At 40.0% G+C, this 144,179-nt stretch overlaps 1 protein-coding gene across 2 annotated transcripts; it reads right to left on the reverse strand.

The window, feature by feature from the left end:
- Positions 1-6,101: 6,101 nt before the first annotated feature.
- LOC124800482 (DNA replication licensing factor mcm5) lies at positions 6,102-89,472 on the reverse strand. 2 transcript variants are annotated; one of them, XM_047262998.1, is made up of 17 exons: positions 89,241-89,472; positions 75,408-75,534; positions 75,199-75,327; positions 45,714-45,886; positions 44,073-44,228; positions 42,685-42,766; positions 35,778-36,021; positions 22,071-22,264; positions 17,896-18,036; positions 17,623-17,799; positions 17,409-17,524; positions 10,417-10,545; positions 9,775-9,917; positions 9,571-9,698; positions 9,351-9,456; positions 6,393-6,446; positions 6,102-6,301 (listed from the first exon to the last, which is right to left on the reverse strand). In XM_047262998.1, exons 1-15 carry the CDS (start codon positions 89,393-89,395, stop codon positions 9,355-9,357), a joined length of 2,196 nt encoding a protein of 731 aa, XP_047118954.1. In that variant the 5' UTR covers positions 89,396-89,472; the 3' UTR covers positions 6,102-6,301; positions 6,393-6,446; positions 9,351-9,354. The 2 variants fall into 2 exon arrangements, with proteins under 2 accessions (XP_047118954.1, XP_047118955.1); XM_047262999.1 differs by lacking the exon at positions 89,241-89,472 and adding an exon at positions 88,826-88,993.
- Positions 89,473-144,179: the final 54,707 nt, after the last annotated feature.

The raw sequence follows: 144,179 nt of genomic DNA on the forward strand, positions 1-144,179 counted from the left end.
ACATTGGACTACCACAGATTGCTGCCTACCCTACTTTACAAATGTGGGCAAGCTTCTCCAAGCACTTTTTCTGTGCAGTGTATGGCCATCCCTACACCTTGTTGCCTACTCAAGATTTCAGTATCCAACCATTTGCATAACTGCTGATATTCTTCACAGGTTTGCAGTCGGATCATGTTGTCGTCCAGACACACTATTTTGGCAGACCAGCACGAGCATTAACTCACCTGAAGATGGTGGCCAGCTGGTCTGCTGAAATATTGTGTCTGGTCGATGCCATGATCCGGCTGCAAACCCGTGAAGAATATCAGCAGTTACTACGCCAGGAAAAGTCTTCGAAATCACATTTGCATAGCTGCTTACAGCAATAATGTGCAAACCATCAACCAGCATTGTTGGTTCCAAGATGCTCGTTCACAGTTGCCAGGCCTTCACAAGCTGTTCTTTGTCTGTCACTTATGTTAGTGGACTTCCCATCTGCAGACCATATCACCACTAGAATGATTCTCCATTGACCTCTGCTACACTTATACTCTGTCCTTAACGCATCACCATCTCATTTATTAAAACGCATACAGATCAAATACTAATTTGTTAATATTGATGCCAAATTAAATAAATGCTAAGTAGTGTAATTTGTCATACATGACACCCCATGACTACCAAATAGAAACCTCGCAAACTAACATTCGAGTCATTCCACCTTGTGCTACAAAATGCTAGCATGTTTTCTCGGGTTAATGTTTTTCCCCGACCTCCCCCCCCCCCCAATATGTCCTTATCAGTGCCAATAACTGTAGTATTTAATTGCTCACTGATGCACTTTCAAACATGTCTGCCATAGAAAACATATTGTGAAAAGGCTGCAATTCTCAGTGGCCGTATTTTGTGTTCACATTACGTTCAGATCTCATTTTCATTTGATAGTCACAGCATAATGAAAAAACCTGTTGAAAAGGTATGAAATGGAAGCCAAAGTATGAAGCACAACACCTACCATGCAAAACAAATTTTTACAACCTTCAAATGTAGCCTCATAGTGTAACAGGTTTACTAAATATCTATCAACTTAGTGACAGTAGTCGAGTCACGATGATCTGTCATTTCTTTTGGATCTTGGTACTACTTTTATTTACTTAGAGTTCTTACAGCATCCAGTTGCCAGTTGCCATTTGCCATGTGTCTGCCCTTATGTTTGGCATTTTTACATGCAATTACAGTACCAATGTTTCAATAACCACAGTACAGCTGAAATTTGAGGGTCAGTAATTAATCGTGAGCACTCGTTCTACGGAAATGTGAACACTTCAACACAATGTATTACTTTGCATTTACAACATTGCCACAGTTTTCAATACAGATACTGGTTTAAGATAACATTCTACAAAAGTAATTTTGTGCAATCTCTACACAGTTACAGCAACCTACCTGACTACTCTTTTGAAGCCATCACCTCTCTCTAGAAGTTTTATCCCTATCCGTCCCCCTACTTACGTGCCTTAACCTTCAACAACACCACATATCAAAAGCTCGGATTCTATTCTTGTAAGCATGTTGGTCAGAAGTAGTTGCTCCAAGGTGTGGGAAGCTGACAACTCCAGGAGAGCTTGCAATAACCCCACAACCCTCCCTACCACATCCGAATGATGCCACTGGCAGAGGATGAAATGGCAGCCAGTCGGTACTGAATGTTCTCTCAGGTCCAGTCCACATGGATACTACTGTTTATCGTTACGTTTCACTTCCGTATAAGACTCAACTTCAAATATTTTCAGAAATGTATTCCTAATACTTAGATTTATATTTGACATTAATATGTTTCTCTTTATATGAAAGGCTTCTACCACTATTCTCAGTCTGCATTTTTCATTTTCTCTCTCCTTTATGTTTGTCATCAGCTGTACTGAGCCCATCACTCTTTCCTGTTCACTTGTTAATGGTCTGCAGGAAATACCAGTACTAGTTATCCTCCTTGAGAGCCTGAATCCCAATAATTTTACCTGCATGGTCCTTTTGTGAGATATATGTGAGAGCATGTTATATATTGGTTGAATCTTTAGTCACCATTATTATACTGGTGAAATCAAACAATGGAAAATCCAGGATGGAATGTAACAATATTATGGAAAGGAAAGTTGCCACTCGCCATATAGCGGAGATGCTAAGTTGCAGATAGGCCAACAAAAAGAGTCACTAATACAGATTTTGTTGTGTCTACCTGCAACTCAGTATCTCCATTATATGGTGAGTGGCAACTTTCCTTTTGATAATATTGTTATTATACTGGTGAGTTTTTTAAGAATCTACAATTATGGATACATCTTTCTTCAACATATCTTCTAAGATAATCTTGTAGTCAAGTGCTGCCTCATGCTTTCATTCATCTCTGGAACAAAAACTGATCTTCCTTAGATAATACATGTATTTTGCAACTATAACTTAATACAAGAAATGTATTCGCAACGGTGAATACGATCAGACTCCAGCTGCACAATGTATTGGTGACGAAAATTAGTGCCACGCCAAGACTCAAACCTGGATTTCCTGCTTTACACAAGCGGTCATCTTAACTGCCTCAGCCATCTGAGCATGCCTCCAGGACAAACTCCTATGTGTCACCGTGTTTTGTGTCTCGTACTCACACAATTGCTATTCGTACAGGGAGAGAGGACAGTGCAGAGTACATTATAAAAACACAGGCACTGCAATATAGTATTTCATGCCATGACAAACGTGTCTTCCTATGCAGGAATCACAGCAATTTTGCAAAGTGGAGAACATAGACACAGGGGGACCTAGGGAAGTTTGGGTTGGCCATAAAGGTGTGCTCTTATGGTCGAGGCAGTTAAGATTATCACTCGCATAAAGTGAGAAACACATCACTGTCACCAATACATTGTGTTGCTGGTCTTATAATGTTCACAATTGTGAATGCGTTTCTTGTATTTCATGCAACGGTTGATCACAACAGCATCACGTCTGAATTATATTGCGGTCATTTTCCTGTTTTGTGTCATTCATCGTAATACGGTTTCCCTCCTACTTTTTTCTTTTTATCCTCTCCATTCGTGAAGTACTTTAAGTTACAAATTTATATCATAATACACTATTGTAAATAATCTTTTAACTATATCTGAACATTATTTTATCATTACAGGAGCACACAGTTTCATTTTCCAGGTTCTTGTTACGGATTTTTCACAGTACTCTCACAAAACAGTAAGCTTTGTTACTACACTATTTCAATAATAATAGTTCTGATTAAAAGGTCCACATACAAAAGTGTAAAAAAATCAGCTGATTCTGTGACAATGATTTCAAGATATAAGGCTCATTTATATAATGTACTCTTTGCATAGTTACTGGACATTCATTTAATTTACTCTCCTTCGACCTTGCCATAAAATGTCATCAGATTTTTTGTCATTTCCACCTCTTTCAGTTGTGGAAAAAGAGAATATGATCACAGGTTACTAATGTTGCACTCTGTTTTTATAAAAGCATCAAACAGAGCCGCCATATAGCCAAGTGCGTTAATTCGTTGCTCCCAGGAGGCAAGCAAGCCTATCGAAGATCAAATCTGCCTCAAGGACAACAATGAGCACTGGTGAGCCAGCCAGATTGGAGGTGGTTTTTAGGATTTTCTCACATCCAACTAGTTAAATACCAGTGACACCCACATCCCACCCATACACACCCCTCACAAACTGATCTACCACTTGCACATGATGTTTCCTATTGATGAACACAAATTCAGTCCTGGGGGAACTGGTGGAATCACGAGGGGCATCTGTTCACAAACCATCACTAACACTTCTCAGAACCCATATAACAATGGCAACCCCATTAAAGCAAGAACTCAATATCCACTTCACTATAAAGGCCTCTTCTACACCATTCCTTGGATTATGCACTTCACAATAAAGGCCTCTTCTACACCATTCCTTGGATTATGATCTTGGACTACATACATTAATGTTGTTTCTGCATATTTTCTAATGTCATCAAGTTATTACCATCCATTCACAGACTACAAGTCCCATCTACCTCCATTTCCTTGTGAAAACTGCATATTCCACTCCTGTTTGGTCCCGGATCCATTTGTTAATTTCACTGTCCATCCTGCATCTAGCCAATACCCATTGAGCAAACTTCAGTTTGTGAATAATTAGCACAAATCTATCATGTTCCTATTATTGTTTGCTCTAAAATCATCTTTTCTGTTCTTTCTTAAATAATTGCCCTTTTTGACTGTCTTGTGTGTGCACGCGAGTGTATACCTGTCCTTTTTCCCCCCCCTAAGGTAAGTCTTTATGCTCCCGGGATTTGAATGACTCCTTACCCTCTCCCTTAAAACCCACATCCTTTCGCTTTTCCCTCTCCTTCCCTATTTCCTGATGAAGCAACCATTGATTGCGAAAGCTTGAATTTTGTGTGTATGTCAACCTGCCAGCGCTTTCATTTGGTGAGAGAGAGAGAGAGAGAGAGAGAGAGAGAGAGAGAGAGAGAGAGAGAGAGAGAGAGAGAGAATTAGTCTGTGATTTTGGCATTATTACACATTTCAGAATGGCTGAACTTTTTTCATAGTAAGTGGTTAAAGTGCACAATTTGACTGAGAATTAGGCTACCAATAAGACTGTACTGATTCTGCTACAAAAATCAGAGATTTTCATGCTAGGCCCTTCTTATGGATGTTCACCACAACCACATTATCAGAACTGATAAAATTAAACCCAATCCTCCCAGCTTAAACAACCAGAGCTGCTACAGTGATTCATGCCGGCAGATTATCAGCAACCTTTTTTATCAGCAACCTTTTCTTAAAACTTCACTCCCTGTTTTTCATTTTTTTTTTCATCGGATAGAGGTAGTTAGGTGAGTCCCACTTGATTTTGGTTGCTACGGAACAAAAGGGCTTTACTCATATTACTCAAATTTACAATCCCCCCACCCCCAAAGAATTTCATGATCGCACAATCTATAATACTAATATTTTTAACCATCTGCAGCATTTGTGTCCTTCACTTCTTGATTAACAAAGATTTATTTCACAGTCTTAACAATGTGATATGAAAAAATGTTACATTTCTACCTGTGAATTTACTTAGAAAAAGGACGTACTGTGAATTGAAACCATGTCAGTCATTTAAAGACTTCACTTTGGTCCACTTGACTGATAAGTTGGACAGGTTATTCTCCGAGGATGGTTCATGTTGAACCAAAACCTGCCTGTTTTGAAAATTAAAACAATCTAAATAGGTTATAAAAAATTGCTTTACAACAACTGATTGCAATCTTCTCCCAGGACATTATGTAAATTTTTAAAAATAATGTTCTCTGCATTCTACAATGAAGAATCATTCTTTGATTCTTTTGCCCCATTTTTGCATTAAAATATCCACTGTCAACATATAGTGTGATCAACTGTTGTCTTAATTTCTGCATCTCTTTGTGGAGCTCTTTTACCTCTTCATCAGTACATTGGTGCATGGATTTTATTATTTCAGTGGGTTATCATCGATTTATTTTTGTTACAAGTAATAATATTTCGTATTCTTTTAATCAACATGTGATTTATACTGGATTATTAATGTACTTTGTATGTGGCTAACAATACATAAAACTGATTCATGGCAGTCTAGTGCTTTGCTGCAATCAGAATCAACCCCACACGAAACTTTTACTCTTGAACAATGGAATTTCACTAGCCGATGACAGACATTGTAACCCGCTATTTGTAATTTATTTTAAGCTTTCAGACTCTGCTTAATCTATGGCCTGTGTCGATAAGATTCAACCAATGTTATTTTGTTCAACTGGAATTCTGAATTTCAGAGTGAAAGCGTAATATGAGCACTATGTTTGACTTGTTCACATAGGCACAAAGGACAATATTGTTATTGCAACAATCTACATGAAAGGAGATTGACATTTGCATACAGGTAACCAAAAAGTGCAAAGTAAGTAAATGGTTAGATATTACCATGGATGTCAAACCTGAGCATGTGACTGTGGCAACAATGAAATAACACTTGTAGAGGCATTTTACAGATATGTTACATCAGGCAAGTGCATTTTCATGCCATAAAATATTTAAAGACTTATTAAAACAGCGTAATTTATTTATTTAATAAAAACACATCTTTATTTAAAAACATATTTGCCGTTATTTGCAACAATTAATATTTATGTGCAGGGCCAAAAGTGACCTTTTTCCCAGAATTTTTAAAATTGTGTTTCTTGTGACGGAGGAGTTTAATATGTTGCAACATTACTCTTGGATCTACAAAGTCTTTCACACCTGCAACAGAAGAAAAAACAGAATGAGTATTGGGAACCTGGTAGCTACTGCAATTTGATGCTGCCCATTTCTGTTTTACATGTGTTCTTACCTCCAGAGGCATACACCATTAAACAGGATTAGTCGCAGATGTTAAAACTCGCATCTGTAAAACAGAATATATGTGAAATATTCAATATAATAAAATACATTTAACATGTTGAATCCACTTGCATGGGAGGGAAAACAAGTCAAATGGCATGAAATGAAGGGAGTAAAGCAGGGATAAAGCCTATCCCCGATGTAAACAACTTCTGCACTGAGCTCATGATAAAGAAAACCAAAGAGAAACTTGGAAAAGGAATTAAAAGTTCATGAAGAAGTGTTTGCCAATGACACTAATTCTATAAGAGACAGTAAAGGGTGTGAAAGATCAGTTTATAAGAATGTAGTCAAATAAAAAATCATAAAATAAAACAAGTTGTAGATGATAGGTTGCCATATAACTGAGGGGGCTGAAAGAATATTGGATATAAAATGCAGACTGGTTAAGCAATTCTCCAAAGGACAAATTTATTGATGTTGAATGTAAGTTTAAGTGGTAGGAACTCCTTTCTGAAAGTATTTGTAAGGAGTGTAGCATTCTAAAACATGGACAATAAAATTTTGGACAAGAAGAAAATAAAAGTTTTAGAAATAAGGTATTATAGAAGAATGACAGGTAATATAGGTATATCTAACAACTAATGAAAAGGTACTTTATGAAACTACGGAGTTCAGAAATTTGTAACACAACTGTGCTAAAGAAGGGGCCCATTCTGAGGCATCAAGGAATCATCAACAATGTAATTGACGAAAGTTTGGCAAGTAAAAATTTTAGAGGGAGACCAATATTTTTTTACAGTAAACAGGCTTGACTGAAGTACACAGTTTCAAATGCCTGTACATTGCAGTAGCTATGCAGACATTAACTGATAGACTAGTTTGAAGAGATGCATTGAACTAGTCTTGAGACTAACGAGTATACCAGCACCAATGTGTTATGTGTACCCAGAGCTTGATTTGTAAAAAAGACAAGTCTAGTACTCTGACTTTCCAGGAAGTGTTTGTTTCAATTTAGATGTCTTGAAACATTATTTTAACTTGTTTCGTCAGAAGTACTGGCACGGTGTACAGTCACAAATTAAGCACTAAAAGTCTTTGACAATAGAACCTTTGGGTAACAAAACTATGTGCCAGGGCAATTGCCACACTTTGTAGGCAACCTGGAAAGCTATTATCAAAAAATCTTATTTTATTTCAGCACAAAACTATGTTCTGTAAGCACCCCAATGTGTTATTGTGGTCATACTGTCCACGAAATTACTTACAGCCTTTACCTAATTTTGGACGTACACACACACACACACACACACACACACACACACACACACACACACACACACCTCGTTCTGATACACAATCAGTTAACTATTTGGGTACTGCCTGCCACTGAGAATAACACACAATGGGAACATGGCACCAAGTCTTGTGTGCATTGTGACTTGCTATAGAATAGAACAGCATGTACTGCTTTAAAAATATTTTTCTGTATTCCAACTATGACTGACTTAGTGAGCTTGAGAGAAGCAAATATATTTAATCATCTGAACTCCTCAGTGTACTAGTACTTCTGGAATATTATTGGTCAAATTCTACATATATGTGTACATGCTATCAGTAACTTTTGAACAATAATGTTGGAAGAAGAAACAGCATTGGTCGTATTTTTGTTTGTTTTATTATCCGCAAAATCGATTTTCAGTCATTTAGTGACCATCCTCAGTGCTGTAATATACAATTAAAATTGATAGGCACTGGTATCAACAAGCTTAGAGCGAGGCATCATAGAACTTCCAATTTCACATATGTGATCGCTCTAAGCTTGTTGATACCAGTGCCTATCAATTTTAATTGTATATTACAGCACTGAGGATGGTCATTAAGTGACTGAAAATCGATTTTGCGGATAATAAAACAAAAATACGACCAATGCTGTTTCTTCTTCCAATTATATCCATTATCTGGTCGTGGTGCACAGAACACTCCATGGAGTCGCCAATCAGTAAGTAATATTGCTACCGTGTATTACACATTTCATTTTATTTGGTTGAAACTGCACCAATGACATTCTTTTTGTCAGTTTCTTGCCTATAATGGAGATGTGACGCCTGCATGCATTTCCGACAATTTTTTACTTTGGCACCCGTGCTGTTTGTAAAAAATAAAATAAGTCTTCATAAATAGCGAATACTGGAACAGAAGGCTGACAAACCTAGTAGCAAGGCAATACTTACTGGACTGCCAGTAACCTAGACCATTGGCAGTCATGGGGCAGAAGGATGCGAGGGGAAAGAGAGACCCGACCCCCCCCCCCCCCCCCGCCTCCTCCACCACTTACAGGGATTCTTCTGGGGTGTCTACTATACCCAACTAGGCATATATTTTCTTCAGCTGCAGATCCTTGGGAACTTTAGTGCAAACTGGCCTTCACCATATCCACTGCCTATCATCCCAACACATCATCAAAAGTAACTTTTTTTCAAAATTACACATGTATTGATGTACTTAATTGCCCTCCATTTTGCTCAGTGGTGGGTGTCCTGAATGAGTTTGAATATCTTAAGGCACCATAGAACTTCCAATTTCGAAGAAAGGCACTTATCTCCCAAGGCCTGCTGCAACATAGGATCTGACTCAATTGTTGATCAGCATAGTGAACAAAATTTGGAGACAGCATTTTCATGAACATGCTACCTTCCAAACTTTTACCACACACTATGAAAGGGGTCTAGTTTGTCACTGACCTTTTGCAAATGGGAGCTTAGAAACAATTCCCCATGGGTGCATTTTGCAGCTGCAATCCTTCAACAATCCAATGTAAAGCAAGCACACTGTGGCCACCAGTAGTGAAGAGAGGTTTCATTACTTTCCATTCAGATCTTTACGATGACTAGGTCATTCTGCAAATTAAAAGTCTCATGGTTCTATCTTCAGAGGGATAATCAGTAATTCTGTCAGAAATTAATACCTTTTCACATTAATCTGTAAAGCATTTTCCTTTGCATCCTGTGCTGCAGTTCTCCTCTGCGAATCATAGTGTGAATGACCTTGAACACTGCTCTCTCTGGGTATTTCTGTAAATTGAGAACAAAAAAATGCGTAATGGAATTGGAACTGCTGAAGCGGAGAAAGAAACACGCCGTTTTAAATCATTTAGAAAAAAAATTTGTCCGAAGCCTTTAACATACCTGCCTGAGAAAATCCTGAACAATTGTGTGTTCTGAAACTTGTGAACCAATGGCAAATCTCTTCTTCAGTTGCTTCTCAATTCGCCCCAACATCTCATAATCCTCTTCAGTGGTGAAACCTTCAGCACCTGCAAAAAACAACTCTCTTTCTGATGTTGGCATTCAGTCCACACAAATGTGAAATTGAATTCAGGTTATACAAACCTGCCAAACTTCCTGACATTGCTGCATCCAGTGTTGATACTTGAAAAAGCCTTAATGCTTCATCAACATGTGCTTCTGTTGCAAATGGCTGTAACTGCATTTTTGCTAGAGACTCCGAAATTCGTATAACTGCCTCAAGCTGCCTGCAACATTATATTACAAACTTATTCTAATATCTGTGGGCTCAATTCAAATCATTCTCAGTCTGAGGACATACAACACAAACTGTACAGGGTCCCTTAAAATGTAAGTGATAAATTTAACAAATTACATTTTTAAACCACATTTCAAGAACACACATAGCTAAGCACAATATAAACTGTTTCGTAAATAATCACGTAGGAAAAGGTAGGCAGAGAGAGAGAGAGAGAGAGAGAGAGAGAGAGAGAGAGAGAGAGAGAGAGAGAGAGAGACCCAGATTATTAATGACAGTGTCTTTTCCAGATTCTAAAGCTGACATCTCAATACCACCCATGTGACTCATGTTGCAGACTATCTTTAGTACATAAATACACTTACATTGACATGTAGACCACTTGGCAAATTAATATTTACCAAGACTGTCAATTTAGTGAATGATTTCCTGATGATCAAAAGTGAAGCAAGGTTTCTATATTAAATTACAGTACTGATTTATTTTACCTTACAGTAATAGGAATGGACAATCTCTTCTCAGTTTCAATCTCATGTTCACGAGTTCCACTTCGCATCAGTACATAACGATTTCTTAATTTCTCACCAGCAGCTTCTGAAAGACGAGGTCCACAGTGCCTGCCAACAGAAAAGCAGGCAGATTTTACACAGAACTCTGCAGGTTTGGACAATATCTTTAGAAATTTGAGTTTTTCAGTACTTCTGCCAAATGAAATTTTTCATTTGTCTTGATGTAACCAGCTAAAAGATAAACTATTTCGACCCAGGCACACACGACCATCAACTCCAGCATCTTAGCCCAAGATGCTAGAGATGGTGGTTCGTTGTACCTGTGTGTGTGTGTGTGTGTGTGTGTGTGTGTGTGTGTGTGTGTGTGTTGTGTGACTGATGAAGGTTGTGGCCACAAGCTATATATGAGGGCCTTTTAATCATGCCTGTCAGCAACTTGATGCATCTTTCTTACGGTAAGTAGCGATTATCTTTGCCTACATTGTTTATATTCCTACCTGGAGTTGCCATTGTTTGAAACTGTTTCGACCCCTTTTTCAATTTCATAATTACAAACAATTCTGTTTTTAAAACATAATGCAAAGGGAGAATAGCAGTGCATTGAAAATTTCAAACAAATATACACAACGAAGTAGTAATACAGTTATTTTAGAACCAACGAACTAATCTCATGTGCTGCTTCATTCTGTAATATGTACATCTATAAACACAAAAGAGGGAGGTTTTACATTTTTTGTACAAAGACATTACTCAATAGCCAAAGTACGACACCATTCAGATCCTATGTGCCATGTTTGTCCATTGCTTTCTAAATGGTTTTGTTTTTACAAGTACATACAGAAAGGTTCAATGATTTTGTATCTGAGAAAAACGAATCTGTAACATAGTAAAGGGAAGATAAGCTGCCACTAATGTAAAAGTTATCACAGATCCGAGTCTCTGGTTTATATGTTTCATAACTTGAAAGCCAGTTTTCTAGGCTCAGCTTTACAAACATTTTCATAGACTGTATCATTAAAACACCATGAACATAGCCAGTTGTCTCCAATTTCTGTATCACTGACCAAAAGGATTGAAACACTATCTTTGAGAACTGACAAGCTTTGGATATTCTGGTGTAAGCCATGATCTGTAACTCTTTGCACCCTGTAACCCCAATTGCAGCTTACATGTTGTCTTTTAACATAATATGAATTCTTGAAACTTAACACTGAGTGCACTTTGCAGCCGTTCTTCATCCATTTTCTTCATTTACCGAATGGATGTGTACTTCACAATATGGTTGAACTTCCACTGATGAATACACTTGCCTATTCTGTACCTGCTTTCATCTGATAAAAGGTGCCGAAGCAAAAAATGTGTCACACTTTAAAATTTCAAATCTAGTTTTAGACAGCATTTTGTATCTATACATAAAGTGTTTGTTTTCCAACAGCCATGGACCTCAATAGCCATGGACCTTCCACTAATGTTCAATTTACAGTCACACGAGCAGTCTGCTCATATTAGTTTGTATTTCAGTATTCCATTAAAGTAAAAAAATTGATTAATGCAACTGTTCTGAAATATGCTGAACAATTTCAACCAAATTTTGTACATATATGACTCAGTATCTGGAGAGAGAGAGAGAGAGAGAGAGAGAGAGAGAGAGAGAGAGAGAGAGAGAGAGAGAGAGAAGAGGGGGGTGGGGGGTGTAATCTAGAACTAGCTATTCAATGTGTGAAAATTGTAATGGTGTGTAAAAATATTGGAAAACAATCACCATTCGTGATGAATTCATAGTTTCTAGGCATCTAAGCTGAATGTTGGCAGTCCCTACTATCACAGCCAAGGTAGACATGAAGCCGACACCCATCACAATACTGCCAGTTTATATGCTCACTAACCCTGCAGATAAAGGGACTGAAAGAACATATGATGGATTAAAAAGAAATTATTCAGATCGTTAAAAAAGACTGGAAATTGATGGAACAGGGAGAGAAGGAAAAGCATTAGAACATGTGCTGGGTGAAGGAATCAAAGGGAATGTCACCTGTTGGATTTTGTACAGAGCATGATTTAATCATTGGAACACTTGATTTAAGAATCATGAAAAAAGAGAATACATGCGGAACAGGCCTGAAGACAACGGGAGGTTTCAGAGAGATTATATAACAGCAAGATAGATTTTGAAACCATAGTTTAAACTGCAGAACATTGTAAGACAGATGTGGTCTCCAACTATAATTTATTGGTAGTGAACTGCAGGTTAAAAGAGAAGAAATTGACAGAACCAGAGTTTGGTGAGAGTTTAAAGGCTTAAAATGAAGCATCAGGCAACAACTGGTGGAGAAAGGAGAAAGAAACAATAGAAAACAAATGGCATGCTTTGAAATGAAACAGTGAAGGCACCACAGGATCAAAAAGACAAGGCTTAGTAGAAATCCTTGGATAACCTGAGATAATGAATTGAGAAGAGGAGAAAATTATAAAGATGCAGCAAGTTAAGTAGGCAAAAGTAAGGCAGACATCGAAGAAGGTACATCCAGAGGAAAAATACGGATGCTGCCTACGAGGTGTGATCGAAAAGTAATGGGAATTCTCTAATTTTGTGAGATTTATACATCTAATTTTCAAATTTTTTTGTCTTGTTGGTACACATGTTGCTGAAGTGTTTTAGCATTGCCAGCTGTTTTGAATATTTAATTTATTGTTGACAGTCAAAATAGTTAAATATGGTTTTGAGTGCTCGGGGAATTTTTACTTCTGGAAAAGATGGTTCAAAGAATTTGCATTAAATTTTGCTTGAAATGTTGACTGTGGTTTTGGTGAATCTACTATGACTAAGCCAAGATTTTATGAGTGGCTTAAATGTTTCAAAGAGAGTCAAGAAGATGCTGAAGATGACGACCAACATGGATGCCTTAGCACATCAATTACCGACGACAATGTGGAAGAAGTAAGGAAAATGGTTCTGGAAAATAACCAGATCATCATCAGAGGGGTTGCTGATGATGTCGACATAACCTTTGGTTCACGCCTAGCCAAGCAATTTTTTTCAGATGGTTTGGACATGTAACGAGTAGCAGAAAAGCTTGTTCCAAAATTGTCTAATTTCGACCAAAAACAATGTTGCACAGACATCGCTCAGAAATTGGTGGAATGAAGTCAACAACAATACAGAACTTCTGAAGAAGGTTATAACAGCTGATGAAACATGGGTACACCAGCATAACATCGAAACCAAGGCCCAACTGTCCCAATGGCTAACTGCCTGAAAAGCCAAGACTGAAAAAAATTTGACACTTTCGATCATATATGAAGGTTGTTCTCAATGTTTTCTTTGATTACAATAGAACAGTGCATCATGAGTTCCTGCCTTATGGTCGTACACTCAATAAGGAATACTACCCTGCAAGTTATGTGCTACTTGCGTGAAGCAATCCGAAGAAAAGACCAGAATTGCGGCAAAACCACTCATTGGAAATTGGATCACCAGGATAATGCTCCTCTCACACCTCAATGCTTCTAGGTTAGGTTAACATCTTTCTATTCCCAAGGTTGGAGAGAGCCAGGTGTCATTTAGCCACTACTGATGAGATAGAAACAGAATCAATGACGGAATTGTACACCATAAGAGAAGCGATTTCCTGAAGTGCTTCCGAGAATGGAAAGGGCACAGCTAAAAGTGTACTATATCTGAGGGTGATTGCCTTTTAGGGGACAAAGTCGATGTTAATGAATGAAGATTCTTTAAGAAAAACAAAAATTCCCATATCTTTTTGACCACACCTCGTATAGCAAAATTAGAGAAATCTTTGGAGAAGAGAAAAGCATTAGTGTGAATACCATAACTCGTACTCTGTGCCAGTATTAAGCAAATAAGCCGTAGCTGAGAGATGGGAGGAATAAACAGAATGGCTACACAAGGGAAATGAACTTTCAAAACAGTTCAGTACAAGCTGATTAAGTAAATGAAGCACGGATGGGATAAATGACACTGCAAGAAGAATATGACAGAGAACTGACAGACCCAAGCCAAAACATGACCCCTGGAGTTGGTGACATTCCCTCGGAATTGAGTTTCTTGGGTGAGCCAAAAATGAAAAGTATTTCACTTTAAGTGCAAGATACATGCCACAGGGGAGATACCCTCAGACTTCAAGAAGACTGTAATAATTCCTACTTTAAAAAAAAAAAAAAGAAAAAATGTGTATAATTGCTATTTGATTTTCTTTAAAATGTATACTTGGTGTAGGCACAAATCAATCCAATTATTGTTCAAACCCAACTAAATTCGATTTTGTTGCTGCAGTTACAGTCTCAGATCAGCTGACTGCAAATATTTAAATAGTTTTGTTTAAAACCATGTGTACATAAGTCATGCCTAATTGAAAATTCTACTGTAGTATGTAATGAGAAAACATTTAGAGCTAATAGATTTGATAACGATGGCACCACTCACCTGAAAGACAAACTTCTAAACATTATAGTAACATATTTTGATTTCAATTAAATTAGGTTAACGTAATTACTGCCGAAGTTCAAACATACCCAAATTTTCCAATTCAAATTCAGCCACTGTGCTTGTTATATTAAAACTTTAATCACCATACTTTTATTGTTATACGTGGGCTAAATGCACCCTACACTAAGAAATTAAACTAATAATTAAGAATTTGCTAATATCTGCACTGTGATTGTAAATAAGTGTGTAACATGTATGTTAAAGTATACAGTAACCTATAATTGTGCCCACAGTTCCGTGACAGTCTGGTATCAGATTTCAACCATGTAACACATGTTTGAAATAGTCCGTGTTGTAACACTGTATGAAACTAGAGTACCACTATTGTTAACTCAAGTTATATGTGTAAATCAACATGTTAACTTCAATAAAGTAGATGATTTTGTACAGACTTCTTTTAATGATTCTATTTGGGGCTCTGAACGAGTATTATAACTTTTACTACGGAGATACTTATTCATTTCCGTGCCTTTACCAAAAACTAGAGCATCTGCACCATTTCTATACTGCATTGCCGCAGAGTTCAAAAAGGGCCGACATCACGGTGAGAGTACCATGTTAATGGAACATCCATGTACAGTAAAGTGGTGGTACCTTCTTGCATAAAATGTTTGATGTTAAACTTTATCTGATCACTGTAATGTTCTTAGTGATAATAAACGTGGAAGGAACCCACATTACTTGAAAACTTGTGTAGTGTATTTCATTAACCCAATTCATGGAATTCAATTTGCAGCTGTTCTGACTTCAATTCAGGGGGCTTAATGTACATTGGTGGTAAGCACTGTTAGAAGCTGACATGTGTGAATGTTACCAAACTACCAGTTTTACTGGACATGGCTGCAAAATACCTTATTCTTCACAGCAGAATGGAAGCATTGGTAGAGGCCTACCTCAGGGAAAAATCATCTGTGTTCAGGAGATAACTTATCTTAGAACATAGGTTGGAGAAACTTAAATCTATGTTTATAGCATTAATAGATTTAGGAAAGACTTCTGGCAATACCAACTGACTAGACTCTTAAAAATTCTGAAGATAGCAGGGGCAAAATATAGGTGCAAATGTTTATTTACAACTTATATACAAAACAAACTGCAGTTTTATGAGTATAAGAACATGTAAGAGACGCAGTAGTTGAGCTGACAAGTGATGGATAGGTTTGTATTCATTCCAAAATTTTATCAATCTGATGACACTGCAATTCTCTCATAGGCAGTAAAGCACTTGGAAGCTTGGTCAGTTTAAATCTCAAGTGATGCAGGCCTCAGTTTGGGGCACCAAGCTGATAAGGGCACCAGAGATGTCACAATGGTAAGATTTTTATAGAAGACATATCACACTTACGAGGGGCACTTGGAGCACCAAATTCAGGAGTTGTCGGGGGCACCCAAATGAACAATTGGTTTATAGTGAGTATCACTATCAGTAGTGAAAACTGACACAGGGAAAAGTGAAAAAGGAGCAGAGAGCCAAATAAAAAGTCTTTCCTGGGGAAAAACATTATCAGGCCAGCCTTACTCGAAAGATGAATGGATTGGACAGTGTCTTAATAATAAAAATATCAACAAAGCGAAACAAGAATAATGGAATTAAATCAAATGAGATCAGGCGATGCTGTGCGAATTAGAGTAAGAAATGACATGCAAAAAGTGTAGATGAGCTATTCTATTTGGGCAGCAAACTAATTGACACTGACAAATAGAAATGACACAAAATGCACATAAACAGGAATAAGTTGTCCCGAGTTTCTCAACAACATACTCGTGTCTGTAATGCCACTATAGAAAGCTAATTATTTTCTAAGGATGATGTACATCACTCAATGACCAAATTTATGCTGACATGAGGTTAACAATTGGCAACAGAGGGCAGTAAGCAGATTAGAGGATTTAGCAGTGGTAATTGTGGATAGGGTGGGAGTGAGTGGGAAACCCTTATCCACAGCCACAATTTACATTTTTCTAGGACACAATTTTATTAGTATAGTCTACAGGTACGTGAAGCTTCCCCCCCCCCCCCCCCCCCCCCCCCAGATTTTAGGGTGAAGAGTACAACATGGTAATAATGGCAAATGACAGATAGGTGAGTCCACATTTTGTTTTTGTATAATCTGTACAGGTGCATGATCAGTTAGTGAATGGTGAAACTGAAGTATTTTTGCCCAGTTCTCAGTAACATAGCTGTTAAAAGTACTAATTTCTCTGTATTCACATTTTTAAGAATATTTTCACACTCCTGCTCTACAATGAGAAAAAATCTTCTTCATTAACTTATCTGTGAAGCCATTGCCATAATTTATGTCAGTAAGCAGATATTTCAGTTATCTTTGAAAAGGCATTACTTTCGTAACTGGAAAAAATTTTACACTATCACTGTTGCCAAAATTAAGTTTTGCCAACCAGTAGCATGGATAAAAATATAACATTCTGCACTACTTTGTGAATAGTGAACATCAATACTTACAGGCGACAGTAATTGATAAATTTCTTCATAAGTGCCAAAGGTATTTCTCCATCTGTGTTGTCCTCAGACGTTTGACCTGCGTTCATGTGCACATTCATTATGTGCTTAGCAACAGTCTGCAAATAAAATGTGTTATAAGCACTAATATTAGAGAACTATTCCTAAAAAATTGTTTTAGTCTGTAATAAAAATATACAGCCCTCTAACTACAGACCTTATCTCTTGCTTCATTGTGCTCATCTTTCACAATGAAGATCATATCAAATCTTGACAGAATAGTAGGCATGAAATCAATATTTTCTTCACCTTTGGTTTCATCCCATCTCCCAAAAATGGAGTTCGCAGCTGCAAGTACTGAACACCTAGAATTTAATGTGGTGGTAATTCCAGCCTGAAACAATTCCATTAAACCTTTCAAATGAAATAAACTTCTAATGTGTATGAAAATTACACATGTTCTCAATTGTAAATACCCATCAGCAGCTACCTTTGCAATAGAGATGGTTTGCTGTTCCATGGCCTCGTGAATTGCCACACGATCATCTTCTCTCATTTTGTCAAATTCGTCGATACAAACAACACCACCATCAGCGAGGACCATAGCACCTCCTTCCATGACAAAGTTTCTCTAGAAATTGTAAAGAAAATACAAATACTGAATAGCAACAAGATCACACCAACCTACAATTTAAGTTTTTCTAGTCACCTATTCAATACGATTTATGTTTTAAGAACAGAAACAGGATAAATAGATTATAGACAAATTCTAGACAGCATTAGTTCATTGCTTAGTTGGGTTCAGAGACCACTCAATTGCATGAACATCCCAAGAGATTGAAAGGTATTTGATTGGGGGAAAGGAAGGGGGGGTGACAGAGAGGAAGCAGAAGTATCTACATGTATACTCTGAAATACACTTAATAGCCTGTGGTGGAGGGTGCTTCTTGCTCCACCGTTTCCACCCTTTCCTGTTCACAAATGATGCACAGGAAAAACAGTTGTCATTAAACCTCTAAATGAGCTCTCATATCTTTGATTTTTCCTGTTGTTGTAACATTGTGAGATGTACGCGTGAGAAAGTACAGTAAAAACCCTGTATTAAAGAACCTGCTTTTTAAGAAATTTCTGCCTGAAATGCATTTCCATCGGCCACGGTGAAATTGCCAGTGTTACTGGAATTTCGTTTTAAAGAACCTCACTTTAAGAAAAAGTCAGCTTTTAAGAAAGAAATGTTAAACAGTTTGTAGACTAATGTAGGTTATAGTTGTTAGTCAATAATTTCAAATACAGATTTTTGCATGTAGAACACATCACAGAAAACGTCACTATTAGGTCCTATCAAACAAATTGACTGCAACATGTTGTTTATCGAAGTGCTGAATTCTACACTGTGGAAGTTGTCTAGTAGCAAAAGAAGATGTCTTAAGATTTGACAGAAGCTCAAAATTATCAATGTGATGTCTAAGACAATTTGAACTTTCACCTCTTGAACATGGGGGTGGGAAGGTGAGGATTATAAAATTTGGTGCTATTTTGTTTGTATATATGCACACTGAAAAATAAGTGGACATTCCTGAATCCTGAAACACATGGCCATCTGTATTAAGAAGACAAATTGCTTCTGAAGGTGAGCAAGTTCTTTCACATAATCTATAAAGAATAGTACAGGTATTTCATTAGCTCCAAATGCCTTCCCTCTGTTGCCCAATTACAGTTGATTTTCTACTGTGTGATCAATTATTTCACTATCTGCTATTTCAACATCTGTCTGAAGTGTCACATCCTATTTCTTTCTACCTGTACTCTGTGGTAGCTGGAACACACCACTAAAATCAAATGTGTGTGTGGTCTTACAAGGGAATGGTCCAATAAGACATATCAAAACCTAAGCTAAAATTTTTTACATAGGAAGAAGACAACGAACGAAATGCACTGTCAAAATTTGAGCTGCTAAGAGGCACTTAAAGTTTTTTAAAAAAGACTGAAAACTGCCAAATTCATAGCGTGCCAGGCAGTCATACAAATTACACCCTTACTGGCACTGTAGCAACTGCACATGCATAACTAGGCTCACATACAGCCACGGTCGGTGGTACATTTTTTAAATAGGAAACACGACACAACTGGATTGTAATTTGTAAAGGACGTTTCAGGTTACTGTTCATTGATAGTTTCTCTGACACTACAGTACACAGTTACTATTATCTCGAATTAGCCATTCAAGTAACATCTATTTCAAATTATCAGTTGCTTTTTACAGTATTGGTAAGTACTGACATTACAGATAAGGTTGAATTAATATTGATTGTGCTTTCGTAAGGAATGCCTGCTAATAGTACCTTTTTCCTTCTTCTAGTTTCACAGTAATGTGGAATCCAATTAACGTTCTCAATCTAGCAATGATGAAATATGAAGAATGTGGTTTCCAGTCGAAATCACCTACTTCTCCTGCAGATGTACAAATGTGTCATTTCTTAGTTGATTTTCTTGACACTCATTCGAATGATATCAACATCTCATGTGAAATTGTTGATACGTTAGAAGAAATAGGAAATAACTGTGATGATTCGAAGAATTGTGGTTTGGATGATGTCATTTCTGAAGAAGAATACCTACCAAACTTTATTAAAAAAAAAAAAAACACCACCACCAACCACACCACATACTGCCACAGCTTTCAGCGACAAAGAAAAGGCAGTGAAATATTCGTTAAACGTTGCAGGGAAAACACTTTTAAGTTACAGTGTGCAAAGGAGTTTTCGTTTCGTAAAATCGGAGCGTGGACTGTACAAATGGAAAATGAATTACATGAAGAAAGGAACATGCGCCAAACGGAAAACCAAAACCATCTGAACGAAAAACTGTTCGCAAGATTTAGAACCGCTCATGAGAGGGAGAACTACAAGACTGGGCCCTCCGAATTTTATCTGACACGAACACTGCTAATTTCCAGGCTTCGTTGATCTGGCTAAGCAGGTTCAAGAAATTGTACAGAATAGGAAGTCACAAATTACCAAGTTTATGTCGCATAAACGTGTGGAGCAACTGCCAGTGATAGATAATGCTATAGAGAAATTCATAACTCATGTAAAGATGAAACTTGCTGTTATCTCCGCAACTGCTCTTTATAACACTGATCAGTCCGGTTTCATGACAGAACTGTGTACACACCGCACGAAGTCAGCTCCCCATCAGTGAATGCAATAAAATATCCACGTATGAAAATGCCAGTGAAAAGTATGATTGGTTTACTGTTTCCACAACTGTATCTAAGAACCACAAGGCAAATTAGAACCAAAATTAACTTACAGAGTGCGTCCAAAAACCAACAGGGATGAGCATCAAAATCATGAGTAATCGATAGACCAACGTGCGCTGGATGCTAGGCGCTTTGTGAAACAAGGTTTTTTCACCTCAAGAATATGAATTTGGCGCCCCCCACCCCCTTCCTCATAGATACGGGCCCCCTGCGAATGCGTGAATCTGGCAGCTTGGGCGCGGCAGTAAAATTTTTCCCAGTTGCTCTAGCTGCTTGCTGCAACCGCTTACACAGCCGACAGCCACATTTCTGTAGCCAGAAATGGGAAAAGGTATCACTCATATGCCACTCAACTGCGCATGCACATGAGCCCGCTCGTAAATGCTAAAACGAATCTAATGTAAACAGTTGTGACGTCACGCTCATCGGAGGCAATTTGTTGTTATGAAGCATCTTCCTAAAGCCTTTGACACATTTTGCTGTTGGCAAACGCTTGTATGAGCACTGTGTTTTGTTGTAGCATATGGCACATTTCCTTGCAATTTATGTTTTTTTTTCTTCTCATTCACGTTTTATTGTTGCAGTATTATTCTGCAGTAGAGGGGTACAGTAATATCTTTTGTTAGAGTATCGATTCTTACCAGTCAAAATTACAAAAATTTAACTGAAAACTAAAACAACGAAAAATTCCTCGGAATTCTAAAAAATTTCCAGGTTTTTCCCGATCTCCTGGTTGTCCTGGGTCGTATACACCCTGCCTGCTCAAAGTCGACATTAATTTGCACTTGCTCTGTGCAGGCGCATATGGTGTCAAATAGGAGACTGTACCTCAGCCAGTAAAATAGGAGACTGTGCCTCAGCCAGTAAAATAAGAGACTGTGCCTCAGCCAGTAAAATAAGAGACTGTGCCTCAGCCAGTAAAATAAGAGACTGTGCCTCAGCCACTAAAATAAGGGACTGTGCCTCAGCCACTAAAATAAGGGACTGTGCCTCAGCCACTAAAATAAGAGACTGTGCCTCAGCCGCTAAAATAAGAGACTGTGCCTCAGCCACTAAAATAAGAGACTGTGCCTCAGCCACTAAAATAAGAGACTGTGCCTCAGCCACTAAAATAAGAGACTGTGCCTCAGCCACTAAAATAAGAGACTGTGCCTCAGCCACTAAAATAAGAGACTGTACCTCAGCCACTAAAATAAGAGACTGTACCTCAGCCAGTATTGCTTCAATGAACATTACCCTTTATCAATGTTCACCGGAGAATGTGCAAACGTTCACATCAAATTTCATCGAAATCCATGATTGTCAAGCAGGAAAATGTTCCGAAATTATGCAATTTGATATGGTATCTCCAGTGTTCAATATCTTACTATCAGAACTGAAACAAAATATGTGACTGCACTCACTGAGGAAGGGTCCCTGATTACAGATGCTGTGAGCCCAGCAGCAGAGGACCCTTTTCCTGATGTGTAAACAGCAATAGGGGAGACACGTTCCACAAACTTCAGCAACTGAGATTTAGCAGTACCAGGATCACCCAGCAATAGTATATTGATATCTCCACGCCGGGTCAAACCATCAGGCATCCGCTTTCTTGAACCTGTTGAGAAGAAAGGCAAATTTTTGATGAAACAATGTGAACAAGAATATGAAACATCAGTTGAAACTATATATCCAAAAAACAAAGAGGAAGAGAAGTTAGATAAATAGGCCAACTTGAGACACATGAAATGTTATTTAATCCTTCACTGCTAACCACTAAACATTTACTAACAAGCTCCAACAAAATTTTTGTCTGTATCTATCACGTGAAGCTTCTGAACACCCTTCACTAACTGGATTGAAGCTTCTGACTATAGTTATTTCTTACTTTCCAAATTATTTTTGGAACTATCACATATAGGAAACAGGATCCGATGAAAAATTTCTCAGTCACTGTCTATGACACTTTTCACACAAACAAAGTACCGCTGTATAATCTGAAACGAATGTTTCCAACAATTTATAATTATCTTCATCCATCAAAATATTATACACCAGAACTGTAACTTTCTTTGAAACTTTGCACAGAGTGCACAGATTTTGCTGTTATTTATCCTCATCAGCATACTTTAAAATGCACACACACACACACACACACACACACACACACACACACACACACACACACACGTATTGCCCATCGCTGGCCACTACGTTCTCCCATCTTTCGGATAGCATACGAATCCCGTGGCGGAAGAACTGGGAGTCTTTTGTGGGGATCCATGAATCGATTCAATTTTGCACTTGTTCATATGATCGGAAGTGCTGGCCAGCCAGACTGTATGCCACTCATCGAAATAGGTGGTATTCAGAGAGAGCAATGTATGGAGAATATGGCGCAGGGGGAGGGGGAGGGGGAGATAAGACTTCTCATTTCAACGTTTCCATGTAAATTTTGACGGGTTTTGCGACATGGAGTCGAGCACTGACCTGCTGCAAAATTACCTTTATGTGTGTATCGCTGTATTGATGCCGTTTGTGTTTCAGTGCTGGGCTTGAACGCATCAACTCCTTTTGATAACGATGTCCTGTGAGTGTCTTCGTCTGTTCTCCAGTAGCTACAAAAATGTTCTGTCTTCCACTGCCATGCCGGTCTTTGACATCAAAATCACCGTTCTTAAGGCATTGAAAACATTCTCTGCACGTTCTTCCACTAATAGTTCCCTCACCAATGGTCTTACCCAGCATTTTAAGAGCCACAGCCGCAGATTTCTTAATGTTAAAGCAGAAAATTAAAACTACCAGCAAATGGTGAGAAATGGGTACGTAAGTTGACGTACTTAATTGAGAATAACCTTATGATGCAATCACAAATCGACCAATATTTTTATGGCATTATGTTTACAGATGCCTAAGCTTGTATTACACCTATGACCAACCACCCGATCCCCACTTGCCACTACTGCCGTCTATTACTGAAACCTAATATATAATTCACCAAAATGTAAAGATACTGAGGGTATAAAGAATGTATGAACAATCTGATATAAATGATGCACTTCTTTTCCGGGTTTCCCCACAGTCCAGACCCAATTTCTTGGAAATTTCATTCTCAAATTAAGACCCATTTTGAGACTAGGCACCTACTTTTGGTGAGGAAATGCTCTCTTTGCTTGTGCTAGTCTGCACCTTGTATTTTCCCTTTGTCTGTCATATTATTTTGTTTCCCTGTAGCAGAATTCCTTCACTTAGCCTACAAATGTGAAACCAGTTTTCATGGCAAGTTTGTTGCTAATCACATTTCTACTTCTTCTCTATATTTTTGGGATTCTTTGGTTCATTCTTAATATGTATTCTGCACTCAGTAGACTGTTCACTTCATTCAACAGGACCTGCAGTCCATTCTCACTTTCAGGATCACAATATCACCAGCAAGTATTATTGTTGATACCCTTTCACTGAAAATTTTTATATCACTTCTGAACCTTTCTTTCATTTTCTTCACTGCTTCTTCAGTATAAGGAGAATGGCTGCATACCTACCTTACACCCTTTGTTGTTGTTGTTGTCTTCAGTCCTGAAACTGGTTTGATACTCTATACAGTACAGCTGCATGCCCTCGGGAAAAATTACGGCTGTAGTTTCCCCTTGCTTTCAGCTGTTCGCAATACCAGCACAGCAAGGCCATTTTGGTTAGTGTTACAAGGCCACATCAGTCAATCATCCAGACTGTTGCCCCTGCAACTACTGAAAAGGCTGCTGCCCCTCTTCAGGAACCACACATTTGTCTGGCCTCTCAACAGATACCCCTCCGTTGCGGTTGCACCTACTGTACGGCTATCTGTATTGCTGAGGCACGCAAGCCTCCCCACCAACAGCAAGATCCATGGTTCATGGGGGGACACCCTTTGTAATCCAAGCAAGTTCTTTGTCTTCCATTTGTATTGTTCCTTCCTGGTTTTTGTGTGTATTGTATATTTCGTTTCTTTCTCTATGGTGTTTAATTAATTTACTGAGAATTTCAAATCTCTTGCCCATTTAAGATGCTGAAAGCTTGTTGTGGTTGCCAAGGTGTCTTCACAAGTCGTGCACAACTGTCTTTGTGGTGCTTTACTTTCCCTAAAGCCAAACTGATCACCACCACCACCACCACCACCACCACCACCACGTGTTCTGCCCTAGAGCAAGTCTTCACATGTAGCTCTCCAAGCAGTCTTGTCATTTGCTACCCTCTGTTTTCTTATCATTGTTTTCTATCCTTACGCTATCCACCATCTAGTATCATCATCATCATCATCATCATCATCATCATCATCTTCTTCTTCTTCTTCTTCTTCTTCTTCCTCCTCCTCCTCCTCCTCCATTCACCATTCCTTCCATAGCATCTATCAGTAAACAATCTATTATCAAATGTGCAAGCCAATCCTATTTCCTCCTCACAATTACCTTTAAGATTTCTCTCTCTTCCTGACACCTCATTTATCACTTTGTCTTATCATTTTATCCCTTCCATCCTCCTCCAAATCACATCTCACTGCTTCCATTCTCCTTTCTTTCTTTTTCTTCAGTGTGCAAGCCTCAGATCCATATAATACCATGCTCCGCACTTTGCCAGTCTCTTCCTCAAGTCCCTGTTCTTGTACCCACATAGAAGCCACCTCTCCTCATATTAAATGCCTCCTTGACAATTTCTGTACATGTTTTCACCTCCTTATTGCATCTTACGCCTTCCATAATTATGCTTCCCAGATATTTGAAAGCATTAATTTTTTTCTATATCTTTTTAGTTGTTCTTACTTTTATTGCACTTTTTCCCGCATTTTATTGAACTAAGAGAGAGGTCTTACCTCACACCCCCCTCTCATCTGTGCTTTCCTCTACCATCTCATCTAATTTGTGCTCTTATGTTCTGTTGTAGGTATAGACTCTTAATCAGCCTTTTATCTCCATAGTCGACTGCATTCTTCCTTAGAAAGTCCATTAATTTACTCCACTGTTCTGTATCAAAGACTTACGTTCCCCAGAGCATAATGGAGCAGCCAACCGTACTGGTGTCAAGGAGCTGTTTTCCTGGAAGATGACAGATTCGCACCCTCCCATTGGCATGATGAAAAAGGTATCGTGATTTGTCAGATAATGCAAAACACTGCCACTGCACCGAAATGTCCAGAGCCATTGATCACTTGCCCATTTCAGACCTAGTTGCCAATGTCACGGTACTAACATTGGAACACGCATGTGTCATCAGTTGCGGAGGCCCATTGTCAGGAGTGTGGTACACTGTGTGTTCAGACACACTTTTACTCTGCCCAACACTACAGTCTGATGTTAGTTCCGCCACACTTCGCTGCCTGTTTTCCGTATGTCTAGCTTACGACACCAGACATCTGCAATGAGGGGTGGTCGCACAACCCCATGATGTCTGGATGTGGTTTCAGTTTCGCCAAGTGTTAAGAGGCTCTCCACAGCACTGTTGAAACACCCTACAAGTCACCCAATTTCCGAACCTCTAGGCCATCACAATCTGGGTCTACCTCTTCACCTTCACCTGTCAGGTTTTCCATGAAAGCTTTCTTGACACTCCAAGTTTCTGGCATTCTCTGTACATGTCCTGCCCATCTTACTTCTTCCTTGCTTAATTTTAACAACAATATCCATCTGTCCAAAAAGTGTTTGTAGTTCTGCATTTGTCCTTACTCTCCAGCCATCTTCCCCTCTCACTTCTCAAAAAATCCTTCTTGGTATCTTTCTTTCTCATCTCAATAACCAGTTCTCCTCCTTTAGCGTCAATACCCAGCCTTCTGATCCATATATTACTATAGGTCTTAATATGGTTGTGTATATTTTGATTTTTGTATTCCTACTAACATTATTGGAATTAAATACATTCTGCAAGGCAAAATAGCAACGATTTCCACTCACTATCCTTTCTTGAATTTCTACTGCTACTTTATTGTCCTCCGTTATTACAGAATCTAAATACTTAAATGTTTTCACTCTTTCATATTCTTTCCCATTCATTACTACTGAATTCTTTTGTCCATTTATATTGGGCTCCCCCATCACCATATACTTTGTTTTGTTTATGTTTACGTCTAAACCTACTTCTCTTGCTGCTTCCTCTAACTTATCGTAGTTCTCCTTTAGCGCCATAACATTCCTTGCCATTAAAGCTACATCATGCTCATATGCTACCACTTGAACTTGTCGATTAAGTATTGTTCCTCCTGGGTTTATCAGCATTTGCCGCATCACCTTTTCAAAAACTAAATTAAATAGCATTGCAAAGATCACATCTCCCTGTTGTAGCCCCCTCTGTACTTGGAATTCACCAGACAGTTCCTGCTCTATTCTTACTTTACACACTGTTGCTTTCATTGTCATTTCTCTTAAATTGACCGGTTTTAATGGTATTATAAATTCTTTCAGGGTCTGTATACTTTTCTTCCTGTGTAGGCTGTCGTACATTGATTTTAAGCAAGTGTACAACTGACATAGTTGCTTGTCATACTCATAAAACTTCTCTAGAACTTGTCTTAATAAAAATATCTTATCCATCATGGATCTGTTCCTCCTAAATTCAGCCTGATAGTCCCCCAATATCCCTTCAAGACTGGAGGCTAAAATTTTACTAAATATCTTATATGTTACTTCCAAGAGAGATTCTACAATAATTGCTACATTCTGATTTGTCGCCTTTTTTATGTAACGGGCAGATAATTACCATGTTCCAATCCTTGGGCATTACCTACTTTATCCGTATTTCCCTTATCAATTCATGGAGTGCCGCCTCCATTTTCTTTCCCCGATATTTTAATAATTTGGCCTCTATGTCTTCTTCTCCTGCTGCTTTATTATTTTTCAGGCTCTTGATAGCATTCTTCACTTCCTCTAGCTCTGGTACTACTTCCTCTTCCCGATCCTCTACATCTAACTCTGATTCCCATTCTGAGTCCTGTTCCCTTTCATTCTCAATCACAGTTCCTTCTTCTTTATCCCCTTCTTTAAAATCAAGCAGTTTGGTAAAATACTTTCGCCACCTTTCAAGGACTTTGCTTTTATCTCCAATTAGATTTCCGTCCTTATCCTTATAGAAAACTACTAGAGGTTGGAAACCTTTCTTCAAATATCTTTTTCTTTCATAGAACCTTCTGATCTCTTTATTGTCTCCCATTTCATCCACCTGCTCTATCCTTCTCCTTTCATGCTGCATTTTCTGTACCCTACTAAGCTTATCCGCTCTTTTCCTCTTTCTCTGTATTCTTCTGCCGCTAACCTCGTGTTCCTTTGCAACATTCTCCGACTCACTTCATTTCTCTTGTGTATTACCATTAAGCATTCCTCATCAAACCACTTAACAACCCTTTTGCATTGTTCTCTCCCCAGTATCTTTTCTGCAGCTACGCTAATGGCATTTTTCAACGACTCCCATTTAGTTTCCACATTATCTTCATTCCTAGAGTTTCCCCTGCTTCCAATATCTCTTCTGGTTTCTACCTATATTCTTCCTGTGTTTCTTTCGTTTGGAGCCTTTGTATATTATGTTTCATTCTTATCTTATTCCTTTGGTTTCTTACCAAATTATCTTCTGCCTATATCCAATTCATACTAAGTAGTGGTCTGTGTCTCCATCTACCCCTCTGCAGCTGCTAACTTCCGTAATATTTGATGCATGCCTTTTGTCTGAGTACATGATCTATTTGGTTTCTTGTGTTTCCATCTGGTGATACCCATGTACATTTCTTAATATCTTTCCTTGGGTGATAGGTGCTTTTTATTATTATGTTCTTCCCACTGGTGAAGTCTATCAGTCAGATCGATTACTGTCATTGTGTTGGCCTTCCTTTCCTATTATGCTTCTATATACCTCTTCTTTCCCTATTTTTGCATTTAGGTCTCCAAGTATTATTTTCACATCATGTCTTTGAATTTTACCTATTTCTTCTTCCAACTTGGCATAAAATATATCCTTTGCATCTTCATCTGCCTCCTTCGTAGGGGCATAGACATTCACTATTGTAACGTTAAAAAATTTTGCCCTTAGAGAACACATTCTGTCACTTATTGCCATAAAACTAATTACATTAGCCTTCATAGACCTACGTAGAAGGAAACCAGTGCCATAAAGGCCTGTATCTCCACCTCTATACATCATTAAATGTTCCCCCGACACTATCATTCCTTTCCATCTAGTTTCTTGTGTTGCTGCTATTTTCACTTTATACTTATCTAGTTCATTCCCAATTTCTTGTAGTTTGCCAGGCCTCTTGAGTGTCCTCACATTCCAGTTGGCTATCCGAATAACCGTGTTCCTTCTCTTAAACCGCTTTTCTCGCCAATGTTGTCAACAGGCAATCCTTGCTGTTCCGAGGCACGTGTATAGTATCCGCAACAGCACTTTTTCCCGGAATGGGGTTGTTAGCCTCACGCCCAACCCCCGACTTGGAGGACCTGGATTTTTTTAGGGTTTACTCCCCAGGACAGTTGGCTTCCCTACGCCTAAAGAACCCCCCAGCCCTACGTTGTGGGACACACTTGGTCTGACTCCTCCATCGATACCAATCCGGCTTACCTGTTCCCCATTGTGTTCAATAGTAGAATCCCTTCTGCATTTACAATGATGACAACTTTGCTTTTAAATTCTTGGAAAGTTAATTTGAATTTTCAGGGTGCTGAATCCTGCCTTTCGATGATCATTTCCTTTTTTATTTTTTCATATTACACCTGCACAAATTTTTACTTCAACTCCTTTGCATTTTCTAAGTTACTTACATTGCTGTGTTTCCTCCTTTCCTTGTACAGTTTCATATTTCCTTCTTTCACCATTCACCTGAAGTGTTTCTTCTGTCACATGTAATTTCTTCACAATTACTTTTCTTATAAATATAGGTCCACCCAGTATCTATGACTAGTGCTTTTAAACACGTCTGTTCATTAACGTAGTACCTAAAGCCTTCAAACGTGCACCACAATTGCTCAATAATTCACTATGCCACTTCCTTGTACCTTGGTTCTTTCTGAGGAGTTTTTTAAACTTCTATTCTTGCTCAACACTAAATTACAATCAGTATCATCATATCTGCTCCTCGTTATGTCAACCAATCCAACAACAGATTTCAGAATTTCCGTCTCACCATGATGTAATCCAGTTGGTATTTTCCTATGTGCCCTAGACTTTTTGAAGTATACCATCTCCTCTTCTGATTTTTTGAACCGTGTATTTGTTATTGACTGAAGTTTTTGTAGAACTCTAAGGTCTCTCCCCTCTCATTTCTACTGTCAAGATCTGTATTCTCTGTAACTGCGTCCTCTATTCCTTCTACCACTATACTGCTCCCCTCCACCCCCCACCCCCCATATTAATTGTTGGTCATCTTCCTTTAAAATCTGAGTTATCTACTCAGGTGTCTCATATAATAAATCTCATCATGTGTATACCTGAACTATAGTCTCTGGCACTGGTTTGGTGTTGATTGTGATAAGAATAATCTTATCACTGAAATGTTCACAGTAAACTCACTCTTTGCTCTACTTTCCCATTCATAACCATTTTCTGCTGCTGTTGGTTATCACCGTACATTTGCCTTAACATAAATCTTTATCTTCTTGCCATTTTCCCTAACTGATTCCTACTACATCCAGATTGAGCCTTTGATTTACCTTTACAGATTTTCTAGCTTTCTTAATACATTTAGATTTCTGACAATCCAGGTTCAGACTCCTACAGTGTTATCCTTTAATTCATTTCTCCATATTTTGCTCAAGGTCACCTCTCCACTAGCAGTTCCCTTCCAGAGGTCACTATGAAGGTAATCTGGAATCTTTCATCGATGCAGAGATAATAATGACATTAATCAGATGAGAACAAATCTACAAGCTCTGAAATATTAGGGGTGTCCAGTTAAAAGGTGGCCTGTCAAGGGAAGGAATTGTGATTCAAGATACAATAGAGCCGACAACATTTAATTTCACCAGTAATGTCACGCAAGTCATTTATGACAGTAAAATACTGTGAATTTGGATATAAAAATACTTCAGGTCATTCCTTTTGAGCAGAATGGAAATGTGACATTTCCGAAGCTTATAACAAAATCAGTCAGAAGACTGAACTGCGAGTCCAGAAAGAATAAACTTAAAAATTCAGCAAAAAAGCTAACATTTGTGTTTCTTTTTAAGGTAAAGACACCAATAAAATTTCAAATTTAGCGTGTGAATGAAAGGCATTAACAAAGCTTAAAGAATTCTTCTATATATTACACAAATAAAAAGGCCAAAGGGAAAAACCATACACAAGTAGTCATTATGGTCTGAGGTGGGTCAATATGCAGAAAAAAAGTCAAAAGATAGTAAAACATGGTGGACATTTGCAGGGCATGATGTGTCACTTTGGTTATAGTTTCATAATGAACAACTGCCATGGCACATTACGCAAATCCAATAAAAAAACAAAATTAGGTTTTGGAGAAAAAGACTTTAGTTCATTAATAATTAAAAGGGGCTGATTATGATTACGGAAGACAGGAGGTGTAAGGCAACCCACCCCTCCCGCACTGACACACATTTTCAATCTCTTACACATGTTAACTTCTGGTTGGTTGGTTTAAAAGAGGTCATCAGTCCCTCATTTCAATTAAAATAATTCCGTAAGGGTGGGAGTAAAATAATCGAGACATACAAAACACAGCTGGAAGAAAGGAGAAAACCACAACAATGACAGAAGGGCAACAAACACTAAAAATGGACAAAATCAGACAACAAAACCACAGAGAGACACAAGAAACATGGAGAAGAGATCAAAACAAGAGAGAACATTACCATGGCTGACTGACCATGAGAATAAAATGGAGAAGCCAGCCACTCTGCAACACATTAAAACCTCCACCCTCAAAGCACTATGGTGGAGGCCACAGAGGGACAAAGGACATGCACTAAAACTTACATCAAATGATAAAACCCACCCTCATGAATAAAACGTAAAACTACAGCTGCTGTTGAGGCACTGTCACCAAACATCGAAGGTAGGGTGCTGGGAAAGTTAAAATTCTACTGCAGAGCGGTTAAAAGTGGGTAGTCCAGCAAAGAGGTGGACAAACGTCATTTGTGAGCCACAGCAACACTAAGGTGGGTCCTTGTGACAAAGAAAGTAATCTTGCATTAGCCACATATGGCTAATGCGGAGCCAGCAGAGGACAACTGATTCCCTGAAAGAGGACCGCAAGGAAGACTTCTACATAATCGTACTCTTCTTAATGGCACGCAGTTTGTTGTGCGTGCTGTTACGTCATTCCGTCTCCCAAAGCCGAAAACCCTGCAGCGTAAGACAGAATGTAGGTCAGTTTCAGAAACGCCCCTCCAGAAGCAGTTTCTGGGTAGCCTGTCTGGCCAGCCTGTTGGTGAGTTCGTTGCCTAGTATTCCGATGTGTCCTGGGGTCCACACAAACGCCATTGAACGACGGGACCATCCCAGGTCATAGATGGACTCGTGAATAGACGCTACCAAAGGATGGCAAGGGTAGCACTGGTCAATAACTTGTAGGCTGCTCAAGGAGTCAGTACACAGGAGAAATGACTTGCCAGGGCATGAGCAGATGTGCTCAAGAGCAAAGGATATGGCCGCCAGCTCTGCAGTGAAAACACTGCAGCCATCTGGCAAGGAATGCTGTTCAATATGTCCTCCACGAACATATGCAAAGCCTATGTGATCATCAGCCATCGACCAGTCGGTGTAAACCACTTCCTGGCTCCGGTACATGTCAAGAATTGGGAGGAGGTGATAGAGGGCTGCAGCATTAACAGAGTCCTGAAGGCAATGCGAAAGGTCCAGAAGAATCTGCGGCCTAGGTGTACTCCATTGAAGTATATGTGAATGGATCTCGAGGAGAGGTGGTAACGGAAAGGACTCCAGTTCAGACAGAAGGGACCAGACGTTTACCGCAATTGTAAACCCTGACCTGGGCCACCAATGCAGTTGACTTCTGCACATTGATTCTGGTAAGCTGAAATATGTCATATGAACCATCCTTAGGGAAGTTTCAAAGGTTATCATTATGAATGAAGCCCTACCCATCTATTTGGTTTACAACAGTCAGTTGATCAAGCAGCACTTGTATTTTGTCTTATACAATTCTGGGCAATAAGATCATAGACACTTGGCGGAATTTCAGAGGGAAAAATTAAAATATCTTATCTGTCAACTCAAGTTGGGATTACCGGTCACACTTTCAAAACAGATGTTAACACAAGTTTGATAAGATCAAATACACTGCCTTTCAGAAAATTCTTATATTATTTGGAATGTCTTGTATTTTGAGTTTCACAATATTTGTAAACATTTATGACACTTTGATAAATGTATGCTATTTGGATCTGCTAACTATACAGGGCTATTACAAATGATTGAAGCGATTTCATAAATTCACTGTAGTTCCATTCATTGACATATGGTCACGACACACTACAGATACGCAGAAAAACTCAAAGTTTTGTTCGGCTGAAGCCGCACTTCAGGTTTCTGCCGCCAGAACGCTTGAGAGCGCAATGAGACAAAATGGCGACAGGAGCCGAGAAAGCGTATGTTGTGCTCGAAATGCACTCACATCAGTCAGTCATAACAGTGCAACGACACTTCAGGACGAAGTTCAACAAAGATCCACCAACTGCTAACTCCATTCGGCGATGGTATGCGCAGTTTAAAGCTTCTGGATGCCTCATGGTTTAAAGTTTACGGCCCCTTTTTCTTCTGCGAAAAAAACGTTACAGGACACGTGTATCTGGACATGCTGGAAAATTGGCGCACGCCACAACTGGAGACCGACAGCGCCGACTTCATCTTTCAACAGGATGGTGCTCCACCGCACTTCCATCATGATGTTCGGCATTTCTTAAACAGGAGATTGGAAAACTGATGGATCGGTCGTGGTGGAGATCATGATCAGCAATTCATGTCATGGCGTCCACGCTCTCCCGACTTAAACCCATGCGATTTCTTTTTGTGGGGTTATGTGAAAGATTCAGTGTTTAAACCACCTCTACCAAGAGACGTGCCAGAACTGCGAGCTCGCATCAATGATGCTTTCGAACTCATTGATGGGAACATGCTGCGCTGAGTGTGGGAGGAACTTGATTATCGGCTTGATGTCTGCCGAATCACTAAAGGGGCACATATCGAACATTTGTGAATGCCTAAAAAAACTTTTTGAGTTTTTGTATGTGTGTGCAAAGCATTGTGAAAATATCTCTAATAATAAAGTTATTGTAGAGCTGTGAAATCGCTTCAATCATTTGTAATAACCCTGTATTTCATTTCTTCACACTTACTTGAAACTTAAGATCATCATCACACGACTACCACGTTAACGCTAACTATACTGTGCTTATAACCTGAATTACAAGATCTTAATAATATTTGGCATTCCACAAGCTGATGTTTACTACATACCACCACCTAAAACCTGCAGGAAGTCACAGTACTAGGTTCTTGAAAATGTTAGTTTAAGCATAGTATTAGCATATACTCATATTCTGAATGATTATCTGAAATTGTTCAAAATGTGCAGTAACTAATTGAACATTACAATAAAAAAGCAAACAGTGTATATTTAAACCTTGCTTCACAGTTGGTACCAGCAATATAAAAGAAACGTTTTCTATTATACCACTATGGACACTCAATTGACAGGCTAACACATTTATTTATGAATAACTAGAAGTAATGTAGGTTGATTCTTACAAAGGAGACAGCAACCAGCCACTATTAATAATGCTATTTAAGTAAATAGCATTGTAACTGTTTTCGAACTTACAAGTTGATCATCAAACGGCTGCCACAAGATTCACAAGATGCACTTTACATAATCGTCAAGTTTTCTATTTCTATTCTCCCACTGTAGCAAAATATTCTTGGTGTGCTGGTGCCCTACAGTAGAAAACAATGTTAGAAGCGCCATATGTGAACATAACCAACCTCCACACGATGTAATACAGAGTAAACAAATAAGTGAGGTTAAGTGGTTATAGTACTTACATCGAAAATTCCATGAAACTTTGTTGCAGAGTTGCAGGATTGTATTTTTGAAATATTGCCAAGTATATGCAGCACTTATATGATTTGCATATCACCATATTGTGCAAAGCACCGCCCGCCCGCCCGCCCCGCCCGCTCGCGCGCGCACGCACCAAAAAGTATTTGCCAAATGTGAAGTTGACACAAAGATGGCAGTTTCATAATATTGTGCTATATCCAGGCACAGTGTTTACATAATACCTTGTAAGTAGCATTAACACAAACTGATTACTGCATCTGTCAACTTTTTCTGCAATGTTATATGCTCATAATGTAAGGTTTATCTGTGTGTTGCAATTGTTCATGATGTTACATTTACTCTTTATAAACATTCATACTGTGAAATCAAAGTAATCTATATATTGTAATATCTGAGAGAGAACATCTCTGGCACTGTTGTATTTGTGAAACTGCCGTCTTTGTGTCAACTTCACATGTGGCAAATACTTTTTAGTGTGTGTGTGTGTGTGTGTGTGTGTGTGTGTGTGTGTGTGTGTGTGTGGTGATATGCAAATCATGTAAGTGCTGCATATACTTTGCAATATTTCAATAATACAATCCTGCAACTCTGTAACAAAATTTTGCAGAATTTTTGATGTAAGTACTATAACCACTTAACCCCACACACTTGTTTACCCTGTATTACATCATTTGGAGGTTAGTTATGTTCACATAGGGTGCTTCTAACATTGTTTTCTACAGAAGGGCACCAACACACCAAGAATATTTTGCTGCAGTGGGAGGAAAAAAAAAAACTGATGACTATGTACAGTGCATCTTGTGAATAGCCGTCTGATGATAAATTTGTCAATTCGAAACCTGTTATGGTGCTATTTACTTGAATAAATAGCATTATTAATAGTGGCCATTTGCTGTCTTCTTCTTTGTAAGAATCATCTACATTAATTGTACACAACCATGGTCTCATCGTGTCAGTTTAGACAAAATAGCAACTAGAAGCTTCTTAATACAGGAAATTCAACTACTATGGAACTAAAAGCAAGCACAAATATGCAGTAAACATGAAAATATCTTGAAGTTTTACAACATTACATAGTTTTTACACACACCTCCAAACAGTAAACAAGCTATTGCCTTCTTGATGTCTGCAAACCCAAAGATACTGGGAGCAACACTTCTGGCAATACGCTCATATATATTTGGACTAGCTGCTAAACGGCGGAAGGAGTCTTCTTCCTCTGCTGTCACTGGTTGTGGACTGCTAAAACCAGAACCAGCAGCATCAATCCTGATGCCTACAACACGCAAGTATGGTGCTCTAACACCAACAAGCGCACGTTCCCTTCCACGACTCTGTCAAAATAAACATACCTACATTTGTACATCATTCATTATCACTTCATTATTGACATACATCATTGGAAGAGTCAATTATTCTGTATCAGCAAAAATCAAAATACTGTTGTCAATGAAGGATATTCAATAAATAGTTTTACTACTAATAAATCTCTCTCTCTCTCTCTCTCTCTCTCTCTCTCTCTCTCTCTCTTGTGCGTGCACGCACGAGAGAGAGAGAGAGAGAGAGAGAGAGAGAGAGAGAGAGAGAGAGAGAGAGAACCTAAATTAAACTATAAACAAACGTCTGTTATGAGACAGAAACAAACTGATGTACCAACTTCATCAACACAAAGTTGCCTTAATTAAGAGGAGAAAGAAAGGAACTTTACATGAACCAGGGCAGTGAACATAGAATTAAGAACACACAAAGCAGATTTGCATTGTTTTACTCCTCATCCTGCACATACTGCACAACCATGTCTCATTAACACCATCAATTATTAAAAATGAGAAACAAGTATCAACTAAGTGGCTACAACAACCTGAGAAAAACTGATAATAATGGATACTCCAGGTAGCAATATCAACAATGTAAGAAAAGACAGATTGCAATTTAACGTGTCTTCTTTGCGGTAAGTAGCAGACAGGCATAACTAAAAAACTTTTGACCACAGCCTTCATCAGTAAAAGAGACACCGAGGCTGTGACTGTTGGCAGTCTAGTTCCTCCACATTCCACCAGACAGCATTCATGTCTCTCCTTACCCATACACTACTATCCCTTTCCCTTCCTCACCTCCTCCAGACTGCTGCTTGCATCACAAGTGATACTTGCATTCTAGCTTGAGATGCTGGAGTTCGCAGTCGTATGTGCATGAGGTGTGCTTGCTTTTGTGTGTGTGTGTGTGTGTGTGTGTGTGTGTGTGTGTGTGTGTGTGTGTGTGTGTCCCTTTTATTGATGAAGGCTGTGGCCGAAAGCTTTACACAAGTCTCTTAATTGTGCCTGTCTGCAACTTGACGTGTCTTCTTTATAGTAAGTAGACATCTGTCTTTTCCTAGATTGTTAAAAATAAATAATATTGATTTTCGTCAGTCTTCCAGTCACTAAAGCACACATCAAACCTATTAAGACAATGGTGTGTTGTAGAACAAAAAGAAAGTGTCATCATTAACTGCAAATTAAGAATTATGAAACTGATACAGTTCAGTACAAACAATGCAAGCTCAGAAGTCGCCTTCAACATATTATTTCTTTGAGTACAACAATCCAAGAGTATTTTCCCAAATACATTACTGTTTGTCATAAGTAAAACCCTCAAGCAGTAGTCTGCAGCATGCCACAGTGGAACAAATATAAGTGATTAAAATGGCATGCACCCGACAGCATCCTCTTGGGTGACTGGACAGGTAAGAGTTACACAATGCTCAGGCAGAGCAGCCATATGAACTGGAAATGTATAACAAAATGCCACACTACATTGCTGACATCACAGGATGGAATATTGGTGTAGAACTCTTTGAAGTTGTCGAAGTTTTAAAACGGATCTTGTACAACTACTCCATTTTAAATGAAAAAAAATCCAAGCAGAGTAAAGAGATAGCTATGGTCTGTAGCTTGATGCTAAGAACTAACATTCTTCTTTATTATTTTGAAAAAAGTTCCTTCCAGAAAATAAAGTTCTGACTAGTCATGAAGTAAAGTATCACACTTTACAGATGACTACTTTGATGCTATGTATTCAGTATCCAACTTGATGGAGTTGAGTCATGGGCACTTACAACAGTATTGCACAAGAAATGTGAAGTATTTCAAAATGTGGCCACACTGAAGGATATTAAGGATATCACAGGCAGCTAAAGTGATAAATGTGGCAGTGTTTCACTGTATGAACAAAGACTTACAAATTCTCAAAACCAATGCGAGAAGAAAACTCTACTTTGGGCATATAACACACAACAAAAACCACTTATCATAATCATTACTTGAAATACTACTGGGAAACATGGTCCAGGACATAGAAGATCATCCTGACTAAAAGACTCACACTGGTGGTATGGACAGAGTGCAGAAGTGCTGTCCAGAGAAGGCATGGAAAAAGAGCAGATCACGGTACTTATCACCAGTGCTCTTGGAGGACCAAGTACTTCAAGAAAAATATGGAAAATAAGCTTTTTATACAGCAATCAATTCTTGTTGACAAGATTACTGGTGTTATGTAGATGACATGATTATTTTGTTCAATGTAACCAAAGAGATGTATGCCCTACATGGGAAATTCATTGAGCAGCATAAAAACATGTAATTCACTACTGAATATGAAAAAAAGTGCGAACTTTATCTGAAATGACAATATGACTCATTCATTTAACGTTTTCCAAAAACGACCGCGGTCGATTTTGAGCTTGTTTTGCGTGTCTACCACACGCATTCTCCGGCAGGCAATGAGCATTCAGAAGTGTTCTGAGCACTCTGCTGTGAAATCCATAGATAATGCGAGCATTAAACATGATCGTAGCAAGTTGTTTAGTGAATTTCTCTTCCATTTGTTGTGAGTTGTCATTACTGATTGTGGTGGTAAGTGATAAATTCTGCATAAGCAAGCGAGGAACACAATTTGCAGGATACACATTTTCTTCAAGCGGAAAGAACACACATGCACATACTGCAAATGTCGCTTGGAATTGCCAACAATGCCATCCCTGTCTGTGCCACGACATGTGTGAACCGCCATCATTCACAGATTGGACTACAGTCTTGTGTTCACAGGCTTTGGGGGGACTCCACCAGATATGACGTGTTAATGGTCTAAGACCACTGTACTCCGCTGCAAAGTGAAAATCTCATTCTACGCAGAGAATAGTTGAGCGGTCGAAAGACACTACCAGGATGGACAATGTTAAACCTTCAGATGAGCTTGTTAACTTTAGTCACTTTCCACAAAGGATTTTCCATTTCCACACCAACAGCCATTAGCATTTTTACCCCATTTATTTTTAAAATTGCTCCAAAAGGATATTAGAATATGAAGAAAACTTATCATTTCCCAGTTATCTTACTCAGCTAGAGTTAAAGACTTACTACATACTTCACGTTCATGAAAATGCATTTACAAAAGCCAAACAACTGTCCTTTGTAGTGTAACATTGGATACTTTGGCATAACACGTACCACTCTTACTCTCTTAGGCTGATTAAAGGTGCTTGTTTACGTAGTTTGTCAGGATAAAATGTCCCACCCTGGATGTTCTCGTTTTACCTCTGTGCAGATAAAATGTAAGTCACATAAGCTCTGGAAATCAACAAGGCATGACAGCGAATAAGCCTCTCCACCTGCTGTATCAGAGTGCTTGTTCTTTGGATGCCAAAGCTTGATGGTGCCTTTGAGGTCGCAGAACAATGAGAGGTACTCAAGAATGTACACCAGCAGAAACAATGAATCATCTTTTTCAGAACTGTCACTCATTTTGATCACTAATGTCATGGTAAGACAAGTGTCTGTCCTCAGCTACAAGATCTGTTCATCCATTATTGTAACTGAAGCTGTGTATGAAAACCAGTGGGCGCAAAATACAGAAGAATTACCACTAAGCTGTTTACATCATTTAGTAGAGCTCTCTTCCAGCACCAATACATCACAAGAGAGAGAAGACATCCAAGTAAACTGTCATGTGGCAGTGCACAACACAACCACACAGGTAATTAACTTTGAGAATGGTGACCAGAAATTACTTACTAAACTGACATACACATATGTTGGGCAACAGATCGTGCTTGAAGAGTACGACAACATGAGATAACACCACGAAACACCTCACCAAGTACCATAAGTGTGAATTTTTGCTCTACTAACAATATTTCCTAACGCACCAACAAGCAACCATAAAATTCAGATAAAATAAGTTACAAATTAATCACACAAATTTTCTTGGGTTTTTCAAATCATGTCTCATGATGCAGATGGACATTTAAATTGAAACATAAAACTATTCTGTGAATACTAAAATGAAACGTGTTTATATTAGCAGTAAAATTACAACTAACCCCACTTTTACATTCCCAGAATTAATGTTTTCCCAATATTTACAACATTTTTCATGGCTTGCATCAAATTTCCTGTGTTCACATTGATAATTTGGTCCTGATTTTGCGTTAACGTATTGATAATTTTCCTGTCCTTTACACTTTATGAAACAATTTTTGTCAGAAAAAACTGATTTATTAAACAAGAATACTGCTGGCTTGGTTTTAGCCTTCAATAGTGTTTACAAATGTTATGCAGTTAACTTTCTTGACACAATGGCAGTCCACTCAACAGATCTGAATGGTAAAAACTGGAACAACTAGGTTGATTCAAATAACGAGGGATCACAAGTTTTGAAACTGTCCCTACTGCCATTGTACAACTTCGTGATTGTCACGGCACCCTGAACGCGTATTTCGTTGTTTGCCCACTTTTACACAGAGAATGCACATGCACATATGAAAACCACCACTCATGTAGTACGTGTAGGAAACTTCATAAAAAATGTTTAACGTAAATATTTGCACTTGACAACAAGATAAATTCTCAAAACACTTTTTGCTAAGCATTGAGTTTTTGCATTGCTAAAATGCTTCTGGTTTAAGTAATGAAACACAGCACAAGTTATATATTTTGTTTAAATAATAAAACACAGCACCAGTTACGTATTTTTTCACACGTACAAAAACGCGTTTCGAGAATTTAACTTCTTGTCAAGTGCAAATATTTACATTAAGTATTTTTTGAGAAATTTCCTTCACAAACTATATGAATGATGGTTTGCGCATGTGTGCATATACATGTTTGTTTTAGGCATAATGGAGGTGGTGACATACCTTATAACCCCAAAAACACTATTACAGAGTGAGAGAGACAGAACAGCACATATGCACACATCACACAAAATACGTGAATATTTGCACTTGACGATGAGAATAAATTCTCAAAAAGCATTGAGCATGAAAAAAATAAGTAACTGGTGCAGCGTTTCGTTCTTAAATAATGAATAACAACTGCATGCTTCCCAAAAACATCGATGACGACGAATGAAATTAGATCAAACATTTCTACTTCCCACACAATTACCAGTTCCAGTTCTGTTAGCAGCAAAGGATGGTGTACAAAATTCAGATACCCTATATTGCCTAATAAACAAGTCCCTAGTGGGTATTTTGATATCTATTATCTACTTATACTACACATACACTACGAAAATGCAAGGCAGGACCATAAATAATTTTTACCACTTAAAAAGTTATTTCTCATATTTTACACCATTTTGAAGTATCTTGAAAAATGTAAAAGTGGTGTTTCCAAGTACTTTTAAAATAATATCCAAAGATTATTTTTGTCTATGTTAGATATTATCACACTCAACTTCTTATCAGTAACTTACACCTGAATTTTACATTCCAATTTCTTCCATAACTCAGCAAAGAAGCAAGGAATTTAGTACAGACAAAACAAAACATCAACTTTACATAAAATAAGGGAAAGACAACCATTCACCTCTATACCAGACAAACATGATGCACAAACACATGTAACAAACAATATTCACACTAGCTTTCAAGGTCTCCTCTTCTATCAAAAGTGAACACATCTAGGCAGACACCAAAATGCAAACTCCTGCGGTGACAGGAGTGTGTGTTTGGGTGTCTGCATCATTGAGTATATGAATATGTGTACTTTTGCTAGAAAAAGAGTAAGAGCTAAAAAGCTAAAGTATCATTTACTTTTACACCTATCAATGGCGCCAAACATCAGTCTGCTGTAGGCGAGCGGCTGTTTTTCCCAAGAATTTACATTATTTTAAAACATCAACTTTCAAACTTAAACTTACACCAGCTTTTGTACATGTACTTGCAACTGTGCAGACACAAATGCAAATATTGCAGCTTTCTAATTTAGATAATTTCAATTTTTTTAATGTTAATGTACAGATTTTCAATGCGAAGAAAGCATGTGGAGTTCAAAGCTGGATGTGATCTTCCACAAATCAAATAATAAGTGTGTGTCCTTTTTGTGACATGATAATTGATAGCCCATTATGTGTATTTCCGAACAACAGTTTTGAAAGGCAAGCATTAATAAACTTATTAGTTAAACAATAACAAAAGGTTTTTCACGGCAGCCTCAAATCGCACTCAGTAGGTTTTATTGACCAACTTTGCTCTATAATATTGAAAAGCATCACCAGAAACTCTCAAATTTATAGTCTGAACTACAGAGGTTGGCTGATTACATTGCCAACAATGCAATCAGCCAACCACTGCACTTGAAACTGTAAACCCCAAAGATTCTGATGATGCTCTTGTAATATTATAAAGCGAAACCAGTCAATAAAACCTACTGAGTAAGACTTTAAGCTGTCCTGAAAAACTTATTTCAACTGTTGCTGTTTCCCGTGCATGCAATGCCTGCTCTCAATAAATAATAATGAACATCATCTGTTTTCTCAACGGCAGAGCTAAGAAATACAGCAGATGCACTTTGTTATCGATATTATACTGATACATTTAAAAAGCTTGTGGATGTTCCACTACCACAACAGTGATTTGTGCCCTATCAACAAAGCATTTGACAACATTATTTTGTTAAACAGCAATTTAATTTTCTTCTATGGTATTGTAATGATTATACTTAAAGCAATTTTACCTTGGGTTTTGAAACTTTTTTGATGGAGAAGATTCCCAGTACTACGACTCTATTGCCGGGCACAACTCGCTCACAGAGGTACCTGTATGTGAATTTAGGGTAGATTCATTAGTTACAAATACTAACATTGTGTATATTCTATCATTTTAAATTCCCTACACTGCAACATGAGGGAAATTCGCATTAAATTGTAAAAGCAAACACAACCTTCCTCTGCAAACAACTGTGAAGTGCATGGCAGGGGGTACTTGCCACTGTATCAAATGGAGGCATTTAATATGTATCCTGTTTTCTATTATTTCCTCCACCCTTCTGCCACTCAGCAAGGCTGTGTCACTAATGTGCACAATATTATTTGGATAGCAAAGTTTTGTTCTGTTCTCTCATAATAAAATGAGAAGCAAAAACTTCAAAATAAAAATCTATTCACTCGCGAGTTGCACATGAAGAGGGAGTGTTTATGCAACATAAATTTGTAAATTCATGCTTTGTTTACATTCTCGTGGTAAGCATGAACAAAAGGTAAGTGGCTGAAAACACATACCACAATAGAATCTACAATCTGAAGTACATGTTCACGTCTCATGGTACTTGTCATTGTAAAACTTTTGAAAACTATAAAGAGACATTGCATGCATCACTTTGTATATGAATGGTGTGTGTATGCATTGTATCAATCTGCTTCCTATCCCGGACCCAATAACAGACATTACCATGAAGTTCTTAAATCAAAATTCCAATAATTTCCAGGACTATTACGCTGGTCCTCACTTTGGCTTTCACTTCTACCACGATATCCACATGAAGTATGTGTTAATGGCATTATGATTCCAAACTTATATAAAAATGAGTCATCACATTCACACTATGCTTACTTCTAGTTAACTATTATGATATTCAAAACAAGCTCAAAGTTGATGGCTAATCTGCTGTGTGTTCCATACCGAGGTAAGCAAAAGTTGATAGATTCAGCTTCCTAACTTAGTTAAACATGTGCATGTCAAAAAATAAGAAACAATGTGTGGGATAAACAAAATTGACATTTTTTCCAATTTTTCTTTACATACATGTGCAACTGTTTAGCTTATTCTTTTCCACAGCAAGAACTAATGTGCTACAGAATGCAAATACTCATCTCTGTAGTACACACTAACTCCAGGAATGCAAACAAAGTTAATAAATGGAAGCAGCTATGTCCTCCTTGTGGTCAATCAGATGGCCCCTCGCTCAATTGTCATCAAGATGACAGAATAACAATGGCGATCATCATTTGACCAGGGCAATAATGATATTTGTTTATTGTGGTCAATGCTGTCTTCATGAATTAACTCATCAGCATGAGAGAAAAGACTGCTATACATTTAAACTAACATAGCTGCAATGCATACCTGTCACAGTAAAGTTCAAGGTGACGTGGCATCTCTCCTTGAGGAATATAATCAGGCAACTCTTGTAATTTCAGAACTTGAAAGTCTACACAGGTGCACTTGTCAGGGACAATGAAGAAAGGATCCAAAGGACACTTTGGACGACCTGCCTGCTCCCTGAAAAAATAATTAGCAACGGATAAGACATATGGCTTAACCCCATAAATGTACAACTTCGGTAGTATTCAACATAAAAGCCTGTCAAGTATATGAACAAACCCACAACAGGACATAGCCATGAAACAATCCTAACAGTACATGTTTAATCAACTATCACTCACATGAGACATCTGTGATAGCAACAGACAATTAGATATCACAACACAAAAAAACATAATTAAGGTAAATTCACAAAGCACTACATGGCATTTATAGACTTTCTGCAGTGAATGAAAGAAAAGTTAAAACAGCAGGAATTTAAAAGGTGTATGAATGAATGCAATGAGTAGAGCACTGAAAAGCTTAACATCAGGGTAAAAAATCATGTTGAACAAGCAAATGACATTTAGAAAACCACACATTAACAGCTAACTTGGTCCCAATATCCCCAGTTCCACAGAGTAAAATTGCAGCAAATTAATTGAAAAAGCTAATTTATAAAAAATTTGAAAGATACCCTCCAGAAGGGTTGACATATATTCACAGAATACGGGCAGTGACATATCAACATTCTTGGACCGAAACTGAATGGATGCAATCGGATTTTCTCACCTCATCTTCCGGCCAATTACAACATATATCTTACATCAATGCACAATGCAAATAGTCAGTCTATGACCACTGGTGTCACTCAGATCTACTGAAACTATTCCACACAAACAAATTTTGCAAAAAAAAAAAAAAAATTGTGGTATCTGTGCTTAAAAAATACATGAAAAATGTCTACTTCACATGTGTAAATTTCTATCCACATTGTTCAGTAAGTTGGAACTGCATTCTATGCAGAGAATTCTAAAAATGCTAGTCCATGGTACATAGGTAATTGGTTGGACGATAATGGCGAGAATGTAGAAAAACTGGCAAAACATACATGTGTATATCTACTGATAATGTTCTGATATGCATCCAATGTAATCTTTTCTAGCTAATTTGCCTTTACATGTGACACAATGTCTCCAGTACCACACACAATACAAATGCTTCATGATTTGCAAAGGGCAACTAAGAATAATAATGAATTATAGTGCCAACAGCAAAATTTTAAGACATTCGTAAGCTTTTACCCCACCTATGGTCAGAAGTTTTTAAGCAGTCACTGTCAAGAGTTTTAGAAAGTTCAAATCTGGGGAGAAAATCACCAGGGGCCTGACTGACCTGCCCGTCCTTCCCAAGGCTATCAATCTTCCATCTTCCAAACCCCTGCCCCTTCCAACTACCATGAAGAACTAAAACTTTTAATGTGTCTACATAACATCAAAGTTTCACCTCCTGAAGCTAAGTACTGGCCAGTCGTTCTGGTTGTTTGCAATTTTACAGGTATATACAAATCAGCAAGTCAGGCAAACAACTACATATGTACAAACATATGAAACTTCAAGACCTAAATATTATCACATAGATAAAAATGTCATTTGTGAAAATAAAATAGTTGCATAAACTCACGTATTGCACCGCCGAGGCAATGCATAACCCTCAAGACCTGGCTTAACAGCCAAATGAGTTGTAATACTCTTGCAGGAACGGCACTGTATAGCTATTTGTGTTGCTTTTGCACGAACACCAGATGCCGACACAACAATTCCTGGAATTTTCACCAGCCGTGACACTGTTTCAGACTACAGGAAACAGAAAACATAACATAAAAAGTTATTCACAGCATAACACAAGATCAAAGTTTTCTTCTCAATCACAACAATCAAAAAGTGCTGGAAAAGGAAACTGTAGATTACAGCACATAATAAGGATAACATGTGTACCGCGTATCGAGCATTTTTTTATGGCAGAACCCATGGACTACAATGTTTATTGATTTTATCTTGGAAGTGATAGATGTTGTAAGTATCAAATAACTCAATACTTTAGTTATTTACGTATTTATTTATTTGTAATGATAATGGGTACTATAAGCACTCATACACAGTGATAAATATTCAGTGCGGTATTCAAACAACAACAGGCATAAATATACAAAGAACAAAGTCCTACACTATAATCCGTAAGACGTGATTGGTACTGACGGTTCACGGAGGCAGACTGCAATGTTGCTGAATGTGGCTTACAGCACTCGCACCCAGTTAATTACAACTTACACACTTTCTCTAGCACAAGAAACGAAAGCGCTGACAACATGCAGGTCATATTTGTACACACGAATGTATTCACAATTGCTATCTGTAATATATGATCTCAAAAAATTGAGAACTACTTATGCTGAAATATCAAGTTATTTTTAAATTTATCCCTGTTATATGGGTGTTCTTTGAGGTCTGAGACTGCATTTATAAGAGTATATGAAATAATTTGAACATAACCTATCAGCTGATGTATAATGCACCTGATGATGGCAGCATGCTGCCAAAATACATTGGACTAATCAAATAAGCGTAAAAAGTTACTGCAGCAGTATAAATTATTCCACAGTTATTTGTCAAACTATACAATTGAAATGAAAACCAATTTTGCAAATCATTGAATATTTGCAGTTGTTTCTGTTGTTAAATATTAGCCATATTAATCAGATCTACAAACCTGACAGAATAATTTATCAGTATATTAACAGTTATAATCTTAAGATGGTACTCACAATATGATAATAGGTCGATGGCATGCTCCCTCCTAAAATTCTTGTGTGGTGTTGTTATGCTAATAGGAAAACACAATCCTCATTACTGTCAGAATAGCATTCAAAATTGTCTTCTTCAGTACAGCTCACACTATCACTGCTCCCTCCCATATGTATGATTCAATTTTCTACGCATTCTTCCACTATGCCTTCATTTTTGGCTGCCTCTCTGAGAATACTTGCAGTACTGTTTACAATTTTTGTCCAGGTCTCGCTTACTTGACTGACTGCTGCTAAAAGATTTTCAACTTTGGAGACCATGAATTTTTTATTGTTTGCACCAATGTAATTTTTTATTTGCATCCGTAACCCTTTAATGGCACTTAAGTGACAACAGTATGGAGGAAGCCCAACAACTTCATGCCTGTGCCTTTTAACAATTTCACCAATTACGTACATTGGAAATTATGGTTTCTTTTGTGCCACAATTTCAAGAAATTCTGCCTCCTTCAAACCTATGAAATCCACTTTTCATCGTTTTAGCCACTGAATTCTATCACCTTTTTTCATTGCCAAAGTTGGTGCCATCATGAACAATGGAATGATATGGGAAACTGTACATGATGATCACTGATGGACTTGTCAGATTCATCATAAGCGGCATCTCAATCTGCTTCTGAAAACCACACTGTTCATCTCTGTCGTAATCACCTGAATTTTTTTAGAATGAAACATTAATAGGCACTTCGGCACAAAATTGTCCACTATATCTGCATGTAAAACAATTATTTGGCTCTCTTTTCCAACAGGCACTGTCATGGTCTCCTCAGGCGTTTCATCACTCCAGCCTCTAAGTAATGAATGCCAAGGGTTTATCTATCCACAGTATATTTTTGAATCTCATATCATGATACTGCACAGAAATCTGCACCACACAACTAAATCTATCCTTTCCATCAATATTTCACGTCTGTTAAACACAGAATAGCTAAAGATTATGTCTTTCGGCAATGTAAATAATAAAAATTTGTTTCCTTTAGAAAGACCATCTTTCTGAAGTGACACAAGTAATTTAGACAGAGTAGGATGTTCCCTGTTCTTACAATAGTTATGTATATGACAATGAATAGTGTCATTCTCAAAATTGGCCAAAGCTGCCAGTTGCTTCTTTCTCGGCCGCTTCTTTCCTGGCATGCTGAACCTGTTGTACCACTCTCACTGCCATCTATGATGTATTGTTCTTTCCCTATTTTTACGAAATGGCTTTTTTCTTATTTTCAATGCCACTGCAATCATCTTAACAACTCGAGCAACAAGAAATAAGGGCTAACCTTTTTCCCTTTTCTTTTTGAAAGTAGTCCCTTACTGAATACATGAATTCAGGGGCCTAGTTGTGTAGCAAACTTTTCTTCCTCATTTCATTTCACATGTTGGACTGGTACTACTCATTGCACTGGAAATCGTTTAAAATGAAACAGAAGCATATTAACACTTAAGAAAATGAAACACACTACAAACTGAACGATTAACACAAACTACAGCACCAGTTTCGTGTGAGACACTCACTGGTATGTTTCAGAATGCGTGTATCAGGGTTGCAGAACATGTGGCTCCTGCTACCCGCTTGAGTGCAGTCCGTCGTTGGCCTATTACCTGCGACAACGGAATGACACTAATGAGCTGTAAGTACCAATAACTCATCTCCCAGACCATAGCAACACAGGGGAAATCAAAATTTTTGGGCTAGTACTTCTGAACTGTCAGCAAAAGCTGTTTAAAAAAAAAGAGAGCAAGTAAAAGATACAAGGAAAGTTCACTGAAAAAGAACTTTAAATCCAATATTATCACTGCTACCAGTATAGTTATCATCATTCAACCACTATCACTACTTTTCATGTCTATTTCTACTATTACTGCTGCTGCTGCTATTGCCACCCTTTATGTATCAGCCTATTAATGATCCTATGAGCCTGTCAAAAACTATGTTAACTAATTTGAACTGAAGTTGTGCAGAGCCAAGGATAGGATCAATTTTAAATGTTTCATGTCCTTCCTTTATAATTTGTTACACTTTCTTAGAATATTTCATATTTGTAAATCATACCTGTTCCTTGTCCATGTTATGGCCCGCCATCACAATGTGTTTCAAGAAATGCATACACATACCCATTGTTCAGCAACATTTTCAAATGAATAAGACAGTTTACATAAACCTTGTGCTTTGTGAACTTCAATTCATAAAATAATGGAACGGTAACCACTCCCCTATAGCAAATCAATACACAGAAACACAACAGAAAACAGCATTAACACTAGCTATCGAGCACTACTACTACTCCTCTCACTCACTCACTCACTCACTCACTCACTCACACACACACACACAAATGCACAGTATGACGAAGAGAGAGAGAGAGAGAGAGAGAGAGAGAGAGAGAGAGAGAGAGAGAGAGACGGGGGAGTTGAGGGGAAGACGGAATGAGGAGAAAATGATGAGAGAAGGGAGAGACATTGAAACATATGGGGTGGCAGAAGGGGGCAGTGGGAAGGGAGGGGGAGAGAAGGGGTCAAGAAGGGAGGGGGGAGAGGGGGTCAAGAAGCAAAGGGGAGAGAGGGGAGGAGTGGGAGGAGGCTGGAGAGAGGGGAGAAGGCTGGAGAGAGGGGAGGCATGGGAGGTGGGAGGAGGGGAGCGGCGGGAGAGAGGGGAGCGGCGGGGGAGAGGGGGTGGAAAAGAGAGGGGAGCGGCGGGAGGAGGGGGTGGAAAAGAGAGGGGAGCGGCGGGAGGAGGGGGTGGAAAAGAGAGGGGAGCGGCGGGAGGAGGGGGTGGAAAAGAGAGGGGGGCGGTGGGAGGGGGTGGAAAAGAGAGGGGGCGCTGGGAGGGGGTGGAAAAGAGAGGGGGCGGTGGGAGGGGGTTGGAAAAGAGGGGGGGCGGTGGGAGGGGGTGGAAAAGAGGGGGGGCGGTGGGAGGGGGTGGAAAAGAGGGGGGGCGGTGGGAGGGGGTGGAAAAGAGGGGGGGCGGTGGGAGGGGGTGGAAAAGAGGGGGGCGGTGGGAGGGGGTGGAAAAGAGGGGGGCGGTGGGAGGGGGTGGAAAAGAGGGGGGCGGTGGGAGGGGGTGGAAAAGAGGGGGGCGGTGGGAGGGGGTGGAAAAGAGGGGGGCGGTGGGAGGGGGTGGAAAAGAGGGGGGCGGTGGGAGGGGGTGGAAAAGAGGGGGGCGGTGGGAGGGGGTGGAAAAGAGGGGGGCGGTGGGAGGGGGTGGAAAAGAGGGGGGCGGTGGGAGGGGGTGGAAAAGAGGGGGGCGGTGGGAGGGGGTGGAAAAGAGAGGGGCGGTGGGAGGGGGTGGAAAAGAGAGGGGCGGTGGGAGGGGGTGAAAAAGAGAGGGGCTGTGGGAGGGGGTGGAAAAGAGAGGGGCGGTGGGAGGGGGTGGAAAAGAGAGGGGCGGTGGGAGGGGGTGGAAAAGAGAGGGGCGGTGGGAGGGGGTGGAAAAGAGAGGGGCGGTGGGAGGGGGTGGAAAAGAGAGGGGCGGTGGGAGGGGGTGGAAAAGAGAGGGGCGGTGGGAGGGGGTGGAAAAGAGAGGGGCGGTGGGAGGGGGTGGAAAAGAGAGGGGCGGTGGGAGGGGGTGGAAAAGAGAGGGGCGGTGGGAGGGGGTGGAAAAGAGAGGGGCGGTGGGAGGGGGTGGAAAAGAGAGGGGCGGTGGGAGGGGGTGGAAAAGAGAGGGGCGGTGGGAGGGGGTGGAAAAGAGAGGGGCGGTGGGAGGGGGTGGAAAAGAGAGGGGCGGTGGGAGGGGGTGGAAAAGAGAGGGGCGGTGGGAGGGGGTGGAAAAGAGAGGGGCGGTGGGAGGGGGTGGAAAAGAGAGGGGCGGTGGGAGGGGGTGGAAAAGAGAGGGGCGGTGGGAGGGGGTGGAAAAGAGAGGGGCGGTGGGAGGGGGTGGAAAAGAGAGGGGCGGTGGGAGGGGGTGGAAAAGAGAGGGGCGGTGGGAGGGCGAAAAGAGAGGGGCGGTGGGAGGGCGAAAAGAGAGGGGCGGTGGGAGGGCGAAAAGAGAGGGGCGGTGGGAGGGCGAAAAGAGAGGGGCGGTGGGAGGGCGAAAAGAGAGGGGCGGTGGGAGGGCGAAAAGAGAGGGGCGGTGGGAGTGGGGGGGAGAAGGCCATGCATGATGTGGACGGGGGAGGAGTGGTGTGGACGAAAGAGGGGAGATGGGAAAATGCAAGGTGATTCAGTGGGAAAAGATTAGTGTAAGTTCAGGCAGGGGGATTGTGAGAGCACAGGATGTGTTGATGAGAGAATTTCCACCTGTGTAGTTCTGAAGTTCAAAGAAACTTGTGCTGGGAGGTAGTATCCAAATGGCTCACATAGTGAAGCACTTGTTGAACTCATTTGTGTTATGGTGTGAATCATGTCTGGCAAATGGATGTCAAATTTTAGTTTACCACAGTTTGGCGGTGGCCACTCATGCAGACGGTACATTAGATGTCTTGCCCAATAGAATGGTGTACATTATTAAATTCAGTGTAGTTGGCATTTAACAAGGTTGCTTTCACACTTGGTCCTGCCTGTGACTGAACTGCAGAAGGTGGTGGCTATGGGTGTATGGGTTTTCCACCTGGGATGACAACAAGGATACGACCTATTAGGTGCAGGATTGGGAGTAGGATTGGGATACGGATGGCCAAAGGCAATGGAACTCTACTTTGGGGGATGTGGATAGGATATCCCTCATCTTCTCAGGGCACAAGAGGTAATCGAAGCCCTGGTGAACAACGTAGTTGAGCTTTTAGTGCAGAAGCATTTTACTGCACGAGCTACAGAGCCTCCAGATTATTACAAAGTAAGTCTACTTTCCATTAAATTTGTTGTTGGCTTTTACGACTTGTTTAAAAGGAACAACAGCATCCAGTTAACACAAGACAGAGAAATTGACTCTGACCTGCACGCCATTTCATAAAGGAAGTGCATTCCTTAGCAATATATAGAGCACATGACAGTTCTACAGTGGATTGTTTGTCCATGCCACTGAGCCAATCAGATTTAATTCAACTCAGCGTAACATGTTTGAAAAACAAGCACTCTGGAGCTCCACCAACCTTCGGTTTCATGACGACTTTACCTTTCCAAATAACATGTTATATTCATAAATACCTGAAGTCCATTTAACTCCAATTGTGAGACATGTCAAACTGAAAGGAATGCAGGATAGAATGTTCTTGAGTTTGGAGTCAGCATTATTTCCTGAGTCAGCCGATTCACAGGTTTTCTATAGTTTCGCTGTTCCTACATAGTATTTTGTTTAGAGTTTTCTTCTCACATGCTTCTGCTAAGAAGTGAGTAGTATATGTGTATAACTGTGTGACAAGAGCCTATTAAGTCACTGAAAGTGCGTGTGTTATTTATGGAGCATTAGTGGCAATGTGGGAAACAGATAGGTTAAAGTTAGATAGAGTGGGAATTAGTGAAGTTCGGTGGCAGGAGGAACAAGACTTTTGGTCAGGTGAATACAGAGTTATAAATACACAATCAAATAGGGGTAATGCAGGAGTAGGTTTAATAATGAATAAAAAAATAGGAACTCGGGTCAGCTACTACAAACAGCATAGTGAACACATTACTGTAGCCAAGATAGATACGAAGCCCATGCCGACTACAGTACACATTACTGTAGCCAAGATAGATACGAAGCCCATGCCGACTACAGTAGTACAAGTTTATATGCCAACTAGCTCAGCAGATGATGAACAAATTGAAGAAATGTATGATGAGATAAAAGAAATTATTCAGATAGTGATGAGAGATGAAAATTTAATAGTCATGGGTGACTGGAATTCGATAGTAGGAAAAGGAAGAGAAGGAAACGTAGTAGGTGAATATGGATTCGGGGTAAGAAATTAAAGAGGAAGCCGCCTGGTAGAATTTTGCACAGAGCATAAATTAATCATAGCTAACACTTGGTTCAAGAATCATGAAAGGAGGTTGTATACATGGAAGAACCCTGGAGATACTGACAGGTTTCAGATAGATTAGATAATGGTAAGACAGAGATTTAGGAACCAGGTTTTAAATTGTAAGGCATTTCCAGGGACAGATGTGGACTCAGACCACAATCTATTGGTTACGAACTGCGGATTAAAACTGAAAAAACTGCAAAAAGGTGGGAATTTAAGAAGATAGGACGTTGATAATCTCACTAAACCAGAGGTTGTGCAGAGTTTCAGGAAGAGTATAAGGGAACAATTGACAGGAATTGGGGAAAGAAATACAGTAGAAGAAGAATGGGTAGCTTTGAGGGATGAAGTAGTGAAGGCAGCAGAGGATCGAGTAGTTAAAAACATGAGGGCTAGTTGAAATCCTTGGGTAACAGAAAAAATATTTAATTTAAATGATGAAAGGAGAAAATATAAAAATGCAGTAAATGAAGCAGGCAAAAAGGAATACAAACGTCTCAAAAATGAGATCAACAGGAAGTGCAAAATGGCTAAGCAGGGATGGCTAGAGGACAAATGTAAGGATGTAGAGGTGCATATCACTATGGGTAAGATAGATACTGCCTACAGGAAAATTAAAGAGACCTTTGGAGAAAAGAGTACCGCTTGTATGAATATCAAGAGCTCAGATGCAAACCCAGTTCTAACCAAAGAAGGGAAAGCAGAAAGGTGGAAGGAGTATATAGAGGGTTTATACAAGGGCGATGTACTTGAAGACAATATTACGGAAATGGAAGAGGATGTAGATGAAAACGAAATGGGAAATACGATGCTGCGTGAAGAGTTTGACAGAGCACGGAAAGACCTGAGTCGAAACAAGACCCCGGGAGTAGACAACATTCCATTAGAACTACTGAAGGCCTTGGGAGAGCCAGTCATGTCAAAACTCTACCATCTGGTGAGCAAGATGTATGAGACAGGCGAAATTCCCTCAGACTTCAAGAAGAATATAATAATTCTAACCCCAAAGAAAGCAGGTTTTGACAGATGTAAAAATTACCGAACTATCAGTTTAATAAGTCACAGCTGCAAAATACTAACGCGAATTCTTTACAGCCGAATGGAAAAACTGGTAGAAGCCGACCTCGGGCAAGTTCAGTTTGGATTCCGTAGAAATGTTGGAACACATAAGGCAATACTGACCTTACGCCTTATCTTGGAAGAAAGATTAAGGAAAGGCAAACCTATGTTTCTAGCATTTGTAGACTTAGAGAAAGCTTTTGACAATGTTGACTGGAATACTCTCTTTCAAATTCTGAAGGTGGCAGGGGTAAAATACAGGGAGTGAAGGGCTATTTACAATTTGTACAGAAACCAGATGGCAGTTATTAGAGTCAAGGGACATGAAAGGGAAGCAGTGGTTGGGAAGGGAGTGAGACAGGGTTGTAGCCTCGCCCCAATGTTATTCAATCTGTATATTGAGCAAGCAGTAAAGAAAACAAAAAAATTCGGAGTAGGTATTAAAATCCATGGAGAAGAAAAAACTTTGAGGTTCGCCGATGACATTGTAATTCTGTCAGAGACAGCAAAGGACTTGGAAGAGCAGTTGAATGCAATGGACAGTGTCTTCAGAGGAGGATGTAAGATGAATATCAACAAAAGCAAAACGAGGATCATGGAAGGTAGTCAAATTAAATCGGGTGATGCTGAGGGAATTAGATTAGGAAATGAGACACTTAAAGTAGTAAAGGAGTTTTGCTATTTGGGGAGCAAAATAACTGATAATGGTCGAAGTAGAGAGGATATAAAATGTAGACTGGCAATGGCAAGGAAAGTGTTTCTGAAGAAGAGAAATTTGTTGACATCGAGTATAGATTTAAGTGTCAGGAAGTCGTTTCTGAAAGTGTTTGTATGGAGCGTAGCCATGTATGGAAGTGAAACGTGGACGATAAATAGTTTGGACAAGAAGAGAATAGAAACTTTTGAAATATGGTACTACAGAAGAATGCTGAAGATTAGATGGGTAGATCACATAACTAATGGGGAGGCATTGAATAGAATTGGGGAGAAGAGGAGTTTGTGGCACAACTTGACTAGAAGATAAGACATGTTCTGAGGCATCAAGGGATCACAAATTTAGTATTGGAGGGCAGCATGGAGGGTAAAAATCGTAGAGAGAGACCAAGAGATGAATATACAGGGTTATTACAAATGATTGAAGCGATTTCACAGCTCTACAATAACTTTATTATTAGAGATATTTTCACAATGCTTTGCACACACATACAAAAACTCAAAAAGTTTTTTTAGGCATTCACAAATGTTCGATATGTGCCCCTTTTGTGATTCGGCAGACATCAAGCCGATAATCAAGTTCCTCCCACACTCGGCGCAGCATGTCCCCATCAATGAGTTCGAAAGCATCGTTGATGCAAGCTCGCAGTTCTGGCACGTTTCTTGGTAGAGGATGTTTAAACACTGAATCTTTCACATAAACCCACAGAAAGAAATTGCATGGGGTTAAGTCGGGAGAGCGTGGACGCCATGACATGAATTGCTGATCATGATCTCCACCACGACCGATCCATCGGTTTTCCAATCTCCTGTTTAAGAAATGCCGAACATCATGATAGAAGTGCGGTGGAGCACCATCCTGTTGAAAGATGAAGTCGGCGCTGTCGGTCTCCAGTTGCGGCATGAGCCAATTTTCCAGCATGTCCAGATACACGTGTCCTGTAATGTTTTTTTCGCAGAAGAAAAAGGGGCCGTAAACTTTAAACCGTGAGATTGCACATAACACGTTAACTTTTGGTGAATTGTGAATTTGCTGCACAAATGCGTGAGGATTCTCTACCGCCCAGATTCGCACATTGTGTCTGTTCACTTCACCATTAAGAAAAAATGTTGCTTCATCACTGAAAACAAGTTTCGCACTGAACTCATCCTCTTCCATGAGCTGTTGCAACCGCGCCGAAAATTCAAAGCGTTTGACTTTGTCATCGGGTGTCAGGGCTTGTAGCAATTGTAAACGGTAAGGCTGCTGCTTTAGCCTTTTCCGTAAGATTTTCCAAACCGTCGGCTGTGGTACGTTTAGCTCCCTGCTTGCTTTATTCGTCGACTTCCGCGGGCTATGCGTGAAACTTGCCCGCATGCGTTCAACCGTCTCTTCGCCCACTGCAGGCTGACCAGTTGATTTCCCCTTACAGAGGCATCCAGAAGCTTTAAACTGCGCATACCATCGCTGAATGGAGTTAGCAGTTGGTGGATCTTTGTTGAACTTCGTCCTGAAGTGTCGTTGCACTGTTATGACTGACTGATGTGAGTGCATTTCAAGCACGACATACGCTTTCTCGGCTCCTGTCGCCATTTTGTCTCACTGCGCTCTCGAGCGCTCTGGCGGCAGAAACCTGAAGTGCGGCTTCAGCCGAACAAAACTTTATGAGTTTTTCTACGTATCTGTAGTGTGTCGTGACCATATGTCAATGAATGGAGCTACAGTGAATTTAAGAAATCGCTTCAATCATTTGTAATAGCCCTGTACTTTGCAGATTCAGAAGGATGTAGGCTGTAGTAGGTACTGGGAGATGAATCAGCTTGCACAGGATATAGTAGCATGGAGAGCTGCATCAAACCAGCCTCAGGACTGAAGACCACAACAACAACAGTGACAATGTTATGAAAAGCATAGATTGCTACTTACCATATAGTGCTGATGTTGCATCACAGACAGGCATACCGGAAAGGCCAAACAAATAAGCTTTTGGCCAAACGGCCTTATGATCATATGCACACATTCATGCAAACACAACTCGCACACACAGTAACTACCTCTAGTCTCAGCAGCCAGAGACACTGGTCATGTGTGCGAGTTGTGTTTGTGTGAATGAATGCATGTGTTGTCTACTTCAGAAGGAGGCCTTTTAACCGAAAGCTTACTTGTTTAGCAGTCTTTTTGATGTGCTTGCCTGTGACTCAATATACGCGCTATATGGTTTGTAGCAATCTATCCTTTGCATAATATCATAATACCGTCATTATTACATCCCAGATTTTCCATTGTTTGATATCAAGCATTGATATCGCAATGCCTTAGTTTGTACTGTAGTGATAACCAGAGGCAGTGTAGCAGGAATACTCTATGTTTCATCTAACAATTCCTTGAGTGACAGTTATATTATTACAAAATTGTTTTAAAACAGATTAAAGACTGGTAGGTACTGCGCATTTGTGTGGATGCAGGGAGAATTAGCCACTGTCTGAAATCAGATGGAAGCTATGTTGGCCATGGGTTGACAGACTTCAGGCTGCTGCCCTTGGCTGCAGTGGCCTTAGGTGCCCAAGACAGATGCTTTCACACTTTTGGTGCCTTTAGCATTGTCTTGGATCAGTGATTTTGCAGGGACTTCGGATACCAATTTGGTCACCTCACACTGACAGACAATGGTGAACAGAGGCCAGGCAACAAATCTCCGGGTTGAAGGCTGAACTGAGTACTGGCCGCACAGTTGTCACCTCAGACCTTAATTGTTTTTGAGGTACTGCCCACTGCTGAAAGAATGTATGAGCCAGTACAGAATGCCTTGTCTACTGGGATTGGGTTACACCTTCCCATAAGCTCTGGACAAGCACAGAGGGTGGATTCACTGGCCATTAGGAGTTCCAATGTTAGGCAGGTGATGGAACTCTTCAAGAAAATAGTGTGTAGTTTGTGTTACAAGGCCTGTGTCCACTCTGCTTGCTGAGAGTCTTGTCTGAAATGTGGAAGAGGCTCCGCTCGTGGCAAATGAAGGCACTGGTTGCACCCAGCTGCAAATAGTGGCCCATGTCATTATGAATGATGCCTGCCGCCTTGGTTCAGAGATAATCCTTGGTTCCAACTGGCAGTGAACTACCTTGGTGAAGACAGCTAGCCTCGTGTACATGTTGGCAACAGAGCTAGTGTTTTACAGCATCATTCACAGGATCAATCACAATTCTCTGCATTGAAGTCAAGTGGAAGGTACAAATGAAAGGCTTAGTTGATTCTGTGACGAGCATGGGAGTGAATTTCTCAACCTTTGTTACTGAGTGGAATTGTTGGATCCTCCTTAATATGTCACATGCCACTACACAGGAAGTGGCTACTAAGGTAGCAGAGTACATATGATGTGCACATGTGTGGTTTTTAGGATAGGGAAATCTATTCAAAGGCCCAATAAGATAAGTTCTGATTTCAGACAGGGAAGAATATCTGCCCCATTCATGAAAAAAGTAGCATTCAACATGACAGATCACAGAAAGAAATGTTAATACATTATTAGTTAACTGCAAGCATATCCACTAAAAGGTTCCACAACTAGTCTCACTTAATGGTAATAACGTCCAAACAGTACAAGGGACAGAAATCTGGCTGAAACAGGATGTTATTAGCACTGAAATTCTGAATTCCAACTGGAATACATATCACAAAGACAAGACTGAAAGCCACCCGTGGAAACGTGTTTATAGCTATTAATAACATGATAATATTTAGTGAGTTTGGTACAGTACCCAAATGCACAATAGTATGGTTTCAGATAAGTATTAAAGATGGGGAAAACATGGTGACTGTATGCTTTTGTGTAATTCAGGGCTTGGGAGTAATAGTAGCAGAACATTTGAGGTAAAACTTGGAGAAGGTTGCATATAGACTTCCAGGTCACATTATTGTACTAAGGGATACATCATCTTTCTTGCTATAGAATGGGAGACAAAATGATTACAGCGAGTGGTAGGGACAGGGAATTATGTGAAATTATTCTAAACACCTTATTCAAAATGTATCTTGAGCTGTTAATCAGAGAACCAATTCATAAAAGGTCACACCTTACAACTTTTGGTTACAAACAGGCATGTGTGTTTTGAGTCAATTAGTATAAAGCAGGGAACGTGTGTTCGTAAATCCATTACAGCATCAGTTCGTAAATCCATTACAGCATCAATGAACAAGGCTATAAATAGGAATGTAAAAAATGTAAGATCATATTTTTGCTTATTAAGTGCAGCAAGAATCAGTTTACCTGAGCTGTCAATATGAAAGTCAACTCTGATGAAAAAGTGTAAATCAGCAAGATTCAAGGGTATCATACAAAGTGCCTTAAAAAGCTGTGCCAAGCAAATTGTGTGGAAAGGGAAAGACCATTGTGGTTCGAAAGCAGTGTTAGAAAGCTGCTCCAAGAGCAAAGATGCTTCTGTCCAGATTTAAAAGTAGCCAAAACCTCATGGACAAATAAAGTGAACGAATAAAAAATTAGTATGAGGAGCACCATTCATAAAGCATTCCATGAATTCAATAGTAAAATTATATCCACCAATCAGACAGAAAATCCGAAGAAGTTTTTGTCTTATTGTTAGTGGCGTACTGTTAGCCCTGTTTTAAGGGGACACCACCACTTGTTTTGGTTTATGTTAATGTCCGTTTTCAGACACTTTTTTAAGCCTATGTGTTTTGTCATTGTCATCCAAGTTGAGTTTTATGAAACAAAGTGTTTAAATAAAATGTGTACACAGACTTATTATCGAGTTTCATTTACTGTCCCTGATTACAAGTAGCATACTGTATTTTACGGACTGTAAGATGCACTTTTTTCTTTGAAAAATTGCTTCCAAAATTCAGGTGCATTTAAATGTCTTATACTTGAAATTAATAAAAAAATCAAGTGTCAGATTTAAAATTCTTGCCAGTCTTAAAAATTCACATATATTCGATTCTGCGGGAAGCCTATTTCTATCTGGCAGCACTGGATTCAACTGGCAGCAGTAGTGCACCGATGTAATGAACATTAGTTGCAGAGATTCACAAGCTTACTATCACTATCTCCCTCCTACTCCGCCATCATAAACCCAGAATTGCCACTGAACTTAGAAGACTAAACGTGCAAATAGAGGACTGAATGTAAAATGGCCAAAACTAGAAGATTACAATTTTCAGGAATTTTATGGTTCAGTCTGGTTTTATATACTAAGAATTTCATTTTAGTCTGGCTTTGCAATCTAATAATAAAACTGTATTTTTTTTAATTGGATTAAAATTAAGGTGCACATTGTAGTCCATAGCGTCTTACAGTCTGTAAAATACAGTACGTCTGTTTTTCAGATAGTGGCTGAGCTCTTTGATGGTATCGCGAGCAGCAGCAAATCTGACATTACTTCATGATTGCTTTTTGAGGAAGAGAGAAACAGTCAATGCTTTTCGAGCAAGAGAGGAAACAATCGGTCCGATCAGCCGGAGGTAGCTTTGGCCAGTGTAAGCAGGCAGCAAAAAATTACCTGTTTACACTTGTGGAAAGGGAGCCATTTTGCAAAGATTGGAAAAATAAAGTGAAGGGAGAAATGAAATGCTGCAATTATTGTAAAAGAGTAATTTGAAGTCAGACTGCACATTATTGAAGTCCAAGAAGGCAAAAAAGCTCTGGATGTAAATGCCTTTATGAATATGAGTCGATGAGTTGACCTAAAAGATTCTTGGTTCATGAGTACAGGTGTTTGTGCAATTAGAGAGAATTGTTTGAGAAATTGGACAGCATGCGAAGCTCAATGAAAGCTTCTGTGGGTGATGATAACTTCTTGATGTGACTGAATGCGGTATGGTGGAACTGTGTGCATGGCAAGGGTTTATCTACACGTTAATTACTTAGCAGAGTGCTTTTTGTGCCTGAACGGAAATTCAGTCTGTTTTTGACAGGAACTGTGTTGGACAAAATAAGTGTTTAGTGACAGACAAGGACCAGTGCGAAGTCTTGAACAGTAAAGGTGAAGTTCTGCATTACCCTAATGTCAATAAAATGTATAGTACATTGTTGTCAGAACTGTCAATGGTTACATTTGTGTGTGCCGATAAAACGCTCTACAATTGACAGTAATGGCACTAGTGACTTTTCATTGGTGTGTATGAGTTAACATACTCTGTTCTGGTAAAATTGTCTACACTTGTTGATAACTTGATTGTCTGGCACAAAAAAACTGTGCCATCAGGGCATCACGCACTTGAGAGGGTTATTGAACGTTAAGGGAGAGGCCTTAATCGATGACTTTGTCACTTGTGAACAGAGAGTGGGGGTAACCAACAACTGCTTTTCTTTCCCTGTCAGTTCATCAAGAGCTATTGCCCGACTACTCTGGTTTTTGCAAAGTATTCTTTACGAAACAACAGGATAGGGTTGAAGGCTTGATCAAAAACTTTACTGCAAAAGTGGAGAGAGAAACTGGTCTAAAAATTAATACTGAATACTGATTTAGATACATTTTTGAGTGAAAAGACTTAACCCAACAAAGGAGCACCATGGACACACCATGAGAAAACTGAAAAGCTAAAAGACAAATGCATATTTTGCGTGAAGCTGCTTGTTCTATGATTTCAGGAACGCCCAAACATTGCACAGTTAACACGGCGGCCCATTTACTAAATTGAACTTGTCAAAGTCCCGTCAAAAGCAAAACTCTTTTTGAAGCCTTTTATGGCAGAGGATTACCACTAGAAAATTTGAGTGTTTAGGGTTCATGTGTGAGTGACCCCAAATACAAGATAGGTTTAAATTTGTATGTTACGATGATGATTATGTGAACCGGTAGAGAATATTTATACCTTCCATTAGAGAATGAAGATGCATTCCTTGCTGCCAGCAGTATCTAAAAGGCAGACAAAAACTGGTGACCTTTCAACAGAATAGGTACCATTTGTTGTGATGAAGAGATCACAGTTAAATTTTCAGAATCAGAGGGGCACAAAGACTTGTAACCTTGGATTGAGGCTGTGGAAGAAAATTAAAATCAGTTTAGAGAAGAACACATGGGACTGCACATACAAGCCCTCAACAGGAAAAAGAAGGGAAAACTGTCTGAGCTAACAGCAAATAATTTAAATAGCGGGTGGTGGTGGTGGTGGTGGTGGTGGCGGTGGGGGTGGGGGGTGGGGGGGGGGGGGGGTGGGGGCTGTCACAAGTGGTAAAGTGCCGGTAGTTACAAGTGACAAATCATCAGGGTAGGGAGGGCAAAAACAAAAATGTTCAGAGAAAGGCTGAAAATGGCATTCACATTGATAAAACAGGCAGCCAGAAAGCAAATTTTAACGTACACAATTTATGCAGGCAGCCTCTGACTGAAACTACAGAGACTCAAAAATTGAGAGGGAAAATTAGGCTCATCCAGTTGTAATTCAGCCAGTGCACAAAATCAGTTATCACTATTGCATCAGAATATCCACGTACTAAGGGGTAAGCTTAATGAGTTGCTTATTTGTGTTGAAGAATTAGAGTTGAGCAAACCAGTTGATATCATCTGCCTCTCTGAACATCTTGTGACTACTGGTATAGATACATTAAATGTTACATGATTCAAGTTAGCTTCTTATTTCAGTAGAGAAAATATGGAGAAAGGACAAGTTGCCACAATGTCAGAAACTGTTTTATTTCAAGAATATTGGTATTAATGAACACCGCTAAGAGCAGCAGTTCGTAGCTTGTGCAACAGAAGTAGTATTTCATAATAAGTCCTTTATAATAGCAGGTATATACAGATCGCCTTAGGGAATTTTAACCCCTTCATAAAAAATCTGGAAGCTCTGTTGTCCCATCTCATGATGAAAAACAAAGAAATAGTGGTTGCTGGTGACTAATGTGGATTTATTGAAAAGCTCTGTCGATGAACAATTACTGCCATCAGTAACACTATCATTCAATCTAGTTCGTACTGTGAACTTTGCTATTGTTGTCGTCGTTGTCTTCAGTCCTGAGACTGGTTTGATGCAGCTCTCCATGCTACTCCATCCTGGGCAAGCTCCTTCATCTCCCAATACTTACTGCAACATACATCCTCCTGAATCTGCAAAGTGTATTCATCTCTTGGTCTCCCTCTACGATTTTTACCCTCCATGCTGCCCTCCAATACTAAATTTGTGATCCTTTGATGCCTCAGAACATGCCCTACCAACCGGTCCCTTCTTCTTCTCAAGTTGTGCCACAAACTCATCTTCTCCCCAAGTCTATTCAATAACTCCTCATTAGTTATGTGATCTACCCATCTAATCTTCAGCATTCTTCTGTAGCACCACATTTCGAAAGCTTCTATTCTCTTCTTGTCCAAACTATTTATCGTCCATGTTTCACTTCCATACATGGCTACACTCCATACAAATACTTTCAGAAAAGACTTCCTGACACTTAAATCCATACTCGATATTAACAAATTTCTCTTCTTCAGAAACACTTTCCTTGCCATTGCCAGTCTACATTTTATATCCTCTCTACTTCAACCATCATCAGTTATTTTGCTCCCCAAGTAGCAAAACCCCTTTACTACTTTAAGTGTCTCATTTCCTAATCTAATTCCCTCAGCATCACCCGATTTAATTCGACTACATTCCATGATCCTCATTTTGCTTTAGTTGATGTTCATCTTATATCCTCCCTTCAAGACACTGTCCATTCCGTTCAACTGCTCTTCCAAGTCCTTTGCTGTCTCTGACAGAATTACAATGTCATCGGCAACCTTAAGGTTTTTATTTCTTCTCTGTGGAATTTAATACCTACTCCAAAATTTTCTTTTGTTTCCTTCACTGCTTGCTCAATATAGAGACTGAATAACATCGGGGAGAGGCTACAACCCTGTCTCACTCCCTTCCCAACCACTGCTTCCCTTTCATGTCCCTTGACTCTAATAACTGCCATCTGGTTTCTGTACAAATTGTAAATATCCTTTCGCTCCCTGTTTTTTTACCCCTGCCACCTTTAGAATTTGAAAGATAGTATTCCAGTCAACATTGTCAAAAGCTTTCTCTAAGTCTACAAATGCTAGAAACATAGGTTTGCCTTTCCTTAATCTTTCTTCCAAGATAAGGCGTAAGGTCAGTATTGCCTCATGTGTTCCAACATTTCTACGGAATCCAAACTGATCTTCCCCGAGGTCGGCTTCTACCAGTTTTTCCATTCGGCTGTAAAGAATTCGCGTTAGTATTTTGCTGCTGTGACTTATTAAACTCATAGTTCGGTAATTTCCACATCTGTCAAAACCTGCTTTCTTTAGGATTGGAATTATTATATTCTTCTTGAAGTCTGAGGGAATTTCGCCTGTCTCATACATCCTGCTCACCAGATGATAAAGAGTTTTGTCATGACTGGCTCTCCCAAGGCCGTCAGTAGTTCTAATGGAATGTTGTCTACTCCCGGGGCCTTGCTTCAACTCAGGTCTTTCAGTGCTCTGTCAAACTCTTCACGCAGTATCGTATCTCCTATTTCATTTTCATCTACATCCTCTTCCATTTCCATAATATTGTCCTCAAGTACATTGCCCTTGTATAGACCCTCTATATACTCCTTCCACCTTTCTGCTTTCCCTTCTTTGGTTAGAACTGGGTTTCCATCTGAGCTCTTGATATTCATAAAAGTGGTTCTCTTTTCTCCAAAGGTCTCTTTAATTTTCCTGTAGGCAGTATCTATCTTACTCCTAGTGAGATAAGCCTCTACACCCTTACATTTGTCCTCTAGCCATGCCTGCTTAGTGGTTTTGCACTTCATGTCTATCTCATTTTTGAGACGTTTGTATTCCTTTTTGCCTGCTTCATTTACTGCATTTTTATATTTTCTCCTTTCATCAATTAAATTCAATATATCTTCTGTTACCCATGGATTTCTACTAGCCCTCGTCTTTTTACCTACTTGATCGTCTGCTGCCTTCACTACTTCATCCCTCATAGCTACCCATTCTTTTTCTACTGTATTTCTTTGCCCCATTCCTGTCAATTGTTCCCTTATGCTCTCCCTGAAACTCTCTACAACCTCTTGTTTAGTCAGTTTATCAACGTCCCATCTTCCTAAATTCCCACCTTTTTGCAGTTTCTTCAGTTTTAATCTACAGTTCATAACCAATAGATTGTGGTCTGAGTCCACATCTGCCTTGGAAATGTGTTACAATTTAAAACCTGGTTCCTAGATCCCTGTCTTACCATTATATAATCTATCTGATACCTTTTAGTATCGCCAGGGTTCTTCCATGTATACAACCTCCTTTCATGATTCTAGAACCAAGTGTTAGCTATGATTAATTTATGCTCTGTGCAAAATTCTACCAGACGGCTTCCTCTTTCATATCTTATCCCCAATCCATATTCACCTACTATGTTTCCTTCTCTCCTTTTCCTACTCTCGAATTTCAGTCACCCATGACTATTAAATTTTCATCTCCCTTCACTATCTGAATAATTTCTTTTATCTCATCATACGTTTCTTCAATTCCTTCATCATCTGCTGAGCTAGTTGGCATATAAACTTGTACTACTGTAGTAGGCATGGGCTTTGTGTGTATCTTGGCCACAATAATGCGTTCACTATGCTGTTTGTAGTAGCTTACCCGCATTCCTATTTTTTATTCATTATTAAACCTACTCCTGCATTACCCCTATTTGATTGTGTATTTATAACCCTTTATTCATCTGACCAAAAGTCTTGTTCCTCCTGCCACCGAACTTCACTAATTCCCACTATATCCAACTTTAACCTATCCATTTCCCTTTTTAAATTTTCTAACCTGCCTGCCCGATTAAGAGATCTGACATTCCACGGTCCGATCCGTAGAACGCCAGTTTTCTTTCACCTGATAACGACGTCGTCCTGAGAAGTCCACGCCCTGAGATCCGTATGGGGGACTATGTTACCTCCGGAATATTTTACCCAAGAGGACGCCATCGTCATTTAACTACACAGTAAAGCTGTGGTTTCCCCTTGCTTTCAGCCGTTCGCAGTACTAGCACAGCAAGGCCGTTTTGGTTAGTGTTACAAGGCCAGATCAGTCGATCATCCAGACTGTTGCCCCTCAACTACTGAAAAGGCTGCTGCCCATCTTCAGGAACCACGTTTGTCTGATCTCTCAACAGATACCCCTCTGTTGTGGTTGCACCTATGGTACAGCCGTCTGTATCGCTGAGGCACACAAGCCTCCCCACCAATGGCAAGGTCCATGGTTCATGGGGGGGACTTTGCTACTAGGATGCGTAAATGCTCTGAGACTGCTATTAATAGTATCTATGTAGACACATCTAGGGAAAAAAGTCATATCACAAAACCAATAGTAAATGGGCCTGCTGATCATGTTTGCAACACTGTGCCAATGTGGACTCTTCGAGTATTTGCTGGAATAAATAATTATAAAAAGCATTGTCATTAAGCCGTTTTTAAACATTTACAGTTGTTATAAATATAATCTAAATGTTGTTAAATTAGCGGAAGTGTTAGTGAAGTATAAAATAAGATTAAACGGGGTAAGAAGCGTATTTTTCTTCTTGCGCCTGTAGCACGAATCCTAGGCCAAATTTCACACGCACGAATCTTAAGTAAGCAGTGAATTGAACTTTTAGGTAAACGTTTCCAGTTGGTATAAATTTAAGTGTTGTTACATTAGTGGAAGTGTTAGTGACGTGTTAAAGAAGATTCAACGGGTAAGAAGTTTATTTTTTTTTCTTGCACCTATAGCACGGATTTTAGGCTTAATTTCAAGCGCGCGTATCGTAAGTAAACAGTAACTTAAACTTATATGTAATCACCACTTTTTATTCAGTACTCTTTCAATTTATTTATATCTGCCTGAATAGTTTCTAGGGTCCTTCGTTTACGTTTTAGTCAGTACTTAAATCAGTTTATATGATTTCTGTTTTTACCATGAGTGAGAAGTGTGTGACATGCCGTAGGATCATTAGTTCCAGGGTGTGGTGTGATGGGTGCTGTAGTTTCTTTCCTTGGGGCGAATTTAGTGCCATGGGAAATGGAGACATGACTGAGGCTCACCAGTGGTATTGTAGGATCTGCAGTAGAGATAGGAAAATGCTGGAACAGAAAGGGAAAATTGCAGCTCTTCAAGCTGACTTAAGACAAGGCAAGGGAGGATCTGGACACGTTAAAGAGGGAGAAGGGTGAAGAGAGGTGGGAAGTGGCAACAGGTAATAGGGGGAACAGTGTCTTAGAGTCCATAAAATACACTAAATCATCAACTGGATAATGTCTTACGTTCCATGAGGTTTTCTGGAAATGATTATGTATTCACAGAAGTCTCAACACTAGAAAGTTTCAGTGAAATGCAGAACAACTTGCGGAGGATTGATGCTTTGTTTAGGGATTGGCAGCTGATCCTAAACACAAATAAGTGTAACGTTGCACATAAATGTGCAGAAACACCCATTATTGCACATTATGTGATTGCATAACAGTCAATGGAAGCAGTCACACTCATTAAATATCTGGAAGTGTGCATATAGAGTGATTGAAAACAACCACCATAAATGCCAGACAGTCTCATTGGAAGAATTGTAGTCAACTTACAAAGAAGGTAGCTCACAAAACCATTTTTCATATATGATGATGCATGTGGTTAGGCCAGAAGCCCCTTGTGCGAGGAACCCAGCTGCCTAGTCGAAGTCTTTTCAGTTGACTCCACTTCGGTGACTCGTGTATTGATGAGAATGAAACTCTTGTTCATGAGATCTTTCATATTGCTCAGCAGTATGAGATCTGTAATACATAGTATCGACAGAGGAAACAGGAGAGCAGTGTGTTTCATTCCACGTTAATATTATAAGTGCAAAAGCATCAGAGATGTTCATTAAATTCAAGTAGTAGAGACTACAAGAGAGGCATTGTGCATCTTAGTGTAATTTACTGTTGAAAAATGTACATATCCAGACTATGAAGATAAAAAAGCTCATACAGAGGCTTACCAACAATTGCTCTCATGGACCATTTACATGTGGCACAGGCAAATGGAGAAATGACACCGGTACACAGAATACCCTCTGCTACACACCAAAAAGTAGCTTGCAGAGCATGTACACTGATGAGCCAGAACATCATAACCAACTGCTTAACAGCTTGTTTGTCTGTCTTTGGAACGAAATACATCACTGATTCCGCATATCAGGGATCCGACAGTTTGTTGCTAGGTTTGTGGAGGTACATGTCATTAGATGTCTATGCACAGGTCATGTAATTGGTGTAAATAACAGGCCACTGATTTGTGTACGTGGTGATGATGTCAAATAATGACCCAGATGAGTTCCATAGGATTTACATCAGGCAAATTTGGTCACCAAGACATCAAAATGAGTTCATTATAATGCTCCTCAAACCACTTTAGCATGATTCTGTGTCTGAGACATGGACAATAATACGAGTACTGTTGAAAGATGACATCACTGTTGGGGAAGACATCAAGCATGAAGGTATGCAAGTCATTCGCAGCTGTCAGCATGTCTTCGATTACTACCACCGCTATGCAAACACAGGAATGTCTCCCGTATCTTAATACTGCACCCACCAGCCTGCACCCGTGGTGAGCTGCATGTTTTGAGCAGCCATTTGCCTCAATGATGGCATTTGTGCAGATGGCCAATGACCTAGTGAGGGAAAATGAGATCCGCATGAAAAGCCAACAAGTTTTCATTGATCGACTGTCAAATGCCAATGGTCCTGTGCCTGGTGCAATCAAAACAATGTCATTGGCTCAACATGTGAGCATGTATGGGTGGCCTGATGCAGAGTTCCATGTTAAACAATGAATGGTGTGCTCCAAAGTACTTATGCGTGCACCACCATTGGGCTCTTTCGTCAGAAATACCCGAGATCACCACCTAGCCTACTTTACAGAGCAGACAAGCCTCCAAACCCCACGTCTGAAGAGCCGTGAACATCCAACCATTTAGCATCTACTGGTAGTTTCTATGTCGTCCTACTTCTTTCTGTAGATGCTCTCAATAGCAGCACACAAACATTCGACCAGCTTTGCCGTTTTTGAGATACTTGTTCTCAAGCTCTGTGCAATAATAATAATCTGCCCTTACTCAAACTTGCTTATCTCAATGGATTTTTCCATTTGCAGCCCTTACCTTTGCTAGGGTGATCCCCAGTCCATGTTTGCTCCACTTACACACTTTTGTTACCACTTCACATGCCCACAACACCAGCATGCAGCAACCAACGTCATGTCGGGCAGTGGTCATAATGTACTGTATCGGTGTATGTAGATGTAATAGCAAATAAATTCTGGAATGAAAACTTCCTGGCAGATTAAAACTGTGTGCCGGACCGAGATTCGAACTCGGGACCTTTGCGTTTCGCAGGCACGTGCTCTGCTAGGAAGTTTCATATCGGTGCACACCCCGCAGGAGAGCTTCTGTAAAGCTTTACAGAAGCTCTCCTGCGAACCTTGCAGAACTAGCACTCCTGAAAGAAAGGATATTGCGGAGACATGGCTTAGCCACAGCCTGGGGGATGTTTCCAGAATGAGATTTTCACTCTGCAGCGGAGTGCCTGCTGATATTAAACTTCCTGGCAAATTAAAACTGTGTGCTGGACTGAGACTCGAACTCGCGACCTTTGCCTTTCACGGGCAAGTGCTCTACCAACTGAGCTACCCAAGCACGACTCTCACCCCGTCCTCACAGCTTTACTTCTGCCAGTACCTAGTCTCCAACCTTCCAAACTTTACAGAAGCTCTCCTGCGAAACTTGCAGAACTAGCACTCCTGAAAGAAAGTTTGGAAGGTGGGAGATGAGGTACTGGCAGAAGTAAGGCTGTGAGGACAGGGCAGGAGTCGTGCATGGGTAGCTCAGTTGATAGAGCACTTGCCCGCATAAGGCAAAGGTCCCGAGTTCGAGTCTCGGTCGAGATAACCCATGCAGCATCGTACACAAGAGGGTCTAAAGGCACAACAAGGTGGGGGGAGAGTAAGGAATTCATATGAGGCATGAGGCTCAGTCAGTGTTCAGATGAAGGTAGTCAGTTTTCAGAGCTGCAGTGGTCAACCAGTTGGTCATGGATGTTGGTGACCAAAAGATTTTTGGGGTAACACATGGATATGCCTTTCAAGCAGCTCAGGGAATTGCTACAGATTAGAAAGTTCATTATGACCAGGGATTTGACATACCACAGAGCCTGAGATATGGCAACCAACACACTGCCGACATTTGGCAGAGAGTGCTTCTAATGTCCCCTTGCATGTGCAAAAGCGTAATCAACCCTGTCATTGACTTTTGACCCACCCGTGTACATGTATAGTGAATTAGATTAATCGTGGAGGATCGAACGATACAGGAGTCAGAAAAGTGTAGGATCAGTGTCATCCTTGTGGCCACAAAAGGGGTCCATCCATATCACAGGACAGGACACAGATCATGGGAGGTGTGATGAGGGAGCCCCAGGAAAACAGACTAAAGGAGGCTGTAGGAGGTCCTTCAGTAGAGTATTGAGTCTGATCCCTATAATCTACCCAGTTTTGGGCAATGCACAGACAGTCTGAACTGTTAGTTATGGAACAGAATTGAGTGACATGGGTGAGTAGACATCTGACAGATTGTGCCTGCATAATTAGCCAGAAACTGCTGTGGTCTAACCCATTGCGGTGGGATACTGGCTTCTGCCAGAAGGATGTCAACAGGGCTTGTACGGAAGGCCCTCTTTGCCACTCACAAGCCAGTGTGGTGAACAGGATCCAGCAAGGTCATTATTGACAGTGGTGCCAACCCATAAGGAACACATCTATAGTCCAAGTGGGATAAAATCAGCTCTCAGATTTTACAAAAATCTAAGAACTATGCAGTGTGCGCCCCATGAGACAATAATAAAGAAAACTGTTTGCACTTAGCTTCTTCATGCACGCTGCCTTGAGCCGGCAGACATGTGGTAGCCAAGTTAGCTTGTTGTCAAATAAAATAATTACGAACTGAAAAGTTTCAACGACTTCAAGTAACTGATCACCAAGATAAATTTCTGGGGGAAGATTCACAGTCCACAATCAGCAAAAACGCATGACTCGTGATTTTGCAGGAGAAAACTGATAATCGTGATTCATGGCCTAGTCATGTACTCTCCAGACAGCCCCCCCCCCCCCTCCCACCGAAGTTGGCGCTAAGCGGTGCGGTGACTCAGAGCCATGGTACAAATATAATCCACATATCGTGACACAGAGACTGCAGAGCCCACTGTATTTCTGATGAAATTTGAAATTGATGGTGACAGCAAACAGTGTAATGCTCAGAATCCATCCCTGAGGGGCTCCAATTTTCTGTATATGTTCGTTGCTGACAGTCTAACCTATCCGGGCACAAAGAAGTCAGAGATACGAAATTCTGGATAAAAATGGGTAAACTGCCCCAAAAACCCCACTCATGCGGTGTAGACAGTATCTGATGTCACCAAGTGGTATTGTATGTCTTCTGTATGCCAAAGACCACAGCAATCAGATGTTAGCAATGCGTAAAAGTATTGCGCACTGGATACCAGATGAACCAGATGATATGTGGTGAACCAGAAAACCCAAAACCACTTTGGAGTCATGATATATGCCCTCTGTCTTCAAGGCACCAACAAATATGGCGGTTGACCATACGTTCGAACAGCTTACACAGCCCATAAGTCAGGGAGATTGGCCAGTAGATAATTTACGTATGTGGATCCTTTTCCCACTTTCAGCGCACGAATAATACCATCCCACCATTGAGAGGGAAATTCTCCTTCCCACCAAATATCATTAAAAAGCCTGAGGATATATTTCATGCTGTCAGTACGAAGATGTTTCAGCATTTCGTTGTGAATTTTGTTGGATCCAGGGGGCATGTCGATACTCTGCTGGAAACTTCCGTTCACTAGAACGGATGTTGTACGACAGAATCGTGTCCATGGAAGGAGTGATGTGAGATGTTTCTGGATCAGGCAATGAGGATGGTAATTACTGCAAATGGACATTTCGGTGAAGTGTGCTGTAAAACATTCGGCAAGTGTCATGGGATCACTGACAATGATCCCAGGAACCACCATGGGTGGAGGATAGCCACAAATGCAACGGAGTTCAGTCCATACTTGGGATGATGGGGAGTAGGATCACAAAGATAATACATATTGCTTCCAAAACTCCTGCTTCCTTTTCTCCATTAAAAAACAAAAAAAAGGCACTTTTGTCCGGAGTCTCTTGAATGCTATTAGAATTATCTGTGCCACTGAAGTGCCCAAGCACTGAAGCTTTCCGAAGTGACCAATGTGGACCACATTCCAAATGTCCAAGTGGAGAGCGAGAGAATAACAGGAAAATGGTCACTGTCACACAGATTGCCTTGGACGTGCCACTAAATCAAGGTAAGATACTTGGGCTGCAAACTGTGAGATCAATAGTTCAGTATGTTCCATGGGACGCTCTGAAATGTGCTGCAGCACCGGTGTTGAGCAGGCAGATGTCCAGTACTCCGAAAGGAGATGTTCTAGCACCCAGCCTCTGCAAGACAGTGTCGCCACCCCACAGAGGTTTATAGGAATTGAAGTCCCCAGTAACTAGAAGGGGGGAGGTAGCTGTACCACTAGCAGTTCATGATAATGGAAAGATCCATCTGGGGTAGATAAACATTACAGATCATCATCTGAACTGAGAGGTAGACACCAACAGCCATGGTCCCTAGTTCAGTGGTAAGAGATACCTGTTCAGTGAAAATATCAGAGCATACAAGGGTACAAACACCACCGGATACTCTCTCAACATTAACACAACTGATACAGTACAGTTTGTAGTTTTTATGAGCAGGGAGATGTGTTGCGGTAAACTGAGTTTCCTGAAGTGCTATGCCAATTACAGCCAGTAAATGAATGAGTTCGGGCAGATGGCAATAGTAGCCGTTACAATTCCACTGAAGGAGCACTGGATTCAGGTCTGAGAAGAAAGTGGCGAATAAAAAAGCTGGATGTGACTGCAGTGCGCCTGATTGTGTAACACATTGTCAAGGTGCACAGGTTCAACCTCTTCAGCAATGAAGCGGAACATCTGAAGCCTCAAGAAGTAGTTTATCTTTCTGTTCACCCTTCTTAGCCTTGTAAGACTTCGATTTCTGTGAAGATTTCCCCATTTTATATTCCGGGAGTGAAGAGGACTGTCCTTTTCTTGGGCCTGTGGCTGCTGGTCCTTCTCTTTAGAGGGGGCCATCTTGACAGGTAGCCTCATCCCTGACAATGCTAGATGATGACTAGGACCTCTGGCTACACCGATGGTGTGAGAAACACAGGTGCTACAGGAGCAGGGGGTGTGAGAGCTGACATTCCCTCCCCCAACTGTGGTGCCCTGGAATACAACCAGGGCCAGGAAGTGTCGTGCGATATCTTGTTACCGCATGAGGTACGGACTGTGACACAACAGTCTCATGATTTGAGACTGTATTAGTTGGATGAAGTCTTTCAAATTTTTTCTTTGCATCTCGATAAGACAGATGGTCAAGTGTTTGATACTCTTGAATTTTCTTCTCCCTCTTAACCAATGAGTATTACAGTGAATGACGAGTGGGCAGTTCTGGACAGTTGACACAATGAGGGGCTGGTCACAAGGGCTACATTCACGGAATGCCTGTCCCCCATGCCCAACAGCTATCCAGACAGCATGAGGACATATGTCTGTACCTCTGGCACCTAAAACATCTCATCGGAGGAGGAAAATAAGGGCTGGCATTATACCTATAAAACCATACCTCAACCTTCTCAGGCAAAATGTTGCCATCAAAGGCCAAGATAAAAGCTCCAGTGTCCAAGCCATTATCTTTTGGTCCCTTCTGGATGAGGCGAAAAAAATGTACCCGACTCTGCACTAAATTAATAAGAAGCTCTTCATCAGTTTGTAGTGTTAGATCCAATCTTGAATTCTACTGAGCTCTCCTATCTTTACAAAGGTCTAAAGTGCCCAGGATTGGTAGACATGCAACATGTTGATCAACAAACATCCATTTCTCATCTTTTCTATTGCTGCAACCTCCCCAAACTGATCTTCAATATGTTCAACAAAAAACAGTGGCTTCGTTGCAGTGAAAAAAAGATCCACTGTCAGTTTGAGTATGAACCAAAAACTTGACAAACTGTCCACTTCCATTTCTCCTTACCAGGCACTTGTCTAAAAGCATGGTCAAAGAAATGATATAGGATTGTAAATCCCTGCATTAAAAGCACTATTCCTGATTGTTGAGAGAGACATGTTTGTTGGCTACCGTCACGTCTGATCCGTATAATTGTGGATCAACCACCCTGATATCACTCACTCCAACTGGAATCTCTCCCTGTGGGTGCCACCTTGCTAAGGCAAAGACCACCTCGCAAATCTACCCAATGCCCAGAGTCTCTCATACACTGAAGTTGATAGACACCTACTCCTCAATTGACATGGGGAGTTTACAACCCAGGCACCGGCAGTATGGTGATCCCTGCACTGTCAGGAGGCTGCCACCGAGAGGGTACACGATAACCCCACTGTGCTGGATTTCGGGTGCAAACATAGATCCACTCCATTGGTATGGTCAAAATACCAGGTAAAAATGTGACCAATTAAAGAGACTCCTATTGGTCTCCTCTTAAGACAGGCAAAGAAGGACCACTGGTCTATTCCAGGCCCCGACACCACAGGAGGAAATGTCTTTGAAGCTGCCAGATAATTCGTAAAGGTAGATCCCTTCTTTTACAGTCCTAACTCTGCCCAGGACATACTCACCTTTTTTGTGCTGTGACAGGAGCATCTTTCATTCTGGTTACCAACTGTTACTCTACCATAATTCTGACAAGATTGCCATAGCTTGGCAGCCAACGTAGATTTTTGTTGACTTGGACATGACTGGTCCGGTATAGGTTTTACATTGTCTTTCGAACCATGTTGCTTACATCGTGGCAATGGATATAGCTTTCACCAAACTACACGATGAGCTTTAATTATACATATTTGTCTGCATTCTTACAAAATTTGAATCACCCAATTTCGAAACATATAGTGAAGCACGTTAAAAAAAAGTGTTTTTAGTATTTAAAATGTAAAAGATGGTAATTTTTGAAAACAAGTTTTCAATTTTAAAATCCAAATAATACTAGATTTTTGAAAGCAAGTTTTCGATTTTATCATAAGTATGCAATTTTTATTTATTTCAATCACTTAACTGTTTCTGCATATTCAGTTCATGTAAGAATGAATTTTACGTACTACATTTACCTAGAATTTGAGCTATCACATCTGAACAATAGAGAGAGATTCTTAGATAAAAAATTAAAAACATTTCTGTTTATCCTACCTCAGTGAAAAGTTTACACCGATTCATACATGTTTTAATTATAGAAGTGGCATACTTCAGAAACCTTCCAGAAAAATGTTTTCCATGTAAAATCCAAACAGTGCACATACAGATTTTGCCATTAGAGGAGCATTAATTTCAGACTAATTAACATCTTTTGCAGAGGAATTTGCACACTTTGCCTGGGCACCAGTTCTGGTCCACTGCTCAAATCTTGCTTAATATACTGTAACAAGGCTACAACACTCCGGTGCTATGATAATTATTACTATCATTTTTTGTAGCAGCAGCAGCAACCACCAATATGTCTAAGTAATCTATGGAACAAAAAATTCATATTCAATGACCAATAGTCTACTAATCAGAACATTTATTTCCTAGTACCTTCATGTCACGCATGCTAGCAGGATTTGCATCAGAGGACAGTAATATCTGAATATCTTGCACTGCTTCTTCTCCAAGGGGTCTTGGAGCCGTTACTTCATCTGCAATTTCTTTCGCTGCTTCCTCGAACTAAAAATTAAAATAATCTAATACCCAGTTTTATTAAAGAAAGAATCACAAAAATGAAAGGTAATCAACAGTGTACATACAATGGGAAGATGTTCTGTTGGCTGCTTGTACATTTTCTCCGCCAGGGTTTCATCGAAACTTGCTAGATCTTCCAAATTAACCTGGAGCCAGTACTGCCCCAAGTTGTATTGTCTTTTCAAGGTGTCTCTGTAGGAAACAAATTTTACTGTACAGCAGGATACAAACAATTATTTTTATTTTAGTAAAAACAACTTTTAAATTATTATTTGGTTTCTTGTCTTTGATCCAAATGAACCTAACAGGTTTTATGGGAGGGAGTGAAGGAAATGAGAGAGAGAGAGAGAGAGAGAGAGAGAGAGAGAGAGAGAGAGAGAGAGAGAGAGAGAAGGTGTGCCATATTTAGCAAAACATACCTTGGTAGTTGGAGAGTCAGAAGTTGATAGTCTTACAAGGGGTCTCTAACATAAACTGACATCACCAATGGCAGTTGAACTCAAAAACAAGTTCTCCATAGCTGTTGCACAACAGCCTTCAATCCTTGTTGGAAATTTTACTGTGCCTAATAAACCAAACTTGAACAATTCTGCAATTTTGGTTGTCCTTGATCACAACTATCTTAGACAGAAGTGTCAACAATGATTTTCAGTAGAGTCTGCATGAAGGTATTCAAACTATTTCAAACTGCTTTATGAAACTTCAGATATTTACTGCCAGTGGCAAGTCAGTGGGGTTAACTGTTATCTTCTGAGTTTCCTCTGGAACACTATTATTGTGAATCATTAAAACAGCTATTCAATATAATATTAACTACATGAAAAGGCCATAACTTAATTATTTGCAAGTCTCTCTTTCCTCTAACTGGTTTTGCATTAGACTCATATTAGCCTATGTTAATTAAGGCCACTGCAGGCTGCTTCTGCAAAGTGTCCTTACAACAAATTATGACCAATGTTAATCTACTCACACTGAAGATAAATTATAAGCATTATGTCTACATTATTTTCTAATGAGTATGTTTTAGTGCTTACGGGCGCTCAACAGCGAGGGTATCAGAGGGTCCTCTTGCCAGAACAAAAAACTATGCATCATACGGCAGTGGCCTATGTGAAGACGAATGAGGAGGATCTTGTCCCGTCAACGTCGTTGGAAGGAGGTATGCCATGGCCAAGTTGTGGGCTTTACGACATGGAGCTTACTGTCAGTTACTTCTAGTCACTCATCCTCCCACTGATGCAAGACAGTGGAGCTCAACAGCAACATCATAGCACACAGGGGGATGGCACCCTGAATGACCTGAGGATCCAGACACACCTCCTTGGCAGCTAGATCCACACTTTCGTTTCCCACAATTCCCTGGTGCCCTGGTACCCAGCAGAAAGACATCTCCTTCCCCACTGATTGTGCGCGCGCACGCACACACTTATCCACAGAAAACTGAAAATCTGTCTGCAGCCCACTCCTCTAACCACTGCACTATTAGTTGCAACTGATGGAATAAGGATCACTGTACAGGACTCCTTACTGTAGATGTGATACTGTTTATGACTATGACAAAGAGGGTAACACTTACAACACTGCCTGAGGAACACCATTCTCCTGTTCAAATCAATCTGACAGCGAAGCACCAACGCGGGTCCTAAAAACCCAGTGAGACAGGAAAGACCCTTGCACACATAACGAATGCCATCCTACAACACCAACACTTCCCTGACTTCTGGAAGGCAGCCACGGTCCTGATGTTCAGAAAGCCAGGGAAAGACAACTACCTCCCACAAAATTACTGACCCATCAGTCTGTTGCGCTCATTCAGCAAGTTTGTTGAGTAGGTAATATTAAAACGGATCACTAGGCACTGCATCGCCAATGACACCCTCAGACCAGAGCAATTCGGCTTTAGGAATCACCACTAAACACTGCTACAACACGAACAAAGCCACAGGGGCCATGTTCCTGGACATTGAAAAAGTTTTCGCCGTCTTTGGCACACCAGCCTTATACGCAAACTAAGCATAGCTGGTTTCTGGGACGGACTCGTACATCTCGTATCTCAAGAACAGATGTTTCAACACTGACATGCAGGGCAAACATGGTATCCAAGCTGGAGTACCCCAGGGAAGCATCCTAGGGCCAATCTTGTTCAACCTGTACATTAACGAATTCCCAGCAACATAAAAAACAACGTTAGCCATCTACACAGATGACACAGCCATCCTTGCACAAGATTGGAAACCGTCGAACATTAATTCACGAATACAGACGGCACTCTGAACTGCCGAGCCTTGGTTGGAATGACGACATATTGAAGTAAATGTCAAAAAGTGCGAAGCAGACCAAAACTACTGTGCAAACATCAACACAGTAGACAGATGACACTACATACATGCCCAATATGTTTCCGAGATATATCTCTGTCTAGCCGGACTGGAAACTTACATCGAACAAGTTGCCAATAGAGCGCATGCAAGGCTCAACAGGGAAAGCACAGGGTGTCAAGGTCCATATACATGACACTGATTAGACCTCTGATGACGTACGCAGCTCCTGTCGGGGGATATGCAACTTCTACACGCCAGTGCCGCCTGCAGATCATAGAAAACACAGTGCTACGAAATCATTAGCAACACTCCATGCTACACACACACACACACACACACACACACACACACACACACACCATAGATCTTCACAATGAATACCACCTTGAAATCCTCAAGGAAGTATTCAATAAAACACACCTCACGACTATACAGGAACTCAAGACACTCAAACAATCCTTTCATCCTTACTCTGGGAAACAACGATTACAACCATAAGTGGAAGCATAAGTGGCCAAAGACACTACTAGCTAGCAAGCTAACATACACCAACAAGCAACAAACGCTGGAAAGCCCCTGCATATCAGCGATGTTGACTGGATATACCAGCTGCTATTAAAGCCGACCCACAAGCCACAGCAGAGAAACTGACAAGATCACTCACTGACGCACAAACAAGTCACCAACATCACCCAACACTGCATCCGACATATGACCTGTCACAGGCAACAAGACATCCGCTACTGCTCTTACTACCCGACCTAACTATTGCAGAGGTTATTTTCCCTTGGCTCTTGCCTTGGCACTATTTTCCTCTGCCCTTCAAACCACTACACTTCATTCAACTTTTGACTCTATATCTACCTCCAGATGAGTGTGTATTAATGATGAACCCTAACCAGACGTATGCAAACATCACAGTACCCACATCCTGCGACACCTCACTTTAGCGAGAACTAACCCTCGTGCAGACTCTCCGGGTGGAGAGGCTTGCGTATCCGGGTGAAGCTGAGGGCAATGTTGTAGGTGGCTGCCGGAAAGGCCTCAGTTAATGGATCAGACTAAGAGTATCCCAGTAACGTCCCATCTTCACTATCCACTCTTAGTCCTACACAACTCCCTGTCCCAACCCAAGGTGTGATGCAATCCGTGCCAAGGGGTGTGTGGCACATGGGAAGATGTGTCACAAACAGAGCCTCAGGGATACCGGGCGACCTCCTTGAGTAAGTAGCCTTACACCGCGCGGGGTATTCGTGGTGTGGACCTTGCAGATCCTCAAATCGTGTGGGACCAATATGGACATGACTAAAGAAAACAAGGAAAAACAAACTGAAGAGCAAATTGAGACTTCAGATATTCAAACAACAGGGTCAGTACTGATGGAAGGCATCCCCACAACTGAATCAGGATCTAGACCTGAGCCAGAAGTGGGAACTGTAACTGCGAAGCTAGACCAGATTAAGATCAAAGGCTTGTCTGGGGGCCAGAGGAGGAAACTACTCAGGGAACAGAGGAAAGAGGAAGGGACAGAATGGTTTCCTAAAGACAAGTGGAGGGAATTAAAGGGACTTGAACCTAAGACCCCAGGAAGAAACTGTCTCAGGTTGAAGGGGACGCGCAGCAAGGATACCAACACTAGAGGTGAGTATCTTCTTGAATTTCTTTTAACAGACACCTTCTACTTCAAAGACAGGTAGCAAGCGGATAAGGGAGGAATCAAAGAGTCCCTTCTCCCTGGATAAGCGAGTCCAGAAAAAACCAAGGCAAGAAATAGGGAAACAGACCTACAATATTGCAGTCTCGATTTTTAGGATGGCAGTTATCCAGGAAGGCTGTCCACTGATAGCCATCACCTCGTAGCAGGAGGAACATGTGGCTCCCTTTGAAAAGATCGGGGAGGGGGGGGGGGGGGGAAGGTAGGGGGGGGGGGAAGGTAGGGGGGAGGGGGGGCGCTGGCCCAGGACCCAACTTCAGGAGGGTCTATCTAGATCATGGTGCCCTCATTTTTGTCTGTGAGGGGGTGCACACGGGGGAATGGTTCAAGGACAAGGTGCCTATAATATCCCCGAGGGAAGTTGTGAAGCTGCTGGTTAAGACGGCAGCAGAGCTTCTTCAGAGAGCAAAGATCTCAATATGGGTACCAAAGATCCTTAAGGAAGTGTCTCCTACGACTCTGTTTAGGAAAATAGGGGGCCAGAATCCAAAAGTCTCGACAGAAGATTGGAGAATGATCAACCAGAAGGTTGCAGCGGAAGGATGAACCCTGGCAGTGGAGGTCGGAGAGTCCCTGAAGGTGATGCGGGAGCAGGACCTGAAATTGTTTTTAGGGTTCTTGCAGGTCGCCAACAGGGTTCTTACAGACCTCAAAGACGGCAGCAAGACAGACTGGAGATGCTGCAGATTAATCTGCAGTATAGTAAAGGGGCCTCTGCTGGCCTGAGTCACTGCCTGGGCAAGCAGGAAGTGGACGTGGCCCTGATACAAGAACCTTATTTATATAAAGTGGGTGTATCGAGCCTCGGTGGCACTGGAGGTAAGCTGATTTATGCTAGAAATCTAAGAAACTCCAGACCATACATCTATGTAAGAAATGACCAACTGCTGGTGGGATGCGACGCCAATGCCCACAACCTAGTGTGGGGCATCAAGGACACCAACAGTAGAGGTGAGTACCTTCTTGAACTTCTTTTAGATAACAGCTTAGATGTCCTGAATAGGGGCAATGAACCAACGTTCAGGAACAGTAGAAGAGAAGAAGTAATTGACATAACCTTTAGTTCCATTTGATGGGCAGCTATGTCAAACAATGACATGTGCTGTTGGAGCCATCCTCATCGGACCAAATGTACATTAAATTCAAGGTTGAAATGGGAATCAGACAGACCATGACCTATAGGAATCCCAGGAAAACAGACTGGGAGACATATAGGAGGGACCTTGACTTAGGCTTATCGGAAATTAAATCCTCGATAAGGAAGCCAGTAGAATTTGAGGAAGTAGCCATAGTGACCTCATATCAGGACAACTGCACAATCACCAAGAAGTGCACAAATAGGAGTGTGCCTAGGTGGAACAACAACTTGGAAATGCAAAGAAAACAAGTTCGTAGACTGTTTAATATTGCGAGACATAAACGACACTGGGCTAAATATCATGAGGCCCTTGTCAACTACAATCTTGCAATCAGACAAGCAAAGAAGGCATCCTGAAAGGTATTCTGTGAGGAAGTGGAGAGTATGGCTGCACAAGCTAGACTTCACAGGATTCTCACTAGAATACCAACCAATCCAGGAAGTATGCTGAGGAAGGAGGATGGGGAATATACGAAGACAGCACATGAGACACCGGAACTGCTCCTCAAAACTCACTTTCCTCAATATGCTCTGCCGGACAACACAGATCAGAATGTGATCCCGGAGAGACAACGGTTCTCAGGCACTCAAAGAGAGGACTGGGAATCGGCCAAAGAGTGTGTGAACTTTAATAAAATCCAATGGGTGGTGGGAACATTCCAACCGTTCAAGTCACCTGGCCCAGATGGAATTTTTCCAACCGTTCAAGTCACCTGGTCCAGATGGAATTTTTCCAACTCTCCTCCAACAGGCAGGAGAGAAGCTCATAAGAGTCCTATTCAGGCTGTTCAGGGTTAGCCTAGCAGTAGGAATCATTCTCAATGCTATGAGGGCAGTGAAGGTTGCTTTCATTCCAAAGTGAGGGAGAAATGATCATGCTAAGGCTAAGGCTATGGGACCAATCAGTCTGTCCTCCTCCATTCTCAAAACATTGGAAAAACTGTTTAATGTATATGTTGGAGAGAGGAGGCTAAGTAGCACCCCTCTACACTCAAACGAACAAGCATATCAACCAGGTAAATCATGTAAGACAGCTGTCCACCAACTCGGGAAGGTGGAGAAAGCAATTAACTTCCAAGAAATAGACCTCTGCATCTTCCTGGATATCGAGGGGGCCTTCAGTAACACGACCTTCGATTCCATGATAAGAGCAGCAGAGGTGCATGACCTGGGGAAAACTATATGCAGGTGGACCAGGGCCATGCTTAGTGGAAGGAAGGTAGAGGCTACCATGATGACTGAAAATATGGTAATTAACACCACTAGAGGCTGTCCTCAAGGAGGAGTTTTGTCCCCTCTATTATGTATTGTGGAATCCAGTGGTGAACGAACTCATTGAGGAATTAAATTCCAGACAATGCTTCGGCCAAGGATACGCAGATGACCTTGTCATAGTTATGCTTCGCAAATTTACTGACACAGTTATAAATATGGCACAAAGAGGTTTGGACACTGTGCAAAATTGGTACATTAAACAGGATCTGAGGGTTAATCCTAAGAAGATAGATATTCAACACTCAAAGTTGGAATCTAAAGCTCTTCGATGAAACTATTTGTGAAGGGGATAGTGAAATATCGAGGGGTAACCTTAAATGAGAAGTTAACGTGGACCCCTCACATTAAGAGTATCTGCTCCAAGGCAAAAATGCTCTAGTGAGTACTAGAAGGGCTTGTGGCAAAAACTGGGGCCTAAGCCCCAGGGGTATGCACTGGATGTACACCACAGTGGTCAGACCTAGGATTTCCTACTGGGCCGTAGTGTGGTGGAAGAAGGTAGAACAGTGGCTTGCAGCTAAGGAGCAGAGATTGGCCTGCTTAGCCATAAGAGGCAGAATTAGCTGGAATGGAAGCCATGCTGGACATGCCTCCACTACACCTTTGGGTCAAGGTGGAGGCAGCAGCTGGGGCACACAGACTTAAAACTGGCAAAAACTGGGTTTCATTTGGGTATCCAGAATCTCACACTAAGATAGTGAGTGAGGTAAATACAGGAATGGCTGGGGAAATGCCTGCCAACTATATAGTAACTTCCAACTGCTTTGACAAGCAGCACAATAACTGGAAGCAGGGAGCAATGGGGAAAAACAGTTCGACACCGTACGGGGGACATCATTTGGTTCACTGATGGGTCGAAAATAGACCAAGGCGTTGGGGCAGAGGTGTACGGGGTTCAGCCAAGACCAGAGGGCATCATCTCTCTAAGAAAACTGGCTTGCATATTCCAAGCTGAAATTACTGCAATCAGGGCATGTGTGGAGGAGAATATGTGTAGGTGCTACAAGGATCATAGCATCTACACCTATTCAGACAGCTAGGCAGCCCTGAAATCATTGGCAGCTCCTGCAACTAGATCTAAGATTGTTGCAGAATGCCACAGGGCTCTGGTGGAGCTCGGGGGGAAGCAATAGGGTAAACCTAGTGCGGGTCCCTGGCCACTCCGGGATCTGTGGCAATGAACAAGCCGACATATTGGCTAGGATGGGGGCAACAACTCCATTTATTGGACCAGGACCTGTCCTGACAATCACGAAGGCTATGATAAAATTAGAACTACGGAACTGGCTTCTGGCTTAGTAAACAGCACGTAGGATATTGGACCAAGGTCCATAAACAAAAACATGGTAAGGTAATGATACCCAAGAGGCATTTTAAAAGTGGCTCTGTAATCCTGGGATTGAACAGGAAAGTGATCAAACTCATGACTGGACTGATGACCGGCCATTGGAATTTCAAAAAACACCTACACACAATGGGTATAATGGAAGAGGATCCTAAATCCAGGATCTGTGATGAGGGTGAAGAAACTGCATCACACCTAATCTTCGAATGCATGGCACTGGAGAGTGAAGGATACAGAATCTTCGGGACAACTAGACCTGTCTAACAAAAAACTGGTAGAGGGATTCTTTGCACTATTTAAGGGCACTGGTTGGATTCACTAAATATACAGGGAGCAATACAGCACAATAAACTTAGTTTTGGTGCGGGCAGTGGCAGGTTAGACCTAAGCTGTTATAGCTTCCCTGTTAAAATCAAATCAAACCCTTATGCAGAGATGCCAGTAGACCTTTTGAGTGGCCATCATGCCGGTGTGGGCGTGGAGGGGCTCCACCTCTTTTTTAAAAACAGGAGACCATATGAAGATGGGGAGGTGGCCATGAAAGCTCCTTTAACGCAGTTGTGTGAGAATGCAGTATCTCCAAGTGGTATCATATGCCTTACTGATATAAAAGAACATACCGATGCAGTGATGGTTGCATAGGAAAGCATGCTGAATAGCTGCCTGTAGCAGAGTCAGGTTGTCAACAGTGGACCAAACTCTCCGAAAGCCAGACAGAGCAGCTAAGGACTGGTCTGGTCTTTTAACAATCAGACCACGTGATTAATCATTCGCTCCAGAGTCTTTCCTATGCAGCCCGTTAAGGCGATACTCCTGAAACTATTGGGAGACGAACGGTCCTGTCCTGGTTTCAGGAGAGTAATCAGAACCACCTCCCTCCATGAGTTCGGGAAGTTGCATGTCTGCCATATAAGGTTAGAACATTTGAGGAGGATTTCCTTTGATGCTGCAGGACTGTTGAGGCTTAAAAAGGGATGGAGTTCAGAAAAGTTTCCCAGAACCCTGCATCAGGGGACACTTACTGGACGGGATGGCAGGGAAGGACTGAGTCAGCCCTGATATTGAGCCCTTTACAGAACCATTCATGCAGTCTTTTTAAGTTAATGATTCCTAAAGCAGAATGGAAATATATTAACTTCGGGTCCTACCATGTGGCCGCAAAGGAGCATTCCCCACATAACTCAGTACCACCCATAACTGGAGCAACTGAATTACATTCTCTGCCAGGGTTTCTACTACCTTTTGTTGCGCACTGAAATGACAAATGTTCTGGCCACTATCCTTCCCACACCTCCCACAGTGGCATTCTGCTGTCCAGCAAACCTACACAATATCCATCCTTATCAACCCCTGCTCCCAAACCCTTACCCCTTACCTAATGGTTCATACTCCTGTAATAGACCTAGATTCAAGACCTGTCCCATACATCCTCCCACCACCACCTACTCCAGTCCGGTCATGAACATCACCTATCCTACCAAAGGCAGGGTTACCTGCGAAACCAGTCATGTGATCTACAAGATAAGCTGCAACCACTGCGCTGTATTCTATGTGGGCATGACAACCAACAAGCTGTCTGTCTGCATGAATGGCCACCGACAAACTGTGTCCAAGAAACAAGTGGACTACCCTGTTGCTGAACAAACTGCCAAACATGACAACTTTCATTTCAATGACTGCTTCAGCTTTTCTGAATTGCTTAGATGGAAACTCTCACTGCAATACATCCTACATTCCTGTAACTGTCCTGGCCTCAACCGTTGTCAGTCACTATTCTTACCCATCCAGACCCTTCCCTGCTCCCATTCCAGCACTACACAGCTATCATTCCACAATCACACTCAGTCTTTTTATTTCTCTCCTTTTCCACTACTTCTGCCCCCCCCCCCCCCCACCCCATGCCCTCCATCTAACCTCCATCACTTTGCTGTCCACCACCCCCAGCATACTATCCCTATCCCTCCCCATCTCCTCCTTACACCCACCCAGTTGCCACTCCCATCACACACTGGTGCTACTGCTTCCAGTGTAGTTTCAGTTGCCTGAGACTGCGGTCGTGTGTGTGTGTGTGTGTGTGTGTGTGTGTGTGTGTGTGTGTGTTTATCTTCTGAAGTCCTTAATGGTCGAAAGCTTTATTTATTTGTGATAATCTTTTTGTTATGCCTATCTGCGACTCAACATTTCCACTATATGGTAGGAAGTAACTTTCCTTTTCATAATGTGGTTCGGTTACATCTAATGTATTATGCAGAAACACCTACTAGCAGTGACAGCACTAGACAGCAGCAGGATTGTGGCCTATCAAGACCATGTTTATCATTCTGTAACATTTCGATCATGTTGAATGGGACTCCATGAACATCATGTGAATATAAAATGTGTCAGTTAAGGAAGACCACATTCGCTGCTGTGCAGCATCTTTACAACCCAATGCAACCAGCATCCGAGGAAAAATTATATTGTTCCCTCAGCTGTGCACTCTCATGCAGCCACATCATTTATCTTGAGTCAAACAATGCCATTGTTCAAGTATCCACACAGACAGCATGATCATGCATCGATTACTATATACTTAGTATAAGTAGTGTTGGGGCTTCCTTTTTTGTAGCGACTAGAAGAGGAGAGCCAATCCTCACGCACCCAACAATAACACTGGGCTTAAGCTTGAAGTCACACCTTTTCCAACATGTACCAGCTCTGTGTACAGCGTCACAATAGACGTGTGAGGAGGCTCTGAGAGTGAACATTCCCAGTTTGCATTCGTCACTGTCATATGGAACAGCAACTTGTGTGGCAGTATGATGTGCCATCAGGTACTCAACACTATCATCTCTGGCTCAATAATCCGTAATTGGAAAGCGCCCATTACATTTCTGAGATATTAAGGCTGGAACCCATGTTGTATCTTTAAAGTCTTTCAACAAGATAACATCTACATCTATGTTCTGCAAACCACCATGAGGTGCATAGCAGAGGGATACGTCCCACTGTATCAGTTTATTACAGTTGCATTCACGTATGGAATGCAGGAAGAACGATTAATTGAATGTCTCATGCAATAATTATTCTAATCTTATCCTCAAGATCCCTATGTGAGTAATATATAGGGGGTTGTAGTATATGCATTGAGTAATCATTTAAAGCCAATTCTTGAAACTTTTAATAGACTTACTAGTGATAGTTTACATCTATCTTCACAAGTCTTCCAGTTCAGTTCGTTCAGTATCGCTGTGAAACTTCCATGGATTAAATAAACCTGTGACCATTCGTGCTGCCCTTCTCTGTATACCTTCAATATCCCGCTACTCCTATCTGATACGCGTCCCACACAATTGAGCAATATTCTCGAACTGGTCGAACGACTGATTTGTAAGCAATCTCCTTAGTAGACTGATTGCACTTCCCCAATATTATACCAACAAACCAAAGTCTACCACCTGCTTTACCCACAACTGAACCTATGTGATCATTCCATTTCATTAAAGTGTTACACAAAAAGTATTTGTATGAGTTGGCAGATTCCAATAGTGACTCACTGATGTTATAGTCATAGGACACTACATTTTTTTCATTTTGTGACTGTACAATTTTACATTTCTGACCATTTAGAGCATGCTGCCAATCTCTGCACCACATTGAAATCTTACCAAGACCTGACTGAATTATTATGCAGCTTCTTTCATATAGTACTTCGTTATAGATAACTGCATCATCTGCAAAAGGCCTGAGGTTACTAATAATATTGCCTGCAAGATCATAAATATAAAATATGAGCAGCTAGGGTTCCAACACACTTCCCTGAGGCACACCTGAAGTTACTGCTACATCTGATGACTTTCCACCCAAGATAACATTCTGTGTCCTTCCTACCAAAAAGGCCTTAATCTAGACACAAATTTCACTTGATAGCCCATATAATCATACTTTTGACAATAAGTGTAGGCTTGGTATTGAGTCAAATGCTTTTGGGAACCAAGAAATACAGCATCTACCAGATCCAAAGGTTTCAGTATATCGTGTGAAAAAAGTGCAACTTGGGTTTCACAGGATTGATGTATTCAAAATCCATGCTGGCAGGCACTGAGGAGGTTGTTCTGTTCAAGATACCTCACATTATGTTTGATCTCAGAATATGTTCAAAGATTCTAAAACAAATCAATATCAAGGATATTTAACATTAGTTTTGTGAATCAGATTTACTACCTGTCTTGTAGACGGGTGTAACCTGTGCCTTTATCCACGAACTGTGCACGGTTTTTTGTTCAAGAGATCTATGATAGGTTATAGTTAGAAGAGGGGCAATGTCAGCCACAAATTCAGTATAGAATCTGACAGGGTTTCCACTGGGGCCTGGAGCTTTGTTCAGTTTCAACAATTTCAGCTATTTCTCAACACCACTGACACTATTACTTATTTCATTCATATTTTCAGTGGTACGAGGATTAAAACTGGGCAATTCTCCTCAGTTTTCCAATGGAATGACCATTTCAAAGCAGAGTCAACCATTTCAGCTTTTGATTTGCTACCCTAAATTTCAGTTCCTGCCTCATTTGCTAAGGGCTGGACACTAACTTTGCTGCCACTAATAGTCTTTCTATATGCCAGAATTTCTTTGGGTACTTTGAAAGATTACTTGACAGTGATCTTCTGCTAATAAGCCCAATTTGTCCAAGACGTCCTAACTTATCTCAATAGTGTGTTCAAGGTTTAACAGTGGATCAATTGGAAGCCTAATCCATTATTCTTCTGCTGTGTCTGGTATGGATGAATTACGGCATTTTACACAAGAATCAACAAACAACACAGTTTTGGACAAGAGTACTGCAATGTCACAGATAAATCATTTCTGATGGATTTCATCAGATTTCCACTGACAATCTCATAAGAATAAAACATCTGCTGACATTCTATATGCCCTTCCTTTAATTTCCTGTGGCAACAGTAGTTCATTCCAATTTACTAATGAGGCCTCAAGTAAAAAAAAAAGCTACAGATTTGGGGCCAAAGGCCAATTCCCTACTATATGAAGTTAACAAGTCCTAGACATAAGGGGGGGGGGGGGCAGTGATGCAGTGATCTAAATTAGCATATTAGGAGAGACAGGTGAGCTGGTAATATTAATTTCATAGATACAATCACGAAGCAGAACAGTATGAGATGTACAGTAAATCAAGTCTTACATTAAAAAATACTGTGTTTGTACAGAAGAACGAAGCAAAATCTTACATGACCAACAAATATTATTCAGTGTGTGTGAAACAAGATAAGGATTTCAACAATGGCTTCACATATCTCACATTCCATTTCTCACCAAAGATTTTGTAATTACCACAGGGTTAAATTTATATACTGCTTTCCCCTTAACCCTCTTTAATTTTCATAGTAGCAAAACGTTAAAAATACATATGCACAAAAATCACGGCGCCTCGTGCACGAGACATGGACATAAAAGTGAAGCCTTGAGTTGGCAACATCAATCTAAAGCTCATTCACGCTGAACTTGGGAGAAGAAAACAAAAGGAAATGTGTAGCACGGCAGTACTCAAATTTTACTATATTCACAACAAATCAGTCAACTCTTTATGGTATTCATAACACCTACGCGTTTTCTGTTAGTTTTTAGTAAAACAGAAGTTCTTAATGAGACGTTTGTATTTTTATATAAATGTTACGATCAAACCGCACAGTACCTTCCGTCTAATGGTTTTCGTTACACAGTCGTCTGTTAGCATAATTTCATAAGCCAAATTCTCCTTCGACACTTAAAATATCATAGTTTTTATTTGGTTTGGTAACTTCCTTTGTACATCTACGCCATTCACTCTACAATGAAGAACTATCGTTCATGCATCAATGATAATAAAACCGCTAATTTCGAGGAACAAACTGCGAACACGTATACATAACGAAGATCAAAACAAGATCTTTTATTGCACCCAAATGATCTAAATGATTCCTTCCACAACGTATACCATGCTGTCTTTGGTTTCAATGCCAATAGCAGTATATGAGTAAAACGTCCGCACAAAATTTATCTTATTTCATCAAAACGTATTTATAACATTCATCATCAATTACAAAAGCACATAAAACTGAAAACATTACCTGTATTTATAATTAAAATTTCCTTCATGAAACTGCTTCAAAAACTGTTTAAATTTCTTCTTAGTACTTTGCAGCGTGAGACGCGATTCACTGGCCTGATCATCACCGCCAAAATTATCCGAAAAAAATATACCGGGATCATCAAACCCTTCCATTTTCCAGTTTTCACACAACTCACACCGTTCTGATCACAACGCTCCCACTTCGGCAGCTTTGGCGGCAAAATTTTCCCGCCCAATCTACGCACAAAGGTACATATCTTTGCAAACCAACATTTATTCCCATACAAACGTAAAGAGCTGTCTGCGCAAATGAATGCATACAAAGCGTCTGCGCAAAAAGATCGTTGCGTGCTACAGGAGATTTGTTGAGATATGACATGTGTGTAAACCTGGAAGTTGGGGTTAGACGTTTGAGTGCGATTTCTCAGATCTATGGGTTCGAATCACACCAACCATTGTTCTTGGCTAAGCATTGCGCAGACAAGGTGGAGCGAATGGACAGGTGACTGCCGCACATCTGACTCTAAAACTAAGGTGTCTTTCGGCTGTGTGCGCACTGTGAATTTTAAAATGGCAGATACATGCCAGTGTTCTAGATAGTTCATACCCGAATTTTCTTTATAAGAGTCATACACTTTTGTGGAAAATTAAAAGCAGCGAATACGGCGGTATGGACGAGAAGGCAGCTGCTTACAATTCTTTAACAAAGAAAGTAAGAGCGGGTGACCCTACAGCGAACACGGAAACAGTACATAATTAAAAAAAAAATATTCGTTACGGACTGTTTACGGAAAAAAGCAAAGCAGCGAAATCTATTCGATCTGGTGCCAGGGAATTCACTCAGTACTGCCCTATACCATAATCTAACATCAGTTGTGACAGGGTAGCAACAAAAAGTAGGCTTTATTTGTTCTAAACAACAGTAAACTCAAAGTATTGCGTTACCAGTAAACTAATAATAGAAGACTTTGGAACAAGATACATACTTGTTATTACACTTCCACTTATTATTATACTTCGCTTACATCCTAATATAATTTGCGATTCATAAAAAGAGCGATTTAGCGGTAACTGTAGGATTCACTACCACAAGTAAAAATTTCCAGATGTACAATGATCCCTGACTAGAGTTCTAGAATGGAATTTTCTAGTCTAGTGCAAAAGTTGCTGGTAGACTTCACGCAGGGAATCGAAAATCTCGACTTAGAAACAAACTGAACTATACTGTGCCTCAAACACATACAAAACTGTAAAAATATGATCTATAACTTTCAGAACTGAAGCAAATTACTTTAATTGTCTTCATCGAATCATCCTTCAGAATAACGTAAATAGCTCGTATGTGTCAGGTATGATTTCAGTCAATGCTTGTATTGAAATTTCAATAGCAAGTTCTAGATCCTTGTAGCTCCTGTTACCAGGAATCTTAACATCACCTTAATCATTCGTGTGAAGAAATTGCTCTCCTCACACAAGGTTCCTTTCGTACTATACTAGGAGTTATGGGCGCCAAGAGATAATTATATGTTTCTAAATCCATCCTCAAATAATTAAGCCAGTCTTCGAATTCACCCTGCAATTCCCGAAGTAAATTTATGTGCGAAAACTGCATTTGCTTAATCAACCACTATGTACATCATTTTGATCTGTCTTTCAGTTTCTAGCATTTTGTTTCCTGTTTTTTTTCTTTTTTTTAACACAAGTTGAGAATTATCTCCATTTTTAAATAAATGAAGTAAACTTTGATGTTACAGTATGAGGAGAGGTCGCTTGTCACTGAAATTTCTTTTCTACACCGACAAAAGGAGGTCGAGCACTAGATTCGAAAATGCGTGATGTGAACATACCACGTTTGCAAGTGATCTGCATGCATAGATATCTGCACACACAGAGCTTTGAGTGAGGACATGCCATACGAACTTCCAGCGGGAATGGGAAAACTGCAAATCCGTAGAAAATAGAAATCATTTGGGAGTAATAGGGTATTTACAAACAACAAACACACATCACCATAATGGGTACTGATACAGTTTGTAATTAATCATTGTGCAGGAATACCTCACTGTTGGCTATGGTGCAGTAAATTAGCTCTTTATCCTCGTTCTGTGTTTGTTTGTTTGTTGGATATAAAAAAACTGTTTCAAAGACGAATAAATATCTATTTTGTCTTAAGAATAAATACTAATTTTTATGAAAGTCATTGTGTCACCAAGTTGTCACTGATAAAACGTGTACCAGCAGGCCATTTTTTTTTAATTTATTTATACATTCCATACCATTGCGAGTTTCCAAAAATATGAACTACTAGATGTGAAAAACACATAAATTAAACTATTAATGTATAAACCAAAACACCTGTCTTGGAGTATACAAAGATTAATGTTGTGTACTGCAGTTGTTCTCGAATTTTATAAGTTATAATTGTGACTCAAAGGTAACACCAAATACACATGAAGAAGAATCTCAATTCTTCATAAGACTCACTGCAATGATTTTTCATTTGTTTGCACTTAATATTTAATGTACTTGACATTTTACCCACTGTATTATTTGTCTGAATTGTTGCAAGTAGCATACAAATACTCGCTATCATGTCAAAATCCCTGTTTACCTGAACTGAGTGAGTTAGGCTTATCTTGGTGGTTGTGGCACCTAATACGAAAAATAACATTTACCTTTTCTGAAGACCAGTTCACACTGGTTGTCATGGCACAGTCACATCACATAACAGTACCGTCATGCCAGGCTGCATTCACACTGTCCATCACGTCAAGTCACAATAACCTACAGTTCACAAGACTTGGTGCAAATGCGACATCATTTTGACCCAGAAGTATCAGTGTAAGATCCAAAGAAATGCCCTCCAGAGATGAGAGTATAACAACTCACGTATTTAAGTGCAGAAGCTTTCGTAACAAAGTGTCAGAGTTTTAAGCCCTCTTAAAAACCACTGTAGCTCACATAATATTAGGCTCAGAAAGCTAGTTATGACCTGATTTTGACAGAAATGCGAGCTTTGAACAAGATTAAGCATACACCAACAGGATAGGGAAATGTATACAGGGTGTTACAAAAAGGTATGGCCAAACTTTCAGGAAAGATTCCTCACACACAGAGAAAGAAAATATGTTATGTGGACATGTGTCCATAAACGCTTACTTTCCATGTTAGAGCTCATTTTATTACTTCTAGTCAAATCACATTAATCATGGAATGGAACCACACAGCAACAGAACGTACCAGCGTGACTTCAAACACTTTGTTACAAGAAATGTTCAAAATGTCCTCCATTAGCGAGGATACATGCATCCACCCTCCATCGCATGGAATCCAAAAAATGGTTCAAATGGCTCTGAGCACTATGGGACTTAACATCTTAGGTCATCAGTCCCCTAGAACTTAGAACTACTTAAACCTAACTAACCTAAGGACATCACACACATCCATGCCCGAGGCAGGATTCGAACCTGCGACCATAGCAGTCCCGCTGTACCGGACTGCAGCGCCTAGAACCGCACGACCACCATGGCCAGCCATGGAATCCCTGATGCAGCCCTGGAGAATGGCGTATTGTATCACAGCCGTCCACAATACGAGCACCAAGAGTGTCTTTATTTGGTACCGAGGTTGCGTAGACAAGAGCTTTCAAATGCCGCCATAAATCGAAGTCAAGAGGGTTGAGGTCAGGAGAGAGTGGAGGCCATGGAATTGGTCTGCCTTTAGCAATCTATCAGTCACCGAATCTGTTGTTGAGAAGCTTCGACTGAAATGTGCAGGATCTCCATTGTGCATGAACCACATGTTGTATCGTACTTGTAAAGGCACATGTTCTACCAGAGCAGGTAGAGTATCCCGTATCAAATCATGATAATGTGCTCCATTGAGCGTAGGTGGAAGAACATGGGGCCCAATCAAGACATCACCAACAATGCCTGCCCAAACGTTCACAGAAAATCTGTGTTGATGACGTGATTGCACAATTGCGTGCGGATTCTCGTCAGCCCACACATGTTGATTGTGAAAATTTACAATTTGATCACGTTGGAATGAAGCCTCATCCGTAAAGAGAACATTTGCACTGAAATGAGGATTGACACATTGTTGGATGAACCACTTGCAGAAGTGTAGCCGTGGAGGCCAATCAGCTGCTGATAGTGCCTGTACATGCTGTACATGGTACGGAAACAACTGGTTCTCCCGTAGCACTCTCCATACAGTGACGTGGTCAACGTTACCTTGTACAGCAGCAACTTCTCTGACGCTGACATTAGGGTTATCGTCAACTGCACGAAGAATTGCCTCGTCCATTGCAGATGTTCTCGTCGTTCTAGGTCTTCCCCAGTCGCGAGTCATAGGCTGGAATGTTCCGTGCTCCCTAAGACGCCGATCAATTGCTTCGAACGTCTTCCTGTCGGGACACCTTCGTTCTGGCAATCTGTCTCGATACAAACGTACCGCGCCACGGCTATTGCCCCGTGCTAATCCATACATCAAATGGGCATCTGCCAACTCCGCATTTGTAGACATTGCACTGACTGCAAAACCACGTTCGTGATGAACACTAACCTGTTGATGCTACGTACTGATGTGCTTGATGATATTATATAGAGCAATGAGTCGCATGTCAACACAAGCACCGAAGTCAACATTACCTTCCTTCAATTGGGCCAACTGGCGGTGAATCGAGGAAGTACAGTACATACTGACGAAAGTAAAATGAGCTCTAACATGGAAATTAAGCGTTTCTGGACACATGTCCACATAACATCTCTTTCTTTATTTGTGTGTGAGGAATGTTTCCTGAAAGTTTGGCCGTACCATTTTGTAACACCCCGTATGTCACAGTAGACAAGAAACTTAGGTCCACCAAGAGGAAATTGAAGCTGCATGTGAGATGAAATGATTGAATGGCATTGATGGCTGTTAGTCCCCTCCTGGGGTAGTTCAGCTGCCGAGCTGCAAGTCGTTTCAGGTGATGCCACACTGGACGAGTTGCATGTAGATGATGATGAAGACAAGACAACACAGCACGTAGGCCCTGAGTGGGGAAAATCTCCGACTCCTCTGGGAATCAAACCCGGTCCTGCTGTATGGTAGTCAGATGTGCTCCCCAGTCAGCCAAGGGGGTGGAGTGTTTTGACATGACTAAGTACAAAGGGTGGGCGTAAAATTATAGTAGCATCCGTCTATTAGCCACCAGATGCACCTTCTGATGTAACTGAAAACTTTAAAGAAAACCTCCATTTAGCTGGTACAAATTTCCCTAATCATACTGTAATCATTGGAGGAGACTTTAATGATCCAACAGTTAAGTGGGATAGTTATAGTTTGTTAGTGTGTTAGTGTGGGTGTGACAAGGCACCTTGTAAAACATTATGAAATGGCTTCCCTGCAAAATACCTAGAACAGATAGTTTAGAACCTCACCCACAATAGAAATAAATTAGATGTAATGGTAACAAACACACCTGACCAATCTGAGGAAGTCCACATTGTGACAATTTGTATTGCCCTTCTCTGTATATATTCAATTGTTGAGCTAAGTTCTTCTTGATGTTTCTGCCCATTGGTAAATATTTCCAGCCCCCCCCCCCCTTGCAAGATATGTTCTGACCATCTGTTTATCATTATTTCTGAACACGTAAAAAATTTTGAAATCATTTTTACTTTAACTGTATTAACTATATATTCTTTTCAACATGCTTTAGTTATTTTTACGAATGAAACACAGTTTATGGAAATAAATACTCATTTATTTTCACTTTTATATCCTGGTTTAACATAGTATGGCACAGAAACAAATATAAATATGCACATAATTATATAGCAATGTCAGGTAATGAAGAGCAGTTACTTTGTATATACTGCATACTAAAGCACAGTATGCACTGAAATTCATACCAAAGGCTTCCTCTCAAAAGTTCTGATGTGTAAGCTCTTCAAGTGCATGCCAGGCATCTTCAAAAAATTCATGTACATATGGTCACTATTCACCATGGTCATACACTGCACTCTAGATGACTGAACTAGTGCACATCAAGTTTCTGAATTTTGGCCCCCAGCAGTGAATGCACTGTGTGGTATTCTGGTTGTATGTTTTCAGTGTTCTTGGATAGTCAACCACACATATTGTATGACAAACCGGTAACACTGTAGTTTTTGAACATTAAACATAGCTTTTATTTGCATTGAAATCTGACATAACTGATACCATACATAGTCTGAAAGCACTATTTTCATATCAATAACCCGTGGACTTCCAAAAATTACTATTAAGTTTAATTCATGATTTGAGAAGATGCCAACAACTATTCATTTATTGTCATTCTCATTCAACTTGTATGTTGCAGCGAATAGTATCACTTACATAGCTGCATTAAACCGTGGTAGTGGGTTGAGAAATGGTTCATATGATAATGGAAACTGGAAGTCTGGAAGCTATTTATTTTTTCATGCTGACTTAATTTCCAGTCCAGCATGGCAGGAGCTGTCCGTTCCCAGTAGTTGAGTGGTCAGCGCGACAGAATGTCTATCCTAAGGGCCCGGGTTTGACTCCACTCTGGGTCAGAGATTTTCTCTGCTCAGGGACTCCGTGTTTTGTTGTCCTAATCATCATCATTTCATCCCCATCGACGCACAAGTCGCTGATGTGGCATCAAATCAAAAGACTTGCACCCGGCGAATGGTCTACCCGACGGGAGGCCCTAGTCACATGACACTAACATTTTTTATGCCAGGAGCTACACCAGAAAGCTTGTGTCCAGGCTGACTTCTTTCTACTTCTGTGGCTGCTTAAACATATAGATTTCCGCCCCAATGTGTTGTAAGCTGCATGCTGGCTTGATATCTTGTGTTGCTGCTGCTCCTCACATGTAGTAGGCACTGCATCCTCCCTCCCTCCCCCCTCCCCTCTCTCTCTCTCTCTCTCTCTCTCTCTCTCTCTCTCTCTCTCTCTCTCTCTCTCTCTCTCTCTCTCTCTCACTCTGTCTGTCTCTCTCACTCTCTGGAGGTGGAATATCTCTGATGACATTTCATCATGATGATGACTTGCCTTTCACTATGGGGTGTATAGCACAAGTGGTGAGTTCGCTTGATGACAGGTAACCCTGTACTGATGATGAGTGGTGGGGGTAAACAACTACAGTGCCACCAGAATTGGAACAACTATTTGGGACTGCATTCATATCCCCATGTCAGCCATCTTGGGGATACTGACATCATCACAAACATAATGTATTCTAAACTTAGAACCACACAGGGTGATGTCACAGAGATAACGTTACCATGCTCAGTGGTTTACAGTGTTGGAATGTCAGATGTAAACAACATGTTAGAAATTCATACACGAGACTTTATTCTTGATGGGTAGTAATCCTGGATACTACACATGAGTAGAGCATAGAAATCTGCTGGAAATCTTAGATGTCCTATGTACAATGTAAAACACTCATATTTTATGTGAGGAATCACTTAAAAATGAAGTGCCAAGGTGGACATTCGCAATGTAAAACACTCAAATTTTTTGTGAGAAATCACATAAAATGCAGTGCCAGTCAGGACATTAGATCACATTCTTATTATAGGAAGGAGGGTTGGAGTTTAACGTTTTGTTTACATCTATATCAAATTTCCATCTCACCAAGCCATGTCTACAATCAAAATCGGCGTTAGTTTAAAGGTTATAGTGCTGCCACCATAAAAAAGGTCTGGAGTTATACCATAGCCTCCAGAAAATAGTAATGTAAATAAACTTATCGATAGTCATCAACAATGGAAGCGCTCTCTGCGCCCTTAGATGTGCAATAATTATGGTCTGTAAATAATTAATATAATTATGTGTAGCATTATTATCAATTTTGTCAAATATATATGCAATTATATATGGTGAATGTGTTTTTTGTTGGTAGCAAAAAGTACCTTCTCTGACCCATGATTCATTTACATAATAATTAAATGTTGCCAGGGCCATTTTGTATAAGTTAATAGTTGTAGCGACACCTTTAATAATAAAATGATAAAAATGCTTTTAATAGTTATTTCTTGCAAGAAATATTAAAGATAATACTCTTAATAAGTACAGAACGGCGTCTTGTAATATTTTCCATTTTATTTTTTAGGCCAGAGGTACAGTTTTATGAATAATAATTTTTATTAGTGTATACGCTGCCATTGCACATAGGCAGCTATACTGGAGCATCAAGCCTCACAGGAAAAAATAATTAAGCAATTTATTTAACTGGTTTATCGTGTAACATAAAAGAAAGATTTTTTTCTAAATCCATCGTGTGTAAGACGTATGTCTTCACGCTGGAATACATAATATGATATTTCTGGCGATAGCGACCTGAGAAACAATTAGCCATAGGTTTTAATCAACATAAAAGAGAATTTTTCACAAAACATTTTCATTTCCAATTACCAGAATAATTTATTTTATTCTCTTTTGAAAATAGGTTATGTGATAACTGGCGCCCAACGTGGAGCTCAATAAGCAGAAAATTTATGTATATGTAAAGAATACATTTTTAAGATAAGAAAATAAATGCTGGTACATGTAATCTGTTTCATGTGTACGAGGAGTATTAATTTCGATGTAATGAGAAAACCGAAGACCTGGAACCTACATACCAGATCTGAATAATAAGAATAAAGCCGACAATAAAAACGAAGGTAAAGGCTTCTGAAAATATCTCTTGCTTTCGTGTGTCGTGTTGTGTGCCAGTATTCATGGTTTGAGCCGAGTTGTAGTGTTTGTCCAATAGTAATTCCAGTAAGCAAGGAAATTTATATTTGTTGTAGATTTTGTGTGTTAGGAATTGTAGATTGTATTATTATTATTTTTGTGGTGATTACCGCGCGATGATAGTTGTCCCGTTGAGAATCCGTGAGATTACGTAGCAAGGCTAGGAGGGAGATCGATATAGAAGCAGATTCTTGAAAGAACAGTGATAACAAATTAGAGGAAATTCCCATGGGATCTACGTCGCATAGAAATATGCAATACAGTATTACTAATCATGAAACCGAGACTGCACATCAGCGCGCAGAGATCGAGCGTAGCTCTGATGACAGTGTGTTGCCAACTGTTGCACATGAAACTGCCGCACTCGCGAGTTAACAAAAAGTTACGTGCGCCGCACAGGGTTACGACGCCGTAACTGCTATTTTGATGAAATTAGATCAGTTCCAAAGGCAACTGGAGGAGAGAGAAAGAGAGAGACAAGAAAGGGAAAACAGAATATGCAAAAAACTGAAAAGTTTCGAAGTGATGAAAGCAGACATAGCCAGCTTAAAACAAGCGTACCAAGAATTACCAGATTTGATAGCCAGTCTTTTATTTATTTATTTCGTATTCCATTAATCCGTATTGTGATAAATCACAAGGATGTGGAATGAGTCATGATTACATACAACAGATATAATACACATATATAAAATGACAAAAATGTACCATAAGATTATGAATAAGTTTGTAGGTTAAAATCAAATCAAAGGTATAGCTCAAGTAATATAAAACAATACCTAAAAAGGAAATATAGTACATTTTCCAAATTAAACAAATAATACACATATATAAAATGACAAAAATGTACCATAAGATTATGAATAAGTTTGTAGGTTAAAATCAAATCAAAGGTATAGCTCAAGTAATATAAAACAATACATAAAAAGGAAATATAGTACATTTTCCAAATTAAACAGTTAATGTGATCTATAGCAAACAAATTTTATCAGTATAAAAAATCATTGCTTTATCTGTAGATACTCATCAAGAGAATAGAAGGAATTTACCATTAGGTATTCTCTCAATTTACATTTAAAAGTAGGTAAGACATTAATGTGATCTTTAATACCTGATGGAAGGGAGTTGAAAATTTTTGTGGCTGAATAATGAACACCTTTCTGAACAAGACTTAAATGTTTCAGATCCCTGTGTAGATCATTTTTAGACCTAGTATTATGATCATGACATTCACTATTAGTTTTAAAAAGAGATAGGTTGTTAGAAACAAAAATCATCAAAGAAAATATGAATTGAGAGGTAAGTGTTAATATTTGTAACTTATGAAACAGACTTCTGCAAGAATATCTTGGATGAACACCACTCATGATTCTAACAGCTCTCTTCTGTGCAGTAAATATTTTTTTGGCTAAAGGCTTGTTGCCCCAAAATATTATGCCATACGACATGATAGAATGAAAATAACCAAAGTAGGCAGCTTTAGTAGCCTCCTCATCACCAATGGGGGTGATTACACGCAGAGCATAAGTTGCCACACTGAGCCTTCTATGTAGGTCTAAGATATGCTCAGACCAGTTCAGCTTGCCATCAATTTGAATGCCCAAGAACTTAGATGATTCACAGTGTAGTATATTTTGGTTACCACAGTTTAAGTGGCATACTTCATTTTCTTGTTGAGATGTGTGAAATTGCATATACTGAGTTTTCTGAATGTTTAGAGTTAGTCCGTTGCACTTAAACCAGTGTAGGATGTCAACGAGTACAGCATTACATTTATTTTCTAGGTCACTGTTAGTTCGACTTTCAAGCAGAATAGTGGTGTCATCGGCAAAAAGAGTAAATTTACACTCGGTGTCTGTGCAAAGTGGGAGATCATTGATGAAGATAAGGAAAAGCAAAGGTCCTAGGATGGACCCCTGAGGCACACCACACTTTAATGTGCCCCAATCAAAAGAAATGGGACTATCATTGGCACCATTAATTATCACCTTCTGTTTTCTGTTTTGCAGATATGATTCTATCCATCTACCAATGCTACCTCGCAAGCCATAAAAATTAGCCTTATGTAAGAGAATGTTGTGGTCCACACAGTCAAAGGCCTTAGACAAGTCACAAAAAATTCCAATAGGTGACATTTTATTATTTATTGACTCTAAAATTTCATTTGTGAGAGAAAAAATAGGCTGCTCAGTTGATCTACCATTTTGGAAACCAAACTGGTTTCTGTTGAGTATGTTGTGGCTGTTAAGATGTTCTACAATTCTTGTATACATTAGTTTCTCTAATACTTTTGAGAAACTACTTAGTAGTGATATTGGACGGTAGTTAGATAAATTAGTTTTGTCACCCTTCTTGAAAAGTGGTTTCACAACGGCAAGCTTTAATCTCTCTGGGACAACACCTTGCTGGATAGACTCATTAAAAATGTGACACAGGACTTGACATATGTGGTCACTACAATGCTTCAGTATTTTTGGTGAAATGTTGTCAATACCAGTGGAATTTTTATTTTTTAAGGCCTTGATGGTATTTTTAACTTCAGTAATAGTAACTGGGGCAATACAAATTGGGTCATACGTGTTAGGGTTAGCTCTGTGTAATAAATGCGTAGCAGCATTTAAGGAACCGTTACAACCTACTTGTTCTGCTGCAGTTATGAAGTGATTGTTGAATATGTTGGAAACTGTTACAGGATTATGAATAACCTCATCCTTATAGCTTATCTCTGTGGTATTAACATTCTTGTTACTCTTGCCACACTCTCTCTTTATAACATTCCAAACTGCTTTTATTTTGTTCTCAGATTTATCAATTTCAGACTTAATATACAGGCTCTTGGATTTGTTTATCACCCTTTTTAAAATTTTACAATATAACTTAAAATGAGACCTTTCAAGGGGATCATTTGATACTCTTAGTGAGGCATGTAACTCCCTCTTAGTCCTGCAAGAAATTTTTATACCTCCAGTAATCCATGGTTTACTGGAAGAAACCTCATTGTTCTTTCTGACAGTTTTTTTTGGGAAAGCCATTTCAAATACAGATATAAATTCATTTAAAAAAAGGTTAAATTTATCATTAACATCTGATGTGCTGTACACTGGCTCCAATCTATCTGTGACAAATAGTCGTTAAAGGCAGACACAGTTTCAGTGTTTATACATCTATAGGACCTATAGGTGTGGGAGATTTTATTGCACAAACTGATGTTATTTACTTTCAGAAGTTGTCCATCATGGTCAGACAGGCCATAAATTACTTTACTCACACTAGCACTGTTGACTCTATTCTTGTCAATGAAAATATTATCTAGAAGGCTCTTGCAATTTTCTGTAACTCTAGTGGGCCAGGTAACCATCGCAGCCAAGTTGTAAGAATTCATTAAGTGGTCCAGGTCAGTTTTGAGGTTGTTATCAGTTAAGAAGTTGACATTAAAGTCACCTACAATTATTAAATTTCTAGTTTTAGAGAACAATTTGGTCAAAAGAGATTCTAACTTATTCATAAAGACGCAAAACTTCCCTGCTGGAGCTCTGTAAATTGCAAGCACAGTAAGTAACATGTCCTTTGCAGAAATTTCAGTCCCGCAAACTTCAAAATGTTGATCTACACAATACTTACTTAGATCTAAAGATTTATAAATGATTTTACTGTCTATATAAATTACAGCACCACCTTTCTCCTTACTTGTTCTGCAGTAATGAGTAGCTAGATCATACCCATCAAGCTGCAGCCCATCAATTCCAACTGTTACATGATGCTCAGTAAGGCATAAAACATGAGGACGGTCAACAGTGTCCATGTCCCCTAAATTTACAGATAAAAACTGTAATTTACTTTTGAGACTTCTGATATTTTGATGAAGAATAATAAGATTCTTATAGCTACCTCTACTGTCCTTCTGCTGATCTGCTTGTCCATTAACACCGTTAGTCCCCGTTGCACTCAAAACTGTGTTGGATACATTAAGACCTATGTCGCAGCTGGAGATTTGTTCACTAGATGTCGTTGGCGAGGTCGGGTGGGTGCTGGCCATAAAAAATCACTGTTTCTTTTTGGAATTCTTCTTTCTCTCGTAGAAAATCGGGGATTACCTTTTATCCTTGGAGATACTGCATCGGAATTATTTTCCAGTCCTTGAGGTTCTTTGGGTGGAACTTCATCATATGGTATTAATATGTCACTGGCAGTGACAGGGTGAGACACAGCTATACATCTGTTTCTTGTATTCACATTGGTTCCCTGTCTATCTTGGCATGAATTGGTTTCTACAGTGCCGGTACAAAATCTGACCTTTCTTGCAGAGCTGGTTGTAAGTGTTTTTACTACATCACACCGTTTCCATGGGTTTGATACTGATGAAGCAATGTTCCTGCACAGTCTGAGCTTTCCTGTTTTGTTCAAGTGTAGTCCATGATTAGTGTAATCAGGCCTTTGCAAGAATAAATTGACATCAATTACTTTCACATTAACAAAATTAGATGACAAATTCATTATATATTCATTAAATCTGTACACTGTTTCGTTCACTTCTGGCTTGTCATAACAGTAGGGAACGGTACATAACAATAGCTTTGTATGATCAAGTGCTGCAGTCAACTTTTCTAAGTCTGGAATAAAGTTGTTTTTCTTACGAATGTCATTTATTCCTGCAAGGAAATTGAAATCACTAGTAAGATCTGATGCCCCTTCAACTACACCACTGAGGCATGCATTTGGTTTAACAACAGATGATGTGTAGTACTTGGGTTTCAAAAATTCATTTAGCAATGATGCACAGTTTCGCCCATGACTGTCCGATAGTAATAAAATCTTATTCGTTGGCTGACTCTCAATTGGTCTTTTTGTCGAATTTTTAGGAACATTGTCTCGTCCTACCACCTGAGTAGATTTCTCTGTTTCATCAATTTTATCACTTAAGGCACTAAAACGGTTGCTTGTATTCAGATGATATAACTGCTGAGAAACGAGATGTTTTGGTATCTTCTTGGGCTGGTGACAATTTGTGCTCTCGTCTTGGGATTCACTTTTGTTCTGTTGACTTCTGGCAGACAATGTGACATTTTCAGCTTTCAGTCTTTGCAGTTCTTCTAACAACACGGAAATTATTTCTTCCTTGCTGTCTATAGTGCCCACTTTTACGCAATTATCACATTTCCATATCTCTTGTTTTGAGTCCACCTTTGCACAGTTATAATGATAAACAATTTTACACTTAAAGCACATAATACCTGTAACGACTTTCTTTCTGCATGAGCATAGTTTGCTGTTTGTTATTTCTTGAAGCGCAATTTCGTGGCTGTATGATGAAGTTGATGCTAAGCAAACACTGAGTTTCTCATTTTTTACTACCACCTTCATAATTAAATAACAAGAGATGCACTTCCCATCACTAAATACGTCGAACTTCTTACACTTCACACAAACTTCGGATTGTTTGCTTTTATTTGCGGAACTCATGCTGTTCTGTTTACCGATCGTCAACATGGTTTCTTTTTCACAGTTTATAGATGCATCACAGTTTTTTTCAGATACTTTTAACACAATATAACACGTAATACATAACTGGTCACAATACCAACCGACATTTCTGCAAAATGCACACTTTTCTTCATTAAATTTACATTTATTACTGGAACTAACACACTCGCGAATTTCATTCGGCGCCATCTTGAATTAACATGCGACAGATGTACAAAATCTGCAGATAGAACAAAACAGCATTAAGGAAGATATCCAAAACATAACCGAAAGGGTAGAAAACATAGAAAGAGGAAAGGAAGGAAGTATACAGAATTGCTTAGCGGAACACACAAAAAAGGTCGTAGAAAAAGTAGAACAACGGATAGATGACAAAGAGAAACAAATAGAAGAAAAATACATACAGAAGTGACACGCACTATTCATGCAGTTCACTCAACTGCTCCAATTAATCAGACACAACAGGAAAGGGTAAACAACATGAGAATGGAGATCAATTATATACCTACTTCTCATGTTTCACACGATAATCCGCCGTTCGCTGCCACCTATAATAATCCACTTTATGGGGTACAGGCAGGAACGTATAGTTCTAGCAGTGAATTATTGAATCGTGCAGGGGCTTCGCCTACTGTATCTTCAATAATGATGGAGGACAGTTTAATCAAACATCGCCAGTTTCAAACCTTCGCCACCGATAAGAAAAACATTCATCCTCTAGTATTCATAAAGAGTTTTCGAAATATACTGCCCAGAGCATTGGATCGTGAAACAAAAGATACAGTTTATTGTTTCGCACATAGTAGGAGATGCTGCTCTATGGGCAACAGATGCAGCTGAAAACAGTTTGAAAAAGCATTTCTAAACTAATACTGGTCACCCTGCATTCAGGAAAGACTTAGAAAACATGTATACAGTCCAGAGGCATATAATCCTGAACAAGGAAGCTTAAGGAAGTATTTCAAAAAAATATATTAACAAAACGCGATATTGGGACGAACCGATCTCAAATTGTGATGTGATCATACTATGAAAATCCAGACTTCCACCCAATATGAGAGAAAAACTAATCCATGTACCAGACAATGATTTGGATAACTTCTTGCCTGTCTTGGATTCAATATGTCTAATCCAGGCAGACTTAAAGATGCAAGGTAGCAATGGAAATGGTTACGAGTTTGAAGAAAAAACGACAATAGGGAAAATAGTTGGAATAACTGTGGCAATTTCCAGAATGAGATTTTCACTCTGCAGCGGAGTGTGCGCTGATATGAAACTTCCACTTGCCCGCGAAAGGCAAAGGTCCCGAGTTCGAGTCTCGGTCGGGCACACAGTTTTAATCTGCCAGGAAGTTTCAATTGTGGCAATTGTTCTAATGGTCGAAACCTCAATGGTAAACCTATGAATGGAAATCAGTCATTTAACAGCCATACGAATGATGACAAAGCTAATAGCAACAGACTGGCTTGGGGAAACAGTTCACCTCAATATAGACGAAAACGAAGATATAAGGAAAGATTTGGCCCAGGAGGTGGCAATCAACAGCAAATGCGAGATGCAGGGCCACAGGGAAAGAATAGGTTTGCAATGCCATGGTATCCAAGACAGGATAATCAGAATAACAACGAAAGATACTCAAACAATAGTAACAATAGGAACGAACTTGGTCAAACAGGTACTTCAAACAACTTTGCTTGGCAGACCCAGAATCAAAGTGTGAGATTCGTTGATGTGACGAATGACAATCGCTCTACGTCAACTGATTCGACAAACCAAAGACGGCCCCAAATAGCTCTCCGTTGCTGGCCATGGGACAGGGGGGAGAGCTCACAAAAGAGTAAGGAGAACAGCCAATATGTTAAGATATAACGATGGTGTTGGAATGAAGAAGGAACTTTTAGCAGAGAATAAGAGATGTAAACAAGTAGATAGCGAGTTGATACAGGCTGTGGTTCAAGCTAAAGTTCTTAGTATACCTGTCAATATCATAATAGATACAGGAGCCACTGTTAATGTGATTGAGTTATGATTTCTATAAGAAATTGTGCCAATTGCATAAAGTGCCAGAGTTGCCAGTTCAGAATTGCAAAGTATCAGGTGCTGTTGGTGCCCAGGCACAGGTAGTTAAGAGCCAGGTACAGGTGGACGTATTTATGGGAAATGTAGGGTGACCAGACGTCCGGATTAATCCGGACATATCCTCCTTTTTAACTCTTTGTCCAGGGTCCGGGCGGATTTTTACTGTGCCCCGCTTTTTCGCAAAGTTGAGCGTAATACTGTTAAATTTACAATTCGTCCCGTTCTACTGCTCTTTTCTTAAATACTTTAACTATTGGTACAGCCTTCGTGATAAACACGCACGAAGGCGGTGTTAGCAGGTGGCACCAGGTTCGTCGATGTTATCGTTGATCGACCTATATGCGAATGCAAATATCGATTATTTAAAATTTTCGTTTCGTATCTTCGCTTTGTATTTGCTTGGCTTCCTGTAGTGCACGTGTGATTTGTGAGCGTAATTAAGTAAGCCTAAACTCCTGCAAAAAATTGGTTCCTCCGAGAAGTATCAATAACTGTTAAGGAATGTATGTATGTTATGTTTATAAATAATAAACTCATTTATTAAAATTGAACGTATGTTTGATGGGGAATACTGCTGATGAGGATACCATACATCAGCTTTGGACAAGTCACCTGAAAGTAGCCAATCAGGAGTGACGTTTAGACAGCCATCTCTGTTAAATCTTAAATCTACGCGTAAATATAAAAACAATTGATGCCACACTGTCACCACTATCAATGTTATTAATTTAAAATAAAAAATATTGCTCTGGGAATAACCCACCAGTAACAATTAACTACTAGTTTTCTCCGGTAATACCCGGTAGTCACGTGACTTTTCCAAATTTGATGGGTGGATCCTCATCTGCAATTGACCTGTTTGATGTGTCCTCTTTTTTCTTCCTTTGTCCGCTTTTTGAAGCTGTTTGTCCTTTTTATACAATTGCATCTGGTCACTCTAGGGAAATGGAGCATTTAATTTCATGTTCCTAGTAGTAAAGGGATTGAGAGTCGTCTGTATTCTGGGTTGGGAATTTTTGAGAGAAAGGAATGCCTATGTGGACCTCTCTCAAGGTATTTGCAGTCTACAGAATGGAGAAGTAAGAGTGCAACTGGAACTGCTACGCACAAAAGCTGTACATGGCAAATATTGTCACAATGTCAAAGTAAAGTGTAACCTGCCAAAAATACTGCATATGCAGCAGTGTTTGGGGGGGGGCGAGATTATAACTGTTACAGTGGAGAGAATGTTGGTACCACAGAAGCCTGTCAATCAACAAAAAGATAAAGTAGAGGAATCCACATATCTGACATGAGAGCAACAATTACAATTATCTCAGATATTAACAGAACAAATGAAAAATATTCTCTGAGAGACCAGGGGTCACCAGAGGTTATACGTACAACATTGATGTGATACCACATAAAACATTTTGTAATGCTACTTACTCTGTTCTATGGTCGAAAAAGGAGGCAGTAAAATTAGAAATACATAAGATGCTAGAATGGGGAATAATTGAGCCATCAATCTCCTCTTACAGCAGCCCATTACTAGCAGTTACAAAGGATAGTGGAAAAATATGTCTGATGTTAGATGCTTGTGACATCAATAAAATTATTGTGCCAGTGAGGACTAGGCCAGATAACTTGGAGGAACAATTGCAAAAGTTCTTTGGAGTAATGTATCTTTCCTCCATTGATTTGCAGTTTTCAATACCTTATGGATGTAGTTATTTTCTGATTAATTCTGAGAACAAGAAACCAATATGTTTATACCCATATAAGAAGTTGAAAATTTTTTATGAATAATGTGTATATATATCTAATAGACGTAATCTTAAGTTTAGTAATGTTTCATTTTATTAATGAATTTTTACTTTATTTGTAGTCAAAATGAAAGTTTTTTTTCTAGTATGTAGTCAAAGTCTTATGCACTGAATATCATAATAGAATTTCTTGGAAATATATAAGGACTAATGCAACAGCATATCTAGAATTTTTGAAAAGACTAAAGAGTTTATTAATTGGCCATGAGCATAGTTCACCTAACGGTACAAGGCATGATATCACATCACTAAGATCTGTTAACGATTTCAGTGAACTGAACAGTCAAGTATAGTGATTTTAAAGAATAATGTGGGAGCAGAGACAAATTCAGAAGTCCTCTATTCAGATAATACGTCTATCTATTTGTATATTTCCTAGTATGTGACAACCTGAGTTATTGTAAAAACCGGACCAGTATCGTAAAGTCCAAAAAAATGGTCTAATTGACCCAGAAAACGTAACAGGGAGGTACTGATGCTACCGATACCTAATGTACATTGTAATAAGTTGTAATGTGCATCCAAATAAATTATGTGTTTATTTCTTCACGTAAACAAAATGTTAAAGTTTCCATGAACGGTCAATATACCACAAATGACTGTAAAGAAAAGTGACAGTGAGTGCATAGACCCGAATGAACATTGTGGCAATAAACTGTATTCAGTGTGACCAAAAACAATGTCATCCATGGGAACTATAGTGATGAACAGTGTTCATGAAACAATATGAACAGTACACCGCCAGAGACGTTGGTTTTATTATAGGGTATAAAGTTTAAATATAGGGACAGCTTACAGGCCATTGTGTACTAAAAAGTAGGTTTCGGACAAGGACATTATTTAACACAATCGAGACACAGCTGATTTAAACGGACATCATCAAATCAATGAATGGACTGGAGAAAGTCAACAATGCGAACCCACCCGCGCAAGTGCATAGAACAGCTGACCTGTGCAAATCTGTCTGGAAAAACCTTTTTGTGACATGAGAAACAGTGTGGTGTGTGACCAAAATAGTGAGATTGTATAAACAGCCTACTCTGGGGCACAATAACTGTGTGAATCTAAGGTTAACGTGTGACAAACAGGTGCATTTGAACAGTGTCATACAACAATACGAAACTGAAATGTAAACTTCAACAAAAGTGTAATGAACTGTGCATTTAAACAGTGTCATACAGTGGACTTCATATGTATAAATAAATAAACGATTAATTCATATGCACCCTGACATAAACGGTTGCTGGGTGACACAATAAAACAGGACGAATAATTATGTTTTTTCCTCATCCACAGCAATAAACATCTATTGATCTGTAATGAACTGATGCTGCTGCTGTTCTTGAAATTCATGAAATTTTGCTGTGGAGCGGCGGAGACGAACACCTCCAAGGAGGGTAGAAGACAACGCACGTCCGGTATGCGGTTGGGTGTACCTCGTCGCTGTTGCATGTCAGCTGATCACTCGCCTCGGTGATGTCATGACCTGCAGTATGCGGTGTTGGGGGCGCAATTTGGCGCCCAAGTCCTCACCACCTCATCGCAGAAGGAACACCCTCACCACCTCACCACAGATGGAGATTAACGATGAATATTCTGATTTTGTAAACCCAGTAATGAATATTCCGATTTTTTGTAAAACCACTAATGAACATTCTGATTTTTTAAACCCATTAATGAACGTTCTGATTTTTTAAAATCGTTAATGAACATTTGGATTTTTTGTAAAAACATTAATGAACAGAAATGGACCATGTATATAATCATGTCTTTAAATGTTTCATAAGAGCACAGTCTTATAGTTCTGCCCTGGTTTTCCCTCAGTTTCCCAGTGGTGAAATGGGGGAGCATAAAACACACCATTCCGAAGAAAGATAGTAAAAAGACTGCACTCAACTTCAAAGAAAAATCTTTTACATAAAAGAATTTCAACTGTAAGAATTACCATAACTATTGAAATCTCATAAACCTATCGTCACCTGTTAGGTTGCAGGTGTACCTCAAAATTATTAATATAATAATAAATCTGTCGTCATCTGTTGGACACAGACGAATTGAACCACTCAAGACTAATAAAAAATAAATCATTTAAATCTGTCATCACCTGTTTGGATGTAGACCTTTATAAACATTATATGCTATTGTGGGCTGGCTGTAGTGGCCGTGCGGTTCTAGGCGCTACAGTCGGGAGCCGAGCGGCCGCTACCATCGCAGGTTCGAATCCTGCCTCGGTCATGGATGTGTGTGATGTCCTTAGGTTAGTTAGGTTTAATTAGATCTACATTCTAGGCGACTGATGACCTCAGAAGTTAAGTCGCATAGTGCTCAGAACCATTTGACCCATTTTGCTATCATGGAATGCCATTTACAAGACTGTATATAACTATGCAAATAGCATTCCAGGGGGATTTTATAGCATAGCCTCCATAAAAAAGTAATGTAAATTAACTTATTGATACTCATCAACAATGGAAGCGCTACCAGCGCCCTTAGATGTGCAATAATTACTCTCTCTGTATCGTAGTATATAAGAAAAGGACATTTTGTTTCTTGGTCTTCTTCTTTGTCTTCCTGGTCTTGTTGGTTCTGATGTCCTATCTGATGGTCGCATAGAGATCACGGACTGTAAATTATTAACATTATCATTTGTAGTATTATTATCAATTTTGTCAAATATATATATGCAATTATTTATGGTAGATTGTGGTTTTTGTTGGTAGCAAAAAGTACCTCATCTGACCCATGATTCATTTACATAATAATTAAATGTTGCCCTGGCCATTTTGTATAAGTTAATTGTTGTAGCGACGCCATTAATGATAAAATGATAAAAACGCTTTTAATAGTCATCACTTGCAAGAAATATTAAAGATAATACTTGCAATAAATACAGAACAGCGCCTTGTAATATTTTCCATTTCATTTTTTAGGTCAGAGGTAATTTTATGAATAATAATTTTTATTAGTGTATACGCTCCCATTGCACATAGGCAGCTATACTGGAGCATCAAGCCTTACAGAAAAAAAATAATTAAGCAGTTTATTTAACTGGTTTATCGTGTAAAATACAAGAAAGATTTTTTAAAATCCATCGTAAGATGGATGTCTTCACATTGAAATACGTATGATATTTCTGGCGATAGCGCCCTGAGAAACAATTAGCCGTGACTTTTAACCAACATAAAAGAGAATTTTTCACAAAACATTTTCATTTCCAATTACCAGAATAATTTATTTTATTCTCTTTTGAAAAAATGTTACGCGATAGGGTCGCTGTGGTACAGGTGGTTGAGGATCCTACAGTTAGTTGTGAAACCATTGCAATCTGTATTCGTATGAGGCCTACTGTTTGAATCTATTGATTCTTCTTCTACGAAGCTAGTATGATACTATACCAACTGAGCCAAGGCGACACACGTCTGTATAAGCTATCATAGCACATTTTGCTGTCCAAGTACTCTTCCAATTCATCAGAAGTGAGAGGTATGTGTTGTGTGTAATACTTCCAAGCCCATGTACAATTAAGTTTCTTCTCTCTGGAGGCGCTACGCCTCAAATTTTAGAATGGCGATGTATGTATACTCTGGAAGCCTGCGTACAACAAATTGCAGAGAATATGTTATATCATTGCTAGTCGATCCCTTTTGCTATACCACCTGCATATGGAACAATGGGAGAATGAATACATGCCTCTGCCATGTAACTATGTGTTAGAGTGTGGTGAACCTGTATAACTTGTACTCTGCAATATAAATTGCTGTGGAGAGATTACCTACGGCTCTTCAGTTAGATTGTCTTGTTGGAACACAAAGCTAGTGTTATTGACTTCTGGTCAGTGTTAGATACATAAAGCGCTGTGGTCGATTATCCGGCGTTGGTGACTGTTTTTCATGCTGAAATATCGTGTATACAAAGAGAACGACCATCAGGAGGATGAATGTGCATCTCTTAATTTTCTCAACATGCACATGGACGAGGACAGGGATGGGGGAGTTTTTTGGCACCATCTGCTATTCCAACTGCATATGAAGCAAAGGGAGAACGGATATGTGTAATGGCAAAGTTTTATGATTTCATAAAATACACCTCTTATTAAAATAATACACATTGCAGGATGGGTTCTACATTTTGCGTGATATATTCGAAATATTTCAATACTATCAGCAACACTCTGTTCCTTTGTGACGCTGAATCAACGCTATAGTGTTTAGCGATATATAAAGATCAATCAGGTGTGGTCAGGTATGTGCCAGAACATATAGTGACGTGGAGTATGCCAGTACATATTCGTTGTAGCAAGCATAAAATTACTTATTTTGGTACAAGTTTATTCGCTATTTTTGACGTAAAATTCTTTGTTGTTGGTACATTTTTTTTTTTCAAAAGCACCCAGAGAAAGGTGGGGGTTTACACTTACCGTAAGTACAAATTTTCATTGATTCCAGAACTACATTTGGTGTTTTCATATAGTTCCGACATCTTCCTATCTGATGTGAGTGGAGAGCTGTTGTATACTGCAAAGGGAATTACACAGTAGATGCTGCTGGAGCCTGCTGTGGAGGCGGATGTTATCATTGAAGCGCCAGAGAAACTGGTATAGGAATGCGTATACAAATACAGAGATATGTAAACACGCAGAATACGGCGCTGCTGTCGGCAACGCCTATTTAAGACAACAAGTGTTTGGCGCAGTTGTTAGATCGGTTACTGCTCCAGCAATGGCTGGTTATCAAGATTTAAGTGAGTTTAAACGTGGTGTTATAGTCGGCGCACGAGCGATGGGACACAGCATCTCCAAGGTAGCGATGAAGTGGGGATTTTCCCATAGGATCATGTCATGAGTGTACTGTGAATATCAGGAATGCGGTAAAACATTAAATCTCCGACGTCGCTGCGGTCAGAAAGAGATCCTGCAAGAATGAGACCAATGACAACTGAAGAGACAACTTGTTGATGACTCAGCATTGAAATCTGCAGCAATTTGCGGAAGGGTTCCACTTCTGTCACTTTTAACGATTCTCTTCAGTCGTTTTTGGTCCCATTCTTGCAGGATCTTTTTCTGGCCGCAACGACGACGGAGATGTGATGTTTTACCGAATTCCTTATATTCACAGTACACTCGTGAAACGATTGTATGGGAAAATCCCCAATCTATTGCTACCTCGGGGATGCTGCGTCCCATCACTCCTGTGCCGACTATAACAGCACATTGAAATTCAGTTAAATCTTTATAACCTACCACTGTAGGAGCAGTATACGATCTAACAACTGCGCCAGACACTTGCCTTATATAGGCTTTGCCGACCGCAGTGCTGTATTCTGCCTGTTTACATATCTCTGTATTTGAGTACGCATGTCTATACCAGTTTCGTTGGTGCTTCAGTTTACATGCGTTTTGGTTTTGTAAAGTATTTGATTTATGCTTTTTGTGTTTTGTATCTTCCACGCCTAGTTCAAGATAACTCGTATGTGCTGTTCTTAGTGGATTAATGTTGAATTGTGAGTCACATCCTCAGAAGATATTTTTGTTTGCTGTTTGTCCTATGATCGCATTTGATAAAAATTGTCACTGGTTGCATGAAAGCGTTTTTTGTACAGCACAGTTTCATGTATTGAGTTATACACAGAATCAAATCGTCGAACGCCAGCCTACCCATCTTGCACTGACAAACTGGTGACCCCGATGTGATCGCCTGCCTAGTATAACTGAAATAACTAGTGCTCACGAAAGTGATTTACAAAAAGACTGACATGCCAGCTATTACTAATGCGACTGTGTGGCAACTGGCTGTAGGGCTACAACTTTGCTGACTATACAATCTAGCCTTGTGGTTTACACAGTTGGAGGCCAGCTTTTTCTATTCCATAATTTCGGCAGATGCTACTAAGTTTGCGCTGGTAGTAAGCCAACTAGATTTCCAGAACACTGCAGAGGTACTAGATGTAATTAAATCACTGCCAGAGGCTAACTCCTGCTACTTGCTTAAAGCAGGACTGATACAGCGAGAGTCAGCTTCGCAAGGAGAGCTAATTTGATAGGTTCTCACCCAAGAACATAACACAGACAGAACGAAGCAAAGTAGATGTTGGAACAGTTCGGGACAACTTACAGCGCACAGTAGGGAACAGTCGGTTACCATTGCCAATCAGAGCAGTCGTAGCATCCCAGATTGTCACATCTTTGGACGAGGTAGTAGATTTGACAGATAGAAGTCGGTACACAATGGTGCCTGCTCCTGTCAGCACAATTACTACGCTGTGTGCTAGCGGGACGCCATTTGTTTTGTGAGTAGAATAGATCCATTCACACAGCAGATCAGCAAACTATTATTTCGTCGCTATTCAAGCAATGACAGACATCAGTATCAATATCACTGAATCTCTGGTAGCAGATCATCAATGACCTCTTCTGAAATTGAGCCTGAACAGCAAAGTATCTGTAGGTAGCTCCGAAAATTCGACGAGCAAGTATGGAGATGCACAAACCCCTATCCTTACCCAAATGCCAGGGGCAGTCGGAAGTAGACGCCTCCTTCGATTGCTGGTCAGTGTCTCTGGACATGTTCGTTAGTGATCGGCAATCTCGCTGGAAGTATGTAATAGACACTGGATCCGATTTGTGTAGTTATCCACAAACTTCATTGCTCAAATGAAGACTGCCTACATCATTCTGCCTGATTGCCATGAAAAGCTCGGTCATAACGATGTACAGCACTCTGCAGCTAGAACTAGATTTGAGTATGCGTCGGGCTTTCACATAGGATTTCATTGTCGTGAACAACACTGAACCCATTATCAGACTTTCTCATCTGTTGTGACCTACTGCTGAACATGTAGAACTTGCACCAGGTTGATAACACCACTGGCCTGATGGCGTCTGGGTTTTGACCAGATACAACCATTCATACTATCAAGTCATGGACGGAGAGTACGCCGATCTGCTGCATGGATTTCCAGGCTTGACACGACCATCTGGTACGCCTAAGGAGGTAGTGCATGACACTGTTCATTATACCAAGACAGCCTATGGCCCCCTCCCCCCCATATTTTGTAGATCATGACGTTTGGCTCCAGAGTGGCTGGCGTTTGCAAAGGTATAATTTGACAGTATGATCTGTGAGGGAATTATGCGCCAATCCAACAGTTCTGGTCCTCACTGTTACATCTAGTTATGCACAAAAGTGGTGCTTGGGATCCATGTGTCGTCTACAAACCTCTTAATACCAGAAAGATACACGACAGATACCCTGTGCCATTGCTGAGTGGTTACAAATATGAATTGAGTGTGCTAATATCTTCAGTGTATTAGACTGAGGTAAAGCATACCTTCAGATACCAATGGCAGAGCAGGATATCCCAATGACAACTATAACTATGCCCTTTGGCCCGTTTCAGAGCATGTTTATGACGTTTGGTGTCCACAATGCGGCACAAACCTGACCAAGGTTTATTGACTTGGTGCTACAAGATCTGTCCTTTTGCTTCACCTGTCTTGACAAAATTCTAATGATTTTGGCTTTGTCTGAACTGCATCCTCAACACTTAGTAGAAATGTTCAGATAGCTGGAATGACACAGCAATATCCTCAGCACAGCCAAATGTATGTTTGCCCAGAAACAAGTGGATTTCCTTGGACACAAATATCATTAGAGGGATCACTACCACTACCTGACAAGTGGAAGCTGTCTTTTACGAGGTGTATTCAAGTTCTAAGGCCTCCGATTTTTTTTCTCCGGAGTGAAAAGAGATAGAAACATGTGCATTGTTTTAAAATGAGGCCACGTTCATTGTCAATGCGTCCCAGAGATGGGAGCATCATACGGCAGATGGAATTTTACCGCCACCGGCGAGAATGCGAACTGTTTTAAATACTTAAAATGGCGACATTTTCCTTACTTGAACAGCATGCAATCATTCGTTTTCTGAATTTGCGTGGTGTGAAACCAATTGAAATTCATCGACAGTTGAAGGAGACATGTGGTGATGGAGTTATGGATGTGTCGAAAGTGCGTTCGTGGGTGCGACAGTTTAATGAAGGCAGAACATCGTGTGACAACAAATCGAAACAACCTCGGGCTCGCACAAGCCGGTCTGACGACATGATCGAGAAAGTGGAGAGAAATGTTTTGGGGGATCGCCGAATGGCTGTTGAACAGATCGCCTCCAGAGTTGACATTTCTGTGGGTTCTGTGCACACAATCCTGCATGACGACCTGAAAATGCGAAAAAGTGTCATCCAGGTGGATGCCACGCATGCTGACGGACGACCACATGGCTGCCCGTGTGGCATGTTGCCAAGCAATGTTGACGCGCAATGACAGCATGAATGGGACTTTCTTTTCGTCGGTTGTGACAATGGATGAGATGTGGATGCCATTTTTCAATCCAGAAACAAAGCGCCAGTCAGCTCAATGGAAGCACACAGATTCACCGCCACCAAAAAAATTTCGGGTAACCGCCAGTGCTGAAAAAATGATGGTGTCCATGTTCTGGGACAGCGAGGGCGTAATCCTTACCCATTGCGTTCCAAAGGGCACTACGGTAACAGGTGCATCCTACGAAAATGTTTTGAAGAACAAATTCCTTCTTGCACTGCAACAAAAACGTCCGGGAAGGGCCTCGCATGTGCTGTTTCGCCAAGACAACGCACCCGCACATCGAGCTAACGTTACGCAACTGTTTCTTCGTGATAACAACTTTGAAGTGATTCCTCATGCTCCCTGCTCACCTGACCTGGCTCCTAGTGACTCTCCGTGGCCGCACATTCACCAGCCGTGCTGCTATTGCCTCAGCGTTTTCCAGTGGTCAAAACAGACTTCTAAAGAAGCCTTCGCCGCTGCCATGGAATCATGGCGTCAGCGTTGTGAAAAATGTGTACGTCTGCAGGGCGATTACGTCGAGAAGTAACGCCAGTTTCATCATTTCGGGTGAGTAGTTAATTAGAAAAAAAATCGGAGGCCTTAGAACTTGAATGCACCTCGTAGATCGGATGGCCAAGCACTGCCAAGGAATTGCGCCGATTTCTGTGTATGTTAAAGTTGTATCATCACCATCTGCCACACTTGGCTGAGTTACAAGAGCCGTTGCGCTCTGACTCGAAGAGTGAGGGCAGCTCGCCCGTAACGTGGGCTAACATTGTTACCTTGGCATTTAAAGCAGCAATAAAGAGCATTGTGGACATTGGATTGCTCATGTAGCTTAAGCCTACTGTGCCCTTGGCACTGACAGTAGTTATTTCGCTCGACAGTTAGTGCAGTGCTACAGCAGAGGTGCAATGATGTGTAGCAGCCAGTAGTATTCTAACAAGCTCTCACTCTCGCAGTGGAAATGGAGTACAGACGATCAGAAACTTATAACTGTGTATGAGGACATTAAATACTTCAGGCCTCATTTGGAAGCCAGGGACTTTTTTCACAAAATGTTGACTTACACCTTTATAGCTCAAATATTAATAACGTGGTGGCCGATTCTCTCTCTCAGGTCGGCTGCATCTCCAGCACATTAGATTACACAAAGCTAGCTGGAGCACAACAAATAGACCAGGAACTACTGACAGTAACATCTTCAGTGTTACACCTTCTGCTAATCGATATTCCCGGAACCAACAGTGAAGTGTGTTGTGATGTGTCCACTTCAAAACTTCGTCTTTTCCTACCAACCACATTCAGAAGAGACGCATTTGCGACTGTACACGAACTGAGCCATCCTGACATACGATCAGTGACGTGTCTGGTGACAAATTGTTGTCTATGATTGGAAATGCTAAGAGACTGTGGCAAATGGTTGAGGAGTTGCATTAAATGTCAGCACAACACGATTTCGTCAACATGTGTACACATCTGAAGGGAACTTTCTTACATGACTGCCTGCTTCGCCCATGTCCACATCGACGTCGTTGGGCCGTTATCACGATACAATGGCCAATGCCATTTATTCACGATAATTGACCGTTTCACCCTCTGGTCAGAAGCTGCACTTATAGACAATATTTAAGCAGAAACGTTAGTATACAGCTTCAGTTTTGTACTGGTTATCGCTCCTGCTGCCATCATGATGGACCATGGGCGGCAATTTGAATCCGATCTCTTCGCCCAACTCGCTAAATTTTGCAGCACAGAACCACGAGCTACCACCTGGCTAGTATCAGGATAGCTGAGCGATGGCATTGCTCACGTAAAGTAGCACTGATGTGCCGCTGCACTGATTGGACTAAGGCCCTCCCTGTGGTGCTACAGGGTCTGAGGAACAGTTATAAACGGGAATAGATGCTTCATTAGCTGAATTAGTGTACATCGAGACATTGCGTCTACCAGACGAATTTGTGGACTCTAACACTCTGCCGCCACCAGACCGGAAGCAGTATAACCCGGATCTGTCCTCAACAGCCTCTACCTTTGACCATCAAGATGTCAGTACCGACTCCTATGTCATGTTATGCACGGAAAGCATCAAACCATCTCTACAGCCACTGTACATCCGCCCATAACGTATAATCGCAAGGGGGGGGGGCGGATGCTTAACATTTCAGTTAATGTGAAATTGCCCAAGGTTTCCATAAACAGGGTTAAGCCCGCAATCATATTCCATGAAGCACTCCCATCAGACGTTCCAAGGCACCAGCCCATCCAACAGCCACCCCTTCAACAACACTATCAGCACCATCATCACCAGAACTGACTCAGGCACCAGCGAACCCACTGGCAGAATGAACCAGAAGACTAGCCTATACATCCATTTGGTCTGCTGTTGGATAGTGCTCTGCTTCCTCTGAGTGGGCTGATGTAGCACCCGTCTGCTGTTACGCAGTGTTACGTCACACGTGTGGTGCCCATGTTTTTACAAACACTGCATTGTCAAACATTTTGCGCCAGCCACCAGAGGTACTGTGTTTTATATATATTTTGGTTTTGTTTATTGCTTGATTTACCATTTTTATGTTTTTGTATCTTCCATGCTTAGTTATTAGCACGTAGTTACGGGGTAGCTCGTACGTACTGTTCCTTGCAGATTAACACTGAGTTATGAGTTGTATCCTCAGAAGTTACGGTATTTCTTCGCTTCTTCGCCATTTCTCCTGCGACCACATCCAATAAAGTTTGGCACTGGTTACACGAACGAGTTTTTTGTGTAGCCTGGTTTCGACATGTTGAGAAATACACAGGATTAAATCATCTAACGACAGCCTACACATCTGGTACCAATAATAATGGTTAGCTTAGCACATTTGAAGCCAAGTTTAGTATTATCTGAAATGGAATGACAAAGGAAGATGAGAAGATTGAAATGACATGACAGTGTCTGTTAGGAAAACCAGGATATAAATACAGATCTCTGCCAACAGGGGAAGGATCAGGTTCTTGGGAAGAGGGACAAATGGGAATGAGGAGCACAAAATGCAGGAGAGGTAGTTACTGTGATAGAAGGTAAATCATTAGCTGCCCTTTCTTCTTTGGAAGCAATTTAATTTCTCAGATATTTTGAGGAAGATTTCTCCAAAGTTAAATTCCTTACATAGAAAATTATCTAGAGAACATGGCAGTGCTATGTGATGATGCAGAGAGAATTTTACTTTGTTGATAATGAGTATTTCTGCTGTACTGTTCAGACGGTAGAGTAAGAATACAAGACAAATAAGCAAGAGTGCAATGATTGAGACGATTATAGAACAAACATAGAGTATGAAAGTCTCTACACTTACCAGCACATAGCCTTGATAATTGTTTGTAGGGTGCTGTGATATGGTCGAAAAGACATATTTCACAAACAAGCACTCACCGCCAGTTTCAGCCTGCTTGAATTTTCACGTGAAAGTCCATGGAGAATGGCATCACCATAGTCAAGAATGGGGAGTATTTGTGTCGCTATGAACATTTTTTTAATCTCAAAAGAAAATACACAGTCTCCTTTTAGTAATATACACTTGGTCCAGCGATCCTCCAGCCTTTTCATCCCACTGGCAAAATAGGTTCTCTCAGACTCTGCAAAATACTAGTTGACTGCAATTATAACTTCCTCATTTCATGAAAATTTGTTCACAGCAAGCCAATGTTTCAAGCTAGGGAACAGGAAGATGTCACTAGTGGCGAAGTCTGGTGAACAGGGTGGATGTGGAACCAATTCAAAGCCCAGTCATGCACATTCACCTCTGTTATCGATGCTCTGTGGGATGGTGCGTTACCCTGGTGAATGAGCGCTTTTTTGTACACCAACTTTGGGCTTTTTTCTGCCTATGGAAATTTCAAGTGATACAACAATGAAGAATAATGGTGTCCATCTATGGTTCAGCCTTTTTCCATGCACTCCATGAGTATTATTCCATGGGAAAAAAACAGTGGCCATGACTTCAGCAGCTGACAAGATGCTGTTTGCCTTCTTCCGTGCACATTCACCAGCCTTTGTCCATGGTTTTGACTGACGTTTTGATTCTGATGTGTAATGACTGATCCACATTTCATCACCAGTCACAAATCGGCGCAAACGCAAAAAGTCTATCATACTTCATCTTCAGTGTTTGTCTGACCATGTTTTAATTCATTAATTAAAAAGTAAATGGTCTTCAATAATTGGTCATCAACTTCTTTTTGATTTGTGCAGTCCATCAAATAAAAATGTTTAATAACAGCATGAAACTCGGTACTCTCCATGTCAGCTGCAGTTGACACACTGGTCTATTCAGACAGTTTTCGAAAATTAAGTGTACATTGTATTGCACATTTTTTAAACTCTTTATCTGCATCACGAAATAATGAAAGTTACCAACCATTAAGGTGTCACAAAAATGATCCAGTCTTTCACAGACATTTACCAGAGGTATCACACAGTCATCACAAATGTGAGAACTCCACTTAGAGCACCTAATAAACGAGTTTCTAAAGGATGATACAGAACCTTTTTCATAACATCAAGTTCAACGAGAGAGATGAATCACAGTGTTAGACTGTGTGTGAGTAAATTATGAATTGATTCGATTTGCCATGCTTGTCGATGTGTGTAGCAAAATTAATTCAACTATGGAAATGTGATAGCAGTGAGCTGAAGTTCACATTAATTATTTTTAGGATTAGTAATGCCAACATGAAAGTACAAAATATGTTGTTGTTGTTGTTGTTGTCTTCAGTCCAGAGATTAGTTTGATGCAGCCCTCCATGGTACCCTATCCCGTGCAAGTTTCTGCTTAGTGTATTCATCTCTTGGTCTCCCTCTACGATTTTTACCCTCCACGCTGCCCTCCAATACTTAATTTGTGATCTCTTGATGCCACAGGAAATGTCCTACTAACCGATCCCTTCTTCTAGTCAAGTTCTGCCAGAAATTTCTATTCTCCCCAATTCTACTCAGTACCTTCTCATTAGTTACATGATCTACCCATCTAATCTTCAGCATTCTTCTGTAGCATCACATTTCGAACACTCCTATTCTCTTCTTGTCTTAACTACACTCCTGGAAATTGAAATAAGAACACCGTGAATTCATTGTCCCAGGAAGGGGAAACTTTATTGACACATTCCTGGGGTCAGATACATCACATGATCACACTGACAAAACCACAGGCACATAGACACAGGCAACAGAGCATGCACAATGTCGGCACTAGTACAGCGTATATCCACCTTTCGCAGCAATGCAGGCTGCTATTCTCACATGGAGACGATCGTAGAGATGCTGGATGTAGTCCTGTGGAACGGCTTGCCATGCCATTTCCACCTGGCGCCTCAGTTGGACCAGCGTTCGTGCTGGACGTGCAGACCGCGTGAGACGACGCTTCATCCAGTCCCAAACATGCTCAAAGGGGGACAGATCCGGAGATCTTGCTGGCCAGGGTAGTTGACTTACACCTTCTAGAGCACGTTGGGTGGCACGGGATACATGCGGACGTTCATTGTCCTTTTGGAACAGCAAGTTTCCTTGCCGGTCTAGGAATGGTAGAACGATGGGTTCGATGACGGTTTGGATGTACCGTGCACTATTCAGTGCCCCTCGACGATCACCAGTGGTGTACGGCCAGTGTAGGAGATTGCTCCCCACACCATGATGCCGGATGTTGGCCCTGTGTGCCTCGGTCGTATGCAGTCCTGATTGTGGCGCTCACCTGCACGGCGCCAAACACGCATACGACCATCATTGGCACCAAGGCAGAAGCGACTATCATCGCTGAAGACGACACGTCTCCATTCGTCCCTCCATTCACGCCTGTCGCGACACCACTGGAGGCGGGCTGCACGATGTTGGGGCGTGAGCGGAAGACGGCTTAACGGTGTGCGGGACCGTAGCCCAGCTTCATGGAGACGGTTGCGAATGGTCCTCGCCGATACCCCAGGAGCAACAGTGTCCCTAATTTGCTGGGAAGTGGCGGTGCGGTCCCCTACGGCACTGCGTAGGATCCTACAGTCTTGGCGTGCATCCGTGCGTCGCTGCGGTCCGGTCCCAGGTCGACGGGCACGTGCACCTTCCGCCGACCACTGGCGACAACATCGATGTACTGTGGAGACCTCACGCCCCACGTGTTGAGCAATTCGGCGGTACGTCCACCCGGCCTCCCGCATGCCCACTATACGCCCTCGCTCAAAGTCCGTCAACTGCACATACGGTTCACGTCCACGCTGTCGCGGCATGCTACCAGTGTTAAAGACTGCGATGGAGCTCCATATGCCACGGCAAACTGGCTGACACTGACGGCAGCGGTGCACAAATGCTGCGCAGCTAGCGCCATTCGACGGCCAAAACCGCGGTTCCTGGTGTGTCCGCTGTGCCGTGCGTGTGATCATTGCTTGTACAGCCCTCTCGCAGTGTCCGGAGCAAGTATGGTGGGTCTGACACACCGGTGTCAATGTGTTCTTTTTTCCATTTCCAGGAGTGTAGTTATCATCCATGTTTCGCTTCCATACATGGCTACATTCCATACAAATACTTTCAGAAACGACTTCCTGACACATAAATTATACTCGATGTTAGCAAATTTCTCTTCTTCGCAAACGTTTTCCTTGCCATTGCCAGTCTACATTTAATATCCTCTCTACTTCTACCATCATCAGTTATTTTGCTCCCCAAATAGCAAAATTCATCTATTACTTTAAGTGTCTCATTTCCTAATCTAATTCCCTCAGCATCACCTGATTTAATTCGACTACATTGCATTATCCTCGTTTTACTTTTGTTGATGTTCATCTTATATCCTCCTTTCAAGACACTGTCCATTCCATTCAACTGCTCTTCCGGATCCTCTGGTGTCTCTGACAGAATTAAATTTGTCATCAGCAAAACTCAAAGTTTTTATTCATTCTCTGTGGATTTGAATTCCGACTCCACATTTTTCTTTTGTTTCCTTTAATGCTTGCTCAATATATAAATTGAATAACATCGGGGGGAGGTTACAAGCCTCTCTCACTCCCTGCCCAACCACTGCTTCCCTTTCATGCCCCTCAACGCTTATAACTGCCATATAGGTACAAAATATAGAGAACAGAATATTATTGCAGTATTTGACAACACTTTCTCAGACTTGATGAACTAAAGTATTTGACGTTTCACACATGATGCACTATAATTGTAAATCCTTTGCCCTCTGTTTGGTCGATTCTTGTTGAACGGTTCATGAAACTTCTACTTGATGAGAGAGTCTCATATGCAACATATATGTTTGGTGTAGGGTAGTGTATATACATTCACAGCAGATGGAGGAGATAGTCAAAATAAAAAATGCCGTTCACATTAGAATCGATTATTCTTCATTGCACCACCATCAGATAAACGTCCATTTATGCTGTCATTAGAGTACCAGTAAATGAGTTCTGCATCAAGTGTAGGAATAATTGACACATATTTTCCATCAACTGTTCCACATAGGAGAATTCAATCTGTTTTCAAACACTTACGCAAGTTATTTCTATTCCTGTTCTGTGGAAGGGACTGCAACAAATACAGTATAGTGCCATTATAACATGTTCCATGTAATGCAACCATACAGCAAAAAACAAGAGTTCTCAACTGGATCTGGAACAAGAAGAAATTTGTGAAGTTATTAAAACCCAGGTACATAGTAGACGATTCAATAGGAAGAGGAAAGCTGCATCAGAGAAAGCCCTCCAGGCAAATATAGAATTCTGACAAAAATAGGAAAAGAAGATTCTGTCAATATGTTTGATAAAAACGTTGCTTAAAAGCTGAGGGCTATAGGGCTGATTGTACAATCTTGGGAAAAATCCAGAGATAACTAATTGAGAAATAGGCTAATAATGGGTTAACTTGGAGTGTTGTTAACAGTTCGAGCATACCATGTGGAAAACCAAACGACTTTGTGAATGAGGTAAAACATGGAATATTTCAGCAGCAGTTAAGTAAAAGATCATATGCGAAAGTGCTCACAAAAAATCTTCCACAGTTAAGCTGTTCTACTGAAACGTGTGTTTACAAAAAACGCATAATAAAAAGTGCCAAACAAGACTATACTTACTGCAAAGGTAGGCAGAAAACAGGTAATCTCGGAATAGCAAGTACCGGTAAAATTGAACTGTATGCCGACAGCCAAGGACGAAATATAGGCACTGAATTTCGGCGTACAAGCAGTCAGAATTTTAATTTTAATTGTACAATAAAACCAGGAGCAGTGCTGCTACATCAATGTGTCAAGAAAAAAGTTCCTCATTGAGCAAAAAGGACTTTTCCACCTTCCTGGCGGAAACAAATGATGTCGATAGGAACGAAAAAAACGATCTCTTAATCTCACTAAAAGGAAAACTGTATGAGCTGCGAGGAACAAATGTTATTGTTTTTTCTGTGCCACGTGGTTAAGACTTGATAGAATGGTCCTGCGTAAATAAACAAATTGAAACTGCAAATAATGAGATGCAAAATATTTGCAAGCGGTTTGAAAATGTAACAGTTGTGAATATCAGCGATTTAGGGAAAAGATTTCACACAACACATGATTCTCATCTAAATGTACTTGGAAAAAAGAGGAAGTTCTCATGACGCTTTTCGGAAAGTAACAAACGGTAAACAACCCAGGCTAAACCAGAGCTGGCATTTTAGAACTAGTAAATAAAATCTCAAATGTGCAGTGTGATGATAGAAAAGTCATACCTCTCATGGACAGGAAGTGTGTGTTACCTGGAGACTCAAATGTGGAATTTGCTGTCAGTGAAGCTACAACTCTCCAAGTCAATTGTGAAATTTTATTAATGCAAGTGAATACCCCCAAATGTTTACATTTCACAGAAAGACACAGCAGTTGTGGAACAACAAACACCAGAAATAAGTGAAACAGCAGCAGCACCATCATTATTATCATCAGAAGTACCAACAACAACAGCAGCAACAAGAACAGCAGCAGCTGTAGCAGAACCAACAACAACTGGAGCAGCAGCACAGTAATGCTTAAGGAGGAGCCAAAGGAAAAATACATCTGTTTCATTCAGTGATAATTTTTTATAGTTTCAAGCCAAGAAGAAAATAAAAATGTGAAAAACCAGCCTGCTAACTCACAGATAAGTCACAGAAACATCTTATTTTTAAACATTCAGGGTCTTGAAAGTTAAGTTGTAATTCTGGAGGAGTCATTGCCACAGAACATGTTTTCTTTCTTATGTCTATCTGAATATTGGCTTAAACCAGAACAAATACAGTACTATGTACCAGAAGGTTATAAACATGGAAAGAGTTTTTTGCAGATCTCAGTACTGTAATGGTGGTACTGTTATCTATGTTTCAAATGAAATAGAGTGTAGAGCACTAGATCTTAGTTGGGCATGTGTAGAGAAATACTTTGAAATTACTGGGATCATATGTGATATAATGAAACTTATCATAGTATGTATTTACCATTCCCCTGACTCAGATGATAAAACTTTTTTAGATAATTTAGACAGTGTAGTCTGCTACATAACGAAGTGGAAACAATAAGTAACTGTAATTGAAGCTTCGATGTAACATGTAACAAACCCATTGTAAATAAGTTACTGAATATGCTGAGGCAGCACAACTTCCATCATGTAAATTCAGAACCAAGACTAAAAGCGTACTTGGATAATGCTTTTGTCAACTGTGCTCATGATATGAACTCCACCAAGGATAAAGGAATTTGTTTTCTCAGACCACTACATGTTAACACTAGAGTTAAGACATTTTATAAAAGGGGATGAGAGCAAGGCTGCACGAAAGTTAACAAACTCTAATACCTTAATATTAACAAAACACAATCTCGGAAAACTAACACATCAGCTGAGCATAACTAACTGGCACAAATTATTTCAAAACTGAGATTAGAGTGCCCCAGCAGACCATCCTGGTTAAAGGAAGTAGCATAAAACAACAAAGAGTAAATTGTGGTACACCAACGAACTGGAGAATCTGAAAACTAAGATTCTGCTGTTGAAGCGCCTTGGCAAAGTAAAAAATTCTAATGAAATTAACGATCTCGAAAAAGCCACTAAGAAATTGTATAAGAAAGAGTTACAATTGGTGAAACAAAGATTGAAACACGTATGTAACGTAGCAGCGATGGTGAGGCACGTTAAAATCTTTGACCAGAGAGCCTATTATCGTGGTTAGTATGCGCTTGACCGCGCGAGTGTTACGAGCAGTTCTCTGTCAGTAGTCGTTGCGAGCAGTAGCTCTGTTCAGTTGCGTCCAGCAGTCGTCATGCAGAGCAGTCGGTCAGTAGTAGCAGCCCAGTGCGGTTGTGTGATGTAGTCTGTCGGCAACACTGCTCAAGATGCTGAATGAGGTATATTGTTAATTAAGGTAATCATCAGATAATGTAAAGTTTATTTATTGTAATTAATTTCCAAAAAGTGCCCCAATAATAATTTTGATTTCAAAAGCAATTTTACAAAAAAAAAAAAAAAAGAGAATATTATTATTTGCAATGCAGTTCCTCCAAGCCGTGCGCAAGAATAAGAGCAGAAATTTGACTAGCAGTTACAATGAGGTAAGAATTTAATTCTGATTTTTGCACAGGGCCAAAGACCGATATTTCGGTTTAATTGAGTTATCATTATCACTGAGATTTTCTTATCACTGAATGGACTTTAATTTTTTTGTGAGGAATTTATATTTGAGTCAGATTGCGGTTCTCATTTTTATTCTCATTAAATTTCATTGCAGGGAGGTTATGTTTGGCTCCTATTCATTTATTATTTCTGTCTTTAAAATTTCAGTGGAGAGGTTACACTTAGCGCAATGTCCATTAGCGTTCTTAAATAATATTGTCATTTCTTTTAAATTTCGGTGGGGAGGTTACACTTGGCGACACCCAGTCCAGGATCGTATTTCGTTGAGAATCTTTTGAAAAACAGTCAGATATCTGCTCTTATTTGCTTAGATATAATTAGGATTTGGCGCTACGCTTTTACTAATTTTGTGACTCTCTTTCCACAGATCAACGGCAATTCTTTGCTCTGTTGTATTTGTGTGTTGCTTTTGCATTTGTGATTATTTGTTTTGTGAATAATTGACTGTTGTAAAAATGCCGCGAAAGACTATGAATAGTGTATCGCGAGGTATTGTGAATGAATTTACCGACTTAAACAACGTGACTGATAATAATTGTGACACGCAGAGTAATGGTGACAATCCTGCGTTCACTGACAATCAATGCATTCCAACCACTAATGATGATTTTTGTCTTAATGATGAACAAACGAACTCAATTGTCTCTTCTGTTAATTTGACGACAATTGATGACGCGGGACGCTCTATTGTAATGAGCGCTACCCAGCATAACACACCCGATTTGGAAAATTCAAGTAACGTACAGACAAATTTTTTGAATGAAAATGGTCAGTGTACTGAAAACACGACGGATTCATTTAATTCCGAAATAGTGACTGACAATGTACGTTCGAGTGACAGATCTTTTTGTAAATTACAGAATGACCAAATGGTCACACAAAACGAGACAATTCCAGATCCACCACTAAACAGCACTGAGAATATAAACGCTAGTTTTGACTTGGTACAAATTATGAGAAGTTTGCTACAACAGCAAAGTGAGAAAGCAGACAACAATTTCAAACACTTAAATGAAAAACTTGACAATAATGACAAAAAAACAAGACAAACTTAGTGAACAGGCCAGACAAGATAACGAAAAACTCAAACAATACTTAAATGAAAAATTAGACGACAATTCCAGACAGTTAAATGAAAAATTAGACGACAATTCCAGACAGCTTAGTGAACAAATTAGAGCCGTTGCCGCGCAGTGTCATGACACTAAGGAACAGTTGCGCGTGGAAATTGAGGCTTGTTCACAAAAAAATAGCGAAGAAATTAAGTCTGTTGCGCAAGAATTAAGGGAAATGCAAACAGCCGCAACAGAAACACTCAGAGACGAAATTAGCGGAGTCGCTAAAGAATGCTCTGAAAAAGCTACACAATTACGGGATGAGTTTAAAGCAATGACGATAGAACTTTCGCGCACTATGGACGCAAAGATAGACGCGAAATTCGAACAACAGAATACTCAGATTGACGAACGTTTTAATCTTCACATACAAAACAGTGATACGCGTTTCCGCAAATTTATTCAGGATCAAAACAAAGTAAAACGACAAGTCATGGAAACAATCACTGCACAAAGACAAGAAGACAAACGTAAAATGTTCGCGAAAGCGAAGACGTATGTAGACAATAATATTACTACAGTGTCCGACAAAATTAATACCATAGAACAGTTGAACGCGGAATTACGGGATGAAATTTCTGATCTTAAATCAAAAACAGATACACACACAGTAAATATTCAAGCAGTGACAGACAGATTCGAACAATTAGAACTAACACAGGATTGCGAGGTCATAAAAGCTGATGTTAAAAAACTGGGCGAAACTATGCGTAAGTTGCAAAAACAGATTAATGCGTCCGATTCTAAAACCGATGAACAGGGAAAAATACTGACTGAAAAATATGATGAATTAGCCAGTCGTATTGATGCTATTGAAAGTAATAATGATAATAAATCAGACGATACTGCACCGATTTCATTTAACCAAACACCTGAATTTCAAAATTTACAGCAGACAATTAATGAGATCGATTCGTCTAATAACACGTTGCATAGAAAATTGTCGAGTTTACAACAAGAAGTAACAGAGATGAAAAGTATTTCAGTTAATAACGCATCACAGCAGACGCCACTTTGCGAACATCTGTCAGATTCGCGCAACGTGTATAATTTGGGTAATCTACAGAGAGTACGGGACTTTGATTCCGAACAACCACAGTTCAACAGACTCTCTTACAATCATGAACCTGTTCCATCACTCAGAGACGATAATTTCGATTACAAACATTTTCTGTCAGTGAGAAAGTTTAAAGTTTTTAAAAACGATAGAACGCAGATTCACCCACTGGATTGGATTCAACAATTTAGCTTTGCTCTTCCACCGACTTGGCCTGTAACACACAAACTTGAATTTATTTGCAGTTTTTTGGAAGGCGAACCGGCAACTCGTATGAGACCGATCGCGAGGCAGTGCTATTCAGTAGAGGAATTTCAGAATGCTTTTCTGTCAGCGTACTGGTCGAAGACGACACAGCGCGGAATTAAAGACCAATTAATTAGCTTACCAAATTATGAGAACACAAATTTTCCCAGTGCACGCAATTTTTTGAGCACATGGTGCAACAAAACCAGTACCTAAGTGAACCATACAGTGAATCCGCACTTATACAATTATGCATCTCTAAATTACCACGGTCATTACGAGTGTCACTTCTAACGGGCCAGCAAAAAGAAAACATTTCAGCATTCAGAGATCTTTTACAGCTCTTGGAAGTACAGCAATCTGATTATTCTTTTGTAAACAAAAACTTTTCGTGTAACAACCAAGGTCAACAAAAGTACAGCAATTATGATCAGACACGTAATTTCAATAGAAAAGATAACAGACGCTTTAGAAACGACAACTACCAGAACTTTGGTAACAGACAAAATTCTAATTATCAATATCGTCAAAATTTTCAGCAACAGGAATCACACTTTAGTAACAATAGAGGTGTTTCACAACAACAACATCAAAACCAGCCGGTTAGCATACCTAACCAACAATGGAATGCACAAGGTCAACCAGGCTTTAATGTTCCGCCGCGTGCACGTGTAGTTCAAGATCCAACAAATAGTAACGCACGGGAGCAAGGAAACAACTATGTACAAAGAAGACAGTATTTCAATTCCCATCGCAATACACCGTATAGGAATGACTATTACGACAGACGTAAAAATAATGAGAACAATTTTCAGCGTACATCTAACAACAGTCGGTCATACCAACAGCAAAATTATGCACGAGAACCTATTCTCATGAACGAACCCGACAGTAGGTATCATCCAGAGCGTAATACGTCTGGAAGAAGTAATAGGACAGTTCAGATAGTCGAAATGCCACAACATCCTCCTAATAATAATAACACGTCAGATAGAATCTGACTAGATACTGTACAGGACGCATCTTCCAATAATACAAGCACTACTTTAGACACGCAAAATGTTGTTCGTGAAAATGTAATTACTTTTGACGACATCAGAGACACTCTTTTGCAGGAAAGACCATTTGTTCAGAAAACTATTTCACATCCTGTCATCGAAATTAAAATTGGTTCATCGAAATTTTCACCAGTAATCGATTCCGGATCACCTATATCAGTAATAAATGAAGAAACTTTTAACGAGTGTAACAAAGAGAATACATATCCGACATTACCATTAGGCAAAACAAAAGTGAAAGGAGCAGTATCGAGTAAAGGAGTAGACGTTAAATTACAGACGCATTTATCATTTTGTATCGCAGGTCATACTTTCCATTCTAATTTTTGGATTGTTCCTTTATTGACAACAGACGTTATTTTAGGTACGAATTTTCTGGTACAACACGACGCAGTTATTGATTTTCAGAATTCTTATTTAATGTTGAAGGATGAAAATGTACAACTTGCTTTAGAATTTCAGCACTCATTAACTGCGGAAGAACAAACAATTAACCGCACAGAGGTCATTTCCGCAACACGTAACATAGACTGTAATCCCACATTGTTCGCGGATACGTACGTACACAACTATAATACTCCAGACGAAGCTGACTACGACGTAATGCAATTGATTTCTGATAAGGTTAAAGAGAGCAGTGCAACTACAGACGACGAACGAACGCAATTACACAAAATTCTTTTACAGCAAGCTCCAGTTTTCGACAACATTCCTGGTACTATGTCCGGATTTATGTATGAGTTTCAAGTCAAACAGCACGATACATTTAAAGCTAAGCATTATCCTATTCCGTATATTCATAGAGAACAAGTTAAAAAAGAATTGCAGGATATGCTCGACCAAGAAATTATAGAACCAGCAGTTAGTCCGTACATAAACCCGCTGCATATTGTTAAGAAAAAAGATGGCTCACTTCGCCTCGTACTTGATTCACGTCACATTAATGACATTATTATTAATGAAACAGATCGATCACAGACACTAGAGGAACTTTTACAGAAATTTCACGGTACAGCTATTTATTCTACATTAGATTTGAAATCGGGGTTTTGGCAAATTCAACTTCATCCGAATTGTAGAAAATATACAGCTTTTCTCTGTTTTGGCGACTGTTATCAATTTTGCAAATTACCGTTCGGCTTAACTATTTCTTCTGCAGCTTTTATTCGCGGTTTGAACACTATACTTCCGACAGAACTTAAAGACAGAATTACGACGTACGTAGACGATATTCTTATCGCAGAAGCTAACTGGTCTGAACACAATGTGATTTTAGAACGTCTGTTACAAACTTTTCATGCACAAGGACTTACAGTTAATCTTAGTAAATCGCACTTTGGCAAAACTACTATAAAATTTCTTGGACACGTAATTTCAGCAGAAGGCATTGCACCTGATCCGGAGAAACTTCAAGCTCTACGTAACATTACTGTTCCTACGACAAAGAAGCAATTACGCAGTTTTTTGGGCTTAATTAATTTTTTTCGTAAATTTATTCATCACTCTGCTTTAGACACACCCAGATTATGCCAATTAACAGGTAAAAACAGTATTTGGTCTTGGGATAAGCAAGCACACTCTGAATTTATGAACCTGAAACATGCTCTGTTGAATGCACCACTTTTATCGCACCCAGATCTTACCAGAAATTTTTCCATTGCCACCGACAGTTCCAACACCGCTTTAGGCGTACACATTTTCCAGGAAATTGAAGAAGATGGTTCTACAGTAATTAAAAACATCGCATTTGCAAGCCGCATTCTGTCACCTGCTGAACGAAATTATTCGGTTACAGAATTGGAAACATTATGTGCTGTATGGGCTTTCACGAGATTTCGGCACTTTCTTTATGGCAGACACACCACCGTTTACACAGACCACAGAGCGATACAATTTTTACTTTCGGCCAAATTCACTCACGACAGATTAAGCAGATGGAAACTTTATTTACAGGAATTTAATTTTACAGTAGTTCACATTCCCGGTACACAAAATGTTATAGCAGACGCACTATCGCGTTCTCTCGGCAACAATCAGCAAGACGTAGCAATCAACTTCTGCAAAACAAATTTCAGTGTCATGCACATCAGCAAGTTGCATTTGAAAACTTTATTTCATCGTCATTACAGGACATAGCAAAAGAGCAAAATAAAGACAACGTGTGGAAAGAAATTAAACACCTTTGGCTAGATAAGAATAATGTTACGATTAGAAACCATTACACTGTACGCAATGACATTCTGTTTCGCCGCTCTCATCCTGACAGCAACAATTGGTTATTATGCATTCCTGACGAACTGGTTAACAAATTAATTTGGTACACTCATTTAAGTTACGCACATTACGGAGCACGAAAATGTTTTCTTATACTAAGACAGAACTGTTATTTTACCAACATGGAGAAACGTATACGACGAGTTTTAGCGTCTTGTAAAATTTGCCAGAAAGCTAAATCAGACCCCACTTCACATATTCCTCCATTATATCCCATTATACCTGTTAAATTAAGACATATGGCCGCTGTAGATATTTTTGGTCCGATTCCGAGAACTAACAGAGGTTTTTGCTACATCTTTGTCGCTGTTGAGCTCACTTCAAAATTTGTTTCTTTCACTCCGTTACGCAAAGCTACTGCTAAAACTGTTTCGAAAGCATTTGTAAAACATTTTCTATTTCATGCAGGGCATGTGATGAGAGTAATTTCTGACAATGGATCTCAATTTCGTTCTGGTACATGGAGACGCATGTTACGAGCTAGAAACATTTCTCCGATTTATATATCCAAGTACCATGCTTCTTCGAACCCCTGTGAAAGATTAATGAAAGAAATTGGTAAGCTGTGCCGAATATACTGCCACAAAAGACATATTGATTGGGATACACACATACTCTCATTCCAAGACATAATTAATTCCATTCCAAATGAATCCACTATGCTATCTCCGTCTGTTATACTGAAAAACGTTGAACCACCAAACAAAATTAAAGAATTAGTAAACTTCCCAAAATGTCGGAGACTAAGACACCACGAAATAATTGACATTGCGCTGAACAACATCAAACGTGCCGCAGAGCGCCGGAGAAGACAGCAAAAACAGGTTTGTACACGCCGCGACTTTCACGTTGGACAGAAGATATTAGTACGTACACACTATTTATCCAGCAAAATAAAAGGTAAGTGCAGTAAATTTGAACTTCTATACGCAGGTCCATATCGGATTCGGAGCATTCCTCATCCCAATGTTGTACACGTCGAAACTTTGAGAACCAGAAAATCGAAAGGCAATCACCATATCTCAAACATTAAACCGTTTATTGAGTGAAACCACTGTATGATTCAACACACTATGATGTCATTTACTAATGCAATTATTTCACCTGACTAACTACTGATGATTATCGTATTTTTCTTGGCAAGTGCCCGGCAAGGTAAGGTTAGCAGGTCGCTTTTCTTGTCGTTACACATCAGACCGTGCACATTTTCCATTTTTTTTATGTATGATTGTTTTCAAGTTTTGTTTGTATGCACTATGAAATAGTTAAGATATAACACACCAGTCGACTTTGACATTTTTTGCCTTATGACATCTCAACATCGTGACTGTTTTACATTTTTTGCTGCTGCATTGTGATATTCTCTGTACATTTTTGCATCTGAACACTGTCAATGTCTTTGACATATCACGTTTTCTGTCATGTTATGCTGTATGGTTAATTATGTTACCATAAACCAGTCATTATTTAGTGGGTATATGATTTAACTGCAAGACATTAATCTTTGTTCATCAATTTCAGAAAGAAATGATGCGTGTAAGAAATAAATTCAACAGAAATGGGAATTTCACCTACGGAATAAACGATAGAAGATGCAATAACTTTATGAGGAAGAGTAAATGGATCAGGATTAACAAACATTAACAAGAATATACTATACTCATCGTAGAATAGCAGTCTTAACTAATTTTTTCTTTCAGAATACAAGGTGATTGATACAGGCTGTCAGACAGAACTACACATCTTAGTTTTAGTGATGAAATATGCTAGAGATAAGGAATAGTTGTATAATGAGTAATGAAGTGATTTTATTGCAGATGATAATGAATGCTGATGAATAATGATGAAGGATATGGTATTATGAATAATGAAGTTTTTCTTTACAGGTGATGATAATAATGAAGTTATGATAATATGGATAATGAAGTGATTGATAATGAAGTTTTTTCTTTACAGATGAGGATAATGTTGAAGTTATATTTATGCTATGTAGTTATTTAAGTATTTGTTGCAGTTTGTTTTGACAGCAGGTGTTATATTGCATAGTAGGATGACGGAAAGTTTTGGAAAGGACAGCTATGGAACACATTTTTTATACAAATTTCGCTACCTGTTAATTCGAAGTTCACTACTTTTCAGCATAGTGTGCGTTTCTTCTTTCAGGTCAATAGTCCATTTTGTATTTTTTTTTCAGGAGAAGCTTTTCATGATACTTACTAAACCTGTTACTTATTATACCTGTTCTAGTACTAGCATTTTTATTTTTTACCCATTTGAGTTTATCATTTATAAATGTGATCACATATACTGCCTTGTTACATAACCTTGCTACAGCTGACTCATGACGAATGACGTTACCTATCCTCATTTGCAGCAATAGGTCAAAAACAAATAGTGTTATGCCTCAGCAATTAATTATCGATCCCAACGCAATGCATTGCTAACAAAAAAAAAATGTATTACCAGTCCCAGGTAGTGATACCAGTTTGAGAAAGTTCTAAGTAATACTGATTAGCTCTGAATAGTATGTCACTTCAGTAATGACTTCTTAATGATACAAAATATATATATATATATATATATATATATATATATATATATAAAATAATGCTTTGTAACTGGCCAAGGACTGCCACTGTTTATTGTAATGAGACTACTTACAATGCCCATGATTATTAATGCTATGACTGTAATTAACTGATTTTTAATAATGACTTTGTAATGATCTGAATAATACTGAATGATGAACAATGTTTCATTCTATTCAATACTTGCTGGCCACTGAGTGCCAATAATTAATGTCACTCAACGAATTGTTATTAATTATGCCATTAATTAGCTCTTGTTTTCAATGTTGATACTTTGTAACTGGAAAAGAATATGATGTTTCATAATGCTTTGTAATTAGAAGAAGGCTAATGATTCTTAATTATGCTTTATAATTGGGAAAGAATGTGATTGTTTAATAATGCTTTGTAATTAGAAGAAGGCTAATGATTCTTAATTATGCTTTGTAACTGGAAAAGAATGCGACTGTTTAATAATGCTTTGTAATTAGGAGAAGGCTAATGATTCTTACTATATTGAAATGACAAATGATTAATTAACTATGCTATGCTTTGTAACTGGAAAAGAATGTGATTATTTCATAATGCTTTGTAACTAGGAAAAGAAGGCTACTGATTCTATGTAAAACAATTAATGAACATTTTTCTGTAATACTACATACTTGGTACAGAAATGTTCAATAACTGGGCTATGAATGCCGCAAACTACTAATGAAGACTGTAATTGTCAATATTATGTGACTTAATGTCCTTCACCTCATGAGCTAACTACCCTGAATTACTGCAATGTCGATTTGTCCGGTTTATCCTAGTGATCATGGAGCACTATATTTGGTTTTGCACTAATTCTACGTTGGTGTGCCTTGTAAGAGCGTGGTGTTGACACGACATGCTGTCCACCACCGTGAGTGATGAAGACGTTATTATGGTCCCACTGTTTGGTGTACCTAATGTACTGCCAAAATGAAAACATGGAATATTACTATGACAGTTCAGTGTCTTGGCTACACTGATAAATTCTGATGGGAAAAGAACTTCAAGTTGTGTCACTTGGTGTTGTACTTCTGTGGAAAGATGTGGACTTTCGGAACAGCTGTGTGCAATCTAAAGTGCTACAACCATGATGCAATCCTTCCCTTTCCTATCCTAATTCTTGTCACATAGTGAAAATCATTTTTTGCTAACATCATTTATGTTCATGGCTATACATTTTTTTTTTGATTCGCTGAACTCCAGTGCGAGTACATTTATGTCACTTGTCGATATGATTTTTTTTGCCATTATGTTTATTTATTGCGAAAATGCTAAAGACATTTTTTCTATTTGTTCTGAAGTACAGTATATGTACACTCTTGTCTTTTATATTGTATATACATTTTTTATTTTGATGATATGTTCTGAACTACAGTGCATGTGCACTTACGTTAGGTGTTAATATGTTTTCTACTGAACTTCAGTGCCTGTGCACTTTTCTCATTTTCAATATGATTTTTTACTCATTCTGTATGTTCAATACTTCAGTGCGTATGCACTTATGTCATTTGTTACTAATTGTATATACATTTTGTCAATTGCTAATATGTTCTCAACTCCAGTGCGAGTGCACTCATATCACTTATCAACATGATTTTTTTGCCAGTCTGTTTATTTGTTCTGAATATGCTAAAGAATTTCTTCAGTGCCTGTGCACTTTGTTATCTGTCAAATAATTTTTATATACATTTTTCTGATTTACTACTATGTTTTGTACTCACATCCTGTCTTTGATATATTTTGTACTCGGTGCGTGTGCACAGCATTTAATTTATGTACTAAATTTGAATATTCTGTAAATTGTAAAAATTTCTTGCGATGGCAAGTCCAAATGACTCACCATCGCTGCCAAATTTTTGCCCCCCCAGTGGAGGGTTATGAAACACGTATGTAACGTAGCAGCGATGGTGAGGCACGTTAAAATCTTTGACCAGAGAGCCTATTATCGTGGTTAGTATGCGCTTGACCGCGCGAGTGTTACGAGCAGTTCTCTGTCAGTAGTCGTTGCGAGCAGTAGCTCTGTTCAGTTGCGTCCAGCAGTCGTCATGCAGAGCAGTCGGTCAGTAGTAGCAGCCCAGTGCGGTTGTGTGATGTAGTCTGTCGGCAACACTGCTCAAGATGCTGAATGAGGTATATTGTTAATTAAGGTAATCATCAGATAATGTAAAGTTTATTTATTGTAATTAATTTCCAAAAAGTGCCCCAATAATAATTTTGATTTCAAAAGCAATTTTACAAAAAAAAAAAAAAAAAAAAAAAAGAGAATATTATTATTTGCAATGCAGTTCCTCCAAGCCGTGCGCAAGAATAAGAGCAGAAATTTGACTAGCAGTTACAATGAGGTAAGAATTTAATTCTGATTTTTGCACAGGGCCAAAGACCGATATTTCGGTTTAATTGAGTTATCATTATCACTGAGATTTTCTTATCACTGAATGGACTTTAATTTTTTTGTGAGGAATTTATATTTGAGTCAGATTGCGGTTCTCATTTTTATTCTCATTAAATTTCATTGCAGGGAGGTTACGTTTGGCTCCTATTCATTTATTATTTCTGTCTTTAAAATTTCAGTGGAGAGGTTACACTTAGCGCAATGTCCATTAGCGTTCTTAAATAATATTGTCATTTCTTTTAAATTTCGGTGGGGAGGTTACACTTGGCGACACCCAGTCCAGGATCGTATTTCGTTGAGAATCTTTTGAAAAACAGTCAGATATCTGCTCTTATTTGCTTAGATATAATTAGGATTTGGCGCTACGCTTTTACTAATTTTGTGACTCTCTTTCCACAGATCAACGGCAATTCTTTGCTCTGTTGTATTTGTGTGTTGCTTTTGCATTTGTGATTATTTGTTTTGTGAATAATTGACTGATGTAAAAATGCCGCGAAAGACTATGAATAGTGTATCGCGAGGTATTGTGAATGAATTTACCGACTTAAACAACGTGACTGATAATAATTGTGACACGCAGAGTAATGGTGACAATCCTGCGTTCACTGACAATCAATGCATTCCAACCACTAATGATGATTTTTGTCTTAATGATGAACAAACGAACTCAATTGTCTCTTCTGTTAATTTGACGACAATTGATGACGCGGGACGCTCTATTGTAATGAGCGCTACCCAGCCTAACACACCCGATTTGGAAAATTCAAGTAACGTACAGACAAATTTTTTGAATGAAAATGGTCAGTGTACTGAAAACACGACGGATTCATTTAATTCCGAAATAGTGACTGACAATGTACGTTCGAGTGACAGATCTTTTTGTAAATTACAGAATGACCAAATGGTCACACAAAACGAGACAATTCCAGATCCACCACTAAACAGCACTGAGAATATAAACGCTAGTTTTGACTTGGTACAAATTATGAGAAGTTTGCTACAACAGCAAAGTGAGAAAGCAGACAACAATTTCAAACACTTAAATGAAAAACTTGACAATAATGACAAAAAAACAAGACAAACTTAGTGAACAGGCCAGACAAGATAACGAAAAACTCAAACAATACTTAAATGAAAAATTAGACGACAATTCCAGACAGTTAAATGAAAAATTAGACGACAATTCCAGACAGCTTAGTGAACAAATTAGAGCCGTTGCCGCGCAGTGTCATGACACTAAGGAACAGCAAAGCCTTTGACTGTGTCGATCACTCACTTTTGCTCTCTAAACTTGAGTACTATGGAATATGTGATAAAAGTTTAAAACTCATCAAATCATACCCCAATAAAAGGAAACAGGTGGTGAGTACAGGAAGTCATCTGTCAAACACACTTGATGTTCAACATGGAGTGCCACAGGGATCTAAATTGGGACCACTTCGCTTCCTTGTACACATAAATGACTTACCAGAAAATATAAATGTAAAGACATATACGTGTGCAGATGATACAACTTTTCTATCTGTAAACCATGTATTTGAAAACCTTGTAAGTAGTATGAAATTGGCAAAAGAAAATGCAACATCATGGTTTAATACAAATGGTCTACTATTAAATGAGGAAAACACCCAGAATATGTGGTTGAGTCTATCAACACTACAAAAATAGAAAAACAAAAGGCAAAGTTTTTAGGTATCATACTTGACAACAGTCTAACATGGAACTCTCATGTTGATCACATAGTGGTTGGGTTGTCAAGAGTTATATATTTGTAGAAGAGACTGATGTGTTGTGTGACATTTGAGTACATAAGGACAGCGTACTTTGCCTTTTTTTCAATCTGTTTTAAGGTATGGGTTAATACTCTAGGGAAACAGCGGAAAAATAAATGAAATTATGGTGATCCAGAAGAAAGCAATCAGAGTAATGTCTAAGGTAGATAATAGGGCACATTGTAAACCAATGTTCATTAAATATAGAAATTTAACAGTTATTAATTTATATATTCTTGAAAGCATTAACAACATACTTGCTGAACTACCTAATTTAAGTGTAACAAATCAAAGGCATGACTACTATACAAGAACCTGTAGTTCTCTGCTGTTGCCACAAAATAGATTAGCTAAAGCTAACAATAGTTATAAGAATATGGCAATTAAAATATATAACAAGTTGCCTAAGAGTATGTCAATCAAGCCTGATATATTATTTAAAGAAAATGTACATAACTTCTTGTTAACGAATCCATTCTATTCATTAGAAGAATTTTTAGAAATGCCCAATATCAACTTAAACATGTAAAAATTCATTTTATAAAATTAATAGGTTAAGTGAACTGACGAAGTCTATTGCATGTAATAATACTGAATGACCAATAAAGAATCTGAATCTGTGCATTCTACGACGCCATTTTATTCCCCAGTCAGCGTTCATGTCCAGTTAGGTTGGTAACAACGGAAGAACACTTTAGGTACTGTCGCGTGCGTCATTTAATGTTTACTTAGTCATCGTGTGAAGAAATAGTGTGTTAAGCATTAGCGATAAGCATTACAGGTCTCAAAACTACTCACCTGAGGCTACATTGAGGCTGGTAGATACTTCGAATGAGTACAAGAGTGGAGTAGAAAACTGCTGCAGCCTCATTCAGTGAAAATATTAGAGCAAAACGTTTAATTAAATTGGGAGGCTACTTATAGTATAATAATCTACCTTGAAATTACAGTTGAATCCATGCACGAAGGCAGGCAGCAGTGGTCCGTGTAGTGTAGAGGCGCAGATGGAGGAATTGCAGTGTTGCCAGTTGCAAACAACAGCACATAGAAGTGTAGACGCTAAACAGTTCGTAAGCTCATATTTAAGGGACAGCGGAGAAAGTTATTTGGTGAATTTTTATTACGTTTAATGTCATTTGTCAGAAAGGTAAGGTCCCGCCACCGCGTGACTACCACTGTGAGATAGCCGGATCGAAAGGAATGACATATGGAATGTCGTCTGGCACAGTAAGTTACGATGCTTCGTCCCGAGCACCTGCGTTGCAGAAAGTACGAATGTTTGTGTCCAAAGACAAAATTAAAGTTGACAGATAATCACTTTCGTAAAACACCAGAAAATTGCTGCCATGTGTAGTGCTTAACTGCTTCCAACATGGATGAGCCACCAAAAATTGTATGTTATAAAACATTCTGGTATTTCTGAATGGAATAATTTCAATACCACAAAAATATTGTATGTATTATTGGAAAATTTTCCTGAAGACGAAAATATATTTGGTGGCAGGGAGGCGCACAGTGAAAAAAAAGAAAGAAAAAAAACGAATTTATTAGAGCGTGTCTGTCATACACAAACAAAAATTACTTGCTGAAATGTAGATCAATCGAGACGAACGTTGAATATGAACTGACAACCTCAGGGATGCACATAACTACGATAGGTAATCGCGTGGCAGTGTAGAAGACCAAATACTGTCCACTAAAGATGCTTCAAAATAAAGCAAACGCGTCTGGTATAAATAAGAGTTTTATTACAGTCGCAAAATATAGAAAATATATCATTATTACTGGTTAAACTGCAACTGCGGAAGAAAAGCTACAGGAAAAAACAACATGTATATTGCCTGTGTGGTTCACGTTCAATTGTTTTCAATCGCTGCGACAGTCGTCGTCTACATCGCTGCAGTCAGTGTCAGTGTCTGGCTCCTCTGGTCTTAGAATGATGACAAGCAGATCATCAATTAAAGCAGATTATCAATTAAAATTTCCCTCTGCAAAAGCCTGTCTGCGGCAGCAGTCATAAACGTCGTGTTTCGTTCTGCGACATACCCTTTTACTTGGCCCATATGAGCACTGTTGGATTGTGCCGGCAAACGCAAAACTTAATGCCCATGCTCCTGTGCAGTACAAACGATTTCATACACGAGACTTCTGACGCGCTACATTGTAGCCTACAAGATTTAACAGTTCAGCCCGAGCTTGACTGGCAGCGTGCGGTATCTTTTTACTTGCAAGCCACAGCATTATAGCGGATTTTTTTTGTACTTGTAGTGGGAGCCTTGTCAACAATTACAATAACAACACTAAGTGACAACTCGCATTGTCCGTAAGAATATCTGACTTTACAGGCAAGGGAGAAACTGTTTCCTAAACCATAATGTAAATGAGTTAATTTCAAAATGATAATCATCTGAATTGTTCTTTTTTGCTTGGAATACTAATTCGCTTTCTGGAATGAATCCGGAAGTAGAACCAGCGTGAAGCACGATTATTCGTCCCTCTTTACCAACTGGTACTTCAAAAATACCCGAACCATCAGTCAGTTTCCAACACTTTTTCCTTGTTTGATTCTGGATTACCCATGTTTCTTCCAAGTAAAAAAGTTGTTATTGCCAGATTTTCTTATTTCAAGAGTACTTCTTAAAAACTGCGCCCCTGAAGCTGCGATATCACAATGTTCCATTAAAAATTTTCGTCATCATTTGCATTTACATATTTGAACCCTATGTCTTTCAGTAGTCTTCGCATTGAGGTAAGACTGCCTTTAAAATTTATGGTCTCATGCATTTTCAATGCAGTTTTTTAAAAAGTAGGAAATTCTGTCTTGTATATGTTTAGCACAAGTTGTCTTAGAACGTCATTGAAGAAATCGTCTAAATTCCTGACAGACTTGTCACGACTGTGATGTTTCCATGGCGATCTGAAAATTGGGCTTCCACAGGCCTGGACAGATGAATTACCTTAACTGGCAACCCACTGAATACTTCTGAAGCTGACACCACTCGCTTCTGTTCATCTGCTGTGCGTTCCTGAAATCTGGCAACATCTGTGATAGGTCCATTTTCTGCTTCGCACTTGAAGAAAGCATGTATCCTGTAAATTATATCTCTCAATTGTCCAGGGGAAATTTGTGGGTGGTCAAGTGGTTCACCGAATAACTGCTACAACCACGATTAACACTCACACTGGCCAAGACGTTCCCAGCAGAGTGCTGAGAAAACTGCTGAAAGTTCATTGGCTGTCGGAGGATGTCGTCACATTATTTGTGCAGAATGAGACCAAATTCGAACGCCGTCATTCATAGTGCGAGTACGGATACTGACGCACAGCGCACACAGACGACACGATCCGTAACTCAGCGTACATGGTGGGCGGGGTTTGCTCCCAAACACCATAGTATGCGCTTTAGAAGTATGGGGGGGGGGGCACTGAAGTACCCTGGCTGTTATCCGGTGGTACCTGCCCCTGCGCTGCCAGTGCGAGCGAAAGCGGTGTCGCGTAGGAGACACCTGTCTCGCACACGAATGGCACAATTACTAGCTGCACTACGTCTCTGAGGCTTCTGCAGCCACAGCTGTGGTCAGTGGAAGTCTAGCGTTCTTGAAGGGGTTAATCCTGGATGGGGACCAGGCAGAGATGGACGTCACTGTGAGGGGACAACATGAAGTGGACGCATCCACGAAGAAGTGTCAGCGGCGTCTTCTGAGATCTCCGCAAAGAAGCCTGCCGACTCTAAAAGCAAGGCACCAAAAGTGCACACAAAGAAGTAGTATTCTGCAGTGGGCACAAAGGCCACCAAGGACAACCTCCCCATTGAGGACTGTTTCCAAGTGCGGAAAAGAAGCACACTGCCAAGGTAGCTACACTCACGCGGGCACAGCTGTTACTGACTGGTAGAGGGGAATTTCATGTTCACTGATGTGCCAACCGATGACAACAATGAACAACTGTGTAGACCAAAGAGGGACGCACCTCCTACCATTGTTATGAAATGGTCGAGCTATTTTAAGAACTTGCAACAGCTCTTAAATAGTGCGGTCCAGTCTAAGTCATCTCTCGCGATCAAAACAGTAGGCTGTGACACTTTCAAAGTCATCATAAAGTTGCTTGAGGATTACGATGTGGTTATGGGTGTGGCTGAGACCCAAGGTCTGCCATACTATATCCACTCATCTAAGCCATTCAAGTTGCTCAAGGTAGTCTTCCACAAGCTACATTTACAAATGGACCCAGCTCACCTCAAAGACGAGCTGCACGAATTAGGTTTTGGTGTCAGAGCGGTCTCCTGAATGAAAATGCCGTACACAAATAAACAGACCACGCTGTTTACAGTTATCCTGATTGACAATGTAGACAATAGGAAAGTACTCCAGCTGAAAAACATCACGTATGTCACTGGAAAACAGATTTAAAAGTTTTGCGGCAAGGGTCAGACGGCACAATGTTTTTGGTGTCAAGGCCTGTTCTGCACTATGTTGCCCAAATGCATAAAATGCACTGGGCCGCATGAAAGTCGTGAGTGCAGTGCACAGCCAGAGCAAACGCTTCAGTGCTGCAACTCCACCCAAAAGCAGGTGTGACATCTTTCAAAGGCAGACAGTAGGCAGTGTGCCAATAAACACTCCAACCAGATGAGTTACTCCTGGCCTTAGTTTTAGTAAGGTCACAAGGTGAAAGGGTACTGCACTCCACCCCCCCCCCCCCTCCCCCGACCACACTAAGGCTATGGCAGCACATCCTCATGTGGAAAAGCATGCAAATGGTCACTGCTTGTGTGCCGACGTAAATCACGCTGCCAGCGGGCTGAAATGGTTGCTGCAGACTCCTCCACTAACAAAGTCATTAGTAGGTGTGGAACAGATAGGGAACACCCAGCTGCCTGCACCGCTACTGAAGTCACTAGCAGGTGCAGACTGAATAGGGAATGCCTGGCTCCCCAACAACATGTGGTAGACATTAACGGGAATGAACCAGAGAGGAAATGCCCGTGAAATGTAAATGCCTCCACAAATGAGGACACTGGTGCAAACTACGACGACTTAAGAGACGAGCTGTGCTCTCTCATTAAAACAGTCAGGGTGTTGCTCCAGACTCTTCCCACTGTCACTGTGATGGCAGTGCAGACAGCCCTTGCGGCCAGCCACCAACAGACAACACAGCTACACCGTGGCTAATACGGTTTATGGCCTTACCATATGCACATGGAATGCATGCAGCGTATGTTCCCAGGTAGGAGAGTTCCGGCAGTTCCTTTGTGACAAGGCAGTTGTCATCTGCCTAATTCAGGAAACCTTACAACCTGGATTCAAGCA

Source organism: Schistocerca piceifrons, chromosome 1 (genome assembly GCF_021461385.2).
Source record: "Schistocerca piceifrons isolate TAMUIC-IGC-003096 chromosome 1, iqSchPice1.1, whole genome shotgun sequence".
Taxonomy (NCBI): domain Eukaryota; kingdom Metazoa; phylum Arthropoda; class Insecta; order Orthoptera; family Acrididae; genus Schistocerca; species Schistocerca piceifrons.

Bases quoted from the DNA above. Each gene is read 5' to 3' on its own strand.
- LOC124800482 (XM_047262998.1), bottom strand. From the start codon at position 89,395: ATGGAAGGGTTTGATGATCCCGGTATATTTTTTTCGGATAATTTTGGC. The intron at 10,546-17,408 runs GTAAGTATTGAT...TTCTGTTGGCAG, and splicing joins TTTATCAATTACTGTCGCCT to GCACTGTGGACCTCGTCTTT. The intron at 9,918-10,416 runs GTAAAATAAATC...ATAATGTTGCAG, and splicing joins TCCATTCCTATTACTGTAAG to GCAGCTTGAGGCAGTTATAC.